Source organism: Rana temporaria, chromosome 9 (genome assembly GCF_905171775.1).
Source record: "Rana temporaria chromosome 9, aRanTem1.1, whole genome shotgun sequence".
NCBI classification, from domain to species: Eukaryota; Metazoa; Chordata; class Amphibia; order Anura; family Ranidae; genus Rana; species Rana temporaria.
The window spans coordinates 54,192,512-54,336,690 of NC_053497.1; the positions used below are offsets into that span (position 1 = coordinate 54,192,512).

General features: G+C 44.4%; 2 protein-coding genes and 1 long non-coding RNA gene across 3 annotated transcripts in view; 2 read left to right on the plus strand and 1 right to left on the minus strand.

The window, feature by feature from the left end:
- Positions 1 to 46,283: 46,283 nt before the first annotated feature.
- LOC120914439 lies at positions 46,284 to 48,164 on the minus strand. Its single transcript, XR_005743672.1, has 2 exons — positions 47,415 to 48,164; positions 46,284 to 46,443 (listed from the first exon to the last, which is right to left on the minus strand). It is a non-coding gene; the product is annotated as an uncharacterized LOC120914439 (long non-coding RNA).
- A 10,476-nt stretch (positions 48,165 to 58,640) lies between these two features.
- On the plus strand, positions 58,641 to 88,069 carry LOC120913529. Its single transcript, XM_040323512.1, has 5 exons — positions 58,641 to 58,798; positions 67,689 to 67,790; positions 82,847 to 83,077; positions 84,215 to 84,322; positions 87,330 to 88,069. Exons 1-5 carry the CDS (start codon positions 58,741 to 58,743, stop codon positions 87,530 to 87,532), a joined length of 702 nt encoding a protein of 233 aa, XP_040179446.1. The 5' UTR covers positions 58,641 to 58,740; the 3' UTR covers positions 87,533 to 88,069.
- Positions 88,070 to 139,406: 51,337 nt separating this feature from the next.
- The window catches only part of LOC120913530 (lymphocyte antigen 6B-like), a 17,933-nt gene continuing 13,160 nt past the window's right edge, over positions 139,407 to 144,179 (plus strand). The window contains exon 1 of the mRNA XM_040323513.1: positions 139,407 to 139,550. Coding sequence (XP_040179447.1) covers positions 139,499 to 139,550 — 52 coding nt within the window. The 5' untranslated portion in view covers positions 139,407 to 139,498. The remainder of the gene's footprint in view (positions 139,551 to 144,179) is intronic.

Sequence of the window (144,179 nt, forward strand, 5' to 3'; positions counted from 1 at the left end):
ACATGGTGGATAAACAATGCAGACGGCAGGCAGAGGCATAGTCGATAAACAGGCCAGGGTCAGTTGAATTGAGGCAGCAGGAAATAATCAGCACAGAAATTGAAACGGGGGAAATGGCAGTTTATTAGAAATTTGGGCTAATAGTTTGAGAGTGTGATATCGCTTGAAGCATTCCCCAATGCAAAGGCCAGGTTGGGAGGGACAGTCGGGACAATGGAAACTGGTGTCTTTCCTAATTCCTCTTTTGCTGCACAGACGTCATTTTTTTTGGTGTCTTCTTCCGGTTGCTGATGATGGAATATGGTCAGGAAAATGGTGCTCATGCAGTCTGCTGACACAATTGGAGCGAATGCTTTGTGGGGGGGAGCCTTTCTGATAGATCAGGGCAGTGACAATATTTTTGATAAATCTAATAAAGGGGCTGGGCATTTCCGTTGATTTTTGATAAGTGACGTATGCATTATAAATGGCCAAATGGAAGAAGCATATTGCAACTTTTTTGTACCAGGAGACAGACTTTTGTGTTGAAAGATAGGGCTGAAGCATTTGATCGTTTAAATCCACCACCCCCCCCCCCATGAACTTATTGTATTCGTTGATACAGCAAGGCTTTTGAACGGTACTGTGTCTTCTTCAAAGTTCCACCGAGGTGTCATTGTGGATAGTGGACATGATGTAAACATCTTTCTTATCCCTTTACTTCACGGCCAACACTTCCTCGTTCCTTAGGCTTGCCGATTCCCCCTTTGTAGCCTTGTGGTGACTAAACTCTGTGGGTAACCTTTCCTGCTTTTTCTTGCAGTACCACAGGCCAAAGTTTTCTTCAGGAATAGGTGGTGAAAAAAGGGCAGGTCTGGTGTAGTAATTGTCCATGTAAATGTGATATCCCTTTTGGAGGAGTGGGAATGCCAACTCCCATACAATTTTCCCACTTTTTCCCATGTACGTTGGACACTCAGGGGGCTGGAGCTGGGAGTCTTTGCCTTCGTACACACAAAAGGCATTCACATATCCAGAGGATCTCTCACAGAGCTTGTTGAGTTTCAAGCTATACCTCGCCCTCTTACTGGGAATATACTGCTTGATTCCCAGACGGCCTGTGAAATGGACCATGGATTCGTTCACAGAGATGTTCTGTTCCGGGGTGTAAAGTTCGGCAAAACCTCTTATTAAAAAAATCTATTAGGGGGTGTATTTTATACAATTTATCAAAGTCCAGATGATTTTGGGGGGGGGGGGGCTCTGCGAGTTGTCACTGAAATGCAGGAACCGCATGATCATGTCATAGCGGGACCTGGACAGCATAGCTGAAAAAATTGGCATATGGAGGATGGGCTTTTTAGACCAATATGAATGAAGTTCATTTTTTTTGTAAGCCCCATGTTGAACGTAAGGCCCATAAACAATCTAAGCTCCTCCATTGTTAGGGGCCTCCATTCAAAAGGGTGGGCATAGCATGAGTTGGAGTTGTTTTGTATGTAATGATGGGAAAAAAGATTAGTTTGGTCTAAGATGCTTTGAAGTAACTCATCAGGGAAAAATAAATAAAAAAAATGGATTTCAGAAAAAACCTTCAGTGTTGGCCTGCACACCTGGTTGTGCTGTGAAAGGAGGGATTGTGGCTGATTCTTTGCTAGAAGGCAGCCACAATGGGTTGGCCAACGCATCCAGAAGATGGGTTTGGGCCCTACTTCCTCGACGTGGAATTCCAGAGGTACTGGGCTTTTCCTCCTGGGGTCTAGCAGCGCTTGTACTGGGCCTCTCCTCCTGGGGTCTAGCAGCGCTTGTACTGGGCCTCTCCTCCTGGGGTCTAGCGCCGTTAGTATTTTCTGATTGGCCATTGGGGTGTCTGGCTCTGCTGGTAGATGCCTGGAGTTCAGACCATCTTCTTTTTGGACAGACTACTTCCTCCTCCGATTCAGATTGTACTGCCTTCGGGGGGCTTGTATTGCGAACCAGAATCAGAACTGGAATCAGAACTGTACTGGGGCGGAAAAAGCTCCCCGCTGCTCTCATCGGTCTGGGTTAGCATTTGATATGCCTCTTCTGGGGTGTATAATCTTCTGGACATGGTGGCTGTATGACAGGGCTGCATGACAAGGACTAATGGGATGTACGTCAGCTAGAAATTGTCTGCATGTCAGGCACTGCTGGGCTCACGGGCAGGTACTCAGACGGGGTGACAGGTACTCTTGATGGAGGTGACAGGTACTCAGGTACTCCTTTTAATGGGGTGATACTGCGCTGGTCTATATAAATGTGGAATCGATGTTTATGTACTTTTAAAACAATACCACCAAGTAATAAAAACAGAAAAAATAATGTGTACTGCTGCAGCAAATAAATGTCAGATAGAACATCAACAGTATATAAATAGAAATTAAGCTGCGCTGCGTGAACAATAGATCAAATATGGTGATCAGTATACCAACATAAATAAAATTGCATATAGTGCTGTTAAATACGTGACAACCATGCAAATAATAATGATCAAAAGTTCATATGACAGAAAACTTGAGTGAAGTGACATGTGCATGCATGAACCTCAGTGCAAAGCACATGTAATATATCCCAAAATGAAAATGAAAGTTCATGAATTGTTCAATCTCCTGTGCAAATTCAAATCGCAGAAAAGTGCTGAAAATATCCGAGGAAACCGTGTGTAGCAGAATAGATGAAAGCCTCCACCTCCTATCTCTAATCTGCTTACCGAATTGAATGGATCCCTAATGAAAGAGATCACATACACATTTGGCTCATCAGCCCAGTTGATTCTCAGTCAATCCAGCAAATAAGATCTCCACCTCTGTTTTCACAGTATTACTCTCCAGCAGGTCACCACACGAACATTGATCCAGAAAGGAAAAGAACCAACATAGAGCAGTATTGCAAATAACAGGGTGATTTATTAAAAGGTCAATAAACACTCACATACTAGTAGAAAACAATGGACGTTTGTAAAAATATAGCCGGCCGGCTCTCTCGTCCTTCCGGATGGCAGTGAAGGTACACAAATGGTGACGTCAGCACGCCGCTCCTCCCTACGCCGTTTCGTCCAATAGCAGACTTCCTCCAGGGGCACGAGCGGCGCGCTGACTCGCCACTCTTTATTCTCTAACTACGCTCATGGCCCCGCCCTATTCTGACATCCGGGGACCAATCGTTCGGATCCGCCATATTTGAACTGGGATCAATTGCCCTTAGTGTGTTATGATACACATAAAAGGATTAAGTGCTGTGCATATTAGGTTCTAAATTGAAAACTTCATATTGGGTAATGGATGTTAGTATGTATTTGAAGTGTCCGGTGCAAAAAAGCAGAGGTGACATTGCTTAAGACCGGATCTACAAAGCACCCTCCCTCAAAGGATGAGTTCAGAAAAAAGAACTCAATATTATCACGACAAGCACACACGGCTGATAATTGTGTGCGCATTGGCCTGATAATGCACATATTTTTTAAAAATGGTAAATATATAAAAATGGTATGTACTTTAATATACCATATTAAAATTACCATTGTTTATAACACGGTTTTTTGCCTGTAGATGGCAGTATAACTGTGTTGATAAAATGCATCTAATAGAGAATTGTTAGATAACACATTCTCAGATTAATGAGTGTGTACTCACCCAAGTTATATGGTTTGAGCACACATATAAGAAAAATACAATTAAAATTATAACTCATATATAAAATTATCAAAAATTAACACCATGTATTAACTGTAACCATACATGAATGATGATTAGATGTACTTTGAGGATAGTCCATACACCTTAGATGTGGCTAATATATCAAAAGTCAACCATATATTGATGCCTTACATGGTGTTAAATTAATCAAAGAAAATGTATTAAGTAAAAAGACCAAAAAACACCCTTCTTGTAATAAATGGAAAAGATGATTGATTTAAAATGCCAAATTAATAGCCAAGTTAAGATACAGGTCTACCAGGATGTCAGATCAGGTTCACAAAAGTTAATCAAATACTAGCCGTTGTCAATAAATGCATTGACATCTGTGTCAACATTAAGTCCATAAGGGACATACGGCCGAACCCGATGGATCCAGGCCATTTCGAGTCTCGACAGCTCTCTAACTAGAGAGCTACCTCTCCAATGGGGGTCAAACTTGTCTATACCCAAAAAAAGAGTGCCCTCCGGGTTGCGGTTATGATATTGGTCGTAGTGTTGTGACACTGAGTGTTGGGAAAAACCTGATTTTATATTGGCAATGTGTTCGCCCAACCTCACCTGCATGGAACGTTTAGTCCTACCTATATATTGTTGTCCACATGGACATTCTAATAAGTAGACTATACCAGTTGAGCTACATGTGATGAAAGGCTCTATTTTGTGTTCCATCGACGTACTAGTAGAAAAAAAAGTTAACGTTTTTTAGATTTACTTTTATTCAAAGTGCAGACCTGACACCTGCGACATTGGTGGTACCCTGTAAGGCCCCTTTGGAAAAACGATACCTTTTTAGTGGGAGGGTCTACCACATTTGGAGCTATTTTGTCTCTCAAGGACGGTACTCCTCTAAAGACTACCTGAGGGTTAGGGGGTAAAAAAGTTTTAATGATCCTGTCATTGCCCAGCAAATGCCAGTGCCTTTTGATTATTTTTTTGATGCTGGGTAGAATACGTTGTGATGAAAGGTACTGTTGGTCCGGCCTGACTGATTTTAGGAATGGAATCCAACAGTTGGGATCTATCTATTCCAGCCACCTCCTTAAAAGTATTCTCTAACATTTCTGAATCATATCCCTTTTCAGATAACCTATTTTTGAGGATATTTGCCTGTATGTTATAGTCTTCCAGATTCCTTCTCATCCTGATGAATTGACTTTTAGGGACTGATTTCAGCCAATTACTATGATGGCAACTCCCTATGGGTATGAATGAATTTCTATCTATCTTTTTAAAGTACGCTTTGGTCTTAAACTGACCCTCCTCATTTCTAATGGTAAGGTCTAGGAAGTTGATAGTTTCCTGACTGGCTTCGTGTGTGAGGCGAATACCTCTGTCCTTGGTGTTAAGGGCAGAGATAAATTCCTCTATTTGAAGTTTGGTGCCTGTCCATAGGAGGAGGACGTCGTCAATGTACCTGGCCCACAATTTGATGTGTGGGTTCAAGTCACTGTAGACGACGTCCTCCTCCCATTTGGCCATAAATAGGTTGGCCAAACTCGGAGCGTATTTGGCGCCCATAGCGACACCGCGTATTTGCCGGTAGCAATTATGGTTAAACCAAAAATAGTTGTGGTTTGCGGCGTATTCGAGGAGCTCAATGAGATATGTCCTCTGACTAAGAGGGAGATCAGAAAGAGTGTCCAGGTACTCCTGATGGGGATGACGGGTACTCAGGTACTCCTGATGGAGGTGACAGGTACTCCTGATGGGGGTGACGGGTAATCAGGTACTCCTGATGGAGGTGACAGGTACTTCTGATGGGGGTGACGGGTACTCCTGATGGAGGTGACAGGTACTCCTGATGGGGGTGACGGGTACTCCTGATGGGGGTGACAGGTACTCCTGATGGAGGTGATGGGTACTCAGGTACTCCTGATGGAGGTGACAGGTACTCCTAATGGAGGTGATGGATATTCAGGTACTCCTGATGGAGGTGACAGGTACTCCTGATGGAGGTGACGGGTACTCAGGTACTCCTTATGGAGGCGACAGGTACTCCCGATGGGGGTGACGGGTACTCCCAAAAATGCTCTGGAGCCTACACACGATCGTTTTTAATGACCAATTTAAAAAATCCCCCCCCCTCAGGTGTCACATTTGGCACCTTTCAGGGGGGAGGGGGGGAGCAGATACCTGTCTAATACAGGTATCTGCTCCCACTTCCTGGCATAGATCACCTCAGTGGTCTACGCCACTTCCGGCGTCTACTCTGTACTCCAGCTGTCAGCGGAGACCAGTGAAGATGCGCCACGCAACTCGCACATGCCCAGTAGGGAACCGGGAAGTGAAGCCGCAATGCTTCTCTTCCAGATTCCCTTACCAAGTATGGCGGCGACATCAGCCGATCCACGAGCGGCAGATCGGCTTCGGCTGCCCACATCGCGGGCGCCCTGGACAGGTAAGTGTCCATATATTAAAAGTCAGCTGCTGTATTTGTAGCTGCTGGCTTTTATTATTATTTTTTTTTAGTGCGACCTCCGCTTTAAGTCTGGACCATTAAAACCCCCAGATTCTAGGAAAACCCCATCAGAATGTCTGGTCATTTGTGCATTAACCACCTCATACACATTCTGTAGTGCATTTTTATAATTGGCATCTGGTGACACATATGGCAAATAAAAGTATTCATTTAAACCCTCTTGGTAATGTAAGGTAAGTAAGGGCTGACATTTTATCATCAAGACCTTCACATCCACCTTGCTGCAGGAAGTCCCCACCAGTACAGTACTTTTACATTTAGGTTTCCTCTTTCCTCTTCTCTCTTTCTTCCTTTTTTCTTTCTCAATCTCTAACTATTGCTCATTCTTGGGCTATACCTTCTTTGAATCCTTTACACACTGTTATGAATTTGTAAGATTTGCCTATTCCTTATATGTATTGGGGTTGTTCTGGTATGCTAACTGTTGAAATGTGCACTAGTTATGGTTTACCTGCAATAAGAACTTTATGGAAGTCCTGGTCCTCGGTTGTAAGCATGGCATTTATAACCCAATTGGGTTGGACTGATTCTTAGTTAATGAGCCATGTAGTTCTACTAACTGATGTTCTATCTACCATGTACTTCCTTTGTGCCCTGTACCGTACACTTTGTTGATGTGAATACTGTGGGCCAGATCCACGTAGCGGATCGTATTTTTATTCCGGCGTAGCGTATCGCAATAACGCTACGCCGCCGCAACTTTGAGAGGCAAGTGCTGTATTCACAAAGCCCTTGCCTCTTAAGTTACGGCGGCGTAGCATAAATCTGCCGGCGTAAGGGTGCACAATTCAAATGTTAAAGATGGGGGCGTGTTTTATGTTAATTTTACTTCACCCGACGTAAATTACGTTTTTTTTGAACGGCGCATGCGCCGTCCGTGGGGGTATCACAGTGCGCATGCTCGAAATGAACCCGCAACAAGCCAATGCTTACGACGTGAACGTCATTCTACGCAAAGCCCTATTCGCGAACGACTTACGCGAACAACGTAAAATTTTCAAAATTCGACGCGGGAACGACGTCCATACTTAACATTGAGTACGCCTCATATAGCAGGGGTAACTATACGCTGAAAAAAGTCTTACGGAAACAGCGTAAAAAAATGCGCCGGCCAGACGTACGTTCGTGGATCACCGTATCTAGCTAATTTGCATACTCGACGCGGAAATCGACGGAAACGCCACCTAGCGGCCAGCGTAAATATGCACCTTAGATCCGACGGCGTACTAAGACGTACGCCAGTCGGATCTAGCCCAGCTTCAGGCGTATCTTGTTTTGTGGATACAAAACAAAGATACGCCGGAGCAAACTAGAAGTTACGCGGCGTATCAATAGATACGCCAGCGTAACTTCTTTGTGGATCTGGCCCTGTATTGTCTTTTTTTAGATGTGTATCATTCTTTGAAATGTACAATAAAAATCTTTTTAAAATAAAAACACAGAGACCTCCTCCCTTCCGTTTACTTGAACTCTGCCCAATACAACGTCCAATCTTCAGGCCTAATAAACCTATTTGGCACTTTGCAATAGAGCCAAGTTTTTGTAATAAACCATAATAGCATCTGAGCCGATAAACTAAAAAAGGTGTAGAGCAGGTTATTCATTTTTTACGGTGTGTGTTTCCTGTGTCATAAAATTTCAGATTCATCATGAGATATAAGGCATGTGAGCAACATTCTATTTTTGCATTGAAAAATACCTTTTTTTTTGCGGAAGAAAAGTATTCAAATTGAGTTAACTATTAGATTTTTTTTTTTTTTATCTATTACCGGTAATGGCTGGATACTATCAAATTCTGCACACATCTATATTATATAGCCCCTACTACAGTGATTTTCATCTTCTATGGGGATATTACAGGTATAGCACATACAGTATCTCACAAAAGTGAGTACACCCCTCACATTTTTGTAAATATTTTATTATATCTTTTCATGTGACAACACTGAAGAAATTACACTTTGCTACAATGTAAAGTAGTAAGTATACAGCTTGTATAACAGTGTAAATTTGCTTTCCCTGCTAAATCATTTAAAACATAGCCATTAATGTCTAAATCGCTGACACCAAACGTGAGTACACCTCTAAGTGTAAATGTCCAAATTAAGCCCAATTAGCCATTTTCCCTCCCCGGTGTCATGTGACTTATTAGTTTTACAAGGTCTCATGTGTGAATGTGGAGCAGGTGTGTTAAATTTGGTGTTATGGCTCTCACTCTCTTATACTGGTCACTTGAAATTCAACATGGCACCTTATGGCAAAGAACTCTCTGAGGCCCCATACACACGATGGAATCCATCCGCAGATAAATCCCAGCAAATGGGTTTCTGCGGATAGATCCTATGGTGTGTACACGCCAGCGGATCTGTTTCCGCGGAGAAATCTCCTCTGGGATGGATTCCAGCAGATCGGATATTTGCTGACATGCACAACAAATCCATCTGCTGGAATCCATTCCAACGGATGGATCCGCTCGTCTGTACAGACTTACCGGATCCATCCGTCCAAAGGGATTCCCCGCACGCGTCGTAATGATTTGACGCATGCGTGGAATTCCTTATATGACAGCGTCGCGCCGTCGCCGCGTCATAATAGCGGCGACGGCGCGACACGTCATCGCCAGAGGATTTCAGCGCGGATTTCAATGCGGTGGTGTGTACACGCCATCGCATAGAAATCTTCTGAAATCCTCGAGAGGATTTATCCGCGGATACGGTCCGCTGGACCGTATCTGCGGATAAATCCTCTCGTGTGTATGGGGCCTAAGGATCTGAAAAAAATTATTGTTGCTCTACATAAAAATAGCCCAGGCTATAAGAAGATTGCCAAGACCTTGAAACTGAGCTGCAGCACGGTAGCGAAGACCATACAGCGGTTTAACAGGACAGGTTCCACTCAGAACAGGCCTCTCCATGGTGGACCAAATGAGTTGAGTGCACATGCTCTGCGTTATATCCAGAGGTTGTCTTTGGGAAATGAATGTATGAGTGCTGCCAGCATTGCTGCAGAGGTTGAAGGGGTGGGGGGGTGTCAGGTGGAGGAGCGCAAGGTCTCCAACATTTAACAATTAAAATATGACCCACCCCTTCCTGTCAAGGCCACACCCCTTGCAGTTTAAGACCCACCCTGAAATTTTCAAGTGGGGACTTTAGTTCTGATGGCCTGAGGGGGGGGGGGCAATGGGTTCCCTTAATTTGCCTAGATTTCCTCTCACTTCCTGTTTGGCTATGGGACATGAAGTGAAGGGAAATCTCTGCAATGGGACGGGGATGGTAAAAAATTAGAAGCGACTCCCCCCCCCACAGTTGCAGAATGCCAACCGCCCGCAAACTGGAAGCAGTGCGGCCGATTTATGGGGGCGGTAAACTAATTTGCCCAACAGTGTAGCGCAAGCCGGCGGGGACACTGTCCGTGCTGCCCCCTACAAAGTGCTGGATACAGCATTGGCACCCCCCCCCGGCTCTCACAATGTCATATTCGGCAGCAGCACCCCCCCTGCTTCTCAGTGTCCTGCCGAAAAAGTCCCCCGGCGGATAATGTCCCCCCTGTACTGCGCAGGCGGGGGGCGGCATTGAACGACCCGGCCTTGGGGCAGCAAAGGGAGTAAATCCGGGCCTGTGTACACTCACTACTTTACATTGTAGCAAAATGTAATTTCTTTAATGTTGTCACATGAAATTATATAACAAAATATTTACAAAAATGTGAGGGGTGTACTCACTTTTGTGAGATACTGTACATATTTACATTTATTCAACCTGGGTCCATGACAGCGTCTGTCTTGAGGGGTGGAATGCGACCTGGCCCTTTCGTACCCAAGTGGGAAGGCTTCCAGAAAGGAGGGTGTGTCCCTATCCTTTACCTACACATCTGGAACCTCTCCCTACTGATTTTAACTGTCCCTGACAGACGGATGACTTGTCCCTACACTACCCACATGTGAAATGCGTGCCAATGTTAGGAGCCAGGGCCTTAAATAGTCTCTGCCTGAACCAAGATGGGCACTAAAGTCACATGGGCTGCCAAAATCAAGCTGGCTCGTTGCCTCAGTGACCCAGGAAACCATAGAGGAAGCATTTTACTCTCGACTGCCTCTCCTTTTGTAATGCCGCTGCAGTTAAGCACCACCTGCAACGGAGAAAGCAGACTGCACCTGCCTACAAGCTTTTATCTGGGTATTTTCATCTGAACTTGTTTCTTTTTTGTTGTGTCCTCATTCCCTAATCTAGTTTCTTAATATTCAGTGATAGATTGCATAAATATCTATACACTTAGACCAAACCTTTTCACTGGTATAAATAATCTAATTCCTTGCTACATTTTTTAGACAGTCTGCAAGACTGACTGTGGAGAATATTTATTTTTCATTTTGGGTGATGACTACTAGCATTATGCAAATAGGAGTTACTTGAAGATTTCTTTACAATGAAAATCAAAAAGTTCCAGATCCAAATATTTTAACATGATTCTACAGATATAGACAAGCCATCAGTAAATATGGACAAACTCATTTTGGGATCGATTAAACAATGAAAAGGGACACAAACTCAGATTAAAATACAAAGGTAAAAAATAAAAGCAAATTGAAAGTCTTAGTTAAAGCGGGGTTCCGGGCATAATTTTTTTTTTTTTGCAAGCTAAAATTAATCACATTAAATAGTCACTAAAACATATTAATAGCTCCCCAATCGTTCCAGAAATCATTGCAAACACTTGCCTTATATCCTCCAGCTCATGTTGTGGCCGTATCCATCATATGTGTGGGCATGTGAAGCCCAGTTTCTTTTTTCTTCCTGGTTTTCAGGGAGAGATGCATGCTGGGCGATTTTTAGGCACAGTAATGCCCAGAGACTCCTGGGAAATGAGTGTCATTATTTCCCAGGAGGCAATGGGGTCTTAGGACAGGAAGTTGAACCACCTAAGACCAGGAACTAGGCAGATTACGAAATCTGCCTAGTAACAGCCAGATGGAAGTGAGTAATTATTTTTTTTTACATTAAAGGCAAGCTGTTAATAGAAAGTTCATTTTTGGGGTGGAACTCCGCTTTAAAGTGTTAGTAAAGTAAGCATTGTGAAAAGTTGCTGACAGGTAGGTATGTATAAACTGTCAGCAGTGAATGTATCTGTTATTTCATTGAAGTGCCTGCATAGTCACACAATAGGGGAAATGTTTATATCCAAAACTAGGGATGTGGCACATTTTGGAGTTGAATCACTGATATCCTTATAGCCTCCTGCCTGTCAGCGATGATGTACACGCAAGGCTCAGCAAACATTTATGGCCCCAATCTGTGCCGCTGCGATTTGACTCCTGTGCGCATGCTGGGACCAGTGACCACGGGAGTGTCACTCTGCAGTCCACAAGTATAGAGGCTGCGAGTTTCTGCCTATAATTGTCCGTTGCTACAATCTTTTACAGAGTGACACTGCTGGAGATTCTGCAAGCAAGTGAAGTGCTGAAAGAAGGAAAGGAGCTGTATATACCAGGGGCGGACTGACCATTGAGTCACTCAGGCACTGCCCGAGGGCCCCATGCCACTAAGGGGCCCCATCAGGGTTGCCAGGCTCAGTAAAACCAGGGACAGTATGTAAAAATCTGTGTTTTTTTTACATCTGTCCCTGATACGTCCGAAACTGACATGCTTTTGATGTGAAAATCCAGAGATTTTAGCTGCCCCGCCTCTGCATATTCAAATCCGGAACTTCACGTAACCTTGCCGTAGTAGACAACACGTTCCACTGTGATCAGGGGATTTTCCTCCGACGCTGGAAGTAGGCCAACCGGGCCATGTCGACAGTAACACCTGGTGGATGTTCCTACGGTCAGAATTGTGTTCAACTGGAACAAAAACAGAATAACCGTCATACTGGAACTCCAGAACATTTTCTTATCTTCCGAATAGGCGTAGACTCCACCCATCAATAACCTGAAACGAGAAAAGATATCGTGATAGGGTGGGTAGGGTGGGAAGATATTCGCCTCCTGTCATCATATAACTCAGATTTTCCGTCATGATAGCTAGGAAAATCCCGAATTATATATCAGACAGGAGGCTTCATATCTTGCATGTTTAAAGCTAACATACGTAGTATGATACATGCAACAATGTTAAAGTACTGAAGAGGAGACATGACTTTGAGGTCGGAAATAATACCGTCGAAAAGTCGTTTCTGAAGACCAGTCCGCTGCTAGTAGGAGGTCTGAGAGAGAACCGCCTGATGTGACCACCTTAGTAGACATGGCCCCTCTGGTGGAATGAGCTCCGAAGAGCGAGATGTCGATCCCGGCCATTTCCATGGCCGTTCTCACCCATCTGGCCAATGATGCTGAAGACACTGGAAGGTGGGGTTTCACATAAGAAACCAGTAATTGGGTAAGAGTGGGCGATCTCAGGGTTGCGGTCCGATGTTCATATTGCTGTAAACAGCGAACCACGCAGATGTGTGGATGATCAGTGAAAAAGGGATAAAACACTGTCTGGATTCCTGTTTTCGTCCGACGAACCACAGAGAATCGTACTCCTTCTGGCGAGAATTGGCGCCGGGATATGTCCAGAGCTCTAACATCTGAGACCCTCTTAATGGAAATAAGGCATAAAAGGGTAGAAAGTTTGACAGAGAGTTTCTTCAGAGAGAGGACGTCATTGTCCCCCCACGAAGTGAAGAGCTGTAGAACCCGAGAGACATCCCATGTGGATTGATATCTCGGTCGGGGAGGTCGTTTGAATCTCACCCCCCGTAGAAGTCTACAGACCAGAGGGTGTTTACCCACCGGTGCCGCGTCAACATGACAGTGATAGGCCGATATGGCGGACCTGTAGACATTCAGAGAGCTGTAGGATCTACCCGTCTCATACGCGTCTGCTAAGTAGTTCACGACAGCTGATACAGGTGCATGAACGGCATCAATTTGCCGTTGATCACACCAACGAACCCATAGGGTCCAGGCAGATCTGTACGCCGACCTAGTCCCGGGGGCCCAGGCCAGGGCGAGGAGATCTCTAGCTGATTGTGAAAAGTTGATGTCAGTGGTTCCGAACCCGATACCAACCATGCTAACAGTGGAAGGTTGCCCTCCAGCAGTAATGGGTGGCAACCCCTGGACGCATTTGATAGGAGATGAGGTGAGAAGGGGAGCAATCGGGGGTAATCGATTGACATCCCCAGCAGAAGGGGAAACCACGGTTGTGTAGGCCACCAGGGGGTGACCAACACCACCGTCGCCCCTTGAGTCACTACTTGTAGAAGGGTTCTGGTGATCATATTGAACGGAGGGAACGCATAATGCGTCCCTCGCGTCCAGATTTGCCGGAATGCATCGACTGCCAATGCTTCCGGGTCCGGCCTCCAGCTGTAAAAGCGGAGTAGTTGCCGGTTGAGGCGGGAAGCGAAAAGGTCCGTATGAAAGGGACCCCACATTGTCTGTAATGTCAGGAAGACTGAACGATCCAGCGTCCAGTCGCTGGAGTCCGTCAGATAGCGAGAGTTCCAATCTGCGACTGTGTTGGAAATCCCGGGGAGGTATTTCACTACCGGGGTGGTATTTATTGAAAGACAAAATTGCCAGAATTCTGACGCGATGTCCGCTAATATCTTGGATCTTGTTCCCCCCAAGCCGTTGACATATTGAACCGCTGCTATGTTGTCCATGCGTAAGAGCACGCATCTGTTGGAAGTATGTGGAAGAAAACTTTTGATCGCAAAAAATGCTGCCAAAAGTTCCAAGGCATTTATATGGAGACGAGCTTCCTCCACTGACCATTTCCCCCCGGTGGTAATTTGTCCGCATCGAGCGCCCCAACCTTTGCGACTCGCATCGGATTCTATGATCACATCTGGGTAGGAATTGAAAATTGTTCTGCCGTTCCATTCCACTGCGTGGCGGAGCCACCACAGCAATTCCTCCACTGCGTCCGAGTCTAACGAGACTTCGTCTGCGTATCGCAGCCCCTGGCGCAGATGGAGTGCTTTTAGTCGCTGTAGAGCGCGATAGTGTAAGGGTGCTGGGAAGATTGCCTGGATAGAGGCCGATAGAAGGCCTACTATGCGAGCAATCAACCGCAGGGATACCTGCCCTTTGCGCAACGTGGCTCTGATTTCCTTGCGGATCAGAGCCAGTTTCGCCTTCGGTAACAGAAGCATAGCCTGTTTGGTGTCCACCAGAAACCCCAAGAATTCCATCTCCTGAGATGGTTCTAGGACGGACTTCTTGTAGTTGATGAGGAACCCGAGTTCCCTCAACAAGGACACCGCCCATTGCCTGTGTAGGGCCGCTTGTGTTCTGGAACGTGCCATGATCAGCATGTCGTCCAGGTAGATGATTAGGCGTACACCCCTGCTCCTCAGAGCGGCTACTACTGGCTTGAGTAGTTTGGTGAAGCACCAGGGGGCTGATGACAATCCGAATGGAAGGCAGGTGAACTGCCACATTCGGTCCCGCCACAGAAATCTTAGGAAAGACTGAGATTCCTTGTGCATAGGGACCGTAAGGTATGCGTCTTTTAGATCTATTTTTATTAGCCAGTCTCCCGGCCACAGGAGGTCTCGTAACAGGTGAATACCTTCCATCTTGAAATGGCGGTAGGTCACATGTTGGTTGAGTTCTCTCAGGTTTATGACGGGGAGATAGCCGCCGTCTTTCTTTTTTACTAGAAAGATGTTGCTGACAAAGCCAGGTGAGAGGGGATCTACCTCCTGAACCGCCCCTTTGGACAGAAGGTCCCTGAGTTCCTCGTCTATTAGTCCTACGTTTTGAGTAGAAAAATGAATAGGGGGGGTATGACATTCATGGTCGGGAGAGACACAAACTCTATCCGGTAACCCGTTACCGTCGAGAGTATCCATGCGTCCGCCGAGATCGTGGACCAGACGTGGGAAAAATACATTAGCCTTCCCCCCACCTGAGTGTGTGGAATCGTATGTAGAAATAAACTCACCGGTCGGTGGTCTTGATCTGGGGAATCCACGGCCTCCGCGTCCCCTCCAGGGGCGTCCGCGGGGAGGGAAGAAGGGTGGTGGTTGAGCCATAGGATGGCGTACGGTTGTGGAGCAGGAGCATACTGCTGGTTTGGTCTTGAGTAGGGCCTGTACGGAGCAGTGCGACCGGTAGATCGCCCTCTGCCTCTACCGGCCTTGCCAAAAACCTTGCCAGGTTGTGATTTCCGTAGCGAGGTCTGTGCCTTGTCTAGGCTTGAGAATAAGCTGACAAATTTATTTATGTTCTTTATTAGGTCATCTCCGAACAGGAGGCCATCGGCGGATGGTCCCGGTTCGTTCTCAGCGAGATGGCTGAGTTGGGGATCCAACTTCATCAGTATGGAGCGGCGGCGCTCCACTGAGCACGTCGTGTTGGCGGTGCCCAGTAGGCATATAGCACGCTGAGCCCAGCCTCTAAGCTGTGTCAGGTCAACAGGTTGGGCAGCTGCCGCCGCCTGTTCTGATAAGTTTAGAATTTTTGTCAGCGGACCAAGGAGGTCCAATATGCGGTCTTGGATAACTTTAAAGGACCGCTCGATGCCTTTTTTAGCGTACTTCCCGGATCTCGTGAGATACTTGAGCAATACCGGGTCTATCTCTGGGGTGATAGCCACCTTGCTTGCCACATGAGGCCTGGGGCATTCTGCCCGCAATTTATTGCGGTTCACCCTATCCAAAGACCGTCTGGTCCATAATTCTAGATACTGGGCCACATGAGGTAGTGGGGTCCAGTCCCCCGAACGAGGGTGTGAGATTTCGTCCGGGTTAAACAGGGATTGACCCTGGGCATCTAAGACGGCATTTTGCGTCACCTCAGTGTTGGTTTCCGCTGTAAACCCCGCCTCCTCATCATCATTACTCATGTCAGAATCAGAGGATTCGGCGTTGCCAGACATGTCAGATTCGTCCTCAGACGTGTCAAATGAATTAGGTTTGATGCGTCTGGCGGATCTTTGCCCTTTTAAAATCTCCTTGGGGCCCAAGGGTCGTATATGGTCTGGCCTGTGTGAGGCCTGGCAGGTCTGGTCGGATCCTGCCTGGGGCACATTATAAACTTCCCCTGCCGGGGAGTCGAGGTGCACTGACAAGTGCTTGAGTTTTTGGGACGCCTTACCCTTTATAGGGGGGCAGCCCGAGGTAGATGGCACCGGTATTTGGAGATTTGCATTAGCTGTCAGCGCTGCTTGAATTGATTTTGAAATCAATTCCTGTATTTGGGCTGTGGATAGCAGATGCGAAGCATCCACATCCACCACCTCATTAACCAATCCCTCAGTATGTGCCATTCTTAATTAGCCTGTGTATTATATGTATATATATTACTTATATATTGCTTTGGAACTGTCAGGGATAAATCACTAACCCTATCTAGGCTAATTGGTAAATAGGCAGGGAGGGGGTGAGTTCACTCTAGTCCTGGTTAGGTATAGCCAGGGAGCAGTGAGCCAATCGTATCCCCCCCAAGTTATCACTAAAGTACCTGACCGAGGGATTTTTAGGGGAAAAAACTGCAGGCTGTCCTGTCCACCAGCGCGCTCCTGTGCTCTCCGACCGTACAGTGAGAGTCAGGACTGACGGCGCGCTGATAGCAACTCCTCGGCCGTAATCTCGCGAGATTACGGCCGGGAGTATTCTGATAGGACGCCTGACGGTGCAGAGGCGTGCCGCTAGGACGCGCGTCGCTCGGCCACGCCCCCGTGCAGGAGAAAGCCCGCGAAGCGCGGTGTGAGTGAGGGAGAAGCGAAGGGGGAAGGGAGCTGTGTACTAATGGCGCCTGACTAAGCCTGTGGGACAGTCAGGTTAGTACACTGATCGGAATAGCGGTATTACTGCGCCATTCCGGTACCTGCAAACCGAATTACATAGCAAAATTATCAATACAGTACAGTATTATTACAATTAAATAAAATATACGTCAATAATCGTAAAATATCATAACAGCATATACTTATCTTCTTGCCATGAGCAGAAAGAAAGAGGAGGAGGAGACCCAGACAGCCCCTTATATAGAGACTAGGACATGGGGGAGGGGTCCACGGGGCAGCTGGGTATTGTAGTTCTATGAAGTTTTTTCTAATTTTAAAGAAACAAATGTTATGTTTTCTGCTATGGGCATTAAAAAGAAAGATTAATGCAAGATATGAAGCCTCCTGTCTGATATATAATTGTCATTGTGCAATGTAAAAAGAGGAAATTCATAACATGCTACTTTATATCAAACAAGTTTTTATAGTTCAACAGGAAAAGAGCACACCATAAAATAATTTATAACCTGCACTATCGTTTGTGCAAATGTATATCGGCTAAACTATTCTCTTGCTTTATTATATATAGAAAGAACAAAACTACATTTAAGGGCCAGAGTAAGTGAATCACAGAAGGACATTGAAGGGCTGTGTGAAGAACACAACATCCCAACACATATTTAACAATTTTTTAAAGGTAGTACCTTAGGGTTAAAAGAATTTGGTATTCAGGCAATTCAACAGACACTAAAGCCTCGTACACATGATCAGTCCATCCGATGAGAACGGACCGTTGTCATAGGTTAACCGATGAGGCTGACTGATGGTCCGTCGCGCCTACACACCATCGGTTAAAAAAACGATTGTGTCAGAACGCGGTGACGTAAAACACAACGACGTGCTGAAAAAAACGAAGTTCAATGCTTCCAAGCATGCGTCGACTTGATTCTGAGCATGCCTGGATTTTTAACCGATGGTTGTGCGTACTAACGATCGGTTTTGACCTATCGGTTAGCAATCCATCGGTTAAATTTTAAAGCAAGTTGGCTTTTTTTTAATCGAAGGTTAAATAACCTATGGGGCCTACACACGATCGGTTTGGACCGATGAAAGCGGTCCATCAGACCGTTATCCTCTGGTTAACCGATCGTGTGTACGAGGCCTAAGGGAAAAATTACAACAATTACATCATCAAGAAACTTTCTAGACATTTTCTAGGCATATTGTTGCCAAATGAACTAAATGAGCGACTAGAAATAGGGGCTGTGTTCTCATGCTATGTAGATATGTTTAGTAGGGCAGAATAGGGTTAGATATTAGTGGATACATTTGTTTTGTGGGGATATAGTTTTTTATTATTTTCATTTAAATCTTGTTTAGTTTATAATTACGAATTCACCTAGGAGACAATAGTGATATCATAGGTATAAGTTTTAAACTCAGCGTTGCTCCAACAAGTAAAAAATAAACCAATATAAAAAAAAAACAACTATGAAAAAGCCTGCATCAATAACACAATACTAAATAACAGTATAAAGTTCTCAGTGCAATTATAGTGCAAATACTATATAAAGTGCAGTCAAATAAAAGCCCATCCATATGATGTGTTGAAATTGTGCAAATTATGCAGTTGGTGTGGATCTTGGTGACAATCTGTGCTCCCCTCCTGGGTCCCCACTCACCAGATTTACTCTTTAAAATAGCCTGATATGCGATTTGGAATGGCGTCTCCAAGGCCGGATTCCAGACAAGGCAACCAAGGCCAGGCCTCTGGGCGGCAGTGGCTGCAGGGACAGTGCCGCGGCAACAGGGTGCAGGGATGGACTGGCCGATGGGTCAGTGGGCTGGTTTCAGCGCCGACAGCTGGCGCCTGATGAGTAGATCGAGATTTAGCCAGCATGCAGAGTAGCGCAGGAAGCATGTGTAATAAGTTCTCTCTCATGTCACTCTGCTCCCTGGCAGCCCCTCCTCTCTTCTCGTCCACCCCCATTTGCTTGTGACATCATCTGGGATGGACGAGAAGATTGGAGAGGCCACCGGGGAGCAGAGTGACATGAGAGAGAACTTATTACACACGCTTCCTGTGCTACTCTGCATGCTGGCTGGTAAACAATGTGCCCCATAATGTGCCATGTGCCCTGATGTGCCATGTGCCCTGATGTGCTATGTGCCCTGATATGCTATGTGCCCTGATGTGCCCCGTGCCCTGATGTGCCCCGTGCCCTGATGTGCTATGTGCCCCATGTCCTGATGTGCTATGTGCCCCATGCCCTGATGTGCCCCATGCCCTGATGTGCCACATGCCCCAATGTGGTGTGCCCTGATGTGCTGTGATCAGCCCTGATGTGCTGTGCCCTGATGTGATGTGCCCTGAGGTGCTCTGTATGTGTTGTGCCCTGATGTGCTGGGCTCTGTACCCTGATGTGCTGTGCCCTGTACTTTGATGTGATGTGCCCTGATGTGCTGTGCCCTGTACCCTGATGTGCTGTGCCCTAAAGTGCTGTACCATGATGTGCTGAGCTCTGTACCATGCTCTGATGTTCACTGTACCCTGATGTGTTGTGCCCTGGGCCGGTCTGGATGAAGGCCCCCTATGTGATGGTGTATGTGGGGGCGGCATTGAAGGACCCGGCCTTGGGGCGGCAAAGTGAGTAAATCAGGGCCTGGACGTCTCCCGACAGTCGTTCCCACTCCTGGCTGTAAACGTGGGTGGAAATGTCTCCTTCTTTCCAACAGTGTATGAAGGCGTCAGGTGTGTCCTGTGTCCAGATCTAATTCTCTCCTTTCCATACGGCAATCAAGAGAAGAGGATATATAGTGTAATACTGCTATTTTTATTCATAAAAAGACAAAAAAACATTACACATACATCAGACTCCTAAAACCGTGCATAAAAACACCACCTTGGTGTGCAAACAACTAGATCTCCTCACATTAACGTGTTTCGCCCCTCCCACTGGGCGTCTTCAGAAACGAATGGTGTCTGTGACTGGTTGCCTTAAATGTATTTAGTCCCGCCTACTACACCCAATAACTCCCACTAATCTCAGTGATTGCTCAGTAAGATTTAATTCACTTCTGTTTTCTGCTGAAACATTTTTTTTCTTTTGGTTTATTTTTTACTTGTTGGAGCAGCACTGAGTTTAATACTTATTAATTTATTATTATTGTTCTCCTTAGCGCAAGTTTTTTAAAATTCAGCAATAGTAATATCATGCATATAGATCTTTATCTGGGCTGTTATATGAATTTTAATTAGGTTGTTATCAAAGTCTTGGGTTATTTAATGATATTCTGTCGCTCTCTGTTATATTTAAATACCTGTTTTATATACTGTATATTTACCCAGGAAGTGATTCTACTATGAACTGCTGGAGGGTAGCAGAATGTGTCCTTTCTCCCTGACTCTTTGCAGGATCAGACTGGCCTGCCACCCTGTGTTGTGCCCAATGGACGAAATCTTTCTCATTGCAAAGACACTGAGGGTGATGTCTGATAATTAAAACTAACTCTTAAAGAGGAGTTCCACCCAAATTTGGAACTTCCTCTTAACCCACTCCTCTCCCCCTTACATGCCACATTTGGCATGTAATTTTTTTGGGGGGGGAGTGGGGGCTTCAGCACGAGTGGGACTTCCTGTCCCACTTCCTCCTTCCTGTAGGCGACTAAGCTTAATCGCCTTCAGGAAGTGGCTGCTGTAGGCGATCGCCTAGGACACGTCACAGGTCCTAGGCGATCTCCTGGCCAATTACACGGTGCATCGCCGGGCCGCGCCGCTCGCGCATGCGCAGTGCCGCTCGCGCATGCGCAGTGGGTGCCCGGCCGTGAAGCCGAAAGCTGTCACGGCCGGGTGCCCACACTGAAAATGAAGACGCCGGCCGGGGAGGGGGGGAGAGGAGCGGAGCCCCGGCCGGCGCGTCGCTGGAGCGCTGGAGCAGGTAAGTGCCTGTTTATTAAAAGCCAGCAGCTACACTTTTTGTTGCTGCTGACTTTTAATAAACATACAAATGGCTGGAACTCCCCTTTAAGGAACCTGTTTGCCTGCGGATGGTCCCCTCCCATCAGGAGCTCCCAAGAGATCCGTTGCTGCTTTATGCTGTGGTTTTCTCTGTGCTCTGTGTACACCTTTTCACACTAATCGCAAAAAATGTTTTTGTATTTTTGTTAGTAAATTCACCACTACTGCTCTCTGCCTTTAATAACCTAAGGCTCAGAGCTTTGTCATAAGAGGCATATTGGACCCTGGATTGTTCTTTACCAATGGAATTTCCTCCTTTTTGGGAACCACACCAAAAGGGAAAACCCTCAGGTTGTGGTTAGAGGAAAAAAAGCAAACAGGCGTGTAAGGGGTGAGGGGTGTACTCACTTTTGTGAAATACTGTACACTATAGGATTGTAACAGATCTGGGACACCTTCGGGGGTCAGGCCCTGTCAGGCCCTGTTCTGAGCCACATTATTGTCTGAATAATGTGTCCGGTTTCAGGTGGACTGAAACCCGGACACATGATTCAAAACATGGACTGTCCAGGTGGATTCCGGACAGGTGGCAACCCTACCTTTACCAAAAAACTGCCGATGCAGATAAAGGGCAACTCTTTAGATAAAACAAACTGTGCAGCTCTGACTAAAGTTGAATAAAGCCCTTGCTATAGGTGTAGGCAATTTACATACCTTATGAAGCCTGAGTGGAATACTCCCAGGATGTTGCTAAGTGAGGCCTAGTCATCACTGCTCACTTCCACCATCACAGGAGTGACCTCTCAAACGTTGAGCTCAGAGCTACTCCTTCAGGGGAGAGAGAGTATGTAAGTGGGTTTGAATCAGATAAAGAGCTCACTCCTGTGATGGAGGAGGTGAGCAGTGATGACTAGGCCTCACTTAGTAACGTCCTGGGAGTATTCCAGTCAGGCTTTGGGAGGTATGTAAATTGCCTATCCCTATAGCAAAGGTATTATTTATATTTAGTCAGATCTGCACAGTTTGTTTTAATCTACACACATTCCTTACCTGCATAGGCAGTTTTTTGTGAAGGTGAACTATCTTTTTTATTGAAGAATTCCTGCTTAATCATAACTATTTTTAAAAATGTCCCCTCCCCCTCCTGCTAACTATCATGCCTTCCCTATGTAAAGAAGATCTGTACACTTACCTTTTGTTAGCCTGCTCCAGTCTGGTCATGTGATCCCTCAGCACCAGCTCCCCCATGTCAATGAGTATCCAGCTGCAGGGGAGAGGAGGGAGCTCCGGCAATGACTAGTCTGTGGGAACCTATGGGTGACATCACAATTCCTGGAATTCCCAGACATTGTTGAGTGCTGCTTGACACAGGGGAGCAGTAGCTATGGGATCATGTGACCAGCCTGGAGAAGAGAGAAGAAGGAAAGCACACATATCTTTTTATTACATAGGGTAGGCAGCATAGATAACAGAAGGGGGATGGGACATTTTTAAGAATTATATCAAAAAGTGAAAACTGCGCTACTTTCTCCTAAAGCAGCAACTCTCCTGTGAGACACACAGCACTAAATACATTCCGTTATAGAGTTGTTCTAAAACTAAAAAAGAAGAAATAAGAAAATTGCAATAAAACTTTAAAAATAAAAGGAAAGTAAGTCCAAATGTGATAAACCAGAGTCCTTCAGAAATAGATGCACCATCCGTCACCAGCGAAACTCTATAATGGAAAAAAAATTAGGAATAGTTATGGTTAGGTAGGATGCAGTGGTGGTGGTTTTATAAATTCTGTCTGAAATTTTACCTAATTTCCAAGCAAAATTAGTCACAAATCAACATACAGGAATACAAGACTATAAAGAGATAAAAAAATAAAAATAAAAGGTGTGTAATGTCATTTGGACTTTAACACAGAATTAGGATTTGGATAGAATCAGATTATTACTTTAGTAATTGTTAGTAATTGTGCTTGCATAATGGTAAACTGGAAACCTGAACTTTGGAAAGGATATGCAACAATTCTTTCCCAAGTTAATTGATGATGATGATGATGATGAAATGTTTAAAATGGAAACAAATGAAATACACTTGCATTGAGACATATTCATTTTAATGACCTTAACCACTTCAATACTGGCCCATAGTCATATGACATCCACAGGTGGGATCTCCCATCCTGGGTGGACGTCATATGACGTCCTGGGCTTTGTGGGGGGGATATCTGAATGATGCCTGCACTGGGCGGGGAACTATGGGCTCAATGACGTCTGGCGGATGAGGCATCCGGATAAGAAACAGTACACCTGCCACTCGGCCACGCATGCCTTCCTCTTCTAGAATCGATCTGATATACACCACTGACTCCCTGCTCTCCCGGGTCCTGGAGGTAGAAATCCTGCCGTGAGGCATATCAGATCATGCGCCCCTTCTACTTACTCTGCAGACTGACTCGCCGGCTGGATCTGCGTTATGGAGGCTGTCCGGGTTTTGATTGAGGGGGAGCTGGGAGAATACTGGTCACATAACAAGGGCACGGTCCCTGCACCGGTCCTCTGGGATGGCTTTAAGGCTTACGCTAGGGGGCAATATAAAACTGCGATCGGAAAGGTTAGAAGGGACACGACGCTTGCACTGAAGGAGGCAGAGGGGAGGGTCCTCCGGTTGGAGGAGAGCTATGTGACTACTAAAGATGTTTTGATATATGATGAGATGCAGTCCCTCCACATGGAGATTTCCACTAAGAAACAACTACTTTCCCAGTCACAGAGGATCTTTGAACAGGGGGAGAAGACGGGTAGGTTGCTGGCGTGGCTGGCGCGGGAACGTTCTTCCGCGCCTCACATTTCCCGTATTCGGGATGACCAAGGGATATGCTATTCTGACACCCCGGGTATTAACGCTCAATTTGCACAGTACTATGAGCATCTCTATACCTCCAGGGCAGATTACACCACGGATAGCCTAAACGACTTCCTAGATCAGGTAGATTTCCCACAACTCTCAGCTGATGCCCGCGCCACCCTTGACGCTCCAATTACACTTAAGGAGGTGCAGGTGGCAATGGCCGCACTTCAGTCGGCCAAGACTCCAGGTCCTGACGGGCTCCCAGCCGAATTTTACAAGGCAAATAGTGAGCTCCTTGCCCCTAAATTCCATAGACTGCTTCTGGCTATGTTGGAGGAGGGCGGTCTTCCTCCCTCTATGACCGAGGCGGTTATTGTGGTTATACCAAAGCCCAATAAAGATCCCACGGCCTGTGCTTCATATCGTCCCATCTCGCTACTTAATGTAGACGCCAAGAATACCACTAAGATCCTCTCAAATAGGCTTAATTCGATCATTTTATCCCTGATACACGGTGACCAGACTGGCTTCATGCCGGGCAAGGGCACTGACATAAATTTACGCCGGCTTTATAGGAATGTGTCCTGTGCGGAGAGGACTGGCTCTCCCGGGGTTGTGGCCTCCCTCGATGCCGAGAAGGCCTTCGACTCGGTGGAGTGGGAGTTTTTGTGGCAGGTCCTTATCCGTTTTAATTTTGGCCCTAAGTTTGTTTCATGGGTTAAACTACTTTATAGGAACCCCTCTGCGAGAGTCTGTACAAATGGCATGCTTCCCCCCCCTTTTTTCTGGGTAGGGGCACCAGACAGGGGTCTCCACTGTCTCCGGGACTATTTGCCCTGGCGATGGAGCCCCTAGCTATTTTGCTCAGGACTTCGCCGGCTGTTGGTGGGGTTCAGGTGGGTCCGCTGACTGAGAAGCTCTCACTCTACGCAGACGATGCATTTTTATACCTACCAGACGCATCTGCCTCGTTGACGGCGGCTCTGCAGATTATTGAACGGTATGGCTCTTTCTCAGGCATTCGGATCAACTGGACCAAATCAACTCTGTTTTCCTTGTCCCCGACCTTGCCTCCCATAGACCCGCAGATCCCGTTGGCCCTGGTCTCCAGGTTTAGGTACCTGGGGATTGAGGTCCAGAGGGACCTCTCTTTGTACCTAGCTGACAATGTGTATCCGATCCTCCAGCAACTGACCGCTAAGTTTCAGGCCTGGAAATCTCTCCCCCTTTCGCCTGTAGGGAGAATCAATCTCCTCAAGATGACATTCCTCCCTTAATTTCTTTATGTATTCCGCAATACCCCAGTTCCCATCCCCAACTCCTTTTTTCAGAAAATGGACCAAGCGGTGACCACATTTGTGTGGGGTGGACTGGCCCCCATGGTTGCCCAAACCACCCTACAACTCCCCCTGTCACTGGGGGGCTTGGCACTTCCCTGCTTTAACTATACTACTGGGCGGCAGTGGTTGTGACTGTTCGCTGGTGGTTCTCCCAGCCGCGGTCCAACCCTGTGGTCAACCTGGAGGCGGCAGTGCTGGGCTCATACTCGGCGCTGAGCAACTTGGTGTTCCAGGGACCTAGGGCACACCCTGAGATGACGACCCCTATGTGGACAACTGTCAAGGTTTGGGAGCAGATTACGGCGAAACTCAGTGGCCCCAATTCCATCTCCCCACACACACCGTTGTGGGGAAATCCCAGGCTGGCCCATCTGCAGACAATCCCTGATCCGGCACTCTGGGCTGGGTACGAGATTAAAGTTCTACGTCAGATTATGTCTGGGGGTAGAATCCTTCCTTATGACACACTGAACAACACCTTCCAATTGCCCCCCAATATGTTCTTCCGCTACTTACAGCTGAGACACGCGGTACAGGCCCAGTTTCCTGGGAGGGTTGAGCTACGATCTCATAGGGTGGAGACGTTTCTGACTTCCATAGGGGCAGACCGCATTCTCTCCTCTCTTTATCTCAGGTTGTCTTGTGGGGAGTCGGGTGGAGGGTCCAAATTGTATGACAAGTGGAAGGCGGATTTGCCTGCCCTTGCTGCTGATGATTGGGAGGAGGGAATCCAGCAATACATTCCTCTCATGGTCTCGGCAAGGGATAGGTACATCCAACTCAAGTTTATACACAGAGCATACTACACCCCTGTGAGACTCTCTAGGATCTACCCTTCCCAAACGGATAGATGTCCCAAATGCAATACAGGCCTGGGTACTTTTTACATGTCGTCTGGGAGTGTCCTGCTATTCAACAGTTCTGGTCAGGGGTGGTTGGCGTTATTAATTCGGTGGGCAATTTACATATTGATCTGAACCCAATTATACTGCTTCTGGGAGTTTGTGACAATGTCATACCTAACACACACAAACGGCTGTTTGTATTTTATGCCTCCTTTTATGCTAGAAAGGCTATCCTGCTTAAGTGGAACCAGCCGGATCCTCCAACGGTCTACAAGTGGAGGGCCCTTGTGAATGCCACACTGCCCCTGTACAAGCTTACATATATGAACCGTAAGTGTCCTAAGAAGTTTGAGAAAATTTGGGGTGCTTGGTCCAAGCAGTGAACTCGCGGACCCGGATGCTGCCCTTGGGGTGATGCTGCTGTCTTCTGCCCCTGGGTCTCCCTCCCCCTCTCCCTTTTCACTACCCCTCCTCGGCCTCTCTGTCTCCCCGCCTGGCGCCCTGCTCCCCCTCCCTCGTCCCTTCCTCTCCTTCCTGTCCCTTCCTCCTCCCTGTTGTTCCCCCTGGAGCTTTTGATCTAGGCCTTCATGGTGAATCTTCATCTACTACTTATGATCTGAGGATGCTAGTGTCGTGTGTTATGTAATTAGCCGGGTTTTGTAACTAAAATGTATGGGATTCTGTATATGAATATGATTTTGCTCATCCTGTAACTGTGTAGCTGCAATAGGTTATTTTTCCTTTGTTTTTTGCTGTTTGTCGTTTTGGACAGCAAACTGTTGTAACATCCAGTCAGCCCATGTGTTTAAGGCTGACTTGTAAAATCGAGTGAACCTCCACTTTAACTATGAGCAGCTGATGCTGCTGCCTGTTCACTTCCTGGATTTAAACACACAAAGGGAGGAGGGATGCCGCTCTAGGAAGGGTGTCTGGATATGTAGCTCTCCTCCAAATGGGAATAGCGGGTGCAGGCTAAGCTTAGGAAATTGATTGAAGAGAGATTTCTGGACAGCCGCGCTCAAAATCAATGCCTTTATTAACCGCTTGCCGACCAGCCGCCGCAGTTATACGGCGGCAGGTCGGCTCAGCTGCGCGAGATCACGTAGCTATACATCATCTCGCGTCAGCCAATAGGGGCTAGTGCGCGCCCCCCGCTCGCCCCTGGTGCCGACGTGCGTGCCGTGATCACCGCCGGGCACCCGCGATCGCTCGTTACAGAGCGAGAAGCGGGAGCTGTGTGTGTAAACACACAGCTCCCGGTCCTGTCAGGGGGAGAAATGCTGATCTTCTGTTCATACAATGTATGAACAGCGATCTGTCATTTGCCCAAGTCAGTCCCACCCCCCCTTCAGTTAGAACACACCTAGGGAACATAATTAACCCCTTCCTCACCCCCTAGTGCTATCCCCTTCCCTGCCAGTGGCATTTTTATAGTAATCAATGCATTTTTATAGCACTGATCGCTTTAAAAATGCCAATGGTCCAGTGTCCGCCATAAGGTCGCAGTACCGATAAAAATCGCTGATCGCCGCCATTACTAGTAAAAAAAAAATATTTATAAAAATGCCATAAAACTATCCCCTATTTTGTAGACGCTATAACTTTTGCGCAAACCAATCAATAAACGCTTATTGCGATATTTTTTTACGAAAAATATGTAGAAGAATACGTATCGGCCTAAACTGAGGAAAAAAATTGTTTTTTAATATATTTTTGGGGATATTTATTACAGCAAAAAGTAAAAAATATTATTTTTTTTCAAAATTGTCGCTCTATTTTTGTTTATAGCGCAAAAACTAAAAACCGCAGAGGTGATCAAATACCACCAAAAGAAAGCTCTATGTGTGGGGTAAAAAGGATGCCAATTTTGGTTTGGGAGCCACATCGCATGACCGCGCAATTGTCAGTTAAAGCGACGCAGTGCCGAATCGCAAAAAGTGGCCCGGTCATTGACCAGCAATATGGTCCAGGGCTGAAGTGGTTAGAAAAGAGGTAATAATCCAAAAAGTACGAGCCACAGCAAACAACGGAATACAAGAGCTGACGCGTTTCATACTTTCAAAAGTGCTTATTCATAACTTTAAATAAGCACTTTTGAAAGTGTGATATGCGTCAGCTACTTTCGGAAACTCGTGACGCGATGTATGCGACCGTCGGAAGCCTGTCAATCAAATAGCAACGCCCAGTCCCGAAGACCATACCCGGAAGCGGCGGAGAAGATCTATCTCTAAAACGGTAAGTACTGTTTCGATTTAAAAAAAAACACCCGATTCCCCTTGACAAAATGACCCTCAATCTAATGTTAAAAATTTTTTTGGGTGAACCCCCGCTTTAAGGACCGCCGCACGACTATATACGTCAGCAGAATGGCACGGCTGGGCACATGGACGCATATATATACGTTCCCTTTAGGAGTCTGTTGCTGCGCACGCTGGCAAGCTGTCCTAGGCAGCCACCCTGGGGATTCGAACCTACGAACCTACAGGACTCAGCATTGCCAATCCTACGCCAACCAGGGTGTTTTCCCTGTAGGCACGTTTTTTTATATCTTTTTTGGGGATATTTATTATAGCAAAAAGTAAAAAATATAGATTTTTTTTCAAAATTGTTTCTCTATTTTTGTTTATAGCGCAAAAAATAAAAACCGCAGAGGTGATCAAATACCACCAAATAAAAGCTCTATTTGTGAGAAAAAAAGGACGCCAATTTTGTTTGGGAGCAACGTCGCACGACCGCGCAATTGTCAGTTAAAGTGACGCGGTGCCGAATCGCAAAAAGTGGCCCGGTCATTGACCAGCAATATGGTCTGGGGCTGAAGTGGTTAAAAAAGAGGTAATAATCCAAAAAATACGAGCCACAGCAAACAGCGGAATACAAGAGCTGACGCGTTGCATACTTTCAAAAGTGCTTATTCATAGCTTTAAATAAGCACTTTTGAAAGTGTGACATGCGTCAGCTCTTGTATTCCGCTGTTTGCTGTGGCAGCTTTCATTGGCAAATTGAGAGTGAGAGAAACAGGAAGTGAACGCTATAAGGTATTTACTGGCAAAAAAAAAATTTAAATTACTATCCAAAGTTAAAACAACAAGGGCAGAAGATTTAATAGATGGAAAGTTGAAAAAATTACTGACGTTCTGATTTAAGACCCGCCCCTGTATTTGCTGAGAAAACAGTAGTGGTAGCCCTTTATTCCGCAAAAGAGGAAATTGTGAGAGGAAGTTTACTTAGTGACTTAAGCGGTCATATAAAATAAATATTTTATAACAAGTTTGTGCAGGGAGGGGAAGCAGATGTGGTTAAACTTTTTATGGGTTTACATTCAGAAAATAGAATGTCAAAGTACTAGATGACGCTGGACATTATGCATTTGGCATGTTTTTAAAGCAGAGTTCCACCCAGTGGAAATTCCGCTTTAAGCACTCCTCGCCCCCTTACATGCCCCTTTTTTTGGGGGGGGGGGGTGGGTGCTTCGTTTTGAGTGGGACTTCCTGTCCCACTTCCTACTTTTGCCTACGGGCCTCCGTAGGCAATCTTCTGGAACCTGTAACAGTTCCCAGAAGATTTTCTATCCACTGGGAGAGCGCAGCGCGACTTGCGCATGTACAGTGCCTGCCCGGCCGTGAAGCCGCAAGCTGTAAGTGTCTGTCTTTTTGTAGCTGCTGACTTTTAATAAACAAAAAAAGACTGGAATTTCGCTTTAAGCATTTCAGTTACCTGTAAAAGACCCCCTTTTGTTGACATTTAGACATCCAAAAAGCCTGAAACTGTTGCCGGGTGCCACCATCTTGGATGCAATGTAAGCAAACTCAGCATGCCACCATCTTGGATGCAATGTAAGCAAACTCAACCACTTAAGGACCGCCGCACGACTACATACGTCAGCAGAATGGCACGGCTGGGCACATGGACGTATATATACGTCCCCTTTAAGAGCCCAGCCATGGGTCGCGAACGCGCCGCCGGCAGCGCACTTGCGACCCGGTCCGAAGCTCCGTGACCGAGCCCGCAGGACCCGCGGACCCGATCGCTGCGGGTGTCCCGAGATCGGGTCACAGGAGCTGAAGAACGGGGAGAGGTGAGTGTAAACAAACCTTCCTCGTTCTTCTCTGTGGCAATGTCAGTGATCTTCTGTTCCCTGATATAGGGAACGACGATCACTGACGTCACACGTCCAGCCCCGCCCCCTACAGTTAGAAACAATTAGTCACTGTAACGCTACCCCCTCAGGAGCCGCTGATTGATTTGAGATCGGCATATTAAGGTTGATGAAATAAAGTAACTTTGCAGTATCAGGCCTTGGATAAGGAAAAGCAGTCCTGCTTTTCTACAGCTGTAACGATACGTCGCCACTCTAGCCAGAGTGGGTGAAGTGCCCCCGGACAGACTCCTGCCGCGAGCCTGGCAGCCGGAGCGTCACTTTAAGTTGCTGGGAGGAACAATTTTCTGCCACGACTTGGCTCTGATTAAATTAAGATGCCAGATGAGGCCTCTGCCACAGGCTCAATGCTGACAATGTGAACAGCAGAGCGAATCCTCCCAATCTTTGACTGGCTGACAGTTTGAGTGTACCTGTCAATATCCGGTCACCAGATCCCTGATGGTTCGTTCAAGCCCTTTTGGATAACCTGCCTCCGGGTTCTCCTCAAGCCGATCCCCCACCGAACGGCATACAGCCTGGGACCTCCTCAGTAGAAATGGGGACCCAGTAGGTCACTGGGGCCCCTTTGTGGCATCATTTGCTCCAGGGCAGGAGGGCCCAGAGTCAGGAACTCCGCGTAGCGCGCGACCCCAGAATAGGTAGGCCATAATGGTGGGGCCCGCGATGTGCGCACACCCTAAAGGTGGGTGCCGCACCTGGAACCCGCGAAGAACACAGAACAACGGCCTCCGCCACAGAATTACTCCTCCCCAGCATGCCCCGTGAGGGAAAACTCCTCCAATTGGCTGCTGGAAAGAAGCGGCTCCGCCTGGACCTCTCTGGCGCCATCTACCGCCCAGGGATGGTACCGCATCCCTTGAACGCAGACTGACCCACAGAACAATTCAGAATTTGGCGACAGCCAAATTTAACAAAAATAAGAATGAAAGCAACTTATCTCTCTCATTCTCCCACTAACTTTAGCGTATCGCCCTTTCTGAAAGTAAGGGGGCGCTACATCACAAATCAACATGCAGGTATACAAGACTATAAAGAGATACAAATAAAAAATAAAAGTCGTGTAACATCAATTGGGCTTTAAAACAGAACTCCAGACAAAAGTTTTGTTTTAGGATTTGGATAGAATCAGATTGTTTCTTGGAAAGCAGATGCAACTCAGTTAATTGATGATGACATTTTTAAAACGGACAGAAATTAAATAAACTAGCATTAAGACATATTCCTAGAACGACCTTAACCCACCCCTGTATTTGCTGAGAAAACAGTAGTGGTAGTCTTTTATTCCGCAAAAGAGGAAATTGTGAGAGTCATATTTTAAAACAATTTCATGTCACCTCTGGTGTAATATTGTGCAAGGAGGGGAAGCAGATGTGTTTAAACTGAAATAATACGTTTTTTGTTTTTTTTTATGGGATTACATTCAGGAAATAGAAGGTCAAAGTACTAGATGATGCTGGACATCCTCCAGCCAGGAAATCAAGGGGGGGGGGGGGGGGCTTTATCTGACTTGCTGCAGCTTCTAAGGCTCGATTCACACCTATGCATGTTGCTTTTGAGTGTTTTTGCAGTGCTTTTTGCGGTGCTTGCTGCGATTTTTCGACACGCGATTTTACTGCGATTTGCGTTTTGCGTTATTTTATGTTATTATTTTTATTTTATTTTTAGCTGGCAATTTAAATTTGTTTTACATTTTCTTTAACAACCAGCTATACACGGGTTAAAAAAACGCGAATCGCTGCAAAATTGCGGTAAAAACGCGGTACTTGCGTTTTGGATGCGGGTCCATTGAATTCTATTACATGCAAAATGCTGCTTGGGAAAAAAAGTCCCCGACCCTTTCCAAAAACACAGAGGCACCAAAAAGCATTGATGTGAACATGTTCCATAGGAAACCATGTTAAAAAATTTCCCTGCATTTCTGCAAAATGCATCAAAAAACGCATTCGTGTGACTGGAGCCTTAGACCCCTTTCACACTTGGGCGCTTTTGGGCTAAAAATAGCGCCTGTAAAGCGGCTTGAAAACGGCTCCCCTGCAGTGTCAGTGTGAACGCTGGCCTTTCACACAGAGGCGATGTGCTGGCAGGACATTAAAAAATGTCCTGCAAGCAGCATCTTTGGAGTGGTGAAGCCGCTCTTGCCCATTGAAATGAATGGGCAGCGCGTCCGAACCGCTGGCAGCGGTGCTTTGCTGGTGGTTTTAACCCTTTTTGAGACGCTACCGGGGGTTAAAAAACCCCCGTTAGCGGCCAAATACGTCTGCAAAAATAGCGGCGATTTACCGCCACCGCCCGCGCCCCAGTGTGAAAGCAGCCTAATGCATACTGGCCCAATGTAATAATGTAGGAAATACTCATGCATGGAATTATTCTTTAAAGGGATCCTCTCACCAGATTATTGATTTCAACAAAAATCATCCCATAAAAATGTTTAAGCATTTGGCATCTTCTAAAGCATTTCAGTTACCTGTAAAAGCCCCCCTTGTGTTAACATTTAGACCCATTTCCCACTGGAGCGGTTTGCAGGCACTATTGCGCTAAAAATAGCGCCTGCAAACCGACCCTAAACAGCTGCTGCTGTTTCTCCAGTGTGAAAGCCAGAGGGCTTTCAGACTGGAGCGGTGCGTTAGCAGGATCGGAAAAAAAGTCCTGCTAGCCGCATCTTTGGAGCAGTGAAGGAGCAGTGTGTATACCGCTCCTTCACCGCACCCGCCCATTGAAATCAATGGGACAACGCGGCTATATCACCGGCAATGCGCCTCTGCAGAGGTGCATTGCGGGCGGTTTTAACTCTTACTCTGCCACTAGCAGGGGGTAAAAAAAAACGCTAGCAGCCGAATAGCGCAGCAAAATTAGCGGTACAGCGCCACTAAAAATAGCGGCGCTTTACCGCCACTGCACCTCCCGCCCTAGTGTGAAAAGGGCCTTAGACATCCAAAAAGCCTGAGACTGTTGCCGTGTGCCACCATCTTGGATGCAATGTAAGCAAACTCAGCGTAATCACAGCTGACACTCATGCCGCGTATGTCATGGAAAAAAATAAAGTTTTTCTCGACGTGATTCCTCTCAAGCCTGCCTTGCATACACACGATCGTGACAAAAAATGCTTGAGCGAATCGCGGTGACGTACAACACGTACGACGGCACTATAAAGGGGAAGTTCCAATCGATTGGCGCCACCCTTTGGGCTGATTATGCAAATTTTTCTTCTCATAACTTGCTTCTTTGCATGTGCATTTTTTCCCATCATTAAAGCCTACACACGATCGTTTTTCACAACGAGAAAAACTACGACATGAAAAACGACGAGAAAAAATAGAGCATGTTCTACATTTTTAATGCCCATTTTTCTCGTCGTGAAAAATGCTCTGGAGCCTACACACAAGCGTTTTTAATGACCAATTTATAAAATTAAATTTTTCTCCTTATGAAAAACGGTCGTGTGCCCGCGCATTACCGAAATGACTTTGACACATGCGCGGTAGCTTCCACGGCATAGGTAGGGTGAAGCAAGATGGCGGTGACGGCATCAAATGTGACGAGCGCATGCTCGTCGTACGTGATGACGTCACCGCGTTATTGCCGTTCAAGAGAACCGCAGTTCTTTTGAAAGGTCTGTGTGTACACTCGGGCGGCAAGAGATTCATGCCAAGAATCTTGTCAGGAAAAACAACGTTTTTTTCCTGACGAGATTCTGGCCCGTGTGTACAAGGCCTCACTCTCCGGACCCTGACTACTACTGGGTGGGGAGCGGAGGAAGATCACTCTACCAGGGAAGACAAGGAGATTACCAGGCAAGCGGCTGGCCGGGACTTGAGCCAAGGCAGAAGAACATGCGAGCTGAATGGGCATGCACCCGAAACTGAAGAAATATTCCCTCCGCTCCGACCAGCACATGATCATCAGAAAGGGGCACAGATAATGGAAAAAAATACACCCCCCTAAGCTAGTGGGAGCAGCAAAGCAGGGGGTGTGTAATTCAAATTTATTTTTTTAATTCTGCACCAGCCCCTGCCCCTGTTCAAATCCAATCTGGGGACAAAACTGGGGACAGACTTGATCCGGGGACAGTGCCCTCAATCCGGGGACTGTCCCCTGAAACCGGGGATGTCTGGTCACCCTATTGTACATGCAAATAATCTATGAGGTGCTAAAGGGGTAGGACTTTGCAATTCTTTGTCCACAGTAGCATTTGCAGTGGCAAAGAAGAGTAGGACTGGCTAAAGAGGGATTACTTTGATGCAGTTGGCCAGCTTAACCGTGTATTGCAATATGTGTGAACTAAATATCCCTATTTTTACTGCAATGTTTGCTTAAAAGGATATAGGAAGTGTGCAGAGATTTCATCCAGTAATTTTAGTATGAATGTGGTCACACCCCTTTAGCACCTGGTAGATTAAATGCATGTACAAGCTGTTGGGATCTGAGCACAGGTACAGTATCTCACAAAAGTGAGTACACCCCTCACATTTTTGTAAATATTTTATTATATTTTTTTTTATGTGACAACACTGAAGAAATGACACTTTGCTACAATGTAAAGTAGTGAGTATACAGCTTGTATAACAGTGTAAATTTGCTGTCCCCTCAAAATAACTCAACACACAGCCATTAATGTCTAAACCCCTGGCAACAAAAGTGAGTACATCCTAAGTGAAAATGTCCAAATTGGGCCCAATTAGCCATTTTCCCTCCCCGGTGTCATGTGACTCGTTAGTGTTACAAGGTCTCAGGTGTGAATGGGGGCGTTAGAGGTGTGTTAAATTTGGTGTTATCGCTCTCACTCTCTCATGCTGGTCCCTGGAAGTTCAACATGGCACCTCTTGGCAAAGAACTCTCTGAGGATCTGAAAAAATAATAATTGTTGCTCTACATAAAGATGGCCTAGGCTATAAGAAGATTGCCAAGACCCTGAAACTGAGCTGCAGCATGGTGGCCAAGACCATACAGTGGTTTAACAGGACAGGTTCCACTCAGAACAGGCCCCGCCATGGACGATCAAAGAAGTTGAGTGCACGTGCTCAGCATCATATGCAGAGGTTGTCTTTGGGAAATAGACGTATGCTTATGTACTACTTTTGGCGACTTTGGGTGCAATTTCAATAGACATCTGTGCAGGAACTCACACAGATGTCTCTAAAGTCAAACTGAATTCACACAATTTCAATCCCAGAGCAGTGTGAACCTGGGCTTACATGGATGGAACAGGGAGGAAATAAAAATGTGGAAGTTTATTAAAATTACTTTCAGGAGAGAGATAATTTTCAGAATGATGTGTTCCTATTTGAAGCAATTTTCTGGTATTACTTATTTTCTTTTGTATTTAGCAAGTGTAGCCCTCTTTGGGGGGGGGGGGGGGGGTATGACAAATTACAGGATATTGTGCTAAACCTGTAGGTAAATAAGAGAACCAGAACCTTCGATAAATGAAAGCGTGGGTTGGATAATAAACTGTGTGTTACCTCCGCCAAGAACTGAAGATGCCGGGGTCCTGCCAAAAATTTTCCCCTGGCGGATAAGGACCCCCCTGCAGTGGCGGTGCGTCCATAGAGGGTGCCGGAGCGCCGCCCCCTCTGGCTCCCGCACCGCCACTGATACAATACATAGATTCATGCATTGCATGAATCTATGTATTGCCGCTGCCGCTGACTACTCAGATGGCCGGCCCCCTGGCGAGCACCGGCCATCTGAATAACGGCAGCTGGTTGGCTGTGGAAGTGCCTATCAGAGCCAGCGGCTCTGATAGGCTTTCCGATTACAGCCCTCTGGCTGTAATAGGCTTCCAAATACTTATCCAGGGACGCACGGGGGGTGCGTTCCTTGGAAAAGACTGACAGGCGTCTCAGCCAATCAGGTTCACCGGTTCTGGCGACAATTGCTGGGCACAGTGGCGACAATTGCTGGGCACAGTGGCGACAATTGATGGCACAGTGGTGACAATTAATGGCACAGTGGCTGCGTTTGATGGCGCGGCATAGTGGTGACAATTGCTGGGCACAGTGATGACAATTGATGGCACAGTGGCTGCGTTTGATGAGACTGTGGCTGCGTTTTATGGCAAGGCACAGTGGCTGCGTTTGGCATGGCACAGTGGTGACAATTGATGGGCACAGTGGTGACAATTGATGGCACAGTGGCGACAATTGATGGCACAGTGGCGACAATGGGCACAGTGGCGACAAATGATGGCACAGTGGCTGCGTTTGATGGCATGGCACAGTGGTGACAATTGATGGGCACAGTGGCGATAAATGATGGCACAGTGGCTGCGTTTGGCATGGCACAGTGGCTGCATTTGATGGCATGGCACAGTGGCGACAATTGATGGCACAGTGGTGACAATGGGCACAGTGGTGACAAATGATGGCACAGTGGCTGCGTTTGATGGCATGGCACAGTGGTGACAATTGATGGGCACAGTGGCGATAAATGATGGCACAGTGGCTGCGTTTGATGGCATGGCACAGTGGCTGCATTTGATGGCATGGCACAGTGGCGACAATTGATGGTACAGTGGCTGCATTTGATGGGCACAGTGGCTGCATTTGATGGGCACAGTGGCTGCCTTTGATAGGCACAGTGGTTGCAATTGATGGGCACAGTAGCTGCGTTTGATGGGCACAGTGAGGCTGCAATAGTTTTTTTTTTCGTTTGTTGCGTCCCCCCCAAACATTTTGAGCACCAGCCGCCACTGCCCCCTGTACTGCTCAGGCGCGGCACTTGCGCAGTACGAACTCAACTGAGCATCCCAAAATAGCCAAAGATGTAAAGCTGAGAGTCAGCTCTACACTGCGCCTGCGCACTGACTATGACACATGCCGCACGCTCCCGATGCTAGTGCTACTCTGCAAGGTATGGGGTGATTTTAGCAATAAAGTACACGTCTTAGCGGGGCACATTGCAAAACCCGCCCATCAACAGTGCAAAACCCGCCCTTCATTTGTTTTACCACGCCCTGCTAAAACGTGTACTTTATTGCTAAAATCACCCCCCGCCCCTTGCAGAGTAGCACTAGCATCGGGAGCGTGCAGGATGTATCATAGTCAGTGCACAGGCGCTGTGTAGAGCTGACTCTCAGCTCTACATCTTCGGCTATTTTCGGAGGCTAAGTTGAGTTTGTACTGTGCAAGCGCCGCGCCTGCGCAGTACAAACTCTCCTTATCCGCCGAGGGGAACTTATTTGGCAGAACACAGACACCTCCACCTGGGAGCCAAGGGACAGGTCCACTTCCACTCATGGTTATTGTTTGGCTGAAGCCATTTATTATCAATCAACTGTGTTTACTCTTTTTAAATCACAATGACAACAGAAACTACCCAAATGACCCTGATCTAAAGTTTACATACCCTGATGATTTTGGCCTGAGGCTGATAACATGCACACAAGTTGACACAAATGGGTTTGAATGGCTATTAAAGGTAACCATCCTCACCTGTGATCTTTTTGCTTTTAGTGTGTGTGTATAAAAGGTCAATGAGTTTCTGGACTCCTGACAGACCTTTGCATCTTTCATCCAGACAGCTTGAAGTGAGCCGCCGCTGGTAGTCTGTTTTTTGCATTGGTTTTTATCTGAATGTCAGTAACCCGGTATTTTAATAAAGGGTGTCTTTTTTTAATTTACTGCACCATGAAGTTTTCCTCTTTTTTTCATTTTTAATATGCTCAAACCTGCTCTTTGAACGCCCTTATCTATCACTATCCCTGGAGGAGATAGTGTATATGTCCTGGGTGAAAGATCCAGCTGATCCTAAGGTTGTTTGGTAACCCATGGAGAGGTGAAAAAGATCGTTAAAGGTGAAGGATTTCTGCTGTGGATCACCTTCCATGTCCAGAGCCTGGTGAATTAACCCCTATGTGCTGAGCCCATTTGATCTCCGTAACAGAGATCCACCTGAGTCGGTAAGTGGCCAATTTATCTATCTTTACCTGATGGAAGCATAAGCTGAAGATTTGTACCCCTGCTCAGGTGTTTAATCGAATCTTTGCAGTTTTTGTTGCTCTTTTTTTGGACTTTATGTTATTACCTAAGATTATATTGCTGAAAGTGTGCAGCAATTCTTATCTATATTGTTTTTTTATCACTTGTATATGAGCGGCAATTTATTTATGTGTGTTTGCACTAGTCACTAAACACATACACACACATTTATACTTGCTTGTTAATGCAAATTTTTAGGTTGCGCATTATTTTTATTCTATTTGATGAATGCAAATGTTCCTCCAGTATTTTTTGATAACATACTGCATTCATCTTGCCATAAATTTTGACAACATTTCCTGTGCTTTTGTAGCTAACACATCCCCAAAACATCAGCGATCCACCTATTTGTTTCACAGTAGGAATAGTGTACCTTTCATCATAGGCCTTGTTGACTCCTCTCCAAATGTAGCCTTTATGGTTGTGGTCATAAAGCTAAATTTTGGTTTCATCACTCCAAATGACTGTGCCAGAAGGTTTGAGGCCTGTCTCTGGGCTGTTTGGCATATTTTAAGCGGGATACTTTGTGGTATTTGCGTAGTAATATCTTTCTTCTGGCGACTCGACCATGCAGCCCATCTTTCTTCAAGTGCCTCTTTATTGTGCATCTTGAAACAGCCATACCACATGTTTTCGGAGTCCTGTATTTCATCTGAAGTTATTTGTGGGTTTTTCTTTGCATCCCAAACAATTTTCCTGGCAGTTGTTTGGTTTCAACATGAAAAGACGTGCTGTTCCCTGTATCTATCCATCCCCCCTCTATACTCCCATCCTATAGCCCCCCGCTAAGCTTACCAAAAATTAGTCTGACATCAAGGTTGGGATAAACTGGCCATTTTACGGCCCCTTTACTAAAGTTAATTAATAATTTAATAATTTAACAATTTTAAAACCAAAAAACAAGGCATAATTTTTTTTGGGTTGCCGATCCTTGGAGGCATTAATATCCACATCTTTTACCTTATATCTGCTTAACTCCTTATGGTCCCTGTCGCATTGCACTGACTCTGGGATGAACACCTTCAGCAGATACACCATTCCACAACCAATTAATCCACCGTAACTGGCATTCACCGGGGACCCATATCTCAGATGTGTCCCAATCATCAAATTCCAGCAGTTCATTTAAAATGCCTCCAAAGACCCAACCGCATACCCCTTAAAGGAGGAAAAACAAGCAAATAAATACCACAAAACACATACAATACCAAATCTTGAAAACGTGTAGGGCGGGCAGGCGGGAACGTTTTTCTCTCCTCATGTGCTGACCGGAAGTCTGCCCTGTGACCTCTCCCCCTGCACTGCCTTCCCCTTACTCTCCTATAGCCAACCCCCTCTGCCTGCACTTGTCCTGGCTTTTATTTAGTTAACCCCCACTAACCCAGCCTCCCTGTGTACCTGATCATGCCGCCCTGCACTTTATTTTTATAAAAAATGTTGCTTCAGGCTTTCTGAACCCCTCATTTTCCACTTTTTGATTTAGTTTGAATATTGCTATTTGGAATTCTTAATTTCTTGGATATTTTTAAATATCCCTTTCCTGTTTTAGACAATTCCACTACCCTTTCCCACAGATCCTTTGACAATTCGTTTGCTTTCCCCATGACTCAGAATCCAGAAACCTCAGTGCAACACTGGATGAAAGATGCATAGGTCTGTCAAGAGTCCAGAAACTCATTTACCTTTTATACACACACACTAATTAAAAGCAAAAAGATCACAGGTGAGGATGGTTACCTTTAATAGCCATTCAAACCCCTTTGTGTCAACTTGTGTGCATGTTATCAGCCTCAGGCCAAAATCACCAGGGTATGTAAACTTTTGATCAGGGTCATTTGGGTAGTTTCTGTTGTCGTTATGATTTAAAAAGAGTAAGCACAGTTGATTGATAATAAATGGCTTCAGCCAAACACTAACCATGAGCGAAAGAAATGTTTTGTGTTATCATTCATATTCTCAAGAAATCATAAATTCTGCGAGGGTATGTAAACATGTAAACTTATGAGCACAACTGTGTGTGTGTGTGTGTGTGTGTGTATATATATATATATATATATATATATATATATACACAAAGAAGAAAGAATGTATATTGGTTCTGTGTCAGGAACCATGAATCAGACGGAAACAGAAAATGCAGTAAAAATCATACCATTTTAATAAAATGGTAAAAATAGTACAAACAGTAAACAAAGTGAAAACAGCCGGGGTTCGGTAGCAAAAAAACGGATAGTCAGAACAAGCCAGTAAATCAGAAAGCCAGAGATCAGCGTAGTCAGAGGCAGCAGACAGGATCAGAAACCAGAAGGGACGTCAGCCAGGCAAGTCTTCAACTGGAACACAGCAGAGAGTCTCCAGATTTGTTTGACCAAGGTGAAGGCAGGGAAGGAATGAACCTGGCAGTTTAAATAACCAGAAGGGGCTGGCTGTAGGCTGGACTGATGAGCAGGAAATGATCACCAGGTGAGCCACTGTGGAATGATGAGTGCTGGCAATTAACCACTTAAGGACCGCCTCCTGCACATATACGTCGGCAGAATGGCACGGCTGGGTACAAACACGTACCTGTACGTCCTCTTTAAGTGCCCAGACGTGGGTCGCGGGCGCGCGCCGCGACCCGGTCAGAAGCTCTGTGACCATGGCTGCGGGACCCGCGGACCCGATCGCCTCTGGAGTCCCGCGATCGGTCCCCGAAGCTGAAGAACGAGGAGAGCTGTGTGTAAACACAGCTTCCCCGTTCTTCACTGTGGCGCTGTCATTGATCGTGTGTTCCCTGATATAGGGAAGCATGATCAATGATGTCACACGTCCAGCCCCGCCCCCTACAGTAAGAAACACATATGAGGTCACACTTAACCCCTTCAGCGCCCCTAGTGGTTAACTCCCAAACTGCAATTGTCATTTTCACAGTAAACAATGCATTTTTAGAGCATTTTTTGCTGTGAAAATGACAATTGTCCCAAAAATGTGTCAAAATTGTCCGATGTGTACGCCATAATGTCGCGGTCAGAGGGATCCCATACGTAGGTGATGGAACACAGGGGAATATTTTGCACAAAAAACTATTGAAATCTCTCAACTGATTTTTGAGATTTAGAGCAGAGTCAGCCTTTCCTGCTGAACCAATCAAAATTTAAGTTCAAGTTTAGGAGAACCCGGACTAGGTAGGCAATGAACTTATTTTCTATTTTTTGCTCCAGTTTTCATAAGTCATCCTTGATTCATTTGTTTACCCAAAACATGTATCTAAATGAGGTAAATTTGTGTTTGCCTTTATTCACTGATATAAAATCTGAACGCCCCAACTGAATTTTATTAGTTCTTACAGGAAGTAGCTGGACATGTTAATGATTGGTTAGTGTATCTAGGGCAGTTTGACTAAGAAACAGCGATTACTCATATCAGATCTTAAACAGAGATACAGAGAACTGGCTTTGCCTTGTACAGAAGGAGCCATAAATCAATTTTAAATGAAAATCCAAATTCCGTAATTTATTGTTTTGGATAGGGTGGGAAAGTGAGTTGCACATTCTGTCAGTGAAAATCAAAAGATTTTCCCTGAGACACCCATACAAGAAATGAAAGGTGCTATTTTCACCAGGAGAGAACTGCTCAGGCAGCATTACTAGGGCAGTAAGATAACCTACTGCACCTAAAAAAACATGTACCCCTACTTATTACTTTACAAATGAAACCCTGACACCTGCTGGATTTAAATGGCCTATTCAGCCCATTTATTTAACAAAACAACCAAAGATAAAACATATATAAAATATATATATACTGTATATACACACACACATTAATTTAACATTTTAATAATTTAACATTTTAACTCTTTAACACTTTTTAGCATGTCTGCGGTCTCCAACCAACTCCTGTAGTATGTCTGCAGTCTCTGACCCTCTCCTGTAGCATTTCTGCAGTCTCTGATCCTCTCCGTAGCATGTCTGCAGTCTTTTACCCTCTTATGTAGCATGTCTGCAGTTTTTGACCCTATCCTATAACATGTCTGCAGTCTCTGACCCTCTCCTGTAGTATTTTTGCAGTCTCTGACCCTCTCCTTGGCATGCCTGCAGTCTTTTATCCTCTCCCATAGCATGTCTGCAGTCTCTGACCCTCTCCTGTAGAATTTCAGCAGACTCTGACCCTCTCCTGTAACATGTCTGCAGTCTCTGACCATCTCCTATAGCATATCTGCAGCCTCTGGCCATCTCTTTTAGCATGTCTGCAGTCTCTGAACCTCTCCTATAGAAAGTCTGCAGTGTCTAACCCTATCCTATAGCATGTCTGCAGTCTCTGACCCTCTCTTGTAGCATGTCTGCAGTCTCTGACCCTCTCCTATAGCACGTCTGTAGTCTCTGACTTTCTCCGTTATAATGGGTGGCCCTATGGCATTGTTAAGGGCAGCAATTTAACCCCCTGTATCCAATAAATTCACCACCACTGCTCTTTGCCCTAAAGAATCTTAGTCATGTACTGTAGAATGTTTTTCTCTACATTTATGTACGAGTTTTATGTCCTATTGTTTGGCGATTATTAATTATAATTACATCTATATCTTATACATCTTTTTGCGCAACAGGCTTGTCTATGCAAGTTAAGTTTAGAAATTTTACACTAATTAAAATCATTAACAAATTATTTTGTTCCTGGTCTTACATGACATTTGCAAGGTATGTACTGTGGTGCAATACAACCTTCTTGCAGAAAGTTTGGAGTTTAGGTGATATCCAATAGACATGTGCATTAGTTTTCGTCCGAATGCATTTTGGACCGAATTTCAGGTATTTTCGTTATCGTTTTAACAAACGAAAACGAATGCGCAGAATACGAAAACCGAAAGATCCGACATAAACAAATGCTTTCTTTTCATTTTCGTTGCAACAACAGTTCGATATAGATAGGAGATTCGACATGACGCTGACGATAACAATCTGTGTCTATCAAAATCTGTGGTCGAATGTGCCTAACCTTAAAGAGGTGTTCCACCCAAAAATGGAACTTCCTCTTAACCCACTCCTCTCCCCTTACATGCCACATTTGGCATGTAATTTTTTTGGGGGGGGAGTGGGGGCTTCAGGAGAAGGGGACTTCCTGTCCCACTTCCTCCTTCCGCGGAGGGGCTGCAAAGGCGATACGTCATATTGCCTTTTGGCAGCCCCTCCCTGTAGGCGATCGCCTGGGACACGTGACAGGTCCCAGGCGATCGCCTGTCTAATTAAACAGTGCAGCGCCGGGCCGCGCGCGCATGCGCAGTGCCGCTCGCGCATGCGCAGTGGGTGCCCGGCCGTGAAGCTGAAAGCTGTCACGGCCGGGTGCCCACAGTGACAATGAAGACGCTAGCCGGGGAGGGGGGGAGAGGAGCGGACCCCCGGCCGGCGCGTCGCTGGAACGCTGGAGCAGGTAAGTGTCAGTTTATTAAAAGCCAGCAGCTACACTTTTTGTAGCTGCTGACTTTTAATAAACTTAAAAAATGGGTGGAAAACCCCTTTAACTCTATTAGTCCAAGATTATTCTACATAGAAAGAAAAGATTCAACATAGAAAGAAAAGATTCGACATTATAGAGAGAAAAGATTCGACATTATAGAGAGAAAAGATCGCTGCTGGAATTGGGTGGGGGAAGTAAAATAATAATAATGATGATGATGAATGTTATTGGCTGATTGTAACCAAAAGAGGAGGAACAGTAAAATAGCTAGAACTAACTTGACAATTCAACATGAACGACAAAGATTCGTCAAAGCATTGAAAAACATACAAACGTTGAATCTGTCATTGAAGGCTCATGGTGTCTGCCTAAGTTCTAAGAAGAATCGACGGAGCAGCTAAACTGTACGACGCTGCAATTGTACATTTCCGGTCAAATGCTCCGCCCATAGGCTATAGAAAAATTCTAATGTTGGTTGACTAGTAATAATAATTAATGTGTAGCAAGGTACCACTTTCTATATGGTTAAAAGACTACTGTTGGTGGATAAAGAAGGAACTCAGCTCCCTCCGGTGGTCAATTGTATTATAGCCACCTTCTGTTGTTTTACCCTGGTACAGAAAGGAATGTTGGGAAATTAAGTACAGGGAGATAAAGACTCCATTGCCCTGGTCAGTTGACAGACTACAATGTCCAGAGTGCAACTGTGCGATCCCAAAATACTTTGTGCCCCGCACAGTCTGCTGGGGGAAGAAATTTAAGGAGGAGGACTTCCTTGGCTCGCTCTCTCTGGACCGCCTCTCCAAGCAAGAAGGAGGCCAGTGCTGAGGCTTGTCTCCTAGAGCCCAGGCCTGAGAAATCTGGGCCTATACTCGCCTATGCGGATCGCCCCATCCTATGAAGGGGATTCCTGAGAGAATGACCGGACCGTGTCCAAGAGCAGCTGGTGACCTGTTCGATCAGCAGTGTGTGATGGCCACGTGGAAGACCGGGAACTGTCGTGACAGAAAGGACCGAGTGTCAGAGTTTTTGCTGACAGAACAATCCAGAAAGACCAGGCCTGGTTGGGAGAGACGGGCACCTACCCAATAATACTCACTGTGCATTGATTGAGTTGGCGCCTGCGCTGCCAGCACACTTTACATTTGACTTGGGTGTTTCTTACTGTTCCCTTTTGGATTACAAATTGTTAACGTGCACCAACGAAAGGCTAGCGAAAACTCCAGTTAACAGGAGAGGACAATCGCGAACTGAGCTATTAAGTAGGACACATGTCCAGGAACTGCCCACTAGAGGGAGTCTAGGAGTATAAAGACTTATGTGTACAGTACAGTTGGTTTATATTGAATTTCCCTGTATTACTGTTTGTCAGGGCTGAGTGAGGCCTGGCAGAGAGGTGCTCCACTGGCATTGGGGGAATCCCTCCGCTGTGCTCTTGATAAGTTTTGGTTGTATAGGTTGACTTTAACCTCAAACTCGTTATTATCGACTCCAGCAGGGCCTTGTGGGAAGTCAACTGTTGATGTTTAACCCTGTCTTATTTCTTTTGATAAAGTAAACACTTAACATCTGGTTAAGCATAAAGTTGTGTGGAGTTCCATCTTTTATCACTTGAACAGGTGACCAGTGAAAGGTAACAACATTAACTGCATTGCATTATTATATGTTACCATTGAAAGGTAACAACATTAACTGCATTGCATTATTATATGTTACCATTGTTGTCCCCAACTATCCAGTGGGTTCCACAATTGTTGGGGTTACCCAGTTGTGCCAAGGGAGGGTTCGAGCCAAACTCTGTGGTTGATAGGCAGAGTGTAGACCCAAAACTCACCAGCAGCTTCTTCGGGGGTAGTGCTACAAATTAATATAATTATTACTAGTCATACAACATTAGATTTCTACTATAGCTAGTTTGTAAGCGGAACATTCGACCGGAAATGTATGATCGCGGCGTCGTACAGTTTCGCTGCTCCGTCGAATCTTCTTTGAACTTTCAACAGACACCATAAGCCTTCAATGACAAATTCGACCCTAATTCATTCAGATTTTCGGACGAATGCAATCTCTAAAGAAAAACGAAATAAATAAAAACGAATTTCGTGAGTAACTAAGTAAATTTATTTTTCGGACGAAAACGAAATTCCGAAAACAAAATATTTCAGTGTACACATGTCTAATATGCAATACTAATTGAGTTAAATAAATAAAATATACACAAGAAAATGTGTATATATATATAGATAGATATACAACCCCTATTACAAAAAAGTTGAGACACTGTGTAAAATCTACTTAAAAACAGAATGCAATGATATACAAATCTGAAGAAAACATATTTTATTCACAATAGAAAACAGAAAACGTATCACATAGTTACATACTAGGCGAGGTTGAAAAAAGACACAAGTCCATCAAGTCCAACCTATGTGTGTGATTACATGTCAGTATTACTTTGTATATCCCTGTATGTTGTGGTCGTTCAAATGTTTAAACTGAGAAAATATACCATTTTAAGAAATAAAGTTATTTTGAAATTTTTGGCAGCAACACGTCTCAAACAAGTTGGGACAGGGCAACAAAATGCTGGCAAAGTAAGTGGTACTAATAAGGAAGAGCTGGAAGAACATTTTGCAATAAATTAGGTTTACTAGCAACAGGTCAGTAACATGACTGGGTGTAAAAAGAGTGTCTCAAAAAATAAAGATGGGAAAAGGTTCACCAATCTGTGAATAGCTGTGGCTAAATATTGTCGAACATATTGAGAATAATCGAATTGTTGAAGCAAAATGGGACTTTTAAGATGCCAGAAACCACTAATTCACACAATAGGTACAATTCATTAAAATATTTTATTTCATATCAAATTCAAAATGATTATAAAAACCATCACACAAGATGCGATTTTGAACGGCAGTTCAGCAGCTTTCGCTCAACATCTTTCACATTATAGGCTTCCTCAGGTGTCTTATGAATGCTGCATGTTGCTGATACTACAAATAAGGAGAACAAACAATCCTTAGGTGGATAATAGTAGCATACAAAATGTGTCAGATATCAAATACGTATAGATCATATACCGTATTTTTCGCTCCATAAGACGCACCTGACCATAAGATGCACCTAGATTTTAGAGGAGGAAAATATGAAAGAAAAAAATCCTCAACTAAATGGTGTACTAAAATATTTTATAGAATTTAACAGAATAATATTTCTACACTGACAACCAATGTTAGGGGGCACCCTACATTGACCCCCAATGCAACTGGGACATTTTCATGACCTTAACACAACAGGAGTATTTGCATATTGAGACATTTACACTGACCAGTGATGTAAATGGTATATTTACTGTAACCCCCCCCATCTCTCCACTAATCTCTGCATTCTTATCTCCCTCTCAGTACAACATTGCCCTTCTAACTCATCTGCTAACCTCTATCCCCCAAACCCCTACTCTGATAACCTCTGCAATCCAACCCCTCCTTCCCATTAAACTCTGCACGCCTCTGCTCACCTCCTCTGCACCTCAAACCCCCCTCTTTGATCCCCTCTACATGCCCCTTATACTCACCTGTATGCTGTTCACACCTTCTAGGTGAGCGGCATGCAGAGGTTCGGGTATATTTTGCATATGAATCGCGGCTGCAGCTCCTCATTTACATAACAATGCCTGCACGATTTACATATCAATGCCGATCCTGTGGGGGTTAAATAAAGAACAATACCCTTTTGTTTCTCCCACTGTAGCAGCTGAAGGCAGGGGAGAAACAGGAATTAAACAATCCCTTTTCATCGGCTCTCCTGGTCAGTATTCGCTCCATAAGACTCACACACATTTCCCCCCGTTCTTTGGGGGGGGGGGGGGGGAAGTGCGTCTTATGGAGTGAAAAATACGGTACATTTCATTAGGTCAACCAACATTTAATACATAATAATAGTCAAATTGAGGAGACGGACCTACCAGAATGCCCAAGAAGAAAGAAGCGCTGAATTGATTGAATGAAGGTCCTCTTTTGGGAATTTGGGCTCAGGAATACTTCCAAAAATAATAGTTTGTCAACAAAGTTTGCCATGCCATCCAGAAATACAAGCTAAAGCTCTATCATGCAAAGAAGAAGTCATATCTGAACATGTTCCAGAAACGCTGCCGTCTTCTCTGGACAAACCCTTATTTAAATAGGTCTGTTGCAAAGTGGAAATTTGTTTTGTTGTCAGACGAATTTAAATTTGACATTCTCTTTGGCAACCATGAACGTTGCATCCTCCGGACTAAGGAGATGAGGGAATTTCTGCTTGTTATCAGCGCTCAGTTTGAAAGCTTGTTTGATGGTATGGGGTGCATTGGTGTGTATGGAATTCCAGCTTACACATCTGGAAAGGCATCACTGATGCTGAAAGACATACTTTATCCATGTTTTAGAGCAACACATGCTCCCATCCAGACAACGTCTCATTCAGGCAAGGCCTTGCATATTTCAGAAGGACAATGTTAAACCACATACTGCATTTATCAAGACAGTATGGCTTCATAGTAGAAGAGTCCATGTGCTTATGTAGCGCTACCCCCATGAGGGCCGTTCAATTAACTTGTACCCCACTGGTTGCCCCGACTTTGAACGTCCTCTGACACATCTGACAACCTGGGTTCAGACATTTCGATACTGGCCAAGACACTTAAAAATACATACACAAATACTTACCTTTTCTTTGACTCCATGTTGCTCTATTGGCACTTGAGAGCAAAACAAATAATCTCTTTGTAAATCCATCCACAAATGATAGCGCTAGGGGACTCATGATTGGCTTGCCAACCCCCAGTACTGCATTATGAGAGGGAGTAAGGAGAGTGAGTCACATGCTTCCAATAACCAAAAGTAATGTCTCGTACACACGACCGTTTTTCCCATCGGGAAAACTCCCATGACAGCTTTTGGCCGGGAAAACCGTGTGTATGCTCCATCGCCGTTTTCCCGACAGGATTCCCATCGTGTTCTCTTTTTTCCCGACGGGATTCCCGGTGGTCTTTTTCCCGTCGTGAAAACCGGTCGTGTATATGCTTTTCCGAGGGGGGAAAAAAACACGCATGCTCAGAATCAACTATGAGACGGGAGCGCTCGTTCTGGTAAAACTAGTGTTCGGAATGGAGATATTCATCACGCTGTAACGGACTGAAAAGCACGAAGACTGAAAAGAGCGAATCGTCTCTCAAACTTTTACTAACACGAGGATCAGCAAAAGCAGCCCAAAGGGTGGCACCGTTTGATTGGAACTTCGTCACCACACTTTGGACGGGCGGTATTTGGCCTGAATGCATGTATGCAAGGAAGGCTTGAGAGGAATCCCATCGAAAAAAACATTGTTTTTTTTTCCTGCCGAGAAAAACGGTCGTGTGTACGAGGCATAACAGTTTTTTCTCCTCATTCCAGATGGCCAAACTGAAGAATTGGTGGGTAAGTATTTGTGCAGTAGGGGTTGTACATTTGAAAGATGATCACTGTTACAAGTACTACTGATTGATGTACTATATTAGTAGTACATGAGCTGCTATCTTTTTAGATTGGATTCTAATTTAGATTTTTATTTTTTTCTGCCAGTGTTAAATTATCTGTTTTGCCACGTACACAGGACCATTTTTCATGTCATGGAAAAAACAAAGTTTTTCTTGACGTGATTCCTCTCAAGCCTGCCTTGCAGATACATGATCGTGATATAAAATGTCCGAGCAAAGCACGGTGACGTACAACGCGTACAACGGCACTATAAAGGGGAAGTTCCATTTGAATGGCGTCACCCTTTGGGCTGATTATGCTATTTTCTTGTCTCATAACTTGCCTCTGAGCATGCACGTTTTTTCCCCTGTCGTTAAAGCGTGCACACGACCGATAAAAAATAGAGCAGGTTCTAAATTTGTAATGCCCATTTTTCTCGTCGAGAAAAATGCTCTGGAGCCTACACACGACCGTTTTTAACGGGCAATTTTAAAAATTGCATTTTTCTCGTCATGAAAAACGGTCGTGTGTACACGGTCGTGTGTCTCACCCATGTATCTGCAAGAAAGCTTTTCTGTTGAAAAAACACAGATTCCCTGGCTAGATCACCAGCTGAAAATAGAAGAAAGAAAGTCTAAAAAAGGAACAATCTAAGAATTGGTAAGCTGCAATATAATAAATGTTTGTTTTTGGGTTTATTACTGCTTTAATCTTACATTGCAAATGTTCAAAAATCTTCAAACAAATAAAAAAGGATCAGGTACAAGAGTCAAATGCGTTATTATAATTGTTAAAGCACTATACAACTACATTACAGTTCCAGTTTAGTTACGCCCAAGTGTCATTTGCATTATGAAACAATGAGATATTATACTCTAAGGCACATGATATGGTTTACAATGAAAGATCTAAATGATGTAATCAACACAGTAATTATTCATAACTAAATGTAAATTAGGGGCAGCTCTACCAGGCGTACTAGAACATCCACTTGACTCACCTTTTCAGAAAGAAACAAACAGTTATGGAGCCTTCTCATCATCACATGCTGAAACCTGTCCCTTTCTGCAGTTTCGGTGTCTTTCCCAATAATATTTCCCAATTTGTCAGAATGGCTTCCTAAGTATTTCTAGATGTTCTGATTGCAAAAACTAGGCCATTAAAGTGGCTCAGTGTTTGCCACATAAACATTGGCCACTCAGATCAGTCATTTTTTTACCCCCAACTTCCTAGTCCATTCAAATGGTTTCTACATTTGCTTCAATTCAGGGAACTTTGTGGTACAGTATGTAAACTAGGTACAGACAAAAAGAAGACCACTGGTCCCACAGCAGCATGATAAGCCAGGGATAGCCAAAGATTTTTTTTGGCTTTTGGGGGACACCACACCATTAAAAAAAAAATTGGTGTAGGGGTTAAAAAAATTACGTGGGGTTCCCCCTCAAAAACCATACTAGTCTGGTATGGATTTTGAGGGGGACCCCACACTGATTTTGAGGGGTCCCCCAAAAGAGCCTTGTATGGATTGGGGGGGGGGGGGACCACGCGTTTTTATTAAACATTTTTCTATTGCCGGCTATGTTTTTTTCTTACCAAGCTATCAGCGGGGAAGCCCGTTGACAGCTGATGACTCGGTTGTTAAGGATGCTGCGGACGGTTTTCCAGCTCGCTCCTTAACAACCAGCTATTTACTATGCCCTGATTGGGAAAAGTTTGCCCAATCAGGGCAAAAAATGCATCTTCTCACGTCGTTGACAGAATTCATCTCCTCATACACCCTAAGCATCAAACACCTCTTGGTGCTTGGGAATTTCAACCTCTGGGCCAACTCCTCGCTGGACCCCATCGCAGAGGCCTGCATCGACCATCTGGAAGGATTAGGTCTGCAGCAACTAATATTAGGCCCCACTCATGCCTCAGGTCAAACGCTCGATCTCATTTTCAAACAAGATTTGTAAATTGACGTCCTGGAAAATGAGCCGCTACCATGGACCGATCACCATGCCATTAAATTCAAAATTACCAATAACGCCAGGCCGAAAAAAAAACGACAAAACCGGTGACAACTCACTGGACTAGATCCCAAAAGAAGCTCCACTCGGAACTCTTCAAAACAACACTAGGGAACAAAATAAATACAATCCAACAAAAACAAACAGCTACAGAAACACTTGACGCCATCAACAAGGCGCTACTACAGTCAGCGGACTTGGTGGCACCAAAACGCAAAACTTGCATCCGGAAAAACAACTCCAGCTGGTTTAATGACCAGCTGACGTTGCTAAAGCAAGAGCGTAGAAGAGCAGAAGCTGCTTGGAAAAGGAGCTCTTCAGAGGAAAACCACACCTTCTACAAGACAATAGCAAAGAAATATCACAAAGAAATCTTTATGGGCAAAAAAAACCACTTCTCCAACATCATCGCATGCCCTAAACCGCCCCCGCAAACTCATCAAGCTGGTTTCGCAGGCTATGAATCCAGCTTGTTTAGAGGCCCCCAATTCTGATTCACAGGAATTTTGCAACGAATCATCAGATTATTTCATTAATAAAATTGAAAAAATCCGTGAAAGTATTCAGCAAAAAGGAATCGCCGCTAACCCTTCCCCAAATCCCAAACCAAAGACCGACATAAACCCGCCACAACCACCTAAATTCACTCTAAAACCCATCTCAATCAATGCCACTAAAAACATCATCGGGACTCTGCGTAATAGCACAGCGCCCAATGATATCATCCCCACCAAACTGCTGAAAGAAAGTGCCGATATACTGGCACCAGCTATCACGCATCTCATAAACCAATCATTCAAGGAGGGTACGGTGCCCACCTTGATGAAACAAGGTACAATAAAACCAATCTTAAAAAAAAAACACCCTTGACCCCAAAGACCCAAACAACCAGAGGCCCATAACAGGTCTAAATGTTTTCTCCAAGGTAATGGAGAAAGAAGTTGTACAACAGCTGCAACTGCATTTAGACACCCATAAATTACTCGACACATTTCAATCAGGCTTCGGCCCGGGGCACGGAACAGAAACGGCGCTGCTCAAAATATGGAATGACGTTCTAGAGGCCGCAGATGAAGGAGAATCTTGTCTCCTGATCCTGCTGGACCTAAGTGCGGCTTTTGACACTGTAGACCACGGACTACTGCGAGCTAGGCTAGCTGAAGGGGCCAAAGTCGCAGAAGGCGATTTACCCTGGTTCTCCTCCTTCTTGGAAAACCGATCACAAACAGTGAAACTGGAACCTTTCACTTCTGTAAAACGTACGGTATCATGCGGAGTCCCTCAGGGATCCCCCTTGTCATCCGTATTGTTCAATATCTACCTCCGCCCGCTCTTTGAAATCATCAGGAACCAGAAGCTACTTTACCACTCCTATGCAGACGACACTCAACTCTATTTTCGTATCTGCAACAAAAAGGATCATTCTCTTGGACTAGAGAAATCCCTCTCTCTAATAGATAGCTGGAGGACATTCAGTTATCTTAAACTCAACGGTTCAAAAACAGAACTTCTCCTGTTTCATGCAAACCAAAAATGTCACCCCGCGCCAACTTGGACCCCCCACCCATTCTGGGTAATACTATCACCCCTAGCACCAAAGTCAAAAGTCTCGGAGTCATTTTCGACTCCTACATGACAATGGATGCACAAATAGGGTCAGTAGTCAGCGGATCCCATCATATGCTGCGCCTACTACGCCGACTCATCCCCTTTATCCCGAAAGAGGACATTGCAGTCGTGGTGGGAACAATCATCAATTCCAGACTAGACTACGCAAATGCCCTCTATCTAGGACCCCCCAAATACCAAATCACTCGTCTGCAAGTCGTTCAAAACACGGCCGCTCGACTAGTGACTGGCAAAAAAACATAGGAATCAATCTCACCTTCACTGAGATCCCTTCATTGGTTGCCAGTAAAAGACAGAATCACTTTCAAGGCGCTCTGCCTAACACATAAGTGTATTCACGGAAACCCCCCCCCCCCCCCAATATCTATGCAAAAAAATAGATGCCCATAACCCAAATCGCATTCTGCGATCCACAAATCAAAACCTACTCCAAATACCCAAAGCCAGATACAAGTCCAAAGGAGATTGAAGATTTGCAGTCCAAGGACCTCGGCTGTGGAATGCACTACCAACTACCATTCGACTGGAATCGGACCATCTGACCTTCAGGAGAAAGATTAAAACCCATCTCTTCTGAGGGCAAGGGGCCTCCTTACCCTTGGAATGGATACAGCGCCCAGAGGCGATTCAGTTCGCATGTGTTGCGCTTTACAAGTTTTTCACTCACTCACTCACTCAGAATGCTGTGTGCAGCCCTCAGTGGGCAAACATCCCGCCGAACACCCTGCAAATTTGGGTGTTTGCCGAATCGGCGATGTTCTGGCCGAACTTTTGCTCTAACTGTTCTTTCAACTCTAGTTATCAGTTAATAGTAAAAGATAGCCCTATAATTAATGCTCTCACTGTGGCATTTGTGAAAATACCTCACGTGTGTTGTGTAATTGCTGTTTACATACGAGTGTGTAATTGCTGTTTACATACAAATGAGGTACTTACACCAGAGAGCAGGGGTGCTTTTAATTTTATTTAATTTTTTTTGCTATTTGAGAAGAGCTGGCTACTGCATTGTGAGTGCCATATGGTTTCAACAAAAAAGTTAATTGTGCTACAGTGACTTGGATTTATAAAGTTATATTATTTTCTGCAACAGAGTACTAGCATATCCTCTGAACTATTTTCTCACCTCATCCACAGCTAGTGTGATAGACTGTATTGTATAGACAAGGAACAAATAACATACAGACAATTAGTACAGTAATGTCTACCCAGGATAAAGCCTTTAAAGCTGAAATCCAGAGAAAGTAAAAATCCTCCCTTGCAGTGGGGCTGTTGACGCAGTGCAGGAGTTAAAGGGATTTTAAAGGTTTGTTTTTTATTTTCTAAATAGATTCCTTTAAGCTAGTGCATTGTTTGTTCACTTACCTTTTCCTTCGATTTCTCTTCTAAATGTTTTTTTCTTTATCTGAATTTCTCACTTCCTGTTCCTCCTCAGTAAGCTTGCCCCCATCATCCGAGCCGTTCTGGCTGGGGGTTGGGTACGATCAGCCTATCAGATTTTTTTACAGCTATAACCATTAGCAGTAATCATCGAGTTCTGCCAGCCAGGAAGGCTTCCAGTGCACCCCCACCACACACTTACACCCCCCCCCCCTCCAGCAGAACACAATAGCACTGTGGAAGGCATGTCCCCATCAACACTGGCTGTGTTGATGGGAGAATCAAACATTTTTTTTTTTTTTTTTAAGGAAACTAATTTGCATATTCTATGTATGGGCTGCTTAACTCATCAAACTGTATCATCATGGAGGACACTGCTCTTTCCAGCCAGTAGGCACAGAGAACTTATATTTTCCTGGGTCATCGTAATTCTAAGATAATTCTTTATCAGTGCCAATTTGCTGAACAACTTTTTTCCCGAACAACTAGTGACCATCATGTTCAAATATATTCTAAGAGCTAAATTAACACCCTGGAAAGGTATCAGCAAGCCCTTCCACAGTGAGTATAACACGCATGCTATTCTGCATATAAAGACTGATTTTACTGTTGTGGGTTTAGTAACACTTTAAGAATGAACACAGGAACGACCAATACAGATTATTAATTCAGAAACGGAAGGGGCCCATACTAGGGCTGGGAAAAAAATCGATTTGATAAAAAAATCAAGTTGATAGGTCTAATCGATTCATATTTTCAAAAAATATATTTTTTATTTATTATTTTATATCTAAGAATCGTCCTATTACCGGGTGCAGACCCTCACAAATGACCTCCTGTGTCCCTCCAGTCTTGATAGCCTCTTTGGGGGAGGGGTGGGGCAGGGGAGAAGTCAGTCAGCCGCGATTCCGGGAAAGGGCCGCTAGGGCGGCCGTCGCAGATCAGGACCAGCGCTAGAGTCCTCCTGCTACCGGGTGCGGACCCTCACAATCGACCCTCCTGTGTCCCTCCTGCCTTGGTGGCCTCTCTGGGTGTGCAGGGGAGAAGTCAATCCGCCGCGATCCTGGGAAAAGGCCGCAAGGATGTACGCTGCAGACTAGGCCGAAGCCGTGGCCTAAAAACTCCTGCCCGCAGCTCCTCAGGACCGGAACGGCGTCCATCAAAAAAATCGATTTGAATCGTAAATCGAGTTTTTTATAAACAAATTGCAGATTTTTTTTAGGGGAAAAAATTGCCCAGCTCTAGCCTATATATAAAATATTTACAGGACCCTTCCCTTGCTCTCCATCCTGAAACAGTGGGGGGCAATGATGCAGGAGTTACTGCATGTGGCAATTACTGTGTGCCAAGGCATACCCAGCACGCACACCTATGCTGTGATTAAACTTGCATACACCCCAACGTTGTGAAATGATAATGAGGGACATCTTTTCACACACACTATGTGGGCAAAGGACACATTCTTGCCATGGCCCGGTTACAAGGGCTACAGAAATCTAATATTTAAAAATTAATTTACTAAACAACACAAGTGCTTTTTTTATCTCTATTTTTCTTTTTTATTGGCTTCTGAAAACACAGTGATACAGAAGTTGGATAAAAAGCTTAGTACAGCTCAAGCTACATAAGAGACAATGAGATTTGGTCTCAAAAGAGGGACAGTCCCTCCAAATGAGAGATGATTATTTACAATTGTCTGTCTTAAGCTGGACATGCATGGATCATAATGTGTCCTGTTCAGCAGGATCCATGTAGTTGCAGGCTGGTTAGACATAAGTTGATCTATCAGTTGACTTAAGCCGCGTACACACGATCAGTCCATCCGATGAGAACGGTCTGATGGACCGTTTTCATCGGTTAACCGATGAAGCTGACTGATGGTCCGTCGCGCCTACACACCATCGGTTAAAAAAACGATCGTGTCAGAACGCGGTGACGTAAAACACAACGACGTGCTGAAAAAAACGAAGTTCAATGCTTCCAAGCATGCGTCGACTTGATTCTGAGCAGGCTTGGATTTTTAACCGTTGGTTATGCCTACTAAAGATCGGTTAAATTTAAAGCAAGTTGGCTTTTTTTTAACCGATGGTTAAATAATCTATGGGGCCCACACACGATCGGTTTTGACCGATGAAAACGGTCCATCAGACCGTTTGTCCTCTGTTTAACCTATCGTGCGTACGAGGCCTAACTGTATGTACAACCAGTCTGTTGGAAAATGTTCTCTCGATCAACGCCACTGGCTATAGCTGCCAGTGCTGACGAGTATATTCAGATGGTGGGGAAATCTGCCTGCCATCAGAATATAATAGTGCTGCGGGTGGAATTCCCCATCCACATTGAGTGTGGGAATGGGAGAATCGAGCCATATCACATTCTGTCATTCAACCTGCTGGTTGAGCGGAAAAAAAATGACTTGCGTATGGCCAGCCTTACTGTGACATCAGGTTCAGGTAGGAGCTGTACTGAGCGTGGTTTAAACTAAATATTGGGCGTGACTCAAATGGGGCGTGGCTCAAAGGGGTTGGGGTTTGAGTCTGAGATGAAAGACAGATGGAGGGAGAAAGAAAGAAATAGGCAGGGAAGGAGAGAGAGAGAAGGAAGGAAAGAAAGAGGGATGGAGGTACAGCAGGTACAGACCTACACCACAATGGCAATATTAAACAGTAGATAATACTTGTGCTGGGAGGAATGAGGAGGAATACTTGTTCTGCAAAGGTCAGCGATCCAGTGAGAGTGGAGGAGCAGAGCAGGAGCGATGCTGATTGACAGTCAGCAGCTCTCTGCTCTGGGAGCTGAGAGAACCGAGCCATCGGCGATGTTCAATCGCTCGATTCTCAGTGTAGAGGTGTCGGGGGACAGATGCCGCATCCACCTAAGTATAATGGGGGTGAAAAACCCTAAACCCATACTTCTCTTTTAATGTTTGCAGATTCTTGTATGTCTAAGGTAGCAAGGACTGTAGCTTTTCTTATTAGAACTTTGGGGTTGATTTACTAAAACTGGAGATTGTAAAATCCGGTGCAGATGTGCATGGTAGCCAATCTGCTTCCAACTTCAGCTTGTTCAATTAACCGTTTGCCGACCGCCGCACGTAGATATACATCTGCAGAATGGTACGGCCAGGCAAAGCAACGTATATATACGTTGTTTTAAATGTGCCCTCTAGCGGGACCCGCGGATGGGTCACGGAACGGCAGAACGGGGGGATGCCTTTGTAAACAAGGCATCTCCCTGTTCTGCCTGGTGACACAGCACTGATCGTCTGCTCCCTCTCATTGGAAGCAGCGATCAGTGACGTTTCACAGTAAGCCACACCCCCTAACAGTTAGAATCACTCCCTAGGACACACTTAACCCCTTCCCCGCCTCCTACTGGTTAACCCTTTCACTGCCAGTCACATTTATACAGTAATCAGTGCATTTTTATAGCACTGATCACTGTATAAATGTGAATGGTCCCAAAATAGTGTCAAAAGTGTCCCATGTGTCCTCCATATTGTCACAGTCACGAAAAAAAAAATCGCAGATCGCCACCATAACAAGTTAAAAATATATAATAATAAAAATGACATAATTGTCGCTCTATTTTTGATTATAGCGCAAAAAAATAAAAACCGCAGAGGTGATCAAATACCACCAAAAGAAAGCTCTATTTGTGGGAAAAAAAGGAAGTAAATTTTGTTTGGGAGCCACGTCGCACGACGTGCCGTCGCAAAAAGTGGCCCGGTCATTTGGCAGCCAAATGGTTAAGCTTTCACAAGCGGGGAGGGGCTTGTTGAGCGCCGCTGTCTACTATGGAGAGATCAGACGAAAAAGGACAGCATGTTCGTTTTCATCAGATCTCACCCAATCCGATCCACCATGGACGGATGGCGACGTATCGCCATACGTCTGATTTTAGTGGATCAGAGCGGGTTGGATGTCAGCGGACATGTCACCACTGACATCAGACGCTCCATAGGATTGCATGGAGCGGCTGTTCAGTTCCGCCGAAAAAACTGACAGGCGGACCTAAACGATCTGCCCATATGAAAGGGGCCTAAGATTGATTATGTAATTATAGTCCAGACAGACCCTTCCACTAGGGCGACCACATTCCCAAGCTACCATTTAGGGACACCCCCCTTTCCAAAAAATCAGCTTGTGGTGTAACGAATCACAGCACAGTGATTGGACACAAGAAGCGGGATTAATGATTTCTCCAATCACAAACAGGGGGTGGGGACTGTGCTCCTCCAGGCTTTCCCGGCCAGGAAAAGTTCTTTCAGAGTAAAGCAGTGATGTGGCGGCCTTTTTTGGGGGCATTCATTTGGCTTGGGGGGTGGCTGTGTCAGTTTCATTCCGGGACACTGTATTGTCCTGGAATGAAGGTGCCCGGGACAGACCTGCAAAATGCGGGACTGTCCCGGGCAATCCGGGACACGTGGTCACCCTACCTTCCACTTAGCGGTCACTTTCATAAAGTGCTTTTAAGGTCTACATCATCAGACCCAGTAAAGAAAGCGAGGCTCTGCAGTTTAACTCATTATGCACACATTTCTGTCTTCTGATTGTTTGCCATGGGAATTCCAATTTGCACATCAGACACATTGCAAGAAGAGCATCCAAAATTAAAATCTATGCAGGCACACCCATTCATCGCCCTCAGTGTATTTAGGGTGAGGTTGGGTAGCACCTCCCATCTATCTGTTGCAATATAGCTGGGAAAATATATTGGAAAGTGGGAAGCAAAGAGACACAACATTTGGACCGAGCAAGAACACAAGGCGATCTCCAAGATGAGGAAAGAAAACCTAATCCTATTTTTCCTTGTCGGCTTACTACAATGCTATATTGGTAAGGATATCTGTAGAGCAAGAGGATGACTGGTACTGCTGCTGTCTGTGGTGCATCGCTGTTCTATAAAATGTAACATAGGGGTGAATTAGACACATGTCCAGGACAGAAAATCTTGGGGGATCATTACGTTGGTTTACTGTGGCTGTAATCATTTTTTTTTCCTTCTGCTTATTGGAATTACTATAGCAAAGCTGAGAGTGTTCTGTGCAATCTGAACCCACAATTATTTGCAATTCATTGCCTCCTTTGATGGCTATATGTTGGAAAAACAGGTCATCCATACTCCCACCGGTGACTACTGGAAAAAAATTTGATTGCAATATAGGGTAGCAATTTCTGACGAAACCCAAGAATGAGTACTACATATACACTCATCTTCAAAAAAAATCTCTAATGAATGGCCCCCTTCCAAAATTGTCAGTAGACGGGTTACCTGTAGTTTCAAGTGAAAGCAGAACTCCTGATCTGCATACCTGTGTCAGGTCAGTGAATTCGAACCCATTGAAGCCAATGGATCAGCATGAAAGTAACAGCTCAACAGTGGCAATCCTTGCAGTTTTCTCAGTACAGGTTTCCTTAAATCAGACCTTGTACCCAAATGAAAATCCTGCTTATTCAATACAGTACAACCTTGGTTTGAGAGTAACCTGGTTTGAGAGCATTTTGCAAGACAAGCACATTTTTTTAATACATTTTGACTTGATATACAAGCAATGTCTTGATATAAGAGTAGCGTCATGTCACCACTGAGTATAAAAGAGGAGCCTCTAAGTGTAGCAATATGGTTATATTTAATGAAGGTACAACATTTAGCAACTTAGAGGTGCTGCTCTTCTCTTTTATACCCTGTAAAAAAAAATGCTTTGATATGTTTCTGGAACGAATGTTTCTGGAACGAATTATGCTCGCAAACCAAGGTTTAACTGTATTGTCCCTTTCCCCAATGTAATATCACAGCATTAGAAAAAAAATGGCGGAGAAAAGTAAAAATAAACAAAACTTACTTTACACTTACTTCTACAGAGGAGAGCGTAACATCACATTCCTAACAATCCTGGGAATGCTAAGTATCCTAAATCTCATTAAAAAGATACTTCTGAGCTGTGCAAGATTTGGGATATTCAGCATTCCCAATACCCAATTGTATTGTAATAATTGTAAAACTCTTTTTTAAAGCCCTGTACACACGATCGGTCCATCCGATGAAAACAGTCTGATGGACCGTTTTCATCGGTTAACCGATGAAGCTGACTGATGGTCAGTCGTGCCTACACACCATCGGTTAAAAAAACGATCGTGTCCGAACGCGGTGACGTAAAACACAACGACGTGCTGAAAAAAACGAAGTTCAATGCTTCCAAGCATGCGTCGACTTGATTCTGAGCATGCATGGATTTTTAACCGATGACGTGCCTACAAACGATCGTTTTTTTTTTCTATCGGTTAAATTTAAAACAAGATTGCTTTTTTTTAACCTATGGATAAATAACCGATGGGGCCCACACACGATCGGTTTGGTCCGATGAAAACGGTCCATCAGACCGTTCTCATCGGTTTGACTGATCGTGTGTACACGGCCTTAGTTTTGAATAAGGTGCCAAAGGATTAGAACATGTCAGGTTTTTACTGCTTTCTGCTCAAGTCCCGTCCTGCTGACAATGTTTTTTCAGATAGGAAGTGAGAGGAACTCTCCAACAGCAACACAGAAGGAAAAAAAAAAGGTTTTTTTTTTTTTAGTTTATTAGTAGAGTTGGGGAAAGTTAGAACTCCTGTCAGATTTGTAATTCTTTTAGTATCCTGGTTGCAGAGTTCCCCTTAATTCTTGTCTGGTGAACTCATTGTCAGCAGAATAGAAGGTGAGGGCAAAACTAATGAATGGAGCCCCGAATATCAATACAAACCTAAGGCCGGGTACTAACGAGCAAACATGTACGATGAAACCGGTCCGTCGGACCGTTTTCACCGTACATGTCTGCCAGAGGGCTTCTGTACGAAGGCTGTACTAACCATCGTACAGAAGTCCGCGCGTAAACAATACGCGGGGCGTGTCCGCGTCGTCGCCGCGACGATGACGCGGCGATGACGCGGCAACGTGGGCGGGCCTGCCATTTAAAGGCTTCCACGCATGCGTCAAAGTCATTCGACGCATTCGAGGGACGGCGGGCGCTCGGACATGTACGGTAGGTCTGTACTGACGACCGTACATGTCCGAGCGGGCAGGATTCCAGCGGACGGTTTTAAAACACGTCCAGGAATATTTGTCTGCTGGGAAAAGGCCCGGCGGGCAAATGTTTGCTGGAATTCGGCCCGCTCGCGCCTACACACGACCGAACATGTATGCTGAAACTGGTCCGCGGACCAGTTTCAGCATACATGTTTGGTCGTGTGTACGGGGCCTTAAAGGGGGTTCTGATCCTTCCCTGCTCTATCCAAAGCCAGAGAAAGGTTTTGACTTGACACAACACTTTAATTAGTGCATGTAATGATAGAATCAGTATATGAAGATTCCAATCATGCGTGAACATCTGTTGTGTTATGAACTAGCATGAAGTTAGTTGGAGATTGTTGACTACTGAACTGAGCTGTTGAAATATTAATATGAAATTACATTTCATGTAGACCTCAACCACTTATCACATGAACTGTTATGCCCTGTACACACGATCGGTTCATCCGATGAAAACGGTCTGATGGATTTTTTCATCAGATATCCGATGAAGCTGACTTTCATCAGTCTTGCCTACACACCATCAGTTAAAAAATCGATCGTGTCAGAACGCGGTGACGTAAAACACAGCGACGTGCTGAGAAAAATGAAGTTCAATGCTTCCGAGCATGCGTTGACTTGATTCTGAGCATGCGTGGATTTTTAACCGATGGACGTGCCCACAGACGATCGTTTTTTTCTATCGGTTTTTTAACCATCAGATAATTTTAAAACAAGTTCCTACTTTTTTCACCGATGGATAAAAAAACGATGGGGCCATACACGGTCTGATGAAAACGGTCAGACGAACCGATCGTGTGTACACGGCATTAATGTTTTCTTATGTTACATCCTATTTATAGAGACCCTGGGCCAGATTCACGATGGACTTATGACGGCGTATCTCCACGTACGCCGTCGTAGGTACGAATCCGAGCCATCGTATCTATGCGCCTGATTCATAGTATCAGTTACGCATAGATTTGGGCAAGATACGAGCGGCGTAAGTCTCCTACGCTGTCGTATCTTGGGGTGCATATTTACGCTGGCCACTAGGTGGCGCTTTTGTTGATTTCTGCGTTGAATATGTAAATTAGGTAGATATGCCGATTCACGAACGTACTTGCGCCCGCTACGCCGTTTATGTTAGGCTTACGTCCGGTGTAAAGTTACCCCTGCTATATGAGGCGCAGCCAATGCAAACGCCGGAAGAAAGATACGCGCTCCTACGTGAATCTAGCCCTATGTCTGGTCTCCAAACAAATGTTTCCTGTAAGAGAAATAGTGATACATTCACCTCTCCATTTCTTCTACCTCCACTCCATTCTAGGGCTGCAGCCCCTGTCATTCTCTAGGCATTTTATAAACACATCTGGTAGTATTAGAGACCTGTGTCCCTACTACATACTGATGGAACCACAGCAAGTGGTGAGGGGAGGCAGGCATCCGACACTCCCAACAGTCTCAAATGCCAATGAGTATTGCCAAGGAGGCTTGGAGCTTGTTTAAACATGCAAAATAAAACTTGAATGTTGATTAACACACCCATTACTTTAGGCCGGGTTCACACCTATGCGAATTGAATGCGTGTTTCACTGCATTCAATTTGCATAGCAAGAGAATGTGACTGGCTCTCTATGGAGCGGGTTCACATATCTCCGCAGCGGGTCCGGCTGCGGTGTGCTGGAAAAATGCGTGCCTATTTTGGTGCGTTTCAGGTTCTATTTCAGACAAAGATTTGGGCTGAAATCGGACCTGAACCGGTGAACCAGCACGAAAACCGGACCCCTGCTTTGAACCGCATACAGGGACGGTGTGAACCCGGCCTTAAGACACATTTTTGTTGCGTATATGATGCATTTAAAAAAAAGTTTCCAGACACCTCCTCTTAATTGGTTTTCTGTTGAATGTATTTTTGTCATCTTACCGTGTTTCCCCAAAAATTAGGCTGGGTCTTATATTAATTTTGGCTACAAAAAAATGCATTAGGGCTTATTTTCAGGAGATGTTATATTTGTCCCCTGACTTCTTCTCTACTCTCTGTAATCCCCAAAATACACCCTAGTTAAAGTCCATGGGCCAGATTCAGGTAGAGCCGCGCAATATTTGCGTGGGCAAAGGGCAACGATTTTTGCCCTTTTTGCTATGCTAATTTGCCCTGCGTAAGGGCGCCTAATGTAAATGATCCCGCCGGGGGCGGGAATCATTTAAATTAGGCGCGCTCCCGCGCCGAGCGAACAGCGCATGCTCCGTCGGGAAACTTTCCCGACGTGCATTGCGGCAAATGACGTCGCAAGGACGTCATTTGCTTCTAAGTGAACGTGAATGGCGTCCAGCGCCATTCACGAATCACTTACGTAAACGACGTGAAATTCAAATTTCACGAGGGGGAAGGGCGGCTATACTTTAGCATTGGCTGCCCCTACTATGAGAAGGGGCAGCCTTACGCTAAAGCCGCCGTACGGAAACTCCGTACCTGGCGTGCGCTGGGCCCGGGCAAGTTTTGTGAATCGGTGATAGTATGCTATTTGCATACTATACGCCGATCACAATGGCCGCGCCCCCTAGCGGCCAACGCAAGAATGCAGCCTAAGATATGAAGGCATAAGGAGGCTTATGCCTGTCATATCCTAGGCTGCAGTCCGTGTAGCGTTGTTCCTGAATCAGGGGCATTCGCTACGCGGGAGCAAAACAGCTATTGCGCCGCGCAACCTATGGTTGTGCGGGCGCAATAGCTTCTTGAATCTGGGCCCTTGTAAAATCATTTAATCCGCTCTGTAAATGGATTATATATAGGTAGATTCACAAAGAGTTAGGCCGACTTATCTACAGATAAGCCGACCTAACTCTGAATCTAAGCCGGCCTATGTTTAAGTGTATTCTCAAACAGAGATACACTTAAACATACCTAAGATAGACTGGCTTGCGCCATTCTATCTTAGGTTGCAATGTTTCTTTTGGCCGCTAGATGGCGCTTCCATGGCGGCCGGCCTAGATTATGTAAATGAGGGGATACGCCGATTCCCGACGATTTACGAGCGTACGCCGGGCCTACACCGCCGAGTTACGTCGTTTCCGTACGCGATAGGCCGCCTAAAGTTATTCCACCTATGAGGTGGAATAACAATGTTAAGTATGGCCGCCGTTCCCGCCGCGAGGTTCGAATTTTTTATGTCGTTTGCGCAAGTCATCCGCAAATCGGAATTTACGTCGTTTACGTACGCGTCGAAATCAATAGGCTTGTACGGCCTACTTAGCCGCAATGTAGTCGCCCGGCGCATGCGCAGTGTAAAAAATGTCAAAAAACGTGAGGTCAAGCCTCATTTCAATACTACACGCCCCCCTCCCAGTCATTTGAATTAGGCGCGCTTACGCCTGCTCGTTTTAGGCTACGCCGCCGAAAATTTGAAGGTAAGTGGTTTGAGAATCACTTCTAACCTTAATAATTTTCGGCGGTGTAGCCTAAAAAGAGTAGGCTAAGCCGTCCTAATTTTAGGCGCCCCTACGTGAATCTACTCAATAATGTCCAGTGTGTCTTTATGTAAAATTATTGTAGAAAATACCATATTTACAGTGCTACTGGGAGCTCACATGACCCGCCGGAGCTCTTCTTCCCTGCTTTGAGCACTGCAGAGGGAGGGATAGAATGGTAAAGCTTACCAAATGGCACATTGGGGCAATTTTGGCATGCCAAAACGCAAACACAACCATGTAAACAGCACTGGCCTCCATACGCAAAATTTTGACAGGCCTTTAGGAGGCTTTAAAAGCACTCATAAAAACACCTACTTTTGAAGCTAGTGTAAACTTATCCTTATAGAGGTTGCAGAACTGGATTAGAGGGGATAACTGGGCTGAGAAGTGAGTATAACAAATTCCTCTAACATTTTCATTTGTTTAGAACCTGACAGGGTTTTTTCAAATGTAACAAAATGTCATGACAATATTCCATAGCCAAAGGCAAATAGCCAGAGAAAGCAATCAAAACCTCTATTTACCTCTGTGTACAGTGCATGTAGGGTACACCATGTGTGTCCATCAACGTACTTTATGTGGCTGTCACAATAACTGTTTACATAAATAATTTTTGTTGCAATAACTGTTAATATGGGCTGTGGTTGTCACAATAACTGTCAGAGGAAGCTTCTCTATGGCAAAAGAGTCCATAAATGGTCTGGAAATTGGGCTAACGTTGAAGTGGAGCATAGTATAATTGATCTAAAAAAAAGACATGTCCATCAAGTTCAACTAAATGAGCATACCCATGCAGCATCATACACAGCGATTCTGTTTTTTGGGAATGGGCCTCAGCTGTGACCATGGCAGCCATCACAAATTTTGGGGCCCCTTACACAGCTTTAGGCACAGAGAACAGGGGGGAGGGGGAGTGCTGACGGAAAAAAAACAAGTGTGATCTGTTCTCTCCTGATGTGAGATGATAAGCGGCGGGGGGGTGAGTGGCCTGGGGACCATCGGGCCCCTTACAGGTGTAATGCAAAAAATAAATTAATTAAAAATAACTGGAGGGGGGCCCCTTAGGCCCCGTACACACGGTCGTTTGGTCCGATGAGAATGAACCGAAGTTCATTTTCATCGGACCAAACCGACCGTGTGTATAGGCTATCGGTCTGTTTTCCTTCGGTCCAAAATTTTAAAACATGCTTCAAAACCGAACCGATGGACCGCCGCCCCATCGGACCAAACCGATGGTTGGACAGAAAAGCATTGATTCAAAACCCGCGCATGCTCAGAATCAAGTCGACGCATGCTTGGAAGCATTGAACTTCGTTTTTTTCAGCACGTCGTGTGTTTTACGTCACCGCGTTCTGACCCAATCGGTTTTTGAACTGATGGTGTGTACACACATCAGACCATCAGGCCACTTCAGCGGTGAACCGATGAAAACGGTCCGTCGGACCATTCTCATCGGTTTGGAACGACCGTGTGTACGGGGCCTTAGAGGTGTAATGCAAAAAAAAAGGGAAGGGGGCCAGCCAGGCCCCTGGGGACCATCGGGCCCCTTACAGGTGTAATGCCTGTACCCCCCTGATGGCGGCCCTGGCTGTGACAGATAACAGCTTTCCTCATAGGTTCCATCTAAGCTGAGTTCAAAGGTAACTTGTACTTAGTTAATATGGAATCTTCCATTGCTGGCTTGTTTTTCTGACAAGCTGTTACAGTATGCTAAGTCAATGACTTTGGCACTTTCAAAGTCATAGCACTGGAAGGGGGTATGCAGATCAGGAGCTATGACTTCACTGATCTGTGAGCTTGTTGTATGTCAATGACTTGGAAAGATTTGAAGTCAGGCAAGTACCATTTTCAGATTAAGAATAGTATCGGCTACCTAAAAAAAAAGAAAAAATCCTCAGAAAAGATCTCCTTTAAATTGAAAGTTGCTACCTTTTTATTCCTTATAAATGTTGTATATTTGGGACTTTGAAAATCTTGTGGCCATATAAACAACATACACCTTATTCTACAGGGAGTCCTGATTCTTTAGTGCCAATTGCAAGTAATTCATAACAGATAAGAATCCACTTATCTAAAGTTGGAACTGTGCAAGATGAATTCTGAAGAAACAGAACTTGAGATGTAGAACCCTTTAGTGGTATACTGCAGGGGTGTCCAAACTTTTTTCAGAGAGGGCCAGTTTGATGAAGTGAACATGCATGAGGGCTGACCATTTTGCCTGACATTCTGTGAACCATTAAAATTCGGTCTAAGTGTGTTAGTTCAAGCAACTAATACACTGCCCAACAAGAATTCTCTTTCCTTTGTGGCTGTGAGTAAAGAGATGAGCTCAGGCGTGTTATTTGGATATACCGTATTTATCGGTGTATAACATGCACCTTCACTTAAAAAAAATTAAATTAAATTAAATAAAGAACTGTGAATCAAAATAAGGGTCACTGCCCACCAATACAGCCTCACAAGTGCCCTGAATGCAGCACCCCCCTTGTCCTGAATGCAGCACCCCCCCTTGCCCTGAATGCAGCACCCCCCTTGTCCTGAATGCAGCACCCCCCCTTGCAGCCTGATTCATGGACATCTACAGCCTTGGAGGAGACAGGGAGGGGGCGGGACGAGCGCCGACAAACATACAGGAGAATTTCCTGTTTTATCGGCTGCCTCTTTAATCGAAAGTCCCGCCTCCTGTGATGGACAGAAAAGTCATCCAATGGCAGCGCAGGAGACGAGACTTCCTGTCGCTGTGTAAACAGGAAATTCTCCTGTATGCAAGGCGCTCGTCCACCTCCTCCAAGTCAGCCAGCATGTATTTATATTGTGGCCCCCATCGCTCGGGGATTCATTGGGGGCCACAAAAGAAATACATGTCAAAATGACCAGGTGGGCCGCCCGAAACCGGAACGCGGGCCGGACTTTGGACATGCCTGGTATACTGTATATAGAGTGCGGTAAGCTACTGCAAATCATGTTGAATGGGCCCAAATCAGCAAAATCTCTTCTGAAGTATATTTTCTCAGACAGTGCTATGGTTGAGATTCAAACCGGTGACCCTAGTTGTGCTAGGCAGAAGTGCTAACTACTTAGCCACTGTGCTGCAAGGCTTACAGTAACTCTACACCTACACATTAGACAGTACTGTATAATTTATCTATTTCAGCTATAAAAAGGACCTGCAGCTGTTCTAAATGCTGCTGTTGTTTTGTTTTGCAGGTAATGCTATCAGATGTTATTCCTGCACTGGAAGTTGTACAGATCCTCTCACAACAGAATGTGCTGCTGATCAGCAGTGCATGACAGTGGAACAGATTGTTGGTAAGTTTTCCCGATTTTAAAGTTTTGTGCCATTCAGACCACCTTCATCTGGGTCAGACGGGCACTGTAAATTCTAATAAAATACAATATTTAATAGGTTGAATGAAAACATGGTCAACAGCATTTTTACCTAGGCAATTTTGTTTAATTTTTCGCACACGTTATAATCTGCGTTTAAGCTAGAAATTACTGTAAACCCCTCAACAATTATATATTTTCTGAAGGCAGAGGCCCTCTAGAATAAAATGGTGTCAGTTGAAAATAATGGTACCTAAAATTCTCCATAGGTGATGCTTAAAAAGCAGTTACAGGCCCCAAAATCATTACTTTTGCTACATATTTGTTTGTATTCCTTTCCTGTCCACATGGGACAGTGCTGGACCAATCGTGAAGCACTTACGGTATATCCTTACCCCCATACCCAGAAGTACCAGTTATTTCACTTCACACCAAGTAAATATGAACATACACTATATTGCCAAAAGTATTGGGACGCCTGCCTTTACACGCACATGAACTTTAATGGCATTGCAGTCTTATAGGTAGATTCACAAAGAGTTAGGCCGGCTTATCAGTAGATAAGCAAACCTAACTCAGAATCTACGCCGCCGTATGTTTAAGTGTATGCTCAAACAGAGATACGCTTAAACATATCTAAGATAGGACGGCTTGCGCCGTCCTATCTTAGATTGCAATTTTTCGGATGGCCGCTAGGTGGCGCTTCCATTGCAGCCGGCGTAGAATATGTAAATTAGTTTATTCGTCGATTCCCGAACGTACGCCCGGCCGCCGCAGTCGCTTTACGCCGTTTCCGTAAGGCCTTATGCGGCCTAAAGTTATTCCACCTGTGAGGTGGAATAACAATATTAAAGTATGGCCGCCCTTCCCGCCGCGAGGTTCGAATTTTTTACGTCGTTTGCGTAAGTCGTCCGCAAATCGGGATTTACGTAGTTTACGTCCACGTCTAAATCAATAGGCCCGTATGACTTACTTAGCCGCAATGCGCACTGGGAAATGTAGGCGCCCGGCGCATGCGCAGTAACAAAAAACGTCAAAAACGTGAGGTCAAGCCTCATTACCATACAACACGCCCCCCTCCAACCCATTTGAATTAGGCGCCCTTACGCCCGCCGCGTTTACACTACGCCGCCCTAAGTAAGGAGGTAAGTGGCTTGAGAATCATGTACTTGCCTCTCTTACTTAAGGCGGCGTAGTGTAAACACGCTAGGCTACGCCGACCTAGTTTTGCGCGCCCCTACCTGAATCTACCCATTAGTCCGTAGGGTTCAACATTGAGTTGGCCCACCCTTTGCAGCTATAACAGCCTATGTGTCTATGGGAATGTTTGACCATTCTTCCAGAGGTGCCTTTGTGTGGTCAGGCACTGATGTCGGACGAGAAGGCATGGCCTTCAGTCTCCACTCAAATTCATCCCAAAGGTGTTCTATTGGGTTGAGGTCAGGACTCTTTGCAGGCCAGTCAAGTTCCCCCACCCCAAACTCGCTCATCCATGTGTTTATGATCAGGAAACAGATCTCACAGACCTGCCTCCTGATTGGTGGGGAGGAGCGTTAGTGTGGAAATATCGAAAATTCATTCGCTATTGTCACACAACAGGGTGGGATCAGGATGCAGTGCTCTGGGCCCCCAGCCCACCCTATTTTGAAGCCCATTAGAGCCTCTGTCTTTAATCACGTGCTTCAAAATACACGATTCCAGCCATAGTAATTCATGCACCCGGTGTCCTGAAAGGGGCTGCGGAGGTGTTGGGGGGGGGGGCGCGGCACCTGTGCACCCACAATGCATGGGCCGCCACTGTTTGATGCGTTTTTTTGCACTCAGAATACCTGTAAGTAAAGTACAGATCATTTCCCAAGCAGAGAGTAAAGCTGACTAAAGATGGATCGAAATTCAGTGAGTTCAGCAGGCAGCGGCTGAATTTTGAACCATGAGTGGCTGTACACAAACAGACAAACACCCCAATGCTTAGATGACTCTCACCAAAGCAAATAGCTTTGTGGGTTTCTATGCTCCTCTAATGGAATGCTTCAATGATGCAGCCCTCCTCAGATAAGGGAATCTAAGACAGAACCGTAAAAAAGCACACAGGTGGGTGCAAACGCCTATTGCATTACCCAAGATTTTATCATACAAAAAGACAAATGAATACTCACGAAGCAAAGATGCTGCAAGCATTATAACACATCTTACTGGAGGAGCTGCGGTGGCTCAACGCGATTGGCACTGCGCTGACAAGCCATTCACCTCTGCAGCTAGGGGTTCGGATCCCGGTCTCAGCTACATGTAAATTGAGTTTGGTGGTCTCAGCCCGGCTCCCGGTGGGTGTGCTATGCGAGGTAAGCTTGCGCTTAGTATGCCCACCCCCCTCCCGCAAAAACCACCACACTTACAAGCACTCGAAATTGGGTTAACATGCACGCACTTTGACCGCGCGGTCTCTAAAAAGAGAGGCAAAGGACTAACGGGGCTGGTTGAGCAGGCTAGATCCTCTCACTCCCTTATAGGGAGTCCCTCTGCCCCGTTGGGCTTCAAAGCGGAGCAGGTAGGGTGGGCTGTTTGGGAGGACCCCCTCACACACCCACCATTGCCACCCGGGGCATGGAGAAAGGTGGCAGATTGCCTCTGGGGGAGGCCTGCCTACTCCCAACTCCTGCAGTCCGGCTCCTCTCTCGAGTACACGCACAAAATACACTTTAAAAAAAAAATAACACATCTTACCATCAACCAGTATGGCCAAGTGACCTGACTGGTACGCCGCAGTGTCGGCTAGCTAAAACATTTCAGGGGACACACCTACTTCATCAGAATTGTGGCGGACAAGTGTTTCCCTCCTTATATGCACAAAGGCACCTTATAGCTCCAGCATTAGATAGGGTCAAACATCATCATTCAACCATATGTGGCTGTGCCTGTTCAGCAGAAGTCAATCATTAGATTGAATTCGGTTAAAAGGGCTTGTTGGAAAAAAAATCTCAGATTTCAGCGAAAGATCAGTTTATTGTGACAGCAGAAGAGTCTTGCTTTTTAGAGTACAATGTCCCAGTGGGAAGGATTCCTCTATTCACCTCGTATGTGTGTATGGACAAATCTGTTTGTCTTTCTTCATTCAGCCCACCGGCCAGCTTAACAGTCATTACAATTATTGTTATTTTTATACAGGATTTATATAGCGCCAAAAGTTTGCGCAGCGCTTAACAAAATGAAGGCAGACATTACAGTTACATTACAATTTGCTACAAGAGGAATCAGAGGGCCCGGCTCATTAGAGCTTACAATCTAAAAGGGAGGGTCAATTGATAAAAAAGGAAATAGCTGTGTGGTATGAGCTGACTGAGAAAGTAAAACAGTGGGCCAGATTCACGTAGATCAGCGGATCTTTAGATCCGCTCGATCTATCTGATTTAAGATACGCTGCCGCAAGTTTGAGAGGCAAGTGGGTAATTCACAAACCACTTACCTCCAAACTTGCGGCGGCGGATCGTTAAACCCCTGGCGGAATTCAAATTCCGCGGCTAGGGGGAGTGCACTATTTAAATCAGGCGCGTTCCCACGCCGATTTAAATGAGCATGCGCCGTCCGCGAAATTTCCCGGCGTGCATTGCTCCCACTGACGTCACTAGGACGTCAGTGGTTTCGACGTGAGTGTAACTTGCGACGCGCGGGTTTCTAAATCGGCGTACGCAAACGACGTAAATAAATTCAAACTCGACGCGGGAACGACGGCTATACCTAACATTGGCTGTGCCTCATAGAAGCAGGGGTAAGTATACGCCGGGAAAACCGCTACGGAAACGTCGTAACAACACTGCGTCGGGTCTGCGTACGTTCGTGAATTTGCGTATCTCGCTGATTTACATATTATTCAGCGTAAATCAGCGGGAACACCCCCCGCGCCATTTTCAAATTGAAAATAAGATCCGACGGTGTAACACAGTGTAACACTGTCGGATCTTAGCCATATCTATGCGTAACTGATTCTATGAATCAGGCGCATAGATACGACCAGTTTAAGTCAGAGATACGATGGCGTATCAGGAGATACACCGTCGTATCTCTTTGTGAATCTGGCCCAGTGTATTTGTTAGAAGCAACATAGGCTTCTTTAAAGAGAAAGGTTTTCAGGGAATGTCTAATGCCTCGTACACACCATCGGCTCGGTCAGTTTTCCGAGGTACACACGGACAGTTTTCCTGACAGGAAAACTGCCAGGGGAGCTTTGGTCGGAAAAAACGGCCGTGTGTATGCTCCCTCACAGTGTTTCCCCATAGGAAAACTGTGAGGAAAAAAACGCAGCGATTCACGACGGGAAAAAATAAGACAAGTTCTCATTTTTTTCACCACAGTTTTCCTGTTGGGAAAACTGCTATGAAGCACACACACGGCCAGTTTTTCCGGCCCAAAAAATTAGCAGTTTTCCCGATGGGAAAACCGATGGTGTGTACAAGGCACAAGGATAGATAGATTAGGGGACAGTCGGATAGATTGGGGTAGTGAGTTCCAAAGGATGGGAGAAGCTCTGGAGAGATCATGGAGGCGAGCATGAGAGAAGGTGACAAGGAAGCTTGAGAGCAGGAGGTCTTGGGCGGGCCGAAGAGAGCAGTTTGGTTGGTATTTTGAGATTACAATGATATGGCCCTTTTGTTGACTACAATACAACAATACAATAATGAGAAATATGCTGTAGTTGCTTCACATTACTCATTAGTCATGTATTTATATAAAAATAAGTATGGATCACGTCTACTTATTATTAATATGTAAAGGTAAACAGTTGACAGGGTGTACACATGGTGATTATCTACCCACATGATGATGGTTATCTATTTTCCCATTATGAAGTATCTCTTGATATCTTATCATTCTCCCTGTAAAGTCCCCAAAGATCTTTCTGCCACTTTCACTACTGTCTGCTTTCCATTGCTTATTGCCTACTCTGATTCTTCAACCTATTAAAGATGCTCTGTCACGAAATACAGCACTACCAACAGTGAAAACTCACGAGGTCTCCTTTTTCTGGCAATGGTCATATGTTTCAAAGTAGATGTAAATCCTAACCTAAAGGGACACTAAAGGTTCCTGTTTAAAAAAAAACAAAAAAAAAAAACAAACAAAAATGTTATACTTACCTCTACTGTGCAGCTCGTTTTGCACACAGTGGCCCCGACCCTGGTCTTCTGGGGTCCCTCGGCGGCTGTCTCGGCTCCTCCCCGCAAGAACTAACCCCCTTCATGGGAGCTCTCTCCCATGGGGTTAGTTCTTGTGGGCACGCTCCCGTGATACAGCCGGCGGCTATAGACTGTATCACTCGGCCCCGCCCCCGACGTGCCACATCATTGGATGTGATTGACAGCAGTGCAAGCCAATGGCTGCGCTGCTATCAATCCATCCAATCTAGCCAATCAACGGCCAGACTGAGTGAAGAAGAGGACGTCAAGGGCGAGCGCAGCAGGTGAACAGGCTCAGGTAAGTAAAACAGGGGGCTGGGGGGGCCATCATTGCCAGTTTTTTTTTCACCTAAATGCAAAGGATGCAATAAGGTGAAAAAAAACGAACCTTTACAACCTCTTTAACCACTTAAGACCCGGACCAAAATGCAGCTAAAGGACCTTGCCCCTTTTTGCGATTCGGCACTGCGTCGCTTTAACTGACAATTGCGCGGTCATGCGACGTGGCTCCCAAACAAAATTGGCGTCCTTTTTTTCCCACAAATAGAGCTTTCTTTTGGTGGCATTTGATCACCTCTGCGGTTTTTATTTTTTGCGCTATAAACAAAAATAGAGCGTCAATTTTGAAAAACATGCAATATTTTTTACTTTTTGCTATAATAAATATCCCCCAAAAATATATAGAAAACATTTTTTTTCCTCAGTTTAGGCCGATACGTATTCTTCTACCTATTTTTGGTAAAAAAAAAAACGCAATAAGCGTTTATCGGTTGGTTTGCGAAAAATTTATAGCGTTTACAAAATAGGGGATAGTTTTATTGCATTTTTTTTTTTTTTACTACTAATGGCGGCAATCAGCGATTTTTTTCATGACTGCGACATTATGGCGGACACTTTTGACAATTTTGACACATTTTTGGGACCATTGTCATTTTCACAGCAAAACATGCATTTAAAATGCATTGTTTTCTGTGGAAATGGCAGTTGTAGTTTGTGAGTTAATCACAGGGGGCGCTGAAGGAGTTATGTTTCACCTAGTGTGTGTTTACAACTGTAGGGGGGTGTGGCTGTAGGAGTGACGTCATCGATTGTGTCCCCCTATAAAAGGGATGACACGATCGATGCAGCCGCCACAGTGAAGATCGGGGAAGCCGTGTTTACACGCGGCTCTCCCTGTTCTTCAGCTCCGGGGACCGATCTTGGGACCCCAGCGGCGATCGGGTCCGCGGGTCCCGCGGTCCCGGTCACGGAGCTTCGGACCAGGTCGCGCACATGTGCCCAGCCGTGCCATTCTGCTGACGTATATGTGCAGGAGGCGGTCCTTAAGTGGTTAATGTAGTTTATTAAAGCCTTGTGCATCACAAAGAAACAACATGTTTCATTGCTCTGGACCAGTTTCCCGATAGTGAAAATGGTGGCCCACATCTGCACAATGTAACTTGGCTTGGCTACTTGAGGTCTCAGTTAGGGGTGCATTTAACATGGTGATGATGCAGGAACACAATTGGGAGACACCATAGGTTGGGGGGGGGCAGGTATGCCTGGGCACACCCTAATCACAATGCACGGTGCCAAATTCCCCCTATTGCCTGGGCTTCCCCCATGTTGGCCCCCGATTCTGCAGTTCTGTTGACTTCCATCCTCTCCTCTCCCCTCAGCTGATTTGGGGCATGTTTCAGTATGGAGAATGGGGGAAGGGGCCAGTAAATATGTCATTTACCAGCATCTTCCCTTTCTAAATGAACACAGTGAACACACTCACTGACTGTGTTCATTCATAACAGAAGCTTAGTAAACTGTGTTTACAATGCTTCAGTTTGTGAATGAACAGGAAGCCGCTCAGCACAGAGCACTTCCCAGTTATTCATGGTCCAGTGCAGCTGAGGCTGCAGAGAAAGGCACGTGTTTGAGCTTTGGGGTCACACCCTAATGTAATAGGCTGCGCACACCTATGGAAGACACTTGTCACCTTATACCAGGAAGTGCCTTTGATGGAGAATCACCAGGTATTATTTGAGTAAAACATGGTGGTCACATAGATTTGTTGATTAACAAAAGGTTAGGGCTAGCATAGGATGCATTAAAGAGGTTGTAAAGATTTGTTTTCTAAATTGGTTCCTTTAAGCTAGTGCATTGTTGGTTCACTTACCTTTTCCTTCCATTTCCCTTCTAAATGTTTTTTTTTTCTTTGTCTGAATTTCTCACTTCCTGTGCCCCCTCTGTAAGCTGTTCTGGCTGACTAACCCCCAGCCAGATGATGGGGGCAAGCTTACTGAGGAGAAACAGGAAGTGAGAAATTCAGACAAAGAAAAAAAACATTTAGAAGGGAAATTGAAGGAAAAGGTACCGTATTTTCCGGCGTATAAGACAACCCCCTAATTTTCCAGGAAAAATTTTGGTTTTGGGATATACTCACTGTATAAGACTACCCCCTTCTTACTAGTCTTTCTGGAAGCTGAGGGGTAGCCAGAACCGATGACAGAAACAGGCTTTTTCAAATCTCACTGCACTGTGCCATTACATTACATGCCTCACTGTGCCATTACATTGCATGCCCCCACTGTGCCATCACTTGCCCCTCACTGTGCCATTACATTGCATGCCCCCACTGTGCCATCACTTGCCCCTCACTGTACCATCACTTGCCCCCACTGTGCCATCACTTGCCCCTCACTGTACCATCACTTGCCCCCACTGTGCCATCACTTGCCCCTCACTGTGTCATCACTTGCCCCCACTGTGCCATCACTTGCCCCTCACTGTGTCATCACTTGCCCCTCTCTGTGCCATCACTTGCCCCCACTGTGCCTGAACTTGTTGCCCCCCAGTGCAATCACCGCAAACACTCACTTTTTTTGCCGGCGGTGACAGTCTCCATACTGCGAGCGCTAGCGTCAATGATTTGAAAGCTGCACCTTCTCTTCAGAGTGTTCTGTGATAGGCGGAACACAAATTTTCCCAGCAGCGCCTCTGTTCTGTGTTCCGCCTATCACGGACGTCTTCTCATCTCGTCCGAGGATTAAAAGGCATCTGTGATAGGAGGAACACAGAACAGAGGCTCTGCTGGGAAGATTTGTGTTCCTCCTATCACAGAACACTCTGAGGAGAAGGAGCGTCTTTTAAATCATTGACGCTCGCGCTCGCTGTATGGAGACTGTCACCGCCGGCAAAAAAAGTGAGCACAAAGACCGTACCCGGCGTATAAGACGACCTCCAAATTTGGATGCATGTTTTTGCATCCAGAAAGTCGTCTTATACGCCGGAAAATACGGTAAGTGAACCAACAATGCACTAGCTTAACCACTTGGGATCCGCCTGCCGTCAATTGACGGCTACAGTGCGGATCCCAATCGCCAAGCTGCCGTCAATTGACGTCCGCCCCTTAGGGCGGTCCCCGCCCGCGTTCCAGAGCGCGCTGCGGGGAAAATCTGTGTTGGCCGTGTCCCTCGGACACAGCCAATTACAGATCGCCGCGAACGGCCAATCAGAGTGGCCGTTCGCGATGCGATCTGTGCGGCCAATGAGAGATGATCTCATATGTAAACATATGAGATCATCTCTCATTGCCGTTTTACACAGAGACAGCGGTGCTGTCTCTTGGAGAGGAGACCGATCTGTGTCTCTTGTACATAGAGACACAGATCGGTCACCCCCCCAGTCACCCCCCCCTCCACCTACAGTTAGAACACTATATAGGACACACATTTAACCCCTTCCTCACCCCCTAGTGTTAACCCCTTCAATGCCAGTCACATTTATACTGTAATTAGTGCATATTTATAGCACTGATCGCAGTATAAATGTGAATGGCGCCAAAAATGTGTCAAAAGTGTCCGATGTGTCCGCCATAACGTCGCAGTCCCATTAAAAATCGCAGATCGCCGCCATTTCTAGTAAAAAAAAATAATTAAAAAATAATAATTCTGTCCCCTATTTTGTAAGCGCTATAACTTTTGCGCAAACCAGTCGCTTATTGCGATTTTTTTTTTACCAAAAATATGTAGAAGAATACGTATCGGCCTAAACTGAGAAAAAAAAATGTTTTTTTTTTTTTTAAATTGGGATATTTATTATAGCAAGAAGTAAAAAATATTGTATTTTTTTCAAAATTGTCTCACTTTTTTGTTTATAGCTCAAAAAATAAAAACCGCACAGGCGATCAAATACCACCAAAAGAAAGCTCTACTTGTGGGGAAAAAAGGACGTCAATTTTGTTTGGGAGCCACGTCGCACGACCGCGCAATTGTTAGTTAAAGCGATGCAGTGCCGAAAGCTGAAATTGAAACCTATTTAGAAAAAAAGAAACCTTTACAACCCCTTTAAGGTGATAAAAATGGAAGGTTTACAACCCCTTTAAGAAACAGCTTTACCTTTTCCTTCACTGTTGATTCTATTTAATTTTGCAACAATAGTGAGATGTCCCCAAAATGTCCCAATTGTTTGCTAACATTTAATGAATCAAACAAATTAATAAAATGATTGAAAACTCACAGTTTTAATCATTACAAAAAAAAAAAAAAAGGAACACCCCTCCAAATTATTCTGTTACAAATATTTCAAGGAAAGTCATTTTTTTTTGTCTAAATCCCGCTCTCCCTTTCTTCAGGATCTGGAAATAACCTGCAACATTCTGCTTCATGACATTTGATTGCCCCAAGCAACTTTCTAGTGTTGTGAAATCAGTTTATAAAACAGTGTTAATTAATACCTGGAAGTAGAAGAAATATTGCAGATTGATTCATCATAACACCACTAATCCTGCCCTGCAATTATCCATTATTTATATCTGCTCTGCCTTCACTTTTCCTGTTCTGTATTATCGGGCAACTGACATTTTCCTTTTAAAAAGACACCTTTATCCTTATGGTATCTTCGCCTGGGTACTTCTTCCATTTGCCTTGTCCTGGCCAATGAAGACTCGACGTGGCCATCATTTCTGCTCTCTTTTTTCTATGATTTTCCTCTCGAACCTTTCCAGTATAATAGTACTTTATACACTATGGGCCTAATCCACAAAAACCCGGCGCAACGTAACTTTTGCTATTTAAGTTACACCGCCGCAAAATCTCTACCTAAGTGCCCGATCCACAAAGCACTTATCTAGAAATTTTGAGCGGTGTAACTTAAATCCGTCCGGCGCAAGGCGTTCCTAATTTAATGGGGCGAGTCCCATTTAAATTAGGCGCGCTCCCGCGCCAGACGTACTGCGCATGCTCCCGACGTCATTTTCCCGACATGCTTTGCGCGGTTTTACGTTGCGCCGGGTTTTGAGAATCGCGACGGGCGTTAAAAAAAAAAAAAGAGTTGCGGCGGGAATTTTTTTTTTTTTTTTTTTTTTAAATGACAGCGACGCGGGATAGAAGGGTCTACTTTTACAAGGTGTAAACAGTTTAGGCCTTGTAAAAGCAGCACTAATATTGCGACGGCAAACTAATACTTACGGAGAAAAAAACGAAGCTTAAAAGCTTTGTGGATCTCCGTAAGTGCTAATTTGCATACCCAAAGCGGCATTTCGATGAGAAATGCCCCCAGCGGCGGCTGCGGTACTGCATCCTAAGATCCGACAGTGTAAGTCCCTTACACATGTCGGATCTTCTGCCTATCTATGTGAAACTGATTCTGTGGATCAGTTCCATAGATAGAAATAGGAATACGACGGCGTATCAGTAGATACGCCGGCGTATCCCTTTTGTGGATTAGGCCCTATATTACCAAAACTATTGGGACATCTGCCTTTACACGCACATGAACTTTAACCACTTCAATACCAGGCACTTCCCACCCTTCCTGCCCAGGCCAATTTTCAGCTTTCAGCGCTGTCGCTGTTTAAATGATAATTGCTCAGTCATGCTACACTGTACCCAAACTAAAATGTTATCATTTTGTTCCCACAAATAGAGCTTTCTTTTGGTGGTATTTGATCACCTCTGCGGTTTTTAGTTTTTTCTAAACAAATAAAAAAAGACCAAAAATTTTGAAAAAATTAAGTTTTTAGTTTGTTTCTGTTATAACATTTTGTAAAAAAGTACGTTTTCTCCTTAATTGATGGGCACTGATAAGGTGGCACGGACGGGCACTGATAGGCACGGATAGGCGACACTGATGGGTGGCACTGATATGCAGAACTAATGGGCATTGATAGGTGGCACTGATGGGTACTCATGGGTGGCACTGGTGGGCACTGATAGGCAACACTGATGGGCCCTAAAAGGCTGCACTGATGGTTACTTATGGGTGGCACTGATAGGCGGCACTGATGGGAACTGATACGTGGCACTGGTAGATGGCACTGATAGGCATCCCTGGTGGCACTGGCAGTAGTAAGCATTGTGGGTGGGCACTGATTGGCAGCACCCTGGGCATTGATTGGCAGCTGCCTGGGCACAGATTGTCATTCCCTGGTGGTCTAGGGGGGCATACCTGGTGGTCCAGTCTGATATGAGGCACTGGTAGATGGCACTGATAGGCATCCCTGGTGGCACTGGCAGTGGTAAGCATTGTGGGTGGGCACTGATTGGCAGCACCCTGGGCATTGATTGGCAGCTGCCTGGGCACAGATTGTCATTCCCTGGTGGTCTAGGGGGGCATACCTGGTGATCCAGTGTGGTGGCCATCCTGATGGTCCTGTGCTGCATCCTGGTGGTCCTGGGCGGGCATCCTAGGGGGGGCTTCGCTGATAAACTATCAGCACAGACCCCCCCTGTCAGGAGAGCAGCCGATCGGCTCTCCTCTACTCGCGTCTGTCAGATGTGAGTGAGGAAAAGCGATCAACGGCTCTTCCTGGTTACATCGTGATCAGCTGTGATTGGACACGGCTGATCATGTGGTAAAGAGTCTCCGTCAAAGATTGGAGTTGCGGCTTGTTATCCTGCGGACGTCATATGATGTCCAGTCAGGATAACAGAACCACTTTGCCGACATCATTTTGCTATATGGCGGGCGGCAACTGGTTAATGGTATCCCAATCTTAGTCTGTAGGGTTCAGTATTGAGTTGGCCCACTCTTTGCAGCTATAACAGTTTCAACTCTTCTGGGAAGGCTGTCCACAAGGTTTAGGAGTGTCTATGGGAATGTTTGACCATTCTTCCAGAAGCTCATTTGTGAAGTCAGGTACTGATTTCGGTCAAGGCTTGCAATCTCTGCTCTAATTCATCCCAAAGGTGTTCTATCGGGTTGAGGTCAGGACTCTGTGCAGGCCAGTCAATTTCCTCCAACACAAACTCACTCATCCAGATCGATGCAAAGTGCTGGCACTCTCACTGTCCGTGGTGGTGGAGAAACTGTAACAAGCCAATGGTGGGGGCTTATCTGGTATACATAGTTACTTCTTTGCCCTGCCCTAACATCCTTACTAAACCTAGCAGCTATTCTTATTTCTCTTAAATAGTCATGTATTTACTTAAAATGATTTACACATATTTTTACATAGCTAGTATACCCAAATCTCTCTGAGATCAGCCTCACATAATTTACACCTCAGCACAGCACTCAGACTGGAAGAGGAATGGGCAGAATGTGGAGCCAATCAGACTCTGCTGCATGCACATGTGACTGGGAACATACTAACAGGAGGAGAGAGTGCCGTATTCCTTAAAGGGGTTGTAAAGGTAAAAAAAAAAATTCCCTAAATAGCTTCCTTTACCTTAGTGCAGTCCTCCTTCACTTACCTCATCCTTCCATTTTGCTTTAAATGTCCTTATTTCTACGGAGAAATCCTCACTTCCTGTTCTTCTGTCTGTAACTCCACACAGTAATGCGACACTTTCTCCCTGGTGTGGAGAAAGCCTCTTGAGGGGGGAGGGGGCGAGCAGGAGGGTCAGGACGCTCTCTTCTTTGCAGATAGAGAAAGGAGCTGTGTGTAAGTGGGCGTCCTGACACTCCTGCTCGCCCCCTCAAGAGGCTTTCTCCACACCAGGGAGAAAGTGTTGCATTACTGTGTTTAGTTACAGACAGAAGAACAAGAAATGAGGATTTCTCAGAAGAAATAAGGACATTTAAAAGCATATTCGAAGGATGAGGTAAAGGAGCTATTTAGGGAGAAAAAAAAATACCTTTACAACCCCTTTAACTCTCTTAACAATTAGTGGCTTCACCTTTCCTGCTGTGCTGTCTAACAATGGTGTATGAATCATAAAACTAGCTGCACAGAGTTACATAACAGATAAAACAGTTCTAATATATGTATATTCACTGTGGGCCAGATTCACAGAAAAAGTACGCCGGAGTATCTGCTGATACTCCGGCGTACTTTCAAATTTGCCGCGTCGTATCTTTATTTTGAATTCTCAAACAAAGATACAACGGCATTTGGCTAAGATCCGACAGGCGTACGGCTTCGTACGCCTTCGGATCTTAGGATGCAATACTTTGTCGCCCGCTGGGCGGAGTTCGCGTCGTTTTCCGCGTCGGGTATGCTAATTAGCTGTTTACGGCGATCCACGAAGGTACGCGTGTTCGTCGCATTCTCTTACGTCGTCGCTAGTCGGCTTTTCCCATCGTAAAGTTGCGATTTCTATTTAGGTGGTGTAAAAATAGACAGCCCATGTTAAAGTATGGCCGTCGTTCCCGCGTCGAATTTAAATATTTTTTTTTTTTGCGTAAGACGTCCGGGAATAGGAAAGGACGTAACGCACGTCGCCGTTTAAAAAATTACGTCGGTGCGACGTCATTTCGCGCAAAGCACGGCTGGAAATTTCAAAACGGAGCATGCGCAGTACGTTCGGCGCGGGAACGCGCCTAATTTAAATGATACATGCCCCATTTGAATTAGGCGGGCTTGCGCCGGACGGCTTTACGCTACGCCGCCGCAAGTTTACAGGCAAGTGCTTTGTGAATCAAGCACTTGCGCTGAAAACTTGCAGCGGTGTAACGTAAATTACATACGTTACGCCGCCGCATTTGTACCTGAATCTGGCCCTGTGTGTTTAGCTATTTGTGAACTTCCCTATAGCTCCTATTCATCTTAGTTATTAAAACCATAGCCAAGCTTTTTCATCTGCCTTAACCCTCGCCTACTTCCTACCTCCTCCCTGAGCTTAGCTTGGCACTTCTTGACAGAAGACTAGGTGAGAATAATAGTGGTAGGAACAGACTGTCTTGCGTGCTTCATCCATGGTTCCCCTGGAGGGTGGTCACCCTGTAATTGAACACTGGGCTCTTGCCATACCTCCCAACATTTTGAGATGGGAATGAGGGACACCTACTAACAAACATATGTAGGCATAGGACACGCCCCCTGCCACGCTCCCTTAAAGGAGAATATCCCTCAAAAAAGGTTAATTAAATCCACAAGGGCTTTTTTTTTACCACTACTATTCCTTTATATTGGCTTTTTAAAATGTTTAAATGCAGAAATTTAGAAACTGGATGAAAGGTTTAGTACCGGGCAACACTTTTATACACAACTATATAGATCAGACCAAAATGAGGGACAAATGAGGGGGAAAGCGCGACAGAGGGACATTGCTTCAAATCAGGACAGTCCCTCGAAATCAGGGACAGTTGGGAGCTCATACTCATGACAATGGGCGCAAGACAATTTCCCCGACTTGTTCATTCCCCGACTTAGTTGGGGTAGGCTGTACACTTTGGGGGTGGGCCAGCCACGCCCCATGACCTTTGACCTCTGGGAACCCGCCTTTTGACCTTTGACCTCTGGGGGAGGTCCCTCTTCCAATTCCTGAGTCCTAGCCTTATTCTTCAATGGGAAACCCTAACCCTAATGTTTTAGGACAGACCAGGAGACAAGCTAATGTCTGTGGGACACCAGAAAATGCTATTAAACCTGGAGCTAGGCTTTAATAGTAGTGTATATTGAAATAATGGATGCAGTCAGTTCTCACACCATTTAATATTGACTTTCTTTGACAGGTGGAAATATTCAGAGGCAGCAAAAATATTGTGCGACATCACAGCAGTGCAATATACTCTCATCTGATCCATCACTTGTCCAGAAATGCTGCAATACGGATCTCTGTAATGGTGGAAACATTCCTTTAAGTACAGCCAGTACAGCCAGTACAGCCGGTACAGCCAGTACAGCCAGTACAGCCGGTACAGCCAGTACAGCTATTACAGCCAGTACAGCCGGTACAAACAGTAGTAAGTGAAATTTCTGTTTTTCTATGAATGGTAGCTTTTAGGTCAGAAGTATACAACTAATGTTATACATTTCAGATAAAGGGGTCACCCAAGGTTAGTAGTTTGCATTTGAGGGGGTAGAGAAGGCCATTATCAGTTACCAGCCTGCTGTATTGCTCAGGGACTCTTGCACTGAGCCCAGGTAAAGTCACATGACAAGTCAAAACACATTCATTTCGGTGGGTGCTATCTTAATCAATGTGGCTCAAGTTGCAGCAACAAAAAAAGGTTCCTGAACTAGTTTTCTGTGACTTTGGTGTGACTTGAGTACCATAGACTACAATGTTAAATCACAAAAGTTGTAAGGAAGTCACATGCAAGTCGTATGACTTTGGGGTCAACGCTTAAGAAGTCCTAAGTGTTGATGAGCGGATTTCCAAATATTCATGGAAATCCGCTAAAGATGTTAAAGTGGAGGTTCACCCAAAAAATCTATTTTTAACATTAGATTGAGGCTAATTTTACTAAGCAGAATCGGGTGTTTTTTTTTTTTTAAATCAATGCAGTACTTACCGTTTTAAAGAACGATGTTCTCCCGCCGCTTCCGGGTATGGGCTGCAGGACTGGGCGTTCCTATTTGATTGACAGCCTTCCGACGTGAATCAACCCCAGTGTTTATTGTGGTGCACCTTTTCACATTTTCCAGAATCAGCTTTCTTGACACCTCAGAGCTCCATGTGGTTTCTACACCTATTAAAGTGGAGGTCCACCCTAAAAAAAAAAAAAAAAAAAAAAAAAAAAAAATTTTATTCTGCATTGACTGTCTTTGAATTTGCCCCAGCCCCTGTTCAAATCCAATCCAGGGACAGACTTGGTCCGGGGACAGTGTCCTCAATCCAGGGACTGTCCCCGGAAACCAGGGATGTCTGGTCACCCTACCTTACTAGCTCAGTTAGTAGTGTGGATTAGTGAGCTGTAGCTAACTTCCAGATCTCCTGAAACTGTAAGGAATATTCGTTTTAGGTAAGTCGATCTACTCATCATTGGTCCCAAGCTCCCAGTTCTGCTCGCAGCCATTACGAAGAAATCTCACTCTTGCAGCTGGATGTTCATTATTTATTACACTATATTTACCTGCTGTTGATTATCTTCTTCCAGGTTCTTTTCTGAAATGTAACTCCTGTAACTTCTATGAATGCGTAGTGAACAAAAATACAGTTACCTGTAACCGTGGTGAGGTCTGTGTGACCACAACTGCATATATTGGTAAATATTTATGAATTATTATTCATATGGAATAATCATCTATGTATCTGTCTGTCTATCTATCTATCTATCTATCTATCTATCTATCTATCTATCTATCTATCTATCTATCTATCTATCTATCTATCTATCTATCAGCTTATCTATCTATCTATCTATCATTTATCAGCTTATCTATCATTTATCAGCTTATCTATCATTCATATACTTTTTTATTAACTAACTATTTATCAGTCTATCATTCATATACAGTACCTATCCATAAAGGAACAATTTATCAGTCTATATATTTATTTACCTATAATTTTTTCTCATTGGTTAAGCTTTCTCAGGGTTAAATGGACCAGCTGGGGTGCATTTTCCAGGGCACAGCTGAATGATGGTGTGCTCTTGTACAAGCTCTGCCTCTTTCGTCATGTGATCTTTTTTTTTTTTTTAAACAAAAAACGAATACTAGAATGTGTTAATAAAAGTAAAGGTTTATTTTATCTAGGAATGGCGGAGATCAGCGATTTTTATCGTGACTACGACATTATGGCGGACACATCGGACACTTTTGACACTATTTTAGGACCATTGTCATTTTTACAGCGAACAGTGCTATAAAAATGCAATGGTTACTGTAAAAATGACACTGGCAGTGAAGGGGTTAACCAGGAGGGGGCGCTGTAGGGGTTAAGTGTGCCCTAAGGGAGTGTTTCTTACTGTGGCTGGGCGTGTGACATCACTGATCGTCGTTCTGTATGACAGGGAACAGACGATCAGTGACAGGCTCACTAGGAAGCACGGGGAGAGGTTTGTTAACGCTTACCTCTCACTGTTTTTCCTCTCTGTGACCCGATCGCGGGACACCGGCGGCGATCGGATCCGCTGTTCCCGCGGGGATGGTCACGGAGAAGAGGACCGGGTTGCCGCCGGTGATGCTCTCGCGAACCACAGCTGGGATCTTAAAGGGGACGTACAGTACATGTACGCCCTTGTGCCCAGCCATTTTGCCGACGTATATCATCGTGCGAAGGTCCTCAAGTGGTTAAAGAGTCATTTGACTCCTGTCAATTACCTCTTTTCCCCTACAGCTCTTGCTAAATACTGTACACATGGTCACACAAAAGTCCGGTGAACTTTTGTCTGCCAAGAACGCGGTGACGTAAAAGACTATGACGAGCCGACAAAATTAAGTTTCCAAGCATGCGCTATTTTTTTTTCCTGTCGAAAAAGCATACAGATGAACGATTTTCCCACTCTGATTTTTTTCCTGGTTGGAAAAAAGAGAGCCTACTTTTTTTTTTCCGGCAGTTTTCCCGTCGAAAAAAACTGTGATGGAGCATACACACGGTCGGAATTCCCGGCCAAAAGCTCTCATCACAGTTTTTCCGACGGGAAAACCGGTCGTGTGTACGAGGCATAACTCTCTGACCTGTAGGACTGCAAACAGTCATGCTTAGACATCAGGCATCTGCTTTTACAGAAAAGTAGAGATACAACAATGAAAATGAAGGTTGTTAGTACAATATTTACCAAATATTTCCCGTATTTATCGGCGTATAATACGCACCCTAACTTTAAGAAGGAAGTTTCAGGAAAAAAACTTTCCACAGCCCCCTGCGTATAACACGCAGGCACAGTTTACCCTCTATTTTCAGGGTAAAAAACTGAGTGTTATACGCCAATAAATACAGTAATATTGATTCAGTGATCTCAGCTGGATTTAAATTGGAACTAAACTTCTGAAAATACTCACCTCCACCTTCCAGTAATGGGGCAGTTACATCCTTCACATCCTTTACATCCTTCACTGGCCGCTGTCATCTACTTCCAAATCTGATCCTGTGTACGAGGCTTTAATGCCGCGTACACACGATCATTTTTCAGCATGAAAGAAAACGTCGTTTTTCAGCATGTCTAAAAAACAAAGTTTTCCCAACTTCATCATGAAAACGACTATGCCTACATACCATCGTTTTAAAAAAAGGATCTAGAAAAGCGCGGTGACGTACAACACGTACGACGGCACTTTAAAGGGGAAGTTCCATTCGCCTTTGGGCTGCTTTAGCTGATTCCGTGTTAGTAAAAGACGATTTGCGTTTTTTTGGCTGTTACAGCGTGATGAATTTGCTTACTCCATTATGAACGGTAGTTTTACCAGAACGAGCGCTTCCGTCTCATAACTTGCTTCTGAGCATGCGTGGGTTTTTTTCGTCGTTTTAGCCCACACACGATCATTTTTTACAACTCGAAAAACGACATCGTTTAAAACGACGTTAAAAAATGCAGCATGTTCGGAAAAAAAAATTGTCGTTTTCAGAACCTGAAAAATTATGTGAAGCCCACACACAATCATTTTAAATGATGTTTTTGAAAAACAACGTTTTTTTCTTGCTGAAAAATTATCGTGTGTATGCGGCATCATGTGTGTTATTGCAGAGGAGACATAGCATGTCTCTAATTGCAACAAAGAGCTGTCTGTTTGCAATTTTTTTTTTACAGATTAGGTTTCGTTCTGTTTTGTTTGTTATATCTGAGTGTAATGCCGCGTACGCACGACAGTTTTTCATGGCGTGAAAAATTTAATTTTTTAAACTGGTCGTTAAAAACGATTGTGTGTAGTCTCCAGAGCATTTTTCTCTATGTGAAAAATGGGCATTAAAAATTTAGAACATGCTCTATTTTTTCCCGTCGTTTTTCACGTCTTCGTTTTTCACGTAGTGGGCTTTAACGACGGGGAAAAAAATGCGCATGCTCAGAAGCAAGTTATAATCAGCCCAAAGGGTGGCGCCAATCGAATGGAACTTCCCCTTTTTAGTGTTGTCGTACGTCACAGCGCTTTGCTCAAGCATTTTTTTTCACGATTGTGTGTATGCAAGGCAGGCTTGAGAAGAATCACCACGAGAAAAACGTCGTTTTTTTTCAAAGAAATTAAAAATGGTCGTGTGTACGCAGCTTTATACTCAGGTTTTAGTGGCCACCCTTGCTCTTCAATAATCCTCTGCTGTTTCTCTATTCACAGTTGGGGTACCCGTGAAAAAACTTAGCTGTGCAAATACCACAATCTGCTCAACGGAGACCTCAGAAAACATTGCAGGGTCCAGAGTATCTGTCAGTAACACGTGCTGCAATCAAAACTACTGCAATTTTGCTGTCAACGTAAAACTTTCTTCCATCGCTGCCATCGGAGCTGTGTTACTTCTATGGATCACCAAGCTGTCCTGAGCAGATATAGATGACATCTACCATCTACCTGCAATTCGACGCCGTGGAAGCCTAAAGAGAACCAATTGCTGATCATTGACAAAATCATTGAGCTTATACGTATAATTTACACAATCTCAAATTATAACTGTTTAGGCTACTAATACAAGATATATATTTGCCTGCCTACCTAAAAGATAAGTTAACCTTTAGAACGTGTTACATGTTTCACCCATAATTAGCGTTTAAAGTGTAATATGTTCTAGCATTTCAACCCCACTCCCTAAGATTTCCCCTCTGTGACAGTGGGGGCGGGTTCTTCTAATGTGCAGAGCTCCGCCCACACTGTCACATCATTCATTCAAAGGGATCTATAAATTAGTAAACTTATAGTCCTGTCTGCCACTGCAGCAGACGGACTTGTATTTCTCAATAAACTAAGCTGACCAGCGCCATCGTAGTCCACTGACACTCCCTTCAGGACGTGTCTGCAGAAGCCTGACATTGCACCCATGATCCACTGATCACTAGTGCAATTCTTTGCAGGCTCCTGTGTGAGAAATAAGAAAAATAAGAAATGCAAATTTTTCCTGCAAAATATGTGCATTCCACATTTTTTCCCCTAAAGATGAACTTAAAGTGACACTATAGGTTCATTTTTTTTTTAAATTAACAAACATATCATACTTACCTCTACTGTGCAGCTCGTTTTGCACAGTGTGGCCCCGAGCGCCGTTTTCTGGGGTCCCCCAGTGGCTCTCTCGGCTCCTCCCCACATCAGATAACCCCCTCTGGGAAGCGCTCTCCCAAGGGGGTTAACTTGCAGGAAAAGCTCAGAGTCCTGCATTTGGCATCCATAGCTGCCGAATGCAGGATTCAGCCCCTCCCCTGGCGCCTGCATCATTGAATTTGATTGACATCAGCGGGAGCCAATGGCTGCACTGCTATGAATCTATCCAATGAAGAGTCGAGAACCCCAGACAAAGATCCAGCGCGTTCTTGACGCCAAACTTTCCAGTAAAATGGAGGGACTGGGGGGGCCGGTAATAGTCAGATGTTTTTTCACCTTAATGCATAGGATGAATTAAGGTGAAAAAACATGGGGGTTTACAACACCTTTAACTTTGAATCTCAAATTTCAGCTATATGTTCAAGGGTATATATAAGGTTTTCTGATGCTTGTTGTCCTATCAACTGCCTACAGTAATCTTCCAGCCTCTGAGTGTGCATAACTGTATCAAACAGCAGAGCATCATAGTTGTATTGCTGTAGTTGCTTTCTTGTTGACTACATGGTTTTGTTAAGGCTCGTACACACTATAAGAAAATCGGGCGAACATATTCGTCCAAAGAATTTTCGTACGATTTTCGTATAGTGTGTACACAACTTTCAACAGCCGATTCTGAATTTTCGCACGAAAATTCCCGAATGGATTTTTGTTTAATGTGCACTGTTTTCGTACGAGAAAAATCAGAAAAGACTACACATGATCAGGAAAAAAAAAGCCTTTGTCATACAAACTTTCTTTCATCGGTTACGATTTCATGTGAAGCATCGTCTGATTTCCCCACTTTACTTCTTTACTTGACTCTATGTCTAAAAATGTTGCTGTGAAAATGTCTTTCGCATTTGCACAGGCAGAATAAATTGTTACTGCATTGTTTGTAATATGATTATCTCCTATGATCATCAGCTACATCCAGTGGCCATAACGCGGTAATCTATTCTTTGACTGAGGTCTTTTAGGAAATAGCGCATTATGGACACTAGATGGTGCTGGTGATTATAGGACATAATCACATTACAAGCAATATGATGATAATTCGTTGTGCTTGTGCAGATCAGGAAGACATCTGCACGGCAATTTTTTTTTTTTACATTTGCCCCGTTGTGTGAGAGTGTGCAAGGTCAGGGAGCTGGCAGGGTAACAACTGTTTCAGGGAACCATTCACTCCCTGACTATAAAGATGAGGCGTCCAGAACAAAATAAGTAAACATTACAGCTGGCTTCACGCCATTGCCTTGCGGTAGCACATTCTATGCATGTTGGTGCATTGTGGTGCATTTTATTTTAAGCGGCGCCCCAACACACTCCCACGCATCGCAGTGCATTTTTTGTCTGTTCTGGTGCGTTGGCAGCCCATTTAAATGAATGGGCTGCCTTGACACAATGCACATTAACACGTGACTTGTCATGCTTATCCTTGTTGCTGAACAAGTATACAGACAACAGGTGACCACACCTGTTCAGCCTGCGGTCTGAATGGAAAAATCCAGCAGATTCCTCCATCCGCGTTATAAGGAGCAGATGGAAAAATCTGTGGCACTGCCGGCTGTCAAAATATCATAGGCCCTGTACACACGACCGAACATGTCTGCTGAAACTGATCCGCGGACCAGTTTCAGCAGACATGTTCGGTTGTGTGTACGGCCAACCGAACAGGTTTCCAGCGGAAATTTGTCCAGCCGACCCTTTTCCAGCGGACAAAAATTTCTTAGCATGCTAAGAAACATGTCCGCTGGAACCCTGTCCGTCGGACATGTTCGATCGTCTGTACAGACTCACCGTACATGTCCGATCGGCCGCCATCCCTCGCATGCGTCGAAGTGATTCGACGCATGCGTGGAAGCATTGACCTTCCAGGGCCGCGCACGTCGCCGCGTCATCGTCGCGACGAGGACGTGGCCACGTCAACCGCGTATCGTGTACGCGCGGATTTCTGTCTGATGGTGTGTACAACCATCAGACAGAAATCTCCGGGCGGACATGTCCGCTGAAAACGGTCCGGCGGACCGATTTCAGCGGACAGTCCGTCCGTGTGTACGAGGCCTAATAGGATGCAGCTCCTGTTTGGCTGTCAATTGTTTGTTTAGCTTCTTAAATTCTCTCAGTCGAACAATGTGAGGAAATGAGGGCGTCGATAGGGCCACCCACAAAGTGAATTTCGACTGGTTCATTAGGAACCAGACAACATTTTCATAGTGTATGGCCAACTTAAAGTGACATTAAAGGTTTCATTTTTTTTTAAAACAAACGTGTCATACTCGACTGCTTTGTGCAATAGTTATAGCGCAAAGCAGCCCTGATTCTCCTCTGGCGCTCCTGGCTCCTCCTCTTCAGCCAGTGCCTCCAATAGTAAGCCGCTTGCTCTGGGGGCACTGGTGTTCCACACTGGCTGTGATTGACAATAGCAGTAGCCAATGGCTCCCGCTGCTGTCTCAGCGAATGAGAGACCCAGGAGAAGCTCAGCTCTCATGCATATCGTTGGATTGAGAGGGGGCACAGGTGAGTTGTAGGGGGAGCTGGACACAGAAGGACTTTTACGTTCATGCATAGAATGCATTAAGGTAAAAAACATTGAAGTATTAAACCCACTTTAAAGAGTTTCACGTTCAGTGTAAAAGCTTTCTTGCATTTTTGCAACCAGTAATTTTAAATGTCATTGCCCTCAGCAAAATCTTGTTCCCATGACTTTTTTGTTGGCTGTTTTTTCTATAGATTGCTCTGTACTTAATTATTCAACGAGTTCTAATGATTACAGTTGTATAGCTCGGTTCATGATGGAACAGGAGTTGGGTGTTACCAGCCCAGCCCTGTTGCTGATATGCCCATTTGTACAATAAACAGTTTTAGAAATTAAACTTGGTAAAACTCGTTTTTTTCCCCTTGGGTCAAACTTTAAAGCTGAACTCTGGGCACAGAAACTTTCATCTAAGTATATTCCTCAATGGATATAAATCCACTTTGCGTTCACCAAATACCAGCTGTGGTGACATCAGCACCGTGTTGTGCGCAGCCGGTGCATATAGCAGAGCTGTGGGAGGGGCTCAGCAGTCCCCACAGGCTACAGGCTTCCTGCAGAAAACTACAGCGGAGGCGGAGACAAGACCAGTCATCATGCACAAGGAGAGAGAGCAGCAGTCAGCGGTCTTTATTACGGGAAGCAAAGTGTCACACTATATTACTGCACAGATCTGAAAGAAATACACAGATCATTCCAAGATTCCAATAAGAAAACACAAGAAAAATGCATACCTCCCAACATTTTAAGATGGGAATGAGGGACACCTACTAATGTAGGAATAGGACACGCCCCCTGCCACTCCCCCTTAAAGGAGAATAACCCCCCGAAAAAAAGTTACTTTTTTTGCCACTACTATTCCTTTATATTGGCTTTTTAAAATGTTTAAATGCAGAAATTTAGAAATTGGATGAAAGGTTTAGTACTGGGCAACACTTTTATACACTATATCAGACCAAAATGAGGGACACATGAGGGGGGAAGAGGGACAGAGGGACATGGCTCCAAATCAGGGACAGTTGGGAGCTATGCAAATGTCTTTAGATAATATTTGTGTTCAGCTTTAAGAGCAATTCTACTATAAAGCAAAAACAGGTTCTAATGCGGTTCGGGTCACATTCAACTGTTTTCCTTTGGGGGGACTTTCAAGATTCGTTTGAGCAGGACTGCAACCGCTTACCAGTCATTCTAAGCTGATTAGTATGCTTCTGTAAGGTCTTCTGCACAAAAATGTAAATACAGGCGCATGGCTGTGCAGCATAAAATACTCACGTATTTACAGCACCTGGGAGCCCCAGCTGTGGCATATTTCTGCCCATGTTACTGTATTACAAAATAAGCCGTGCCCTGTAATCTCATGTAAATTCTGATGCTTGTGATTACACATGCATGGACATATTTTCCAAAACACAATCTTTTTTCCATGTCCATGAGAGATGCTGAGTACAGCCGCCTATAGACATTAAAGAGGAAGTAAACCCTCACAAATAAAAAAAAAAAAAACCTGCAAGAGAAAGGCATAATGAGCTAGTAAGCACCATCCTTTCCCTAGCAGCCAATCAGAGGAGTTTCCCTCTTTGAGCATGCTGGCAGGGGGTATATCTGGAGCACCGGCCATTTTTTCCAAAAGTCTGCAGGGCCAACTGCCGCCCAGGGGTGGCAACGCACCCCTGGACACACAGACTGACCCAGGAGGCAGTTCTGAACTGGCAACAGCGCAAACTAACAATCAGTGAATAGGAGCAACTAAGATCTCCCATTCCCCACTAACTTTAGCGTAACGCCCCAGCTATTTAAAAGGGGGGGGGGCTACATGACTGTTTACAGGGTATAGAGACATACTAGTTAACTGATTCCTTTTAAAAATGATTAAAAATAGATAAAAATCAATCATATAATGTACCTGCAGTTTCTGGTTTCGTTTTTGCATGTTGTTTCCTGCTTCTGTGATGTACAGAGCCACAGAGCCAATACAGGGCAGTGATGGTTTGGAATAAAAACTGATTGGTGCTTAGGGGTTTTAGACACACAGTAATCACACCTCCTTGATTAGTGACCACAGAGAGCAAGCTCCCAGTACTGTGGTTATCAGGAAACAGACAACCAGGAAGAGTGGAGATCAGAGAAGAATTACAGCAACTTGAGAGCAAAAATTAACAATGAGGACATGAAAACAGCACCGCATTAAGGTAAAGGAAGCTATTAAGATAAAAAAAAATTTCCTTTACAAACCCTTTAACCACGTGCGTTAAGGAGATATTTCTTGCACCTACAGGTAAGCCTTAATCTAGGCTTACCTGTAGGTGCAAGTTGTAAGGAGGGGTTTACAACCACTTTAATGGCTGTATGCAGGTATGCTCCAATACTCGCATAAACCTGTGTACCGTACTGAATTACTCCCCAAATCATAGCTCCCAACTGTCTCCGATTTCAAGGGACTGTCCCTGATTTGGAACAATGTCCCGCTGTCCCTCATTCCTCCTTATATCTCCTCATTTGTCCCTCGTTTTGGTCTGATCTATATAGTTGTATATAACATGCACTTTTTATCTTTCAAAAACTGTTTCCCAGTGCTAAACTTTTCATCCAAATTCTAAATTTCTGCATTTGTAAATTTCAAAAGCCAATGAAAAGAAATAGTAATGCTAATAAAGAAACTTGTGGGTTTAACTAATCATTGTTTTTAGTTCCTTCTCCTTTAAGGGGGCGTGGAAGGGGTGTGTCCTATGCCAACATACTTTTGCTAATAGGTGTCCCTCATTCCCATCTCAAAAAGTTGGGAGGTATGCCCAAATGCATAAAGTCTGGTTTCAGAGAATGCATTCATACACCATATGCAGGCATAGTAGAATACAGGCATTTACCTGCATGCATCCGCATATAGCTATTCATGTCTATGGGCAGCTGTATGCAACACCTAGGCTTTCTGGGCATGGAAAAAACTAGAAATTTGCATTGCACGCTTCTAATGTGCCCATGTGCATGCACGGTGCCTTAAAAGAGACCTGTACTGAAAGGAATAAAAGGTACTGCCATTCTTCACCTTCTTAAAGTATTGAAGCCATTGGATTACAAAAGTGTGGTTTATTAAGAAACGAAAATCAAAATGTAAAGTGTATGTAAACCCTCACCTTGTAAAACAACCCATTCAGTTTAAAATAGAAGTGAAAGGCAAAATTGTTGTGTATAGATATAAAAAAACATTATAAATACCCCCCCTCCCCTTTTTTAAGTGATCATATAGCCTCTATTCTCAGCAGCACAGAGAGGTGAGGGAGGAGAAACAGCAGCAAACTGATCTTCCCACTGATAGGCTATGCCGGGGGGCATGTGAGCAGAAGTCTGATCATTGTAGGAGAGCACACTGAGTTCCCAGCATAGCTATAAAACTGACCATGCTTTGTTGTGATGCCTAGTGTGGTCAGTTTTTAAAAGGAAAGCAAAGGGACTGCCATCAACACCAGGGATTTCACACGAAGGAAGAAATACAAAGAGAACAGGATTTATTTTTCATACAAGTAGATGGTACAGGCACATACCAGGTTGGGTTTACATATTCTTTAAAGTGGCACTCTCACCACAGGGTCATTTACAGAAAAAGAAATCCTGTAAAAGAAGAAGGCATTATACGTACCTTTCTGGCAGCCCATGTCTTGAAATGCCGCTACTTAACTGCTTTTTGAAAAACAACTCTAACAGAAGAAACTTGTACTTGTTCAGGTACTACTTATGGAGTGACAACTGTCTTCCAAATGTTCTCATGTGTTGTCCCCCTGCCACATATACACCCGGACAAGCTTACCAGCAGCCATACCAACATACGTTAAGCAGGCACTTTCCACTGTTGTCACTATTAGTAAGACGGTCCTAAGGAGTAAAGGTGACACTAGAGCGTGTTCATGAAGAGAAGTGGCTGAAGACAACTGGAGAAGATCAGCAGCTCTGAAATAAAATAAAAAAATGAAATAAAAGGTGAGAATAAATTGGCAATTGTATATGATACACAGGGCTTTAGAAAACTGAATACCATCAACTTAGGATTTACATCTACGTTTGGGTGACTTAAACCCTATTAGAGACTGGCTAGTGACAAATAGGGTTGCCATCTTTTCTTCAAGCCAAACCTTAACACTTTAGCAACCTGGAACACCTACAGGTGCCCCAAGGACAGCAGGTGCCCCAAGCATGCTGCAGCAAAATGTGGGTGTGGCCAAATTGCTCTTGCTGACATCATCCCCATGCCCCCCCTCCCCATTAATGCTGAACCTACTACCAGACAGCTGCCTGCAGACGGCAACAGATTTGGGGAGCCACAGCCTGGTCTGAATAAAGTGTTTCCGGGTTTCAGTCCGCCTGAAACCCGGACGCATGATTTAAAACCCGGAATGTCCGGGTAAATCCCTGACAGGTGGCAACCCTAGTGATAAACCACTGCACCACTCTTGTTCCTGAGAATGTAGCTAGAGATAAAGGGACACTGAAACCACAACTGCAAATTTGTTCACATTCAGAACGCTAAAGTGATGGAAAATCTAATAAAAAAATATATACAATATAAAATTCTCTGCCATAATTCTTAGTAATCTATGTTTTTTCAAACAGCATAGTCCAAAAGCACTTGCATAAAAATACATTTATAATGGGTGACTACATTTGTTCTCTATGGTTCCACTGTATGTAGGGATGTAGCCACCTTAAGTTACTTAACAAACAATGAGAAATAATCAAACAGATAGAAGATTTCTCCCTCAGCGCTCATGCAAAAATAGTAATAATATATAAAAGATGCTACTATAATAAATAAAACTGTATCAAAGAATATGTTAAAATAAATAAATCATTCAAACATTAATAGCGCTTAGGAAGTTTGTATATGGTTATAAAAGTTGTATTAATAAGAAGCAACTGATAGTCCACTTTGAAAAAAGTTGAAAAACCCCAATTTTTGCAGATGGAAATTCTAGGTACTATCCATCGCCACATTGCTTGTATCGCAGTGGCGGAACTACCGCCATAGCGACCCACGCGGGCGCTATGGGGCCCGCAGCCGAGTGGGGCCCGGTGAGGATGAAGAGCCCCGCCATGCCGTTCCGCCCGCTCCACTCCCCCTGCATTTAATGTGAAATTGTGACATAAATAATTGTAACTAAGCCTTGCCGCCGCGCAGTCCTGTGGAGGAAGAGGAGGCGGCGCTGGGAGGCTGTCACAACCGCGATCATCCAATGTTATGTCAGTAGGTGGTGTGCTCCCCTCCCCTGGCTCCTCCCCTTCCCCCGCGCTCTGTGAATCTCCTACCAAGTGCCATGTGCAGAGCGCGGGTAATACTGAGCAGCTCTTTGACTCCAGGATGGGCGCCCGTAGTGTGGAAGACCTGCCAGAGCAACGCTATTATCGGCGAGCCAGTCTCGAGGTACTGTGCATCATCGGTCCGCTGCCCGACACTGACAGCATCCGATTCCCGTGACGTCACTCCCTGAACAAGGGCGCCCAAACATCCCTGCTACCAGCTGCCTGTGATGACCTCACACACAGCCCTAATGCTGTCATGCCACCTACTGTCTCCTGTCATCATCATGCTTCTCGTCATCCCCCTGTTCCTGGCATCCCAGTGGGATGCCAGGAACAGGGGGATGACGAGGAGCACGATGATCCCACCACCCTACCTCTGAGGCCTGTCATACCTATTATCACCCCTGTCATCTCCATCCTCCCCATCACCTCCCTACCACCCACCCCTGTATATCTCCATCCTCCCCGTCAGCTTCCTGCACCCACCCCTGTCATCTCCATCCTCCCCGTCAGCTTCCTGCACCCACCCCTGTCATCTCTATCCTCCCTGTCAGCTTCCTGCACCCACCCCTGTCATCTCCATCCTCCCCATCACCTCCCTACCACCCACCCCTGTCATCTCCATCCTCCCCGTCACCTCCCTACCACCCTCCCCTGTCATCTCCATCCTCCCTGTCAGCTTCCTGCACCCACCCCTGTCATCTCCATCCTCCCCGTCACCTCCCTACCACCCACCACTGTCATCTCCATCCTCCCCGTCACCTCCCTACCACCCACCCCTGTCATCTCCATCCTCCCCGTCACCTCCCTACCACCCTCCCCTGTCATCTCCATCCTCCCTGTCAGCTTCCTGCACCCACCCCTGTCATCTCCATCCTCCCCGTCACCTCCCTACCACCCACCACTGTCATCTCCATCCTCCCCGTTACCTCCCTACCACCCACCCCTGTCATCTCCATCCTCCCCGTCACCTCCCTACCACCCTCCCCTGTCATCTCCATCCTCCCTGTCAGCTTCCTGCACCCACCCCTGTCATCTCCATCCTCCCCGTCACCTCCCTACCACCCACCCCTGTCATCTCCATCCTCCCCGTCACCTCCCTACCACCCACCCCTGTCATCTCCATCCTCCCCGTCACCTCCCTACCACCCACCCCTGTCATCTCCATCCTCCCCGTCACCTCCCTACCACCCTCCCCTGTCATCTCCATCCTCCCTGTCAGCTTCCTGCACCCACCCCTGTCATCTCCATCCTCCCTGTCAGCTTCCTGCACCCACCCCTGTCATCTCCATCCTCCCCGTCACCTCCCTACCACCCACCCCTGTCATCTCCATCCTCCCTGTCAGCTTCCTGCACCCACCCCTGTCATCTCCATCCTCCCTGTCAGCTTCCTGCACCCACCCCTGTCATCTCCATCCTCCCCGTCAGCTTCCTGCACCCACCCCTGTCATCTCCATCCTCCCCGTCAGCTTCCTGCACCCACCCCTGTCATCTCCATCCTCCCCGTCAGCTTCCTGCACCCACCCCTGTCATCTCCATCCTCCCCGTCAGCTTCCTGCACCCACCCCTGTCATCTCCATCCTCCCTGTCAGCTTCCTGCACCCACCCCTGTCATCTCCATCCTCCCCATCACCTCCCTACCACCCACCCCTGTCATCTCCATCCTCCCCGTCACCTCCCTACCACCCTCCCCTGTCATCTCCATCCTCCCTGTCTTCTTCCTGCCACCCACCTTTGTCAGCTTCCTACCACCCACCCGTCATCTTCCTACCACCCCCTGTAATCTTCATACCACCCCACCCCCTTAAATTTACTGGTGCACATTACATATGATGGATGCAGGGACATTTTCTTTGGGGGGGGGGGGGCACGTAGCTGGTCTTGCCTAGGGCACCAAATTGCCTAGCACCAGCCCTGTCTGCACTGAGGGGCAAATTTCCACCAGCCTGCTCCACTCCCCGCTGCACTGTGAGACAAATTGTTGTCAACCCATTCTGCCCGCTCCGCGCTGCACTGGGAGGCAAATTGACGCCCCCCCCGCCAGCCAGCCCGCTCCACCTGTTCTGCCAGCAAGCTCCATTCACCTAGGCGTTGCGGGCAGAACAGGAGAACAGTCAGCGGGCGGGACAGTTAGCAGGTGAGCGGGCTTGCTTGCCAATCAGCGGGCGGGGGAGCAGAGAGATGACATCATTGCAGTTCCGTCCCCACTGTGCGGGCAGCAGAGAGATTACATTATCTCTCTGCTGCCTGCCTTTACTCTGGGACACAGCAAGTGGCAATCTGCTACGTGTGGCAGGTGATGTGGCAAGTGACAATCTGCTACGTGTGGCAGGTGACGTTGTGGCAAGTGACAATGTGTGACAGGTGGCGTTGTGACATCGTGGCAAGTAACAATCTGCAATGTGTGGCAGGTGACAACCCGCATCTGGTGACGCGGCAAGTGACAATCCACATCTGAAGGCAGGTGACGTTGGCAAGTGACACGCTCGGGGCTCCTACTGATTCTGCAATATGGTGAGTTGAACTATTTTATATAACAATGTAATAATAGAAATTATGCACTTCAAGCATTTTTATTATTATTTTTTTTTTTACTAGTAATGGCAGTGATCTGTTTTTTTTTGTCTTGTTTTTTGTGAGACTGCGACATTGCGGTGGACAGGTCAGAAACTTTTGACACATTTTTGGGACCATTCACATTTATACAGCGATCTGTGCTATTAAAATGCACTGATTAATGTGTAAATGTCACTGTCAGGGAAGGGGTTAAATGTGTTCCCTGGGAGGTGTTTCTAACTGGGGGGGGGGGGTGGGACTGACTGGAGGAGGAGAGAGATCTCTGTTCCAAATCACTAGGATAGAGCAATGACAGGTCCTCTTTATACTCCTACATACATGTATAGAGCCATGACAGGTCCTCTTTATACTTCTATATACATGTATAGAGCCATGACAGGTCCTCTTTATACTTCTATATACATGTATAGAGCCATGACAGGTCCTCTTTAGTTATAATGATATCAAATAAAGGATGTGGGGCATTTTGGTGGGCGTGATTTTTTTTTCTCGGGGGGGGGGGGGGGGGGGCCCATACAACATTTTGCTATGGGGCCCTGTGATTTCTAGTTACGCCCCTGCTTGTATGGGAATCCCCCAAAGGTAATGCACTTACCAGATGATAGAGGGTTAACAGCGTATCTTTTACTGGTTGTTGTCAGCAGACTCTTGTTTAATCAGATGAGGCTGAATCCGTGGGTGGATGTGGGATGGCTGTTATCAGCATACTCTGCATTAGACATGTGCACTTCAGGAAAATTAGTTCATTTTCGTTTCATTCCTTTTTTTTAGCTTTTTTCGGAAATTCAGAAAATTCAAAATTCGGAAATTCCGGCATTTGGAAATTCGAAATTCGGAAACGTTCAAATTTTTAAATTGAGAATTTTCGAATTTCCCATTTTCGAATTTTCGAATTTCCAAAATTTTAAATTTCAGAATTTCAGAAATTCGGAATTCAAAAATTCGGAAATTTGGAAAATCTGAAAATTCGGAAATGTAAAAATTCTGTGTAACAGGACCCCAAATGGCACAGGGGTTAACGTCGTTTACAATATTCCATTCCACCAACCCACGACAGCTTATCGACACTCCACAATCCAGCAGACGAACACGGCCCATATGGATTCCCCAGAAACGAGACACACAGCTCTGTTCTCTTGTTCAAAACGAATAGACTTACATGGGAAACTCATGCTGCGTACACACGATCAGTCCATCCGATGAGAACAGACCGATTTCATCGGTTAACAGATGAAGCTGACTGATGGTCCGTCGCGCCTACACACCATCAGTTAAAAAAACGATCGTGTCAGAACGCGGTGACATAAAACACAACGACGTGTTGAAAAAAACGAAGTTCAATGCTTCCAAGCATGCGTCGACTTGATTCTAAGCATGCGTGGATTTTTAACCGATGGTTGTGCCTACGATCGTTTTTTTCCCATCGGTTAGGAATCCATCGGTTAAATTTAAAGCAAGTTGGCTTTTTTTTAACCGATGGTTAAATAACCTATGGGGCCCACACACGATCGGTTTTGACCGATGAAAACGGTCCATCGGACCATTGTCCTCTGTTTAACCTATCCTGTGTACGAGGTCTCAGGCTTCTTATATACAGTTTAGGAACCACAATGAACAATGACCCAACTCCCCCCACAACATGACACAAGGAGCTCAATACACATCTTTTAGGAGAGAGTCATTCTGACTCCGAGATAATCTACATGAGCTAATTACTAATCATTTACCCAGACAAGGTGACACCGAGATAAGCTCTTCTCACCTGCTATACAATACACATTTATCATCAATAGAAATTCACACACTACAGTGTCAATTAGCATCACACAATAAAGGGTTCTTAAGAGCCAGACTAAGATTCATTTACATGACAGTAGCAGACGACATTAAACACTTTAACAGTCTGTGTTCCCACATTGAATTGACCTGTTGGGTTCAGAATCAACAACCTGTAAATAGTTCTTGCAGACATTCTTGAATATATTATGAATTACAGACCCATGTTAAAACAATCCAACATATGTCCCTTATTTCCTGGCTCAATCTGTGTAAGAGCTTCTGGGTCCGACGGCCTTCCCGTTACATTCTGAAATTTCGGAAATTAACAAATTTGTCAAAATTCGTTAAAAAACTAATTCGGAACTAAACGAATTGCACGTGTCTATTCTGCATGCCTCCATCTGAGTTTTGCTTGTGACAAGCAAAGAAACAAAAGTGCACATAGCCGTAATCCAGTTTAAAAAATATTTTATTTATAAGATAAAGTGATCCCATGCGGATGTGCACTTACAATGTAACAGAATTAAAATGCGTAAATGTATCTCTTTGTTAGGTCGTTAGATCCTGATATACCTTCTTACCGCCGAAGCGGTATTCCCAGGTGAGGTATTACGGCGTGGGTTGCTGCGTGGTTGGTGCCCTGACGCGTTTCCTCGTTGCTTTCGTCAGAGGGCGTGCTCTGGAATTTTGATCTGCAAAGATTTGGGTTTTTCAACTTTTTTCAAAGTGGACTATCAGTTATTCTACACCTTGCTTGGAACTTTTATATCCATATACAAACTTCCTAAGCGCTATTAATGTTTGAATGATTTTTTTTTTCTGACACATGCACAGTAGAATTGCAAGCGCAATGCATGATGGGAGATGTAGCTTGAGTAGGGTGGTACACATGACCAGTACCGGGACAGGTTCCTCTAGTGCCCAGGGCAAGGATGCGGAACTGCATCTCCTCCCCCATTGATAATGCATGCCGCAGAATGGGTTTACTGCCCTGTGCCCATCCATGGCCCCTTGCTCCACTGTGCCCAGGGCAGCTTCCCCCCTGCCCATCACTTGTCCTGGCCCTGCATGTGACAGCAACATGCACCACTCATACTTAATAACCGGAAGCAACACAGAAAAGGCTGCAACTGGGAGTGGTCAGGACATAGAAATCAGAAGTTTTTCTAAAAAGATAAAGAACTAATATTGAACTGTATTCAATGCTTGTGGCTCAGGACATTATGAAGGACAGGGGCCTTTGTTTTCGCATAGATCATTTAAAGTAGTGTCAATGTAAGGGCTCATTCACACAGGCGGGCGTTAAAAGCATCCTCCAACCTAAAAACAGCAATGCAGTTGCTCAGGGCTCAGCATAAATGAAATAGCATGTCACAGTCAACAGGCGGTATTGCTGCTGAACGCGACGCATTTAAGTGAATAGGGCGAGGTTTCAACCACCCTGCAATCTCAAGCAATGCAGTGGCTGGCAGGGCAGGACTTAGGGTGGTGGGGCCCCTGGGCTTGAGTCACTTTCAGGCCCTACCTTCTATACATTACTTTAAATAGAACAAAATGATACATACACAAGCTATGTATTAGAGCTACACAATTCTGGATAAACTGAGAGTAAAAAAAGAGATCACGATTCTGAAGTGAACCCCAGCCGATTTTTGCAGTTTTTCAATTATTATTATAACAGCTCATCGCAATGCAATACATATATATATATATATATATATATATATATATATATATATATATATCCCCCAAAAACAAGGCCTGCAAATACCCTTTTTAGAATGGTTTAGTTCTCATTTTGTATTTCCAGGTATCTCAAGCGCCATTCGTACTGCTGTTATGTGATTCAAATTATGACGTCGCTTCCGCCCTTACTGTGTCCCTGTCGGTAATCTTGCGCATGCGCCGTAACCATTCGGTGCTGTGTCTGCGGCTACTGTTTTCTTTTACTCCCCTTTCGTAACGTCTTCTTTAGTCACACGGGGGAGTATCAGGAAGAGTGGAAGGAGCTAAACACCGCCGGACAGAGGGGAAGTTCTCACAGACTGCATTCCCCAGTTTAGAGGGGCTAATGTGTGCGCAAGCGTGGTGACGTCATGCAAATGATCAGCTGCCTGTGTTATGGGCTATTTTTTAAGACTTTGAACAGGTTGAACATCTTATTTTAAGAAATGTTCACGTTCAAGCTTTTTTGTTAATAGATAAATAAAAAAAAAAAAGATATCAATTGTACTACCTATCCTAAATCCCATAGTGGACAAGTGGATGGTTGTTCCTCTTGGGTAAGGTAAGTTATATGGCTTTGGAAGAGGTAGCCTCTTATGAAATGTCAGGTGGATGGGATTGAAAGTCAGCAGGGAATTGCCTAAACTTTATTTTTAAATTTGCTAAATCCTTTATAAATCTGTAATTTATTTCTACTAATAAAAAAAAATATCCAGACCAAATACTACAGAAAATTGTAAAGACAAAGCCCCAATGCAAGGGATCATTTTCAAGGTTCCCGAAGTTGGACTTTAAGGCCCAGATCCACGAAGCAGTTACGTCGGCGTATCTATTGATACGCCGCATAACTTCTAGGATGCTCCGGCGTATCTTTGTTTTGTATCCACAAAACAAGATACGCCTGAAGCTGGGCTAGATCCGACTGACGTACGTCTTAGTACGCCGTCGGATCTAAGGTGCATATTTACGCTGGCCGCTAGGTGGCGCTTCCGTTGATTTCCACGTTGAGTATGCAAATGAGCTAGATACGCCAATCCACAAACGTACGTCTGCCCGGTGCATTTTTTTATGTCGTTTACGTAAGACGTTTTTCGGCGTAACGTTACCCCTGCTCTATGAGGCGTACGCAATGTTACGTATGGACGTCGGGCCAGCGTAGAATTTTCCGTTGTGTACGTCGTTTGCGTAAAACGTTTGCGAATAGGGCTTTGCGTAAATTACATTCACGTCGTCTAGGCATTGAGCGGGCGTAATTTAATTGAAAATTCGTCATTTACATGGGGTCAAGCTTATTTTACATAAAACACGCCCCCCTGTTCATCATTTGAATTCCGCGCCCTTACGCCGGGAGATTTACGATACGCCGCCGTAAATTTAGAGGCAAGTGCTTTGTGAATACAGCACTAAGTAGTTCCTTAGGATGGACATTCTGGCAGCACTGTAAATCACAACCATAGAAAACAAAAAGGAAATTTTGCCATCTAGGGGCCTTTCATTGGAAGTGCCAGAATCATTAATTGACCCTATTAATGGAAAGTTGATGAAGTTGAATGCATCTGCTTTTTATACTAAAGTGAGTTTTTATTACAGTTATAGCATTGCTTTCCTAAGAAGAAACTAAACATCATTTGTGCTTTTTTTTAAGTGCATTTTAAAGAGGCCCTGTCATTTTAAAAAGATTTTTAAATATTGGTTTGTCTTCACAGTTTTCTGTAGTATTTGGTCTGGATATTTTTTTTTTTATTAGTAGAAATAAACTAACGATTTATAAAAATTCTGCAAATTTAAAAGTAAAGTTTAGGCAATTCCCTGCTGACTTTCATCCCCATCCACCTGACATTTCACAAAAGGCTACCTCTTCCAAAGCCATATAACTTACTTTACCCAAGAGGAGCAACCATCCACTTGTCCACTATTAGCCGGATTCAGGTACAGTTACGACGGCGTATCAGTAGATACGCCGTCGTAACTCTGAATCCGCGCCGTCGTAACATTAAGCGTATGCTCAAACTGAGATATGCTTAAATGTTGCTATGGTACGACCTCCTACGCCGTTGTATCTTAGCTGCCTATTTACGCTATTCTATATATAGAATATGTAAATCAGCGAGATAGGCCTATTCACGAACGTGCGTACGCCCGGCCGTCGCAGCAAAGATACGCCGTTTACGTAAGGCGTTTTCAGGCGTAAAGATAAACCACCAAAAAGATGGCGCAGCCAATGTTAAGTATGGACGTCGGGACCGCGTCGAATTTTTCACATTTTACGTTGTTTGCGTAAGTCGTCCGTGAATGGGGCTGGACGTAAGTTACGTTCACGTCGAAACCAATGAGTCTTTGTAGGCGTAATTTGGAGCATGCGCACTGGGATACGTCCACGGACGGCGCATGCGCCGTTAGTAAAAAAACGTAATTTACGTGGGTTCACAATGAATTTACATACAACACGCCTTAGTAAAAAAACTTAATTTACGTGGGGTCACAATGAATTTACATACAACACGCCCACATCTTACACATTTGAATTAGGCGGGCTTACGCCGGCCCAGTTACACTACGCCGCCGTAAGTTAGAGCACAACTTCTTTATGAATACAGGACCTGCTGCTCTGACTTACGGCGGCGTAGTGTATCTGAGATACGCTACGCCCGCCTAAATCTACCTGAATCCGGCTATATGGGATTTAGGATAGGTAGTACAATTGATATCTTTTTTTTTTTTTTATCTATTAACAAAAAAGCTTGAAAGTGAACATTTCTTAAAATAAGATGTTCAACCCTCTCCTAAGTCCACAGCCATTCATTGCATTCTTTTATAAAATTCAATGATTTGCCATTTAGCCCTGATAATTTAATTTTCTCTAATGCGTTGATAGGTAAATGTTAGGTGAATGGGCAGAGAGTATAACATTTACCCTTAAATACAGTACATGTTACTTAGAGAAGAAAAAGTCCCCCCCCCCCCCGCTCAGTCGGACTTTAGAGGCAGATTAGAACAGCACTATCATTTAAAATATTTTAATGAATGTGAACATATAAACATACAAAAGTATAAAATTATAAAAAGTTATGTGTCCTCTAGCTGCCAATAGAGTGGCCAGAGAGAGAGGACATCATATATACCCAAATGGAACAATGACGTTCAACAGAATGACATCAAAGAATACGTGAGCCCCTGTATGTCTACGTGTTTCGCTTGGTCACTTCATCAGGACACACTTGGGGGGGGGGGGGGGGTATTGAAAAGGTCTCGCTACATAAAATAGAAGAACATGTCATTTATCAAAATACTCATATGTATGTATATTGACTCAATTATCGATATACTGTATCACAATACATCAAAGAATAAAAAAATGTATACAATATCATATCAACATTGATCATGCATCCATATTCACCTGATCCGGAAATGTACTGGCACATGCACAGAGATCTTCTTAAGTGGATAACACAATACTACGATGAACATATACGGTCTACAATCAGCAGATAAAGAGATGCAAAAGACAAAGGGAGGGGGAGACAGAACAAAACATCCAGCATATAGTATGCAGCATAGGGATTAGTAAGCCAGACAGTTTCCATAACTGTACATACTATATGCTGGATGTTACTTGTGGGGTTTCTTTTATTTTGCCGCTGCTCTTTTGGCTTGTTTTAGGTGTTGGTCCCCGGTGTATTAGTGCAGCTGGTGCTGTGAAGTGTATGGCTTCCAGATTGATGAAAAGCTACAACATGGCTAAGCTGACTACAGTATATAATTAAGCTGTAATCATTGATGCTAGTCTAGCCATCACGTGACCGTTAGTGCATAGGAAAGTCGACACATAGGATCCCACTTCCCCTAGAGGCTCAAGTGAGTACTACAGCTTCTTTTCCATGTCTACTTCTAGGCATTATAGCCACAGTATATGACAGTTGATATACTCACTTTCTAGAAGCAACCAGATAAGTACCGTATTTATCGCGGTATAACGCGCTCCCGCGTATACCGCGCACCCCTAAAGTGGCCCCCAATCCTGTGGAAAAAAAGTTTTTTTGTACTTACAGTTTTGGTGTCTTGCGCGGCGTCCATCGGCGGCCTCGTCGGGTCCGGCGTCCTTCTGCGGCTTCGGGTGTCCTCTTCGGCGGGTCCAGCGTCCTTCTGCGGCGGGTACGGTGTCCTCTTCGGCGGGTCCGGCGTCCTTCTGCGGCGTCCTCGCGTCCTTCCCGCCACGAGTTTGAATACTGCGCCGGCATATACCGAGCGCAGTACACTCGTGAATCTTCGGGCAGGCTCGGCAACTGTCGCGCTGACGTCCTGTACGTACAGGACGTCAGTTCGAGAGGCGCCGAGACTGCCCGAAGATTCACGAGTGTACTGCGCTCGGTATATGCCGGCGCAGTATTCAAACTCGTGGCGGGAAAGCGGGTATCGGCGTATATCGGGCACCCACGATTTTGCCCTGATTTTCAGGGCAAAATAGTGCGCGGTATACGCCGATAAATACGGTAATATCTCTTTGTGCTGCCTTTCTGCCCCACCCCCTTGTCTTTTGCATTTCTTAGCTTTTTTGCTTTATATGCCGATGGTGGACCCTATATGTTCATCTTGGCATTGTGTTATACACTTAAAGTGGAGTTCCACCCAAAAATGGAACTTCCATATTTTGGATACCTTCCCCCCTTCGTTGTCACATTTGACACCTTTCAGGGGAGAGCAGATACCTGTGTAATACAGGTATTTGATCCCACTTCCTGACATAGATCACTGCGGTGATCGCTGTGACCTACGTCATGTCCGGCACCTACACTGTCCTCCCCCGCTGTCTTCTGGGAAACACACAGGTCCCAGACGATAGCGGGGACCAGTGAGGAGGCGCAGCGCGACTCGCGCATGCGCAGTAGGGAACCAGGAAGTGGAGCCGCAAGGCTTCATTTCCTGATTCCCTCACCGAGGATGGCGGTGGGGGCAGCCGAGAGCCAAGTGATTTATCGGCCTCGCGGGCACCCTGGAAAGGTAGATGTCCATTTATTAAAAGTCAGCAGCTGAAGTATTTGTAGCTGCTGGTTTTATAAATATTTTTTTTAGGCGGACTAGCTATTTGACTTAATATGCCGATTGATATGTCGATAATTGAATCAATATATATATACATATGAGTATTTTGTTAAATGACATGTTCTTCAAATTTATGTAGTGAGACCTTTTCAATACCCCCCTCCAAAGTGTGTCCTGAAAAAGCGACCAAGCGAAATGCGTAGACGCACAGGGGTTCACGCATTCTTTGATGTCATTCTGTTGAACGTCATTGTTCCATTTGGGAATATGTAATGTCCTCTCTCTCTGGCCACTTTATTGGCTGCTAGTGGACACATGCCTTTTTATATACTTTTGTATGTTTATATGTTCACATTCAATAAAATATTTTAAATGATACTGCTGTTCCAATCTGCCTCTAAAGTCCGACCAAGTGGGGAAAAAACGTTTTCTTCTCTAAATGATTTATACAGATGCAGCATATGAGTGATTTACCTAAAAAAATGTACAGTACATGTTACATTAGGCATTGTTTGCTTTTCCAGAAAAGATGCTACCAAACACCAGGAATACATTTGTTTAATCAAAAATGTCAAATGTTGGGCAAATGAACAGTGAAAGTGTTCTACAAATCGGGCAATTTATGCTCAGGAACTGTTGGGTGAATATTTGCCTAAAGAATAACACATTTGCCTATGATATAAGTATGCTGCTATAGTGAATAGTTACTATGAAAGGTTTTACTGCCCTCTAGTGGTATTAAACATCAAGTATTTATTCACGCCTAACTTGTCCTTCACAACAGCTTATGGGTGAAACTCTGGAAGTGCACTGGGAATTAGGTAGATGGCAGTGGAACCTAAAACTAGAAGTATTTGATAGTTCTGGAACACAGGGCCATATTCCCGTAGTTTTTGGGCGGGCGTCGCGTAAGCCATTTACACTCCGCCGCCCCAACCTACAGGAGCAAGTGCTGTATTCCCCAAACACGTGCTCCGTAGTTTGGGGCGGCGTGGTGTAAATGGCCCGGCGTATGGCCGCGCAAATCCAAGGGGGCGGCTTGTATTTAAATTAAGCGCGCCCCCGATTCTAACGAACTGCGCATGCGCCGGGCTCCAGTTCTCGGTGTAAAACGTCAATGACGCCGTGTGCGTCATTGACGTAAAGTCATATTCACGGACGACTTAGTAAAACGACGTACCCGACCGGAAAACATGACGCGGACCCGACGCCATACTTAACATGGCCTACGTGGGACTGGCGTAAGGTTACCCCTCATATAGCAGGGGTAACCTTACGCCTACGCAAACGACGTTAGCGATGGTTACGCGACGCGATTTCGTACGTGAATCGGCGTATCAGGCTCATTTGCATAAACAAATGAGACCTGAACATAAACGCCACCTAGCGGCCGGCGGAGTAATTACATTTAGGATCCGACAGTGTAAGTGTCTTACACTAGTCGGATCCTAGCCTAAATCCGGCGTATATTGTTTTGTGAATACAAAACAATGATACGCCGGCGGGAATTGCAAATTACGCCGGTGTATCAGTAGATACACCGGCGTAACTTGTTTAAGAATATGGCCCACAGACTTTATAACCAGCTTTAACACAATGGGCACAAAAAACTATTGGTGGCACAGAATGAGAAAAGTTGTGATTGTCTATTCTGTCAAAGTAATCGTAGTTTATCTATAATAAGGGTGATAATGGACACCCTTGTCTCATCCCTCTGTAGAGTGGGAAGGAATCAGAGACACGGCCATTGATCTGAATTCTAGCTACCAGGACTAAGTATATATAAAACCAAATTTCCGAGTCTGCCATATATAACTCCACTCGATACCTTTGAAGGCCATGGCCACATCTAGGGCAAGGATACCTCTGCTTCCTGTATTGTTTGGTATAAACTAAGGAACAGTCGCCCGATGATGATGGTTTTAGAATGATCAGGTATAAAACCTGTGTAATCAGGATGTAATTATTTGGCAATAAAAGTAGACAATCTAGTTGCTAAAACTTTAGCAAGAGGCTTAACATCAGATGTTAAAGGGGAGTTCCAGACTTTTTTATGTTTATTAAAAGTCAGCAGCTACAAAAAGTGTAGCTGCTGGCTTTTAATAAACAGATACTTACCTGTTCCACTTTCCAGTGACGCGGCCACCCGGAGCTTCGCTCGTCTCCCCCCCCCCTCTCCGCCGGCGCCTCCATTCTAACTGTGGGCACCTGGCCGCGTCAGCTTTCGGCTTCACTGCCGGGCACTAACTGCACATGCACGAACGGCGCTGCGCTCCCTGAGTGGACAGGCGATCGCTTGGGACCTGTCACATGTCCCAGGTGATGTACAGGGAGGGGCCGCCTAAGGCAATATGACGAGTCGCCTAAGCGGTCCCTGGGCGGAAGGAGGAAGTGGGACAGAAAGTCCCACTCCTAACGAAGCCCCCACCCCCCCCCCCAAAAAAATTACATGCCAAATGTGGCATGTCAGGGGGCGAGGAGTGGTTTAAGCGGAAGTTTCACTATTGGGTGGAACTCCGCTTCAAAAGTGATATGGGTCAATAAAGCGGAACGGTTTGGGTCGGTACAGTTTGTAAGGGTCAGAATGGTCTGGCCTATTCAGGTGAGCGTTCCACTGAAAGTCGGACCGTCGGGGGCCATACAGGGTTTAGAAAAAATGCCTAGCGTGTCCACCAATCAGTGGAATGTATTGTAGCTCCGTCCTAACCGAACCGTACCATTTTCTATGGCCCCACATCTGAAGCAGGACCCAGAATGGTGCGTGTGGTTTGGTTGTATGGGCCGCTTTCATAATGGAAACACTCAAAATAGCGTACCGTACCGAACCAACCCATACCGATCTGATCCGCTTAGTGGAAACGAGGCATTAGAGTCCGGCAACAATCCTTTACCAATTTTAAAAGAACTATGGTGAGGGCCTCATTCAGAATAGTACTCTCATCAAGGGCAGTAATAAACACCTTCAGGAGTTCCATGAGCAGAACCTCTTGATATTGTTAATAAATTCCCACTGGCAGGCCATCTGCACCCAAGTGCGTTATTGGTATTAGTATCCTGTACTGCCTACTAGTGATGGGCTGAACACCCACCGGTTCGGTTCACACCAGAACTCCCGAACAAAGAAAAGGTTTGGACTCGAGCCGCAAACTCTATTAAAGTCTATGGGAACCAAACATGAAAAATCAAAAGCCCATTTTGAAGGCTTATATGCAAGTTATTGACCATAAAAATGGTATGGGGACTTGGGTACTGCCCTGGGGGGCATGTATTAATGGAAAAAAAAAAGATAGTTTTTAACCACCTGCCGACCAGCCACAGTACATATGCTGTGGCAGGTCGGCTCTATTGCGCAAAACGACCCACCTGTATGTCATTTCATGCAATAGGTACTGTGGGCGCGCGCATGCTGCGGGAGAGCACGCGTGGGCCTCGCAGACTCAATGTCGGGGATCTGCCTACTATGTAAACAACGGGTATCTGACAGGGGACAACATGGAGATCTGCTGTTCCTAGTAATCAGGAACAGTAATCTCTGTGTTGTCCCAGTGAGCCCATCCCCCACACAGTTAGAAAACATTTAACCCTTTGATCACCCCTAGTGTTAACCTGTTCCCTGCCAGCGTCATTTATACATTGATCAGTTCATTTTTATTTAGCACTGATCAGTGTAATAATGTCACTGGTCCCCAAAAAGTTGAATTTAGGGTCGCAGTCCAGCTAAAAATCGCAAATCGCTGAAATTACCAATAAAAACAATAAAAAAAGTCCATAAATCTTTCCCCTATTTTGCAGACGCTATAATTTTTGCGCAAACCAATCAATATACGCTTATTGGTTTGTTTGTTTTTTACCAAAAATGTATCTAGCAGATTTTTTTTTATGTTTTATAGCAAAAAGCTAACAATTTTTTTTTTCAAAATTGACGCTCTTTTTTGGGTTTATAGCACAAAAAATAAAAACCACAGAGGTGATCATATACCACCAAAAGAAAGCTGTATTTGTGTGAAAAAAAAGAACATCAATTTTGTTTGGGTAGAGCGCCGCACGACTGCATCAGTTAAAGCAACGCAGTGCCGTATTGCAAAAAATTGCCTGGTCATTAAGGGGGTAAATCCTTCCGGGCCAAAGTGGTTAAACAGTGAAGTGTGCCTGATGTCTGTTGCCCGGGGTGATCGGGGTAAGCCTGCGGGTGGGACTGTGCTGAAAATGTTACCTTCAGTGAGTCATGGGCTACAAACTTTATTATTGCTACTGAGAACCACCGGAAAAGTCAGCTGTCATCTGCTCTCAGTTGCTCGGGCACACTCGGTGCCGAGTGACATGCCCAGACAAGTCCTGATAGTTTCAGTGTGCCTGCCAACTTCAGTTTGTCTAACAAGGGTTTACAGCAGCATGTCCAGGGAAGGGCCTGCCTATCAGTTTACAGACGCCAGCCTGTGTGGAAGCGGGCGGTGATTGAGGGGACAGAGTGCCTGTGACTGCTGTGTCCAGAATGCCAGATACCGACCGCAGTGGTCAGTGCATGGATCCGGTGCAGCCATTGTGGCGAACCGCTTACATGGCTTGCATCCAGCCAGCAGGAGCCACAATACTACAACGTGGACCTGCAGTCAGGATAATGTCGTGTGTAGCTGCGGTAATCCCAAAAGGCCGAAGCGGGCCTAGCATCATCCCCGAAAGGCGGGTGGAGTCTGAGTCTTGCAACTCCCCTGCAAACACCAGCGACATAGGGGAAGAGATATGTGTCTTGGTCTAGCAGCCTGGTCGGGGACCTGGTGACTGGAAGGACTGCCCTGCAGGAACCAGTAGAAATCCCTTAAATGTGGCTGTTTCTATGTCCCTTGCTAGCCCCACCTGGAAGGAGCCAGTGCAGGAGAGAGATGTGCCCTCAAGTGAGCCAAGAGGGAAAGACGAGAACAGGGCCATAGATTGGGTTTCCCCCAGACTGCAAGTAGATTTTGGGTCCCTGGAGGAGATAGCGGATTGGTCGTCCCACAGCAGCTCGGAGAAGGAATGGTAGATGGCAGGAGATCTAGTCTAAGGTGGTAGATGTGCCAGATCTGTCTATGGGAGCTGAAGAAGCTGCAGGAACACCCATCAGCAGCAGACAACATCAGACTCGGAGGCCAGCAGCTATAGCAGTGAAGAAACACCCACTGACAAGTGGAACAGATATTCACGCAGGACACCCTGGCTGATGACACAGGTTCACCTGAGGTGCAGGGTCTAAGTACTAACCGGTATTTACTAGAGTCCTGATGGTAGAGATGGGCTTTGCTGCGTGTTAGTACCATGCCATGGTCCTCAGGATAGCCCCACCAGGAGGTGAGCAAGCCAGGGTCCAGTAGCAAATATAGCAGGTAGGGGTAAAGCAGAAGTTGTGGCAGGCGCTGTAGTATGAAGTGCCTTTATGCGCTGTGGCATTTGAAGAATTTTGATTTCTCTGATCTTATAGTCCAAACAAGATTTAAAAAAAGGACTATCCATATTTTAGTTGCAATAGCCAATTTTATTTCTTGTATATTCACTACAGTATTTGGAAATATCTGTATGTACAGGCACAGCAATATTTTTGTATACCTGCTTTATTTGTGGATTTTTACATTGCACATTATTTATATGCGGATGTTTATGCACCATTCTTTTCAACTTGCACATTTTTTTACCTTATTTATTTTTAGGGCTGTGGGAAATTAAAGATTAATTCCTTGATTAATCGTTAATTTTTTTGATCAATCAAAATTCTTTTGATCGGTACTAGTGGTGCAACGGATCGTAAATGATCCGTGATCCGAACAGGTCACCATATGCGGATCGGCACACCACGTAATCCGCGGAGCTCCGCTGGTGCCTCGGGCCTAGGAAAGGCCGCGGCTTCGGCATAGCTTCTGGAGCGGCGGCCATCTTGGTCCACCCGACGGCGGCCTAGGTGAGCCTAGAGCGGCACGCTGACTTCATCACCCAGCCTCAACTGCTCGGCCGGCTTCTCTGGTAAGACTAAGCAAGCACTAATCTTCCTATACAATGGGGGAGATGTGGATTATATTACAGTGGGGAGATGTCTGTGGATTACAGTGGGGGAGATGTCTGTGGATTACAGTGGGGGAGATGTCTGTGGATATTATAGTGGGGGAGAGGTCTGTGGATATTACATTGGGGGAGATTGTGGATATTACAGTGGGGAGATGTCTGTGGATATTACATTGGGGGTGATTGTGGATATTACAGTGGGGGAGATGTCTGTGGATAATACAGTGGGGGAGATGTCTGTGGATATTACAGTGGGGGTGATGTCTGTGAATATTACAGTGGGGGTGATGTCTGTGAATATTACAGTGGGGGAGATGTCTGTGAATATTACAGTGGGGGAGATGTCTGTGAATATTACAGTGGGGGAGATGTCTGTGGATTACAGTGGGGGAGATGTCTGTGGATATTACAGTGGGGAGATGTCTGTGGATATTACAGTGGGGAGGTGTCTATGGATATTACATTGGGGGAGATTGTGGATATTACAGTGGGGAGATGTCTGTGGATATTACATTGGGGGTGATTGTGGATATTACAGTGGGGGAGATGTCTGTGGATATTACAGTGGGGGTGATGTCTGGGGATATTACAGTGGGGGAGATGTCTGGAGATATTACAGTGGGGGAGATGTCTGGGGATATTACAGTGGGGGAGATGTCTGTGGATATTACAGTGGGGGAGATGTCTGTGGTATTACAGTGGGGGAGATGTCTGTGGATATTACAGTGGGGGGATGTCTGTGGATATTACAGTGGGGGAGATTGTGGATATTACAGTGGGGGTGATTGTGGATATTACAGTGGGGAGATGTCTGTGGATATTACAGTGGGGGAGATGTCTGTGGATATTACAGTGGGGGAGATGTCTGTGGATATTACAGTGGGGGAGATGTCTGTGGATATTACAGTGGGGGAGATGTCTGTGGTATTACAGTGGGGGAGATGTCTGTGGATATTACAGTGGGGGAGATGTCTGTGGTATTACAGTGGGGGAGATGTCTGTGGATATTACAGTGGGGGGATGTCTGTGGATATTACAGTGGGGGAGATTGTGGATATTACAGTGGGGGTGATGTCTGTGGATATTACAGTGGGGGAGATCTCTGTGGATATTACAGTGGGGGAGATGTCTGTGGATATTACAGTGGGGAGATGTCTGTGGATATTAAAGTGGGGAGATGTCTGTGGATATTACAGTGGGGACTATATATGGTGGTGATCCGAAAAAATGTATGTGCGTTATAATTAATCGAAATTAGTCGATCGATTTTTAAAAAACGGTTAATCGAACACGAAAATTTTAATCAGTAACAGATCTATTTATTTTGCTTTATAGACTTTGAAAAATACACACAGTATATTGCACATTTCAATTGGTTTTAAATAAGCTCTGCCTGACCCAAGATGGCTTCCAGTCACATGGGGCAGCAGTATCCAATCGGATAGCTACCCGAGTTACCCAGAAAACCATAAAGGAATTATGTTCCTCTTGAAAATGCGGTCAAGCGCCACCTACAGTGCATAAGATAGACTGTACAAGATCACTCATCTGTAATTTGTGTGTATGGTTGTCATTGGAACAGGGGTATAAAGAGGTAATATGGAAAATGTGACCATGTTGTTTCCAGAACAAATTTTAGTGGACGGACATGTCTACAGCTAAAAAAAATAAAATATGAAGGCAGAGACCTTAACTATGGAATTTTTTTTGTTGAAAAGAGTTGAAAAGTGGAATTACAAGTCAGTGCCAAGTGCCAACCTATACTTAGATTGGAAACAATAATTCCCTTTTTAGGGTTATTGTTCTCGCAAGCTGGTTTTTCACAATGATTAACCACAGCTTATTGTTCACTCATTAAATGTCAGCTGAATAACAATGCGACTTGATTCAAAATCTGATCTCCAGACAAACAGCTAAATATACAGATAAAAAAAAAACATATATGGGGGCTGTTTTAAATAAAAATTACAGAGCCCACTGTCACAAAGCTGTGATGAATATACAGAGAGAAAGCCACGTTCTCTCTGAGTATTCAAAGTACAATGGATACAGATAAGCGACTTCAGTGGTGGCAAGAACCATATACAGTCATTCAAATCAAATATTTTATTACAAAAATAAAAACTAAATGAATATAAAAACATTGCATTCATATAGTGAATGAAGCATTGTTACTATACGTGATATAATAATTTTTTTCCAGATATATATATAGTAGATGTTCTTATTATATAGTGATATCAAGCAGACTCTTTCTCCAAAGAATGGTACAATAGCAGTTAACTTCAATGCGTTTCTTGGAAGAAAGAAATTAGCTTGATTCCCCCATTAACACAGACAGTTGATGCAGAAATCCCTCCTTTTGGGCCATTGTCTTCTACCGGTGAGGGGGGGGGGGGTGTCGTCGAAAGCCGGTTACACTGATTATTGCTAGACAGCTGCTACCTATAATCGCAACAGAATCCGGCAGGCTGATTATACCCACATCGGTCAATCAACTTGGTACACGTCAGAAACCATGAATCAGACCGAGACAGAAGTACAGTTAAATCACACTTGTTTAATAATAATAATAATAAAAAGATAAACAGAGTAAGTGTAGTCAAAACATAGCCAGAGTTCAGGAACCGGATCGGATAGTCAGCCAAGCCAAATGTCATAGAGTCAGAGAAGAACCTAGTAGAACAGCAAGCAGTATCAGGAGCCAGAAGGGATGTCCACCAAGCAAGTCTTCAACAGGAACACAGGAGATAGTCTCTGTTGACCAAGGCGAAGGCAGAGAGCAAGTGAGCTGGAAGGCTTAAGTAGGCAGGACTGATGAGCAGGATCATCAACAGGTGAGTCACTGTGGAAAGATAGGAGCTGGCAATTAGCCGACAGCTGAGCGCCAGCTCAGAGAAGGAAGGGCTGAGCCCAGCCCTGACAGTACATTCAGCTTGCCCATTAACGGTTCCTGATGAACTGGCTGAGATTCGAACCGTGTATAGGCTGGTTTCACACTGGTACGACACGACAGTGATACAACTGTGGATCTGACTTTGCCCTGCGACTTAAAGTCAGACTTCCATCTGACTTTAATGAACAGAATCCGACTTTGATCCTGACAATATCAGGCACTTTGAGTCTGGTATGAATCTTGAGGGGAAACTCCACATTAAAAAAAAAAAACGGCATATATGGTATGGAATTTAAAGGGGGTGGGGATGAGCGAGTGCCCCCCCTTCCTGAACTATACCAGGCCACATGTCCTCAACATGGGGTCTGTGGGTGGGGGGGCTTATCAGAATCTATCAGAATCTGAAAGCCCCCTTCAACAAGGCGGCCCCCAGATCCCCCCCACCCTATGCGAATGAGAATGTGGTATATTGTATCCTTACTCATTCACCTAAAAAAAGTGTACAAATAATAACAGTACACAGGTTTTTGAGAAAGTAATTTATTAAAGAAGCTCCAGCCCCTCTATTATCCTTCCAATTTCTTCTCCCTCCAGCGATGTCTTCATTCTCTGGTTCTTCTCCCTCCACTGATGTCTTCTTTCACTGCCGGTTCTCCTATCTCCGCTGTCTTCTCCCTCAGTTCGCCCTCCGATCTCCCCCCGACACTCGCTCCCGGTGACACTCGCTCCTGGTGACATCATCTGGAGGCCCCCGCCCCTGTGACGTCACCATCCCATCATGCCATGGGTGGTGATGTCACAAGGGGTGGGGCCTCCAAATGACATCACTGGGTGGTCACGCCCCATTGCTGAAGGAGAACAGAGGGAGAAGACAGCGGAAAGAGGAGAACCGTCAGAAGGAGAGGACAGGAAACAGAGGAGAACTGGCAGCGGAAGAAGACATCAGCGGAGGGAGAATAACCGGACGGAAATGTCATTAGTGGAGAGAGAAGAACCAGAAGATGAAGACATTGCCGGAGGGAGAAGAAATTGGAAGGAGAAGGGACTTCGGAGCTGCTTTAATAAATTTCTTTTTTAAAAACCTTTGTACTGTTTTTATTTTTGACACGTGTTTTAGGTGAATGGATAGGTTTTTATTTTTGACACGTGTTTTAGGTGAATGGATAGGGGTACAATGCACCCCATACTCATTCAAATAGGGTGGGGGTTAGGATCTGGCTGCTTGCTCATATCCACCCCCTTTTTTTGACTTGCTGGGCTGCGTGCTTGGATAGGGGTCTGGTATGGATTTTTGGCATAGACCCTTCGGTCTGGTATGGTCTTGGAGGGGAACTCTAGGCCATTTTTTTTTTATATTTCTGGCTTGGGGTTCCCCTTCAAGATCATCAGAGCACAAGTCACATGCCAAAGTCGGATCAGTTAAGATAATTATCCGACTTTGATCCGACTTCAATGAGATTCAATGGGCTGAAATAGGATCAAAGTCGGACCACAGTAGTGCAGGAACCTTTTTCGAAGTCGGACCGACTTTGCGTTGGACCAGTTAAGGCGGCTCTCAAAGGGAACCATTTATTTATACACGTCATGCGATTTGTGCTCCCAATGTCGGAGAGTTTGTCATACAACTGTGAACCAGATGAAAAAGGGATCTCCAACACAGCTGCTGATAATCATGGACAATCATGGACAAGCCTGGGCTCCAGTCTTTTTATAACATTATTATAACGTGCAGTGTTTGTGAGTTCTAACAGCTTAAGTTCTGGTCTGCATCCATTTTTTTTTTTTCTTTTAAGTGTATTTTGTGCGTGTACTCGAGAGAGGAGCCGGACTGCAGGAGTTGGGAGTAGGCAGGCCTCCCCTAGAGGCAATCTGCCATCTTTCTCCATGCCCCGGGTGGCAATGGCCGGTGTGTGAGGGGTTCCTCCCACACACCCCGCCCTACCTGCTCCGCTTTGAAGCCCAACGGGGCAGAGGGACTCCCTATAAGGGAGTGAGAGGATCTAGCCCGCTCAACCAGCCCCGTTAGTCCTTCGCCTCTCTTTTTAGAGACCGTGTGGTCAAAGTGCGTGCATGTCTGCATCCATTTATAAATCATAACTACTATTGTAGCTTTCATTCAGAAATTACTTTTACACGTGAATTAAAAACAAATAAGAATGTATTAACTTTTTGCTTTTTTTTTTTTTTTGCCTTCTTTCTTGTTTGTTGCACCTAATAAAAAAAAATGCTTTGTACTGTAAACAGAATTTGTGTGCCTTTAGTGAACCCTAGTTAGTGTTTTAACCCTAAAATCAAATGTTAAATATTAGTTAACATTAATGTTTTTTTTTTACTTTTTTCCGTTTCCTTATCTTAACCTTTTTGTTTAAAAGATCTTGTTATTTTGTATTAGTGCCAAATTAAAGAGTTCATGGGGAGGAAAGGGGCGCACTTTGGCATCTTCACTTAGGACCTTGTCTCTGCACTGACAACAGTAGAGCATGTCTGTGTAACTAGCCATTTGTGTTGTCAAGTGACATGGTAACAAAACAGGGACACAATTGGGAGACAGGGACAGAGCAGTGCCACCCTATAAAAGAAAGCACCTGAACCTTTATGAAAGCAAATAATTTATGAAATTACATTGACATGCTAAAACTTATGGGAGATAACCTCAAACTAGCAGGAGGAAAGTTCAAAATTAATCTTAGAAAGTATTATTTTACTGAAAGAGTAGTTAATGCTTTGATAGACATCCAGCAGAGTTAATGCCGCGTAAAAACGATCAGTTTGTCTGATGAAAACGGTCTGATGAACCGTTTTCATCAGACGAACCGATCGTGTGTGGGCCCCATTGTTTTTTTATCCATCGGTGAAAAAACTCGGAACTTTTTTTTAAATTATCTGATGGTTAAAAAACCGATAGAAAAAAACAATCCATCGGTTAAAAATCCACGCATGCTCAGAATCAAGTCGACGCATGCTTGGAAGCATTGAACTTCATTTTTCTCAGCCCGTTGTTGTGTTTTACGTCACCGCGTTCTGATACGATCATTTTTTTAACTGATGGTGTGTAGGCAAGACTGATGAAAGTCAGCTTCATCGGATATCTGATGAAAAAATCCATCAGACCGTCGGATATACTGATCGTGTGTACAGGGCGTTAGTCAGTGAAGAGTTTTTTGCCATCACTAGTCTATGTTTCAATGAGATTTTAGGGGGTTTACACGTTATTTAACTGAAGGGGAACTCCAGGAATTATCCATGAAAAGGAAAAATAACATATTGACAGCATTGTGGTTTAGGAATGGGTGAGGGCTTTAAGTGGTTCTAAAGGCAGAAGGTTTTTTTTTTTTTATCTTAATGCAATAAATAAAACAATCAATTTTAAATTTCAAATTCTATAAAACAATAAATGCTCAGGTATATATAGACAAAATTAAGGGTACCAACATCCCAATATTGATAGATTTGAGAAAAAAAAAATTGGGGGACAAATAGTATTTTCCCACTACCGTCACAAGACATTACAACATGTTATTTTAAAATAAAGTTTATTTACATACCACTGACATACATATGAAAAATATAAGTGGTCATGCCACCTCTGTTGGAATCCCACTAGGAATGAAACATTTCTCTAATTAACATTAGACATATAAAATCAAGCTCCCATAGACAATTTGGGGTCAAGCTCCCAACATGTTTTGTTTTGTGCTTCTTCAGGAGAGCAAGATGGAAAAACAGGAGAACTGGATAATGGAGAGAGTAGAAAAATGAAAGTATACAAACAGCACCATTAAGGAGCAGTAGAAAATATCTCATATCTTCTATGGGCATTGGTAAACATAGCTACCTTGTTGATTGGGCTAACAAACTAGAAAGGGCAACTGAGGTCATATACAACACCGGGCAAGCATTGGAACATATCCAAAGGAGTCTTATAAAAACTAAATAATAATACACATTAGTAATCAATTATCGTCAGTTATATTATAAGTTAAAAATACATAACCATAGAAGGTAAGAATACATACCAAAATATATCATAAATTCTGGATAATACCCCTCTAAAGAGTGCATGAACGACAGACAGGCAGTGGGATAGATGGATCATGGCTGATTTAAGATCTATTACATAATTAAATCCATATGATGTGTCTTCCAAAAAGTTGGCAACAGAGAGGGCAGCAATGTGACATCTAAAATGTTGTATATAAAAAAAAAGATCTATATATGCAATGTAGTCTTAGCAGCCATTACATGTGAAGCTCTTAATAGTCACTACATGGCACCTAGGCCACAGCAAGCCATTATATATATTTAAAGCTTACCAATCAATCAGTGAAGATCTCTTTCAACAATTGAAGGATAATATTCAGAGCCAAACAGCCTGCTTCATCCTGGTAAAGGTCCTAAGATGTATTTAGAGGCATTTAGATGAACACAAGCTCAAAAGAACAGCACAAAGACTCTACCACTTTTTGGATGGCACATCATATGGATTTAATTATGTAATAGATCTTAAATTAGCCGTGATCCATCTATTCCACCGCCTGTCTGTCATTTGTGTGCTCCTTAACCACTTCCCTACCCGCCCATTGTCAAATGACGTCCACAGATGGAATCTCCGATCATGGGTGGACGTCATATGACGTCCTGGGCTTCCCGGCCGTCTAGGGGGCACGTGCAGCATCGCTCTGGACCCGGTGCGCATGCCCAGCAGCCATGATGTCCGCTGAGCACCCGCGATTGCCTGCAATGACAGCAGGACCGTGGATCTGTGTGTGTAAACACACAGATCCACATCCTGACAGAGGTGAGGAGACCGATGTGTGTTCCCAGTACAGAGGAACACAGATCAGTCTCCTCCCCTTGTGAGTCCCCTGCCCCTACAGTTAGAATCACTCACTAGGGAACATATTTAACCCCTTCAGCGCCCCAGTGTTAACCCCTTCCCTGTCAGTCACATTTATACAGTAATCAGTGCAGGTTTATAGCACTAATCGCTGTATAAATGTGAATAGTCCAAAAAAAAATCAAAAGTGTCCGATATGTCCGTCGCAATGTCACGGTCACAATAAAAATTGCAGATCGCTGCTATTACTAGTAAAAAAAAATGCAATAAATCTATTCTCTATTTGGTAGACGCTATAAATTTTGCGCAAACCAATCAATATACGCTTACTGCGTTTTTTTTTTTTTTAACAAAAATATGTAGAAGAATACGTATCGGCCTAAACTGTGGAAAAAATTTGTTTTTTTTATCGATTTTTTGAGGATATTTATTATAGCAAAAAGTCAAAAATATTGCATTTTTTTTTCATAATTGACGATCTATTTTTGTTTAAAGCGCAAAAAATAAAAGCCGCAGAGGTGATCAAATACTACAAAAAGAAAGCTCTATTTGTGGGAAAAAAGGACATCAATTTTGTTTGGGAGCCACGTCGCACGACCGCGCAATTGTCAGTTAAAGTGCCGAATCGCAAAAAAATGCTCTGGTAAGGAAGGGGGTAAATTCTTCTGGGGCTGAAGTGGTTTAAGAGATTTTATTCATAATTTCTCATACACATTGGTATGTATTCTTACCCTCCTTGGTCATGTGTTTTTGATCTAACTGATGATAAATTGATTACTAATGTGTATTATTTTTTAGTTTTCATTGGACTCCTTTGGATATATTCCCATGCTCACCCAGGGCTGTATATGACCTCAGTTGCCCTTTCTTGTTTGTTAGCCCAACCAACAAGGTAGCTATTCTACTTCCAATGTTTACCAATGCCCATAGAAGAGATGGGATATTTACTACTGCTCCTTAAGGGTGATGTTTGTTTACTGTACTTACATTTTTCTACTTTCCCCATTATCCATTTCTCCTGTTCCATCTTGAAGTTCCTCTGAAGAAGCAGGGAATCCGCAAAACATGTTGGGAGCCAGGGCTGGACTGGGACAAAAATTTGGCCCTGGACTTCATCCAGACTGGCCCACTTTGACAGGTCTCTCCCACAGCGGCCGGACAACTCCCGCACCCCCCCCCCCCAACCACCCAAGCCCCCTCTCCCCCTTCACTAGCCCCTACTCGTTTTACTTTATTAGAGTAGAATGGCTGGTACTGGTACTCTTATAGGCAGTACCAGTGGGGAAGCTAGATATTATTTCTACCAGGGCAAAGAATCAGTTTGGTACCCTCCCCCCCTTATGGGACAAGATTAGGCAGAAGTGAGAAACTCCCAGGCCGCTGTCACTGAAACCGGCCCACTGAGCCATCGGCCCACCGGGAAACTCCCTGTAGTCCCAATGGCCAGTCCATCCCTGTTGGGAGCTTGACCCCAAATGTTCTATGGGAGCTTGATTTTATATGTGTAATGTTAATAAATGTTAATAAAGACATTTTTCATTCCCAGTGGGATTCTAACAGAGGTGGCATGACCACTTAGAGCAGGGGTGGGCAAACTTTTTGACACCAGGGCCACAATGGGTTCATATATTGGACCCGGGGGCCAGACCAAGAGTAGATGGATGGTGTGTATGTGTAAATTTATATATATATATATATATATATTTTTAATACTGTACTGTATTAAATACTGTACTTTATATATACACATAGCAATAGGGTACAGCGGTACAGTATAAAAAAAATATGTATATATAAGTACAAGTACAGTGTTTAATACAGTACAGTATTAAAAAGTAAAAAAACACATATATATATATATATATTAGTGCTGTCAGTTAAACGCGTTATTAACGGCGTTAACACAAACCCATGTTAACGCCGTAAATTTTTTTATCGCGCGATTAACGTTCGGGGGTTATACTGGGATGATGCCTGCAGCCGCAGGCATCATCCCGGTACCGTTGTTTAGAGCGGGCGATCGGCTATCCAAACATAACAACCGATGCGGCTAAAAGCCGCTCGGTTGTTATGCCGGAGGAGCGGGAGGGGACATCCCCCCCCTCCCGCCGCCTTTCGCCGCTCTGACCGGGCCTCCCATCCCACCGGGAGACCCGATCCTCCATCCGCCGCGTTCTGTGTTCAGGCGGAGACTGACACTAAGCCGTAAACGGCTTTGATTCAGTCTCTCGCATTGAAACCACGGAAGCGGCGTCATGACGTCACTTCCGGGTTTCTCGGCTGCCAATGGCGCCGGATTTAAAAAAGTACACAGTATTCAGAATCGCCGTTTTCGGCGATCTGAATACTTTGAAGTGCAAAGGAGGGATCGGGGGTCTTTTAGACCCCGATCCCTCCATAAAGAGTACCTGTCACAAGGGATGTTTACATTCCTTGTGACAGCAATAAAAGTGATCAAAATGTAAAAAAATCAAAAAACACAATTTAATATTATAAAAAATAAATAAATAAATAAATAAGAAAACAAAAAAAAAACGATTAATCGTGAGTTAACTATGACATTAATGCGATTAATCGCGATTAGAAATTTTAATCGCTTGACAGCACTAATATATATATATATATATACACACACACATAGCAATAGGGTACAGCGGTACAATATATATATATATATATATATATATATATATATATATATATATATATATATATATATATATATATATATATTACAAACCCTCTCTTTGAAGAAACCTAACATTTGATTTTGCTGCTAAAATTACATAAACCAGCTGATGTGAGAAACTAAAAAAGAGAAGATAAAATGGGCACAAAGCATGACAAGGGACAGAAAACAGAAAGTAGAAAGGAGAAGTATAGAATAATGGATGTTATTCTTCAGTCTGTGAGCAGTCCATGTGCAAGATTGCAACATTAATCATACAATGAACATCTTCCTACTTTTCAAGACAAAACCGAGAAAAGAAACATAAAAGGAAAATAACAGGGTAAGTCTGCATGGCTGTCTGAAACGAGCCATGATAAATTGTCATAAAAAGTGTTTGGGGACCTGGGTTCTGCCCCAGGGGACACGTATCAATAAAAAAAAAAAGGTTTAAAAAATGCATTTTTTTCGGGAGCAGTGATTTTAATAATGCTTAAAGTGAAACAATAAAAGTGAAATATTTTAAATTTCGTACCTGGAGGTGTCTTTAGTGTGCCTGTAAAGTAGCGAATGTTTCCCGTGTTTATAACAGTCCCTGCACAAAATGGAAAGGAAAAAAAAGTAATTTAAAACTACTACGCGGCTATAATGAATTGTCGGGTCCTGGCAATACAGGTAAAAGTAATTGAAAAAAAAAAAAACGGCATGCCCCCCAGTCCATTACCAGGCCCTTTGAGTCTAGTATGAATATTGAGGTGAACTCCGAACCAAAAAAAATTAAAACAAATGTGTGGGGGGCCCCCCTAAAATCTATTTCAGGGCATTCAGGTCTGGTATGGATATTAAGGGGAACCCTGCGGCAAACAAAAAAAATGGCGTGGCGTTCCCCCCAAAAATTCATACCAGACCCTTCAGGTCTGGTATGAATTGTAAGGGGACCCCCACGCCAAAATAGAAAGAAAATGGCGTGGGATTCCCCCCAAAAATCAATACCAGACCCATATCCGAGCATGCAACCCAACCCTTGCCCAGTGGTTGTGGGGGTCTGTGGACGGGGGGCTTATGGGAATCTAGAAGCCCCCTTCATTGCTGGAGAGTTTTTCGGGAGGGTGCATGTGATCAGCACAGGGCCAATCAGTACTGTCCAGACAGAGGGTCAGGGGTCATGCAGCCTCATAGCATAGTCAGAGGAGATTGAAAACTCCTCCTACAAGCTTTAACCAGTGCTTGGCCGGACACTGACAGAAGTCAGAAGACTGCTTATAAGAAAAGCTATTTAGCAGTTTATATTTTCTAAAATGATTGCATTTCCATGTTCTGTAATGTAGGAGACAAAGTATAGTGAATGCAGGTTCTGGGTTTAGTAACACTTTGAGTGTCACCCAACTAGTTGCAGCCTGATGATTGGAAAATGAAGGAGCAGCAACACTCAAGGTTTATTTACTAAAGGCAAATCCACTCTGCATAACAAGTGTACTGCAAGTGCACTTGAAAGTGTAGTCGCTGTAGATCGCTGAGGGGAAGAAAAAATTCTGTTTTTTCTTTTCCTTGCATGCCCCCCTCAGATCTACAGCACTACTACTACTACTTTGTAGTGAAAAGTGGATTTGCCATTAGTAAATAACCCCCACTGTCAGTACATACTCTGTCAACACATGTGCATGCAGCAGAGAGCAAAGACCCTCCCTCACCCAGTCTGAGTTCTGCTGTACAGGGCATAACAGGGGGTTTGATACCAAGTCAGATACTTATGTTAGCTTTATGTAAAAATAAATTAAGCATTTTTATTTCTGCTTAGATCTCAGTTTTATGCCGGGTTCACATGTGTGCAGCTGCGGTTTGCCGTCTGGGGCCCGGTGCGTGTCTGTTCACTGGTTCAGTTGCAAATTTCTGCCTGAGTTTGCACCTAAACCGCACCCAAAAATGCACAGGACCCTTTTTGAAACCGCACTGTGGCCACCCCAGGCATGTGTGAACCGCTCCTGAAAATGCTACTAGCCTGGCTGTCATTCTGATGAAATAGCCATTATTGAGTCCCTGAGCTGATACAAAAATACAGATCGGTGACTTTGGCTTTCCTTGAAATTCACTTGCCTCCTATTTGTTACAGCTCAGTACCTCGATGTGTCGAAAGCCCGGGGATGGGCATGGGTGCCAGGCAGCTAGCATATTCACAAGGAGGATAGCAGAGGCAGCCTTGCTGTCTTTCTCTTTCAAAGTTATTTTTTAATAATTTCTGACACTGTTGCATTTAATGAGAACTCCTATTATTAAAAATACTCAGGGAGACAGAACCAACAGTTCCGTTAGAAAACTTTTTTTTCCTTTTTTTTTTTACGTTGAGAAACTGACCTTTCAGCCGTTGCTTTGGAGATCCCCGAATGGAACATCTGAATTACAGGAATGGGTGTTAGAGGTTATATAAAAGGAGTGGAGCATGCCTGGGACCAAGGCCAGGCTCCACAAAACTTTCACATAAATGGAATTAAATGGAAAAAAGAACCTCCTGCTTGGGGCACCACAGTGAGTCACCAGCCTAATCTTCTCTGTGTACAGCCCAGCATTCTCATACCATCTTCTAAACATCATGTAGTGCTGCTTCTAACACCAAACACTATTCATAGCACCCTATTGATATCTATTGGTTAACCTTGACCTCTGGAAGATTTACCCCCCTTCATGTCCAGGCCATTTTTTGCTATACGGCACTGCATTACTTTAACTGACAATTGCGACACTGTCCATAAATTAAATGTATGTCATTTTTCCCCCACAAATTGAGCTTTCTATTTTAAACCTTCTCTCTTTCATTACATACTATTTTTAGATCCAGTGATGTTATTACTAGGTCTCTATGCTTTTCTGTGCAATGTAGGCAGATCATAGCTGATGGGGGTGCTTTACATAGATACCTGAAAACATCACAGCATCCTGTCTCATTACTCCTCTCAAACGCCTTCAGCCATTATACAAGCAGAGAGCTGGCTCTTGGGAGGAGTTATGCCCATATTAAAATGCGTTGATAGGCGTGTGTCAGAGGAGTTAAAGGAACACTAAAGGTTTGTTTTTTTATTAGATCAATTGATTGCTGTAAGCTAAAGCATTTAAATATCACTTACCTCGTTTTTCCTTTTGACCTCCAAAATACAGTAATCCAGGTTTGAAAATGCCATTTCCTGTCACTCCTCTTCTTGCTTTCCACCAGCATCTGAGCCGTTTTGCATGGTGGAAAGCAGAATGTGTTCACCCCCTCCCTATGACTACAGCCCTGCGTGAAGATGCTCTCTTATCCCTCACAGGCATGGAGGCGAAGCCTAATGGGAACTGTAGTTCTCATTAGGCCGTGATGTAGCAAGAATGAATGCGCACCGCAAACCAGGAAGTCAGTGAGAATAATGATTCAGGAGTGCTGGAGGTGAATAAAACAACTCGATTTCAACAGGTATCAAACTAGTTATAATGCAAAACATTACTTTTTACTTTATCAGCTACTGTCAGACTTTAGAGGAAAATATTTTTGTCTTTACAACCCCTTTAAGCCCACATGTGATGCTAAGTCTGCATGAATGAAAGAATGGAAATTCAATGAATAAAAGGGATGGTATGGGGACAGTAGGGTTGGAAAGGAAAGTGCTAGATGTTGGAAGTCCTCCAGCCAGAAATTGAGGCAGGCTTTATCTGATTTGCTGCAGTTTTTCATGCACTCTCCGAGAAGCTCACAGTGTGCAGTGAAATCAGAGTGAGCAATATTAGTAGAGGAGAGAAGCCTGTACAACTCTGTAAGACTGAAGGTCAGGCTGGAGTTCAGCTTTAATCACTTCACCTCCCATACCTATACAATCCTTTTGGACCAGAACAATTTAACCTCCTTTCATACAATCTCAGATTGTAGCTGTGTGTCTTCTCCAGTGGAAGAAAAGTCTAATGCCCCGTACACACCATCACTTTATGTGATGAAAAAAAATGACGTTTTTAAAAACGTCACTTTAATTGACCGTGTGTGGGGGAAAACGTCGTTTTATGTCTTCTAAAAAACGACCAAAAAAAATTGAAGCATGCTTCAATTTTATGTGTCGTTTTTCAAAAGTGCACTTTTTACTTCACAGAAATTGACCGTGTGTAGCAAAAAACGTTGTTTTCTAAGACGTTTTTTCATCCACGCATGCCCAGAAGCTACTTATGAAGCGAGCTTCAATGGTAAAACGTGGTGGAACGTAACCTCACTTTGCAAGATCATTGTGAGAAAACGATGGTGTGTAGGCAACTTCGTCTTTGAAAATTGAAGTTTCAAAAACGTCGTTTTTTACTTCACAGAAAGTGTCGTTTTTTTTCATCACATAAAGTGATGGTGTGTACGGGGCATAAGCCTGGGTTCACACTGCTGCAGTGCGAGACACTGCATGTCATTTGCACATTCCTGTGCAAATTACATGCAGTATCTCTGGAGTGCGATTTGAGCCATGGATTTGTATGGCTCAAATCACATCTCATTCGCACCAAACTGGTGCAGAACTTTTTTTGTCCGCACCAGAATCCGATCGCATGGGTGTTCACACCCATGCGATCCGATTCTGCAAATTGTGCTGTGTTTTGCAAACCGATTGCGGAGTGTCATTAACTTAAAGGGGTTGTAAAGGAAAAAAATGTTTTCCCTAAATAGCTTCCCTTACCTTAGTGCAGTCCTCCTTCACTTACCTCATCCTTCCATTTTGCTTTTAAATGTCCTTATTTCTTCTGAGAAATCCTCACTTCCTGTTCTTCTGTCTGTAACTCACCACCGTAATACAAGGCTTTCTACCTGGTGTGGAGAAAGCCTCTTGAGGGGGCGAGCAGGAGTGTTAGGACGCCAACTAACACAGAGCCCCTTTCTCTATCTGCAAAGTAGAGAGTGTCCTGACACTCCTGCTCGCCCCCGCCCCCCTCAAGAGGCTTTCTCCACACCAGGGAGAAAGCCTCGCATTACTGTGTGGAGTTACAGACAGAAGAACAGGAAGTGAGGATTTCTCAGAAGAAATAAGGACATTTAAAAGCAAAATCTAAGGATTAGGGAAGTGAAGGAGGACTGCACTAAGGTAAAGGAAGCTATTTAGGGGGAAAAAAAATCCTTTACAACGCCTTTAACATACACTCCGCAATAGGTTAACATGGACAGGTTGCAATTTAGATGCGGCCGAATCAGCAGCAAATTCGCTGTGAATTTGCACAGCATCTGGTGTGAACCCAAGTCTAACTATTCTTAACCACTTCCCGCCCACCATATGTGGAAATACGGGGAAATTTAGGAAACAGCGATCACAGGTCAATTAGCTTCAGTGTAAATCACACAAATAGGATACATAAGGGGAATACAAAGACACTGAATTTCAAAAGAGCCAATATCCCTAACCGACGAACCTTGCTAGAAGATATTAATTGGGATAAAATCTTAGGAGCAAAGAACATGTAGGAGAGATGGGTTTGCTTTAAGAGCATATTAAATAAGGTCATTAGCCAGTGCATCCTATTGGGAACTACATTTAAAAGACTGAATACAAATCCTGGGTGGTTTAATGTAAAAATGCATATAAAAGCCAAGGAGAAGGCCTTCAAATAAATACAAGGCTGAGGGATCATTCATCATCAGTATTCAAACTTTACAAAGAATGCAACAAGAAATGTAAAGGTGCAATTATGGCGGCTAAGATAAAACACGAATGACACATAGTGGAGGACAGCGGAAAAAATCCCAAGAAATTCTTTAAGTATATAAACAGTAAAAGAGGGAGTACAGACCATATTGACCCCATAAAGAATGATGAAGGGAATCTGGTTACCAAGGATGGAGAGATAGCGAAGGTATTACATTTTTTCTTCTCCTCAGTCTTCACAAGGGAATAGGGGGGCTTCAGTAACCAAAACTGCAGTGTTTATCCTCATGACACATCACAGGAAGCACCCTCATGGTTAACAGAGGACAGAATTAGAAATAGACTTGAAAAATGTAACATTAATAAGTCACCAGGACCACATGGCTTGAAGCCGAGGGTCCTTAGGAAACTCAGTCAAGTAATTGCCAGACCATTGTTCCTAATTTTTACTGACAGTCTACAGACTGGAATGGTACCAGCTGATTGGAGAAAAGCCAATGTAGCACCAATATTTTAAAAAGGGCCATAATACATCCCTGGGAATTACAGACCAGTAAGCCAAACATCAATAGTATGCAAGCTCCTGGAAGGGATAATACGGGACTATGTACAATATTTTAGTAATGAAAATTTTATCATTAACATTTAGCAGTAATCAGCATTGATTCATGAAGAATCATTCTTGCCAAACCAATCTATTGACCTTCTATGAGGAAGTGAGTTGCCATCTAGATAAAGGGAGGTCCGTAGACGTGGTGTATCTGGATTTTGCAAAAGCATTTGGCACAGTTCCCCATAAATGTTTACTATACAAAGTAAGGTCCATTGGCAAGGACCATAGGGTGAGTATATGGATTGAAATCTGGCTACAAGGGGAGTTCAGAGGGTGGTGATAAATGGGGATTACTTGGTATGGTCAGGGGTGGGTAGTGGGGTCCCCCAGGGTTCTGTCCTGGGACCAATCCTATTTAATTTGTTCATAAACTACCTAAACAGTTCAATATCTGTATTTGTTCAGCCATGGGAGACAAACTCTATGTGGAAGAACTGAAGAGATTCCTCCTATGCACTGGTGGCCACTAATAAGAGGTAATGAAGAGGGGGAGGGGTGCTCCAGCCCAAAAAAAACTGGCCAGGGTCACTATAATATACAAAAACATACTTGGGGGGCACATCCTAAAATGCATTTAAATTCAAGATGGTGCACACATCTACAGAATCTACTTAAAAACACTTGAACATATTCAAAAACAAATTACGGGGGTTTGGTCACACTATACTATATGGTCACATAGTGCTAAGCCCACGTACTGTGACAAAGTACCCCAAATTAGTGGGTCTTACCCTAGTAATAGAATGAAAGATTCTGCGTCTCAACCATGGGAGACAAACTTCTATTTTTCTATATAGGGGATAGACATATGCAGAACAGCAAATTTTGTTTGGTTTTGAATATATTTGTTATATTACTAATTTAGTTTTGTTGATATGTTTAGTTTAGTTTAATTTCGTTTAGTTTATTTATTTTCAAACTAATTCCACATTTTCGTAACAATTCGAATTGAGGGTACTATACCCCTACCCATTAACCTAAAAAGTGAGTAAAGACACAACACAAGTTTTTGAAAAGTCATTTATTAAAGTGGAGTTTCCATCCCCAAAAATTTTTTTCATTATTTTGCTCATTAGACCTAAAAAAGAAAAAAAAGAAAAAAACTTTTTTTTTTTACTCATCTGGAAATGCCTGTTGCTATTCAGTCCCACAAAATCTGCCTTTGGATGCACCTAGGATTCTGACATCATCTCCCTCTAATGCCCCTGGGAAATGTGTGTCATCATTTCCCAGGATGCAATGCTCTACCCAATTATCACTCCCCATCCAAGACTTCCAGGAAGTAAGTGCTTGTGGGCTTCACAATGCCCACAAGCAAAATGACAACGGTGCGGACATAGTTTTATAAACTATCTTTTTTGAATAACTATGCGGAGCGACGGCGGATTGTAAAATAGTAAGTGACCAGATTTATATTATAAAAACGCAGGATGAAAGGACATACATTTAAAAAATGCTAATTGTGGTTGGAACCCCGCTTTAAAAAAATTAAAATAAATGTCCCCCAGTGTAAATCCACCCAATGACATCAGATGATTCCCCCCCCCCTTTTGAGGTAACCCAGCATGCCACCTTTCAATGATGTCACAGCAAAACAAGCCCATGGACCGGATACTAACTGTACAAAAGTTGAAAAAATGCATGTTGCCTGGCTGTGCAGGAATAGGAGGATCTAAAATTCAGTGGCCCTCTAGGGGTAGCACTACAGTTAGACCTAGGCTTCTCTTCCACTTTAAAGTAAACAGCTTGTTACATTTACAATAATCACCTTCGATATACTGTATTTGTACGTTATTGGCATATCTTCTATGGCAGGGGTAGGCAACCTCGGCCCTCCAGCTGTGGTGAAACTACAAGCCCCATGAGACATTGCAAGACCCTGACAATCACAGGCATGACTCCTAGAAGCAGAGGCATGATGGGATTTGTAGTTTTACCACAGCTGGAGTGCCGAGGTTGCCTACCCCAGCTCTACGGGGAACCCGCTTCTTAGATATCTTTCAGTAAATAGCACAAAGGACGCAATGACTTTGAAACAGATGATGTCTATGTAGACGAAACGCATTGGTTCGAGGCCTGTTCTAAAGTCATTGCGTTTTTTGTGCTATTTACTGAAAGATATCTAAGAAGTGCTTTTTTATCAGCCTAAATGTAAGCGTTCTGGCTTTTATTATATTCCTTTAACCATACGGTTTTACGCTATGTGGAGGTGTTTTGTATTTTCTTAGATAAGTATATTATTCATGTGCAACGTTGATGGCCATTAGTAGTCACTCCATAACAGATGTTCGAGGCACAGTGGAAGTCGAGTGTTCCTTTCAATTGGTGTATGGAGAGTCATGTGGAGACCAGTTGTGAAGATATCCCTTACTAGGTGTTTATTCACCATCACCACTGCTTGTTTAGTTCCATTAGGCATGTCCTGATTGGGTCCACTTGATCCGGTAAGCCTCTTCAATTCTCACTGGTGGTGACTCCTGCTTATGATTGTCGAATCAATTTACCATCCTAACTTCGGCTTATCCTTGTGACTTGCTTATTACACCACCTTGGACTTTCGTCACTTCTTTTTATATATTACACACACAAGCACATTCACAGTGAGGGGAAAAAAGTATTTGATCCCTTGCTGATTTTGTACATTTGCCCACTGACAACGAAATTATCAGTCTAATTTTAATGATAGGTTTATTTTAACATGTGAGAGACAAAATAACAACAAAAATATCCAGAAAAACACATTTCAAAAAAGTTATAAATTGATTTGCATTTTCGTGAGTGAAATAAGTATTTGAACCCTTCGCAAAACATGACTTAGAACTTGGTAGCAAAACCCTTGTTGACAATCACAGAGATCAGACGTTTCTTGTAGTTGGCCACCAGGTTTGTACACATCTCAGGAGGGATTTTGATCCACTCCTCTTTGCAGATCTTGAAGTCATGAAGGTTTCGAGGCTGACATTTGGCAACTCGAACCCTCAGCTCCCACCACATATTTTCTATGGGATTAAGGTCTGGAGACTGGCCAGGCCACTCCAGGACCTTAATGTGCTTCTTCTTCAGCCACTTCTTTGTTGCCTCGGCCGTGTGTTTTGGGTCATTGTCTTGCTGGAATACCCATCCACAACCCTTTTTCAGGGAAGGAGGGTCTCACCCAAGATTTGAGGGTATATGGCCCAGTCCATCGTCCCTTTGATGCTGTGAAGTTGTCCTGTCCCCTTAGCAGAAAAACACACCCAAAGCATAATGTTTTCACCTCCATGTTTGATGGTGGGGATGGTGTTCTTGGGGTCAGAGGCAGCATTCTTCCCCCTCCAACACACAGCGAGTTGAGTTGATGTTTTGTTTTGTACAAACAATCTAGTGTGAGGCCTCGTACACACGACCGAGTTTCTCGGCAAAAACCACCAAGAAACTTGCTGTTTTTTTTTTTTGCCGAGGAAACCGGTCTGTGTACATATTTCGACGAGGAAACTGTCGAGGAACTCGACGAGCCAAAAAGAGAGCATGTTCTCTTTTTCCTCGATGGGAATGGAGAAAATTGTCACGTCGAGTTCCTCGACAGCCTAACAAGGAACTCGACGAGCAAAACGATGTGTTTCGCCCGTCGAGTTCCTCGGTCGTGTGTACGAGGCCTCACACTTGAGCTTGTTTTTTGTTTATAGAGTATTATATTTTCCCTGCGATTTTTTGCGGTACAGCTTTGCCACAAAATAGCAGATACATTCTCAGTGTTCCCTTCACAGGGTGTCACCGATCATTACTGTGCGGGGAGATAGTTTTACTACCCTTTTCAACCACAGTAGAAGCACTACACTTTTATATATCATTTATACAGTAATCAGTGCATTTTTATGGCACTGATTGCTGTATAAATGTCACTGGTCCCAAAAAAGTGTCAAGTGTCCGACTAGTCCGCCGAAATGTTGCAGTCCCGCTAAGAATCGCTGATCACCACCATTACTAGTAAAAAAAATAATAATAATAATGAAAATGCCATAAATACCGTATTTTTCGCTCTATAAGACGCACTTTTTCCCTCCCAAAAAATGGGGAGAAATGTCTGTGCGTCTTATAGAGCGAATATTGACCAGACCCGACCCAGATACAAGCTATCTTCCTGGCTCTATACCTCTGTCTGTGACTGTACGGCTCTGTCTTTTCACTCCTCTCTGTCCACTGGGAACAGAGTGTGTTAAACCTGCATGTGATTGCCGCTGCACACAGCTGCTTGTATAGACACGGACATCAGCCACCTGTCTGGCTCTGTTCCTCCACTCCGGACTGCATAGCACTGTCCCTCTTCCCCCCTCTCCTCCCCGACCATCAGGAAAGGAATGTGGCTATTTAACATCACAGTTTGAGAGTGGGAACCTCCTCACACACCCTCCGTGAATATCTCACTGGCCCGGATTCAGATATGAGTTACGACGGCGTATCTCCGGATACGCCGTCGTAACTCTGAGTGTTCCGGGTCGTATCTATGCGACTGATTCGTAGAATCAGTTACGTATAGATTTCTCTAAGATCCGACTGGCGTAAGTGTCTTACACTGTCGTATCTTAGTGTGCAATATTTACACTGACTGCTAGGGGCGCTTCCCAAAACTACTGCGTCAAATATGCAAATTAGGTAGATACACCGATTCAGAAATGTACGTCCGCCCGGCGCATTTTTTTTACGTCGTTTACGTTCGGCTATTTCCGACGTAAAGTTACCCCTGCTATATGAGGGGTATCCTATGTTAAGTATGGACGTCGTTCCCGCGTCGAATTTTGAAAATTTTACGTCGTTTGCGTAAGTCGTTCGTGAATAGGGCTGTACATAAGTTACGTTCACGTCTAAACCAATGACGATTTGCGGCGTAATTTCGAGCATGCGCACTGGGATTTTTTCACGAACGGCGCATGCGCCATTCTTAAAAAATTTCAAATTACGCGGGGTCACATGTAATTTAAATAAAACACGCCCACATCATCCACATTTGAATTAGGTGGGCTTACGCCGGAGCACATACGTTACGCCGCCGTAACTTAGAGCGCAAGTTCTTTATGAATACGGAACTTGCGCCCTAAGTTTCGGCGGCGTAACGTATCTGAGATACGTTACGCCCGCGGATAGATGCTTAAATGTATCTGAATCCAGGCCACTGTCTCTACACAGGATCAGGGTCAGTGACAGCCAGCCATCCATCCCCCTCGGGACTGCAGAGGCTGATATGCTACTCATGAGTTACTGGGATTTCCAGGCTTCTCTCCATTTAATCATAATGTTTAGGAAAGGATACATTTGTCATTAAAGCTTGTTACTTTTTACCAGGAATGTTTTGGTTTATTGTCAAAACACTGCTCCTTGTGTTGTTTTTTTCACTGGGGTTGCAGATCCTATATAAGTTCACCACATTATTTATTTAATAAACAACCTTTTTTACATGGAACTTTTAGAGGCTGTTAACCATTACACAATCGGCAAGGCTGTCATTTTTTCCCCCATATCTATATTGAGACCATTTGGTTCAGAATATTTTTTTTCTTGTTTTCCTCCTCTAAAACCTGTGTGCGTCTTATGGTCAGGTGCGTCTTATGGAGCGAAAAATACGGTATATCCCCTATTTTGTAGTGCTAAAACCTTTGCACAAACCAATCAATATACGCTTATTGCGATTTTTTTTTTACCAAAAATATGTGGAAGAATACATATTGGCCTAAATTGATGAAGAAATAACTTTTTTTTACTTTCTTGGGGGACATTTATTATAGCAAAAAGTAAAAAATTATGTATTTTTTTTTTCAAAATTGTCTGTCTTTTTTTGTTTATAGCACAAAAAATATTGTTTGGGTACAAAGTCGCACAACCGCATAATTGTCAGTTAAAGCGACGCAGTGACGTATCGCAAAAAATGGCCTGGTCATTAAGGGAGAAAAATCTTTTTTTTTTTTTTTTTACTGCTAGCAAAGAATATTGTTTATTTACCTTTGCTTCCTCACTTCTACAATGTCCATAACTACTTTCTCAATGACTAAGCACTGACATTACAGTGTGAAACGCGTCAGCTATACACTGTCTGCTGCGTTTTGTAGTGCTCCATTTCTTTTTATCATTAAAAGGCTACCTTTTTAAGGTTTTTGTGGAAGTGTGGCTGTCCAATTTTTCTTTTCAAGTTTACTTTCTCAATAGTGGGGGTTATTAACGAAAGGCAAATCCACTGTGCACTACAAGTGCAAACTGAAAGTGCACTTGAAATTGCACTGAAAGTGCACTTGGAAGTGCAGTCGCTGTAGATCTCAGGGGTAGATCTGAAATGAGGGGAAGCTCTGCTGATTTTATCATCCAATCGTGTGCAAGCTAAAATTCGTTTTTTAATTTACCTTGCATGTCCCCCTCAAATCTATAGCCACTGCACTTCCAAGTGCACTTTGCACTTGTAGTTTGCACTTTTAGTGCAAAGTGGATTTGCCTTTCGTAAATAACCCCCAATAGTCAACAAATCCCAGAGCAGCAGCGAGGGAACTGCAATAATGGTAAATCTGTCTAGAGCAAAGTGATAGTGTGAAGATTTATATTTTGTTAAATGACAGATTGGCTTTAATAGTAAACTCCAGGAAAAGCTGCAATGCATCCTCCTACACTACACCATTGCCCTTTTGTTGCTAAACTGGTGTAATGGGGATCTCTTTTATTTACCAGTTTTAATTTCTGGATATATATTCCAAAATAAGCCCACTGCCGCTCTTGCTGCCTCTCACAATTAGGAAGCCTCATATATTAAAGTATCTCCTAGCTGCCAGTCAAGTTTAAACTTGCCTAAGACACTTAAATATAATGGGCGAAACTGCAAGCAGAGGGGGAAGATAAATATCGCAGATTCCAGCACGCAAACATTCCATGCTGCTATGGATTATAGACAAGTCATATAAGAGTACATTTAATTAAAATAGGACCTAAGGACAGTTGTATTGTTTTCTGGAAAAGATTAAGGCTGTGTTCACATCTATGCGTATCGCATCCAATTCGCATAGCAGGAGACTGTGATTGGCTCTCCTTGGACCTGGTCACACATCTCCACTGCGGCTTCGGCTGCGAATTGCACAGGAGCCCTGTGCGTCTTTTGGTCCTTTTCAGGTCCGAATTCAGCCAAAAATTCGGACCCGTATCTGTGAGTGGAGACACAACGGACCCCTGCTGTGAGCCGAAGCGTGCTGCAATGTGAACCCAGCCTAACAGTTCACTGAATTGACATGTTATTTGGATCTGCTGTTAAGAATGCCATCTACAGCGTAAAACCGCAGTTCAGCAAGTGGCACATTTTAGCTAACATTTGTTATTAGGCTGGTATAGGCCTGCAAAACTGAAACTTTGTTTGAGGTATTTAACCCAAAAGCAACTATTTATTATATTGCAGATTACCAGTTCTTCGATGTGGAGGCAAGGGCGGATACAAAGTCATACAAAAATATGTTTTTTTTTTTTTTTGTGGGCAATTTGTTGGGGCAATGTCTAGTGTTGGCGCTTCAATCATCACGGCACCATGGTTGTTATGGTGTCAGGATGATTGAAGCGCATTATTTCTATTATTACATTGTAATATAAAATAAAATGCATAATAAGTGGGAGCCCTGAACATGAGCCCTGAGCATGTCACTGGCCACGTCGCCTGTTATCAGATGTAGATTGTCACTTGCCTGCCACCAGATGCAGATTGTCACTTGCCACATCACAATTTGCGGATTGTTACTTGCCACGTCACCTGCCACACCTTGCGGATTGTCACTTGCCACTTCACCTGTCACACCTTGCGGATTGTCACTTGCCACGTCACCTGCCACACCTTGCAGATTGTCACTTGCCACACATTGCGGATTGTCACTTGCCACTTCACCTGCCACACCTTGCAGATTGTCACTTGCCACGTCACCTGTCACACCTTGCAGATTGTCACTTGCCACACATTGCGGATTGTCACTTGCCACGTCACCTGCCTCACCTTGCGAATTGCCACTTGCCACACATTGCGGATTGTCACTTGCCACTTCACCTGCCACACCTTGTAGATTGTCACTTGCCACGTCACCTGCCACACCTTGCGGATTGTTGTCACTTGCCACACCTTGCGGATTGTCACTTGCCACGTCACCTGCCCCCTCCTCCCCGGATCCGCCCCCGTGTGGAGGCTTCATTCGTTTTCTTTTTTTTATACTTTCTTTTCTTTAGTTTCACCTGGTAATCTGGCCCGTAAATATGGTATTTGTCAACAGAACAATCTGTTCTACAAACGTACTAGTTGGAGATTTGAGACAAACCATTTAACACTGACAGGGGGTGCTTACACCAATAATTTTGTATTTAATCATGTAAAAACTTTGGGCCAGATTACAGTGGAGATACGACGGCGTATCTTAGGATGCAATACCGCGGCCGCCGCTGGGGGGAGTTCGCGTCGTAAACCAGCGTCGGGTATGCAAATTAGGAGTTACGGCGATTCACGACGGATTTTCGCGTTCGCTACGTCGCCGCTAGTCTAGTTTCCCGTCGCAAAGTTAGTTGTCGTTTTAGGTGCCCTAACTTTAGTCAGCAAGCGTATTGCTGTCTAAAGTATGGCCGTCGTTCCCGCGTCGAAATTTAAAAATCAACGTCGTTTGCGTAACACGTCCGGGAATACGGAATTACGCTACGCGCGTCGCCGTTCGAAAAAATGCACGACGGGAGTTCGGAAACGGAGCATGCGCGGTAGGTCCGGCGCGGGAGCGCGCCTAATTTAAATGGCACACGCCCATTTAAATTGGCCCGCCTTGCGCCGCCGTAGGTTTTCATTGCAAGTGCTTGGTGAATCAGGCACTTGCGATGAAAAATTGCGGCGGTGTAACGTATCTACGATACGTTACGCCGCCGCTCTTCTATGAATCTGGCCCTTTGTTCCCCCACCCCAAAAAAAAAAAAACAGTTTGCTGTAACTGCATTGTGGGCTGGAATTTGGCTTCCATTTTGTTAGCAAAATTTAAATATGCTAATTAACACTCCCCTCCCCCCAGGATTGATAATGCTACTGTCCAATGGTGCGTGCCTCCTGTGTCCCTTCATCCAGAGTGTAGGCACTCTAATACAGGAGGTATGTAACTGACCAGATCACCAGTAAAAAACTGAGGGGAAAAAAGCCTTAAAAATATAAAACAAATGCAACAAACCGCATCTAATGATAAGTAAGCTGCAAAATATTATATTTTTGGTTTTGGATTTTATACTGTTGTTATCTCTATGTGCTCTAGTTAGCTGGGCGTTGTACACATACAAACCAGCTGCAACAGGCTGATACAGAATTGTATTTACTTATTTATGCAATTTTCGTGTTCTTGAGTCACATTAATTACCCAACAGTATCTTGATTCTGCATTGATAGCACAAATGAACCGCTCTAAGCGTGGAAACATATATTTGTTATATACTTTTCTTTGAGCATCACTAGGTGGAGTCCTTGTGACTAGGACAAGCCCTCATTATAAATACGCCTGGGGTTCTGGGAGCCAGGGAGTAGAGAACGTTAGAGAATAGAGGAAGACGCACACACTCTCTTCAGTTACATTGGAAGTTTTCTTTAGTAAGAAAAATGAACAAGTGGATTGTAATTTGCTTTTTTGCACTTCTGGCCTGTCAACTGGGTAAGTCTGCATAGTATGTATGGTTTTTAGGATTTTAGTATTAGTAGATTAAAAGTATTTATTATGTTTTGTGCATTTTGGTAATGAAAATATTTACTTTACACGTTACGTTTTTGGAAAAAGATGCTTTGGTAAGGTTGCCTAAAAAAAACGTTTATTTTAGTTTTTACATTGTTAAGACTTTAGTTTTTAGTTTTTACATTGTTAAGACTTTGTCTGTCTTTACTATTAGGGTAAATCTGATGTTTTTAATAACTTTATGAACATGTCATAATATTGGTTCATTATCTGAGAAGTGTTGTATGATTATTTTAATCTCCTAAAACAGTGACTCCAAAGAAACAAACATGTTTAAGACATTTTTTTTCCTTAAAATTACGCTGACCTCTGTTTTTTAAAGAAATAAGTCTATTTAAGTATATATTTTTAACTCCAAAAATGTTCTTCTATTGCTCTCAGCCTCCCCCAAATCTCCAAATGTATTTTTTTGTTTGCTGCTTTGATCAGACTTTCTATTAGAGGGTGACTACATTTATTTTCCACTGTATATAGAAATATAGCCATCCTCTCTTGCTCACTCCAGAGATGGACTAGGTATTATGGACTTGTATGGGATTTGTAGCGTGCACAGAGCGGTGCACATGACCAGGGCTGGTGCAAGGATTTTTGACGCCCTAGGCAAAATCCTACTTTTGCCGCCCCCTTGGTCCCATCCCTGGTTCCATCTCTGTCAATGTAAACCCCACCGTTTTAATGAAGCGCCTATCAAATGCAGCCCCGCCAGCGCCCATCAAATGCAGCCCCAGCAGCGCCCATCAAATGCAGCCCCACCAGCGCCCATCAAATGCAGCCCCACCAGTGCCCATCAAATGCAGCCCCACCAGCGCCCATCAAATGCAGCCCCACCAGCGCCCATCAAATGCAGCCCCACCAGTGCCCATCAAATGCAGCCCCACCAGCGCCCATCAAATGCAGCCTCACCAGCGCCCATCAAATGCAGCCCCACCAGCGCCCATCAAATGCAGCCCCACCAGCGCCCATCAGATGCAGCCCCACTAGCGCCCATCAGATGCAGCCCCACCAGTGCCCATCAATGAATGTTTGCTTGCTTCCATTCATTTGGGTGTCGGGACACAGACACAGTCCTCCGCCACTGATGCGCCTCTGACACTGTGTGGCGGCACTGATGCTGAGGCTTAGTTGCTTGCTGCAGAGAGAAGAATAGGTACACCAGTGGCCGGGCACCCCTAGGCAGCAGGGCACCCCAAGCGGCTGCCTCGTTTGCCTAGTGGTAGCACCGGCCCTGCACATGACCACTACTAATGTGCTCTGCTCACCCCAAACAAACAGAACTGAGAGGAGAAGGGAGGATGAGAGACAGAAAAACACTGTAAGAAATCATGAAAAATAGATCATAGGCATGCGCAATGGTGCGTTGGGTGTGCCTGGGCACACCCTTATCATACCGTGCTGATTCCCCAGGCTTCCTGTTTTTCCCCTACAGTGCTGCTAGCTTCCCTCCTCTCCTTTCAGGGGCGGGTAAATATTTCATCAAACATTCCTTTTCTGAATGAACACAGTGAGTGATCTGTACGGATCGCACCTGCCTTCATTCTTTTTTTTTTTATAGAAAATGTATGTTTATTGAAAAATGTTAAGACATAACAAGATATACATTGCTTGGCACAACACCAAGCTTACCTAACGGTCAACATGACCAGTTACATACTAACGTAGTACCTTGCCATCACAGATAGCAGTCATAACAACTTAACCCCATCCCTCATCCCCCCCCCCCCTACTCAGTTCCCTACCCCCCGTCATACCATATCATTAACCATATTGAATAAAAGCCTCCTCCTCCCCAATGCGAGATACAACCCGCTAAACCCGATGCACCCGGACTAAATTAAATGACAATGTAGTACGGGAACCCTCATACATCAGTGATCATTCTCAGCTACCCAACTGTCAAATCAGATTCATACCAGGCCGATCGTTTTCCCGATCGAGTATGCAAATTAGCAAAATACGCGAATTCCCGAACGTACGCCCGACCGACGCAGTGAAATTACGACGTTTACGTAAGATTTGCGACGCGTAAAGTTGCCCCTGCTATATGAGGCACAGCCAATGTTAAGTATGGCCGTCGTTCCCGCGTCGAAATTTAAAAATTTACGTTGTTTGCGTAAGTCGTCCGTGAATAGGGCTGGACGCCATTTACGTTCACATCGAAACGTAAATGGCGATGCCCGTCGGGAAATTTTAGGGACGGCGCATTCGCAGTACGTTCGGCGCGGGATCGCGCCTAATTTAAATGATCCACGCCCCCTAACCGGATCATTTGAATTAGGCGGGCTTGCGCCGGAGGATTTACGCTACGCCGCCGCAACTTTACAGGCAAGTGCTTTGTGAATCAAGCACTTGCCCGTAAAACTTGCGGCGGCGTAACGTAAATGAGATACGTTACGCCGCCGCAACTTTAGCCCATTATACGAGAATCTGGCCCTTATGCCGCGTACACACCATCACTTTATGTGATGAAAAAAAATGACGTTTTTAAAAACGTCACTTTAATTGACCATGTGTGGGGGAAAACGTCGTTTTATGTCTTGTAAAAAACGACCAAAAAAAATTGAAGCATGCTTCAATTTTATGTGTCGTTTTTCAAAAGTGCACTTTTTACTTCACAGAAATTGACCGTGTGTAGCAAAAAACGTCGTTTTCTAAGACGTTTTTTCATCCACGCATGCCATGCCCTGGTAAAATGTGGTGGAACGTAACCTCACTTTGCAAGATCATTGTGAGAAAACGATGGTGTGTAGGCAACTTCGTCTTTGAAAATTGAAGTTTCAAAAACGTCATTTTTTACTTCACAGAAAGTGTCGTTTTTTTTTCATCACATAAAGTGATGGTGTGTACGCGGCATTAGTGTCTAAAGGCAGCTAGACAATTCTTAGGCTCCATGCACACTAGCATTTTCCTATAAGCTGTTCTTAGCTTATAGGAAAATTTCTTCAGCAAAAAAAAAATGCTGAATGCTCCTAGACCAGGGGTGGACAAACTTTTTGACTCCAGGGCCGCAATGGGTTCATATATTGGACCCGGGGGCCAGACCAAGAGTAGATGGATGGTGTGTATGTGTAAATTAATATATATATATATATATATATATATATATATATATATATATATATATATATATATATATATATATATTAATACTGTACTGTATTAAATACTGTACTTTATATATACACATAGCAATAGGGTACAGTGGTACAGTATAAAAAAAATATGTATATATAAGTATTAATACAGTGTTTAATACAGTACAGTATTAAAAAGTAAAAAAACATATATATATATATACACACATAGCAATAGGGTACAGCGGTACAATATATATATATATTACAAACCCTCTCTTTAAATCTTTAAAGAAACCTAACATTTGATTTTGCTGCTAAAATTACATAAACCAGCTGATGATGTGAGAAACTAAAAAAGAGAAGATAAAATGGGCACAAAGCATGACAAGGGACAGAAAACAGAAAGTAGAAAGGAGAAGTATAGAATAATGGATGTTATTCTTCAGTCTGTGAGCAGTCCATGTGCAAGATTGCAACATTAATCATACAATGAACATCTTCCTACTTTTCAAGACAAAACCGAGAAAAGAAACATAAAAGGAAAATAACAGGGTAAGTCTGCATGACTATCTGAAACGAGCCATGATAAATTGCAGAGTTCCTAATCTCTATAGGAGGAGACGCTGTGAGATGTCATTATGCCCCATCACCTCTCCATCCTCCTGGTGTAATACACAGGTGAGTCCATGCCATGTATATTACAACCCTAACCGTTAGAGTTGTAATATACATGGAATGGACTCACCTGTGTATTACACCAGGAGGATGGAGAGGTGATGGGGAATGACATCTCACAGCGTCTCCTCCTATAGAGATTAGGAACTCTGCAATTTATCATGGCTCGTTTCAGACAGCCATGCAGACTTACCCTGTTATTTTCCTTTTATGTTTCTTTTCTCGGTTTTGTCTTGAAAAAAGTAGGAAGATGTTTATTGTATGATTAATGGTTTATGTAATTTTAGCTGAAAATGCACCAATATATTGCAAACCATAGCAACCAAACATCACTCACCATCAGTTCAGATCCAAAGGAAAGTCCCGATGACTATGAAATTTCTCGGGACTTTCCTGCACCTAGGAGGGCCAGTCACTGATCACATCCACGCCGCATGGATTGCTCCTCACATCTGGCGTGACGCCAACTCCCTGCCTGCGCGTACGGCTTAATCTGTACTCTGCCCACGGCCCCGCCCCCCACTAGCTGCTGGCCGGCCCAGCCACTGACTAGCCAGGAGGAGACGTTGCGAGATGTCATTCGCCCAGCCACTACAATCCCGTAGCTAGCGCTCCGCGGGCCGGATTAAAAGGTCCCCCGGGCCGTAGTTTGCCCAGTCCTGAGCTAGTGAGGGGTGTGGGTCCCTCCTCTGGATATTCAGCTGTGTATGTAAAGTGAGCTTTAGTTGTATAGCTCTGTAAATAAGACAGGCTTTTCTTAGCAAAAGCAGTAACGTTAACCTGGTAAGACTGTAAAGAGGAG

What these genes read in the sequence shown, in the direction of transcription:
- LOC120913529 (XM_040323512.1), top strand. Translation starts at nt 58,741, where the DNA reads ATGAGGAAAGAAAACCTAATCCTATTTTTCCTTGTCGGCTTACTACAA. An exon ending in CTTACTACAATGCTATATTG is followed by an intron (nt 58,799 to 67,688) that starts GTAAGGATATCT and finishes TTTGTTTTGCAG; the next exon opens with GTAATGCTATCAGATGTTAT. An exon ending in GACAGTGGAACAGATTGTTG is followed by an intron (nt 67,791 to 82,846) that starts GTAAGTTTTCCC and finishes TTTCTTTGACAG; the next exon opens with GTGGAAATATTCAGAGGCAG.